Source organism: Chlorocebus sabaeus, chromosome 11, assembly GCF_047675955.1.
Source record: "Chlorocebus sabaeus isolate Y175 chromosome 11, mChlSab1.0.hap1, whole genome shotgun sequence".
Lineage (NCBI taxonomy): Eukaryota > Metazoa > Chordata > Mammalia > Primates > Cercopithecidae > Chlorocebus > Chlorocebus sabaeus.
The window spans coordinates 36,900,828-37,030,717 of NC_132914.1; the positions used below are offsets into that span (position 1 = coordinate 36,900,828).

General features: G+C 36.8%; 1 protein-coding gene across 4 annotated transcripts; it reads right to left on the minus strand.

Annotated features, from left to right (window-relative positions):
* Nucleotides 1-38,896: 38,896 nt before the first annotated feature.
* ABCD2 (ATP binding cassette subfamily D member 2) lies at nucleotides 38,897-104,871 on the minus strand. 4 transcript variants are annotated; one of them, XR_012094481.1, is made up of 11 exons: nucleotides 103,524-104,870; nucleotides 101,823-102,003; nucleotides 92,640-92,755; nucleotides 89,803-89,971; nucleotides 88,951-89,045; nucleotides 85,313-85,458; nucleotides 68,108-68,253; nucleotides 61,595-61,679; nucleotides 55,801-55,926; nucleotides 49,293-49,455; nucleotides 42,350-42,451 (listed from the first exon to the last, which is right to left on the minus strand). XR_012094481.1 is itself a non-coding variant. In XM_008002877.3 (10 exons), the coding sequence occupies exons 1-10, from the start codon at nucleotides 104,460-104,462 to the stop codon at nucleotides 42,232-42,234; spliced, it is 2,223 nt and encodes a 740-aa protein (XP_008001068.2). In that variant the 5' UTR covers nucleotides 104,463-104,866; the 3' UTR covers nucleotides 38,897-42,231. The 4 variants fall into 4 exon arrangements, 3 of the variants coding, with proteins under 3 accessions (XP_008001068.2, XP_072876722.1, XP_008001069.1); XM_008002877.3 differs by lacking the exon at nucleotides 49,293-49,455 and having other exon boundaries at nucleotides 38,897-42,451; nucleotides 103,524-104,866; XM_073020621.1 differs by lacking the exon at nucleotides 49,293-49,455 and having other exon boundaries at nucleotides 38,897-42,451; nucleotides 103,969-104,047.
* Nucleotides 104,872-129,890: the final 25,019 nt, after the last annotated feature.

Here is a 129,890-nt window from a genome sequence, read left to right on the forward strand (position 1 = left end):
AAGGTGCTAGCAATAAGGTTATACACTCAGAATTATAACCACTTAACTACATTTTTTTTCATTAGGAAACAACCAAAAGTCCAGTCCTTAAATGCATGATCTACAGAACATCTTGATTTACAAAGGACAAAATGATGCAAATTATATGTTGTCCAACCTATTGATGGACCAGATCCAGAGCTGATCATGAACTGGTAAACAGAGAAAGTGTTTACATTTTAAAAACTTGCTGTGTGGGATAAAAAATTCCTGGTTGCTATCAATAAGAAAGTAAGTAAAAAATATTACAGATGAATCAAAATGAGGCAGGAAAATAGGGTCTGGAGGCAGGGAACCTAAGGACTTCCTATAACTAAATCAAATGGAAACACTTCAGCTATGATAGGAAATATCCTCTCCATTTACACAGGGTGTATACTAAGTAGCCAGTGGAAACCTCTAGAGGGTATTTAAATCCCCCAAAATTCTGTAACAGGGCTCTTGAGCCCCTATGCTTGGGCCACTCCCACACTGTGGAGTATACTTTCATATTCTTTCTTTTTTTTTTTTTTTTGAGATGGAGTCTCGCTGTGTCACCCGAGCTGGAGTTCAGTGGAGCCATCTTGTCTCACTGCAACCTCCACCTGGGAGTTCAAGCAGTTCTCCTGTCTCAACCTCCCAAGTAGCTAGGACTACAGGCACCTGCCACCATGCCTGGCTATTTATTTTTTATTTTTTATTTTTAGTAGAGATGGGGTTTTGCCATGTTGGCCAGTCTGGTCTCAAACTCCTGGCCCCGAGTGATCTGTCTGCCTTGGCCTCTCAAGTGCTGGGATTACAGGCATATGTACTTTCATTTTCAATGAATCTCTGCTTTTGTTGCTTCATTCTTTCCTTGCTTGGTTTGTGCATTTTATTCAATTTGTTGTTCAAGACACCAAGAACCTGGACACCTTCCACTTAAAACAACCCACACTGATACTTGATTTTGCCAAGGTCTTCCACTAAAACATGAAGGTAGAGATAAGTATAGGGGATAAGTGAAAGATTCTCCCTGGGGCCTGAAAGCTTGAAGGGAAGAGTAACTCCTCCCTTCGCAGTCCCAGTCCCAAGGCACAAGGCCACTTGCCTCAGCAGGGTGTATCAGCAAGACAGCAGAAGAGGAAAGAGAGCTGGCAGGAAGTCACCCACCCTAGCTGGAAGTCACGTACCCCTGAAGATGGAGAAAGAGGCCATCCGGGTACTATGTAGCAGTCACGTCAGACTGGGACACTTCCTGTTTACAGAGGACTATAAAATCCTGTCCCATCCTCACTTGGGGCTGACGCAATTTTAGGCCTCAGCCCACCTGCACCCAGGTGCTCATTAAAACAGCTTGTTGCTCCACACCACCTCGTGCCAACCTGGCACACTCTCAGGTTTCAAACTGGTACAAGAACCCTTCAATAAGATACTTAGATATTTCAAAAATCAGTTACCTCATAATAAGAAATTAGACATATTGCATTCTTCCATTTGGTACAAAAACAGATTGACAGAGCAGACTAAAAGAAATGCTTAACTCTAAAGAGGGTGGTGACAGCAACACTTTTGACTACAGAATAACTTCTCATTTTCATAGTTAATATTTCTGTTCTTCCATCATGCATATTCCTACTGAAAAACTTGTCAGGAGCTTTTGCCAAGGCCAAGAGATGGAAAACAGAACACGTCCTAATTAGCTAATTGTAAGCTCAGTTAATATCTTTGGGATGGGCCCGTAAAGTCTGGTTATTGTTTTGTTAAACATATGCAAACTACAGGATTCCTCAGCCCTTTGGCTATAGTTTCTGCTCAATATCTTAAAGTTGGGGCAGTCCCACTGAGACTCTTTTCTTCAGGACTCAGGTGGGTGCTAGTCATCAAAATCTGGAATGTTATTGTAGGAGTTAAAATCTCAGTGGGAACACGAAAATGCCAAGGAGCAGGACTGGAACGACACTTGCCCCACCCTTTCTGATGTAGTGGACCAGCAGGGGGGAGCCTATGATAATGAGAAGGAATTAATCAAAAACAGCACAATGCCAAGAGCAGTGCCTTATAAGAGATCATAGGAGGGCTTTTCTTAAGCTCAAGGTCAATGTAGCCATTGTCTGTGCTGGGGAGCCTTGACGATTTAACTTTACTACTGGGAGTTCCAGCAGCCAGGTTGGTACTGGACAGCGTTATAACACACTGACAGCTACAGTCAAGAACCAGATCCCAGTTTATTTTGCCACCAAGGTTTCCTGCCTTCTAATTTTTCCAAAGTCACACAGAGATTAAGTGGAACAGTGATGACTGAAATCCAGGTTCACCTGATACCGTATTGCCTGTACCCTGCTTCTGTGGAGCATTGCTCCAGGCTTCCTGTGCACTGAGAGCTCACAGACAGTTGGTCTGTCAGGCTGCGTCATCTGGCCCACCTAACAGCTGGCCATCCAGCAAGGACTGTTGTTGTTGTTTTTAATAATCCCCTTAGAAAACATTTTAGTGACTCTACACCAATTCTCTGATATTTAACCTTAATTCTTACTTATAGCCCTCGCACATAGTGAAGAGTGGTGATTTGATTAATTCATCCATTCTGAGGACTAAGCTCTGATTTTTCTTATCTTGCCCAAATTCCTATCTAAGGGGTCTGGGGAGTCATACCCTACAAACTACATATTCCTCATCAGATGGCTTTTATTTAACCCTATATATCCTGACTTACTTCCTGATCTTACTCTAGCAAAGAAGAAAATCAAATTATTCTACCTCAAAACATGTTTCTTTGTGATATTTTGAAATGGCCCTACAAAGCTGTGCTTTGTGGGAAAAAAATTGCATCTGTAAAGAATCTCTATTGACAGCACTAGATATTTTTCTTCCAGGCCCTCCCAGTTCTAAAGAGATTAGCTGATAGTCTAGCATTTTTTAAAGTTCAAAATAGGAAACATTTGTCATCTATTGTCTCTAAGGGCAGCCACTGTGAGACTTCAAAAGAACCTTGGTCTCCACAATCTTTTATCTTACCCTGAACATTTCCTTTCTGTGATTCCAGGTATTTAGACAAACTCAACTGATTGTCAACCAGAAAATGTTTAAATTACCTAAACACCTTCCCTTCCCCCACCACCTTAAATTGTCCCGCCTTTCTGGACCAAACCAATGTATTTCTTAAATCTACTTGATTGATGGCTCATGCCTCCCTAAAATGTATAAAACCAAGCTACACCCCAACCAGCTTGGGCACATTTTCTCAGGACCTCCTGAAGACTCTGTCATGGGCCATGGTCACTCATATTTGGCTCAGAATAAATCTCTTCAAATATTTTACAGAGTTTGACTCTTTTCATAAACAATTGAACAAATATTTCTTGAGTTCCTACTATGGACCAAGCAAAAGGCTAGGAAAAAATCTAAAGCCAAACAAACATATCCCATAGTACTTGTCTGCATGAAACTGATGATCTAGTGTAAATAGAAATGGGAGACTGGATATATTAAAGAGTAATAACAAAGCTGTAATTACTTTTGCACCAACCTAATAGATGTTAGTCAAAGAAAAGTAAAATTACATCTGTGATATAAATGATGTAAAGAAGACAGTGCTGTTATGAGAATTAAACTGGAAAAGAGAGTTTGAGAAAACTTCCCTGTAGACTTGAAGAAAGAACTGCAATCTGAAGAAAAAAATGAGTAAAGTTGGTGAGGGGCAGCTTTCCAGGCAAGTGTAATGACCTATGAAAGACTCTGCAATGGGAGGAGCATCTCCCATTTCAGGATAGGAAAGAAAGTGTGGGTCAAGAAGAGGCTTGGGAAGAAGGACATTAAGATTCTGTAGGGGCTATGGACAAAGTTAAAGATTTTAGTCTTTCCCAAGAGTTATGAAAAGTAATTGAGAGAACAACCACAGGATTAGATTTGCATTGGGAAAAGGTCACTGGCTACTGCGACTGGAATGGATAGGCTCAAGAGAAATGGGTGCACATGTGCAGCACGTGACATGGATAAAATGTTCACAGCAGTATGCTGCTCTTAGTAACCCTGAACTATAACAAGATCAAAGGATTATCAAGAGTAGAGTGAATAAATACATTGTGCTGTGAAAGTATTACCATGTAATATGAGAATGAACAAACAGCTATACACTACAACATGAATGAACTTCATGCACGTAACATTAAGTAAAAGAATACAGACAGAAAGATATAAATAATGTGTCCTATCTGTATAAAGTTAAAAGCAGGCAAAACTAACGTGGTGTTAGAAGACAGCATAGTGATGACACTAGGAGTGGGAAGGGCTAGTAATTGAAAGGAAAGCAGCATGGGGGGGCCTCTGCAGTGCTGGCAAATGCTCTTTCTTAACCTGGGTGGCGGTTAAACAGGATTTGTGATAATGCATTGAGCTGGATGTTTCTGTTTTATGAAGTTTTCAGTATATGTGTAATTAACATTTAAAAATATTTAAGAAAATTTAAAGAATAAATTGCCAGGCACGGTGGCTGGCGCCTTTAATCCCAGCACTTTGGGAGGCCGAGGTGGGCAGATCACGAGGTCTGGAGATCAAGACCATCCTGGCTAACATGGTGAAACCCGTCTCTATTAAAAATACAAAAAATTAGATAGGTGTGGTGGCATACACCTGTAGTCCCAGCTGCTTGGGAGGCTGAGGCAAGAGAATTGCTTGAGCCCAGGAAGCAGAGGTTGCAGCAAACTGAGATTGTGCCACTGCACTCCAGCCTGGGTGACAGAGCAAGACTCTGGCTCAAAAAAAATAAAAATAAAAAATAAGTTGGTAGAGTTATTGAATGGATGTGGAGAGATTAGTTAAAAAGCAATGGCAATAGTCCAAGTCAGAGAAAACAGTTATTCTTGAACCTTGATAATAATGGTGATGGAGAGAAGAGGACTTATTCAAGGGCTGTTATTTAGAGGTCACAATGAACAGGATTTGGTGGTGAATTGGTTGTAGAGTATGAAGGATGAGGAGGTGTCATGGATGATTTCTAGGGATGACTGAGTTAGGTAGGAAAAGAGGCAGTGCTGTGTTTATGAAAAGGGACAAAGTATAGAATGTATGACGATAAAGGTAAGTACAGAATGAATGAGGATAAGGGTAAGTTTTTATGTTTGGTGGCAGAAATGTAAAGGGTCAACCAATGATCACCTGTGAGAAAAGAAGGGAGGGAGGACTGGGCTTTTTCAGAGAGCAGGAAAAGTTTGAGGCCAGTGTACAGAGTGGAATGGTGAGAGAACTAAAGAGATACAGGAGGATTGCTGAATGGTGCTGACAACTCTTTTGAAGTTGATCATCATGAATTTATGGTGAACATTTCACCTCGAAGAGTGACTTGCTCCAGCAGCACTCAACTGCTCTTTTCCAGATATGAAGAGAACCAGTGATTAGGATCACACGTGATTGGAATTTTTTCAGATGGGTATGATCAGTATAGTTTTTAACTTATCATATTAAGTCAAAATATCAGTGAAAAATTGTGATAAAACCCAATTTTCCATTCCATTATAAGGACAAAGAATTTTGAATATTCATCTGATCAGAGTTCCCCAAGAACATGGAAATTCACCTAAGAAGATGAGACAGAGATGAGGGGAGTCAGTGTGACATTTGGACCCTTCGTCATAGGCCATAGGTCTCCAGAATTACTCCTCTCCTCTCTAAGCATAATTTCTATTGCCACTGCAGTTACATATTGCCATCCCTCTTTCCTTTCCTTATCTTTCTATTTATTATTCTTTTTTTTCAAGTCTCTTTCTCTCTTATGTCCTTTTCCTTTGTGGGGATTGTACAAAAGATATAAGCATGAAGTGGACACATTAAAATTGTGTAGGAACACCAGCAAATTTGGGTCTAGAGAAACTGAATTGAGAATAACTTCATGTTTCAGCTTTTTGGACACATTATTTTACATATAATCCAGGCTTTAGTAACCAGTAGGATCCATTGCAAAGACAGAAAGTTCATACAATTTCAGCAACATGCCATCGGACATTTGGAACCTTGACCCAATTGCAAAGAAAGCAATTTTATTATTGGCATGTGCCTGTCTCCTTTTCCCTTTCTTTTGTTAATACTTTATTTATGGATTCATTCTGTCATTCTGTTACTTATTCCACAAAGATATCTTAAGTAACTACTATGCATCAGATAATGAGCACTAGCTCAGTATCCTCTATCAACTCACACTTGGGGGCTTTTAACCCAAAAGGACTACCTCTCCTACAAAATTATCCTTCTCTCTTCAGTGATATAGCCACCCAAGGTGTTCACCTTTCCCACTGCCTAGACAGAGCCAATTCATCAAGACAGGGGAATTGCGATAGAGAAAGAGTAATTCATGCAGAGCCAGCTGTGCGGAAGACTGGAGGTTATTTATTTATTTATTTATTTATTTTTGAGATGGAGTCTTACACTGTTGCCCAGGCTGGAGTGCAGTGGTGCAATCTCAGCTCACTGCAAGGTCCACCTGCTGGGTTCATGCCATTTTCCTGCCTCAGCCTCCCACGGAGTTTTATTATTACTCAAATCAGTCTCCCCAAGCACTCAGGGAGCAGAGTTTTTAAGGATAATTTTATGGGCAGGGGGAAGCCAGTGAGCCAAGAGTGCTGATTGGTCAGGGATGAAATCAGAGAGAGTTCCTTCACCCAGGAATAAACAAGGACAGCTTGGAGGTTAGGAGCAAGGAGTCAGTTAAGTTAAATCTCTTTCACCATCTCAGTCATAATTTTGCAAAGGCAGTTTCAATTGCTCCCTTTGGGTTTTATAACACCTTAATCTTAAGCTGTAGGTTATGAAGACAGGAAAAGGCTGTCAATCACTCTTGCTTTTTCCTGCTATAGGGGATGTAGTCGGAATGGGAGTAAACCCCAAGGTGAGAAAAGCGGAACCACTTTGCAATTGTCTGAGTGTATTCATGCTGGCCTGGTTGAGCTTCCAAGGCTTGCATGGCCAAAACATTAGTACTCTCATCTATAGTTTTACTACAGTGTTTAAGTGAACAGCCTACTGTAAGGTAAATAATGAGTCCTGGGATGAGGGTTACAATTCCCAATTTTAAAAGTAAAGATTTGAAAGCATCAGTCTTGGGACTTCTAACCCACAAAGAATTTAGAATTTAGCCTAAATTGCAGAACAAACCTCAAGAACAACTAACAACAGTGTGCTATAGTTTTTCTTCTGAAGCATGATTTTTCTCCAGTCCCCATTTTTATTAAAAACAAATGATGATAGAATTGATTTGTTTACAAAATAAATTTTAGTCTTACTGTACTTGGGCTGATTATTTGCATAAAGTACAGCAAGAATAATTATTTGTCACTTTGGCTTTTTAAATTGGCTTTACTAAAACTCTTTTCCATGAAGAATCTCAGATAAGACTTTTTAAAAGTTGAGACCAGGCATGGGTTTGTACCCTCAAATTCCTTTGAGTTAGATAAATTCCTCTCCTCTTGAGGTCCCAAGATAACTTGGGGTTCCTGGGCCTGTTAGAAAGTGACATTCTTTACTTACCACAGGTCAGGAACCTTGTACAGAGACTCTGTTTGGATAAGGTATGTGGTCAGATGCCACAACAGGCTTTAATTGGCTCTGTAAGTCAACTTTGATTCTTTGAAGGAAGTATACTATTCCATTCAAAGCCTTGGTAAAATAACCAATTTCTCCAATTGTGCTCTGTTACAAAAGAAAACAGATTCTTATTGTACTTATGCAATTAACGATACTGCCATAAATTGAGAATGCTCACAAATAGTTTCCAAATTCTGGAGAAATCAGGTAGAGAGGAACAAATATGATCTAAATTTTTTTCACAGGAGTATATTTTACTCACTTGTTACAAGTTTCAAATAGCTCTAAATAAATACGCTCTCTTGACTCTGAAAACAAAATGTTTAGCAATATTTAACACATTAGTGCTTCATGAGAGTCCTAGAAGTTTGTTTTTTCCCTCCATTCCAATAGCACAACTTTTAAAATTATCTGAGACCTGCACTCAGAGTCCTATATCAAATTTTAAACTGCCTTGTGAAAAGGATCAATGCAAGACAAAATGTCTGTGGATGACAAAAGCCTCTAGACACTATAAAAGGTACAGTTGACTAGGAATTTTGGTTACTTCTGTGGCATACAACCATTTTATATAACAATTATAATTATCGGTAATATACATTAAATTATATCAACATTATAGAAGTTTTTCATAATTTTGGAATACATACCAATAACATATTTATACAAATACTGTCCAAAGAAAACCAAACACATTCACTTTTCTATTCAAAAAGTTTTTTTCTATTTTAATGTCACAATCTCCCACAGTTATTAATCAGAAACCCGCATTTAAGAGCATCTGTTAAATTTTATAGCTGATTATAAGATCATTTTTAAAAGAGGACTGAAGTGAGACAACAATTGTCTGTGGATAAAAAATATTTTGGGGGAGCCACAGTTAAAGGCACAATTGACAAGGCAGTTTACCTCTGTGGCACACAGTCATTTAACATAATAATTATGATTATTACTGGTAACATATACTAAGTCATATTAGAATTATAGTAGCTTTACTTAATTTTGAAATGTATACCAACAAAACATTTACACAAATGTAGACCAAAGAAAGCCAAACATTATTTCATATTTGATAATGCTTCCTGTATGGTTTTTGTACCAAATAAGCCAAATGTCATTTTTGGACTTTAGAGGATGTAATATCTCAAATATTAGGTTAGAAAGAGACATATTTTACAATTTAATTTTGGAAAGTTTGTCAAATAACAAAGGTTTAAAATGCTGGATATCAAAAAATAGAATTCCATTTCACAATAAGTCATTAATTTGGCCAAAATGATGACTCCAAAAAATTTTTTGAAAAGAAAACTTTTACTCTGATAGGAGACTTAGCTTTCCAAACAAGAACCAATAAAGATAGCACGAGGCTAATTACATTTGTCTCTTCTCTCTTCTCCGTTTTTTTCTCTGCCATTTACCCAAAGGAGAAAACAAAAGCCTTTCATTATCCTTTAACATTACATAAAAATCGTCTTCAAACAGAAAACCAAATTTAATGTTTGCATTAGTGTATTTTTAAAGTAAGGCTAGTTTCTTAAATAAAATTTTGTCTCTCTATCCAGTTTTTATGTTTTACCATAAGGTAAGGTTTTCATAAACTTTTTACAACCCTTTACAATTTTCCATCAAACAGCAGATCAATTTTGTAAGAAAACCCTGTTATTTGGACATGCGTGCCCAGATTCTGGCCCCATAACAGTATCATTTTAATGTTTAACCTACAGAAAAAAAACTAAATAATTTATTTAAAATCTTAGCCAACTCGTTTATACCCACAGAATTTTTTTAATAAGATTAACCCTTTACAAACCCTTTTCACTTTGCTGAAACCTTTAGTTTTGTTCTGTTATTCTTGTAGGTTAAGACAATCATAAAAACCCTCTGAACTGGACAAAATTACATTCCCTTTATCAAAAGCCATATTCCCTTGCCTTCTTAAAATCTTTTACCAAAAACACATTTTCTATATACCTTGTATGTAAAACTGTTTCCTGGGGGCGTGCCCAAGATGACTGAATAGGAACAGCTCCAGCCTCCAACTCCCAGCATGAGTGACACAGAAGACGGTTGATTTTTGCATTTTTAACTGAGGTACTGGGTTCATCTCACTGGGGCGTGTCGGACACTTGGTGCTGGTCCACGGGTGCAGCCCGACCAGCAAGACCTGAAGCAGGATGAGGCATTGCCTCACTGGGGAAGTGCAAGGGGGAAGGTAATTCGTTTTCTTAGCCAAAGGAAATTCAGACACACAACACCTGGAAAATCTGGTAACTCCCACACTAATACTGCACTTTACCAAGGGTCTTAGCAAATGGTATACCAGGAGATTATATCCCACACCTGGCCCAGAGGGTCTCACACCCATGGAGCCTCCCTCATTGCTAGCACAGCAGTCTGAGATCTAACTGCAAGGCAGTAGCGAGCCTGGGGGAGTGGTGCCCACCATTGCTGAGGCTTAAGTAGGTAAACAAAGCTGCTGGGAAGCTTGAATTGGGTAGACCCCACCACAGCTCAAGGACGCCTGCCTTCCTCTGTAGACTTCACCTCTGGGGACAGGGCATAGCTAAACAAAAAGCAGCAGAAACCTCAGCAGAGGTAAATGTCCCTGTCTGACAGCTTTGAAGAGAGCAGTGGATCTCCCAGCACAGTGATTGAGATCTGAGAATGGACAGTCTGCCTGCTCAAGTGGGTCCCTGACCCCTGAGTAGCCTAACTGGGAGATATCCCCCACTAGGTGCAGACCAACACCTAACACCTCATACGGCAGGCTACACCCCTGAGACGAAGCTTCCAGAGTAAGAATCAGACAGCAACACTCACTGTTCAGCAATATTCTATCTTCTGCAGCCTCTGCTGCTGATACTCAGGCAAACACGGTCTGGATGGTCCTCAAGCAAACTCCAAGAGACCTGCAGCTGAGGGTCCTGACTGTTAGAAGGAAAACTAACAAACAGAAAGGACACCTACACCAAAACCCCATCAGTACGTCACCATCATCAAAGACCAAAGTCAGAGAAAACCACAAATACGGAGAAAAAGCAGTGAAGAAAAGCTGGAAATTCAAACAATCAGAGCGCATCTCCCCCTCCAAAGGAACGCAGCACATCACCAGCAATGGAACAAAGTGGGATGGAGAATGACTTTGACGAGTTGAGAGAAGAAGGCTTCAGTCGATCACACTTCTCAGAGCTAAAGGAGGAACTACATAACCAGCACAAAGAAACTAAAAACCTTGAAAAAAGATTTGACAAATGGCTAACTAGAATAACCAATGTAGAGAAGTCCTTAAAAGAACTGATAGGGATGAAAACCATAACACAAGAAGCAAGGGCAAACACATTCAAAAGCTAGCAGAAGGCAAGAAATAACTAAGATCAGAGCAGAACTGAAGGAGATAGAGACACAAAAAACCCTCCAAAAAATTAACGAATCCAGGAGCTGGTTTTTTGAAAAGATCAACAAAATTGATAGACTGCTAGCAACCCTAATAAAGAAGAAAAGAGAGAAGAATCAAATAGACAAAATAAAAAGTGATAAAGGGGATATCACCACTGACCCCACAGAAATACAAACTACCATCAGAGAATACTATACACACCTCTACACAAAAAAACCAGAAAACCTAGAAGAAATGGATAATTTCCTGAACACTTACATTCTCCCAAGACTAAACCAGGAAGAAGTTGAATCCCTGAATAGACCAATAGCAGGCTCTGAAATTGGGGCAATAATTAATAGCCTACCAACCAAAATGATTATCTCAATAGATGCACAAAAGGCCTTTGACAAAATTCAACAGCCCTTCATGCTAAAAACTCTCAATAAATTCGGTATTGGTGGAACGTATCTCAAAATCATAAGAGCTATTTATGACAAACCCACAGCCAATATCATACTGAATGGGCAAAAACTGGAAAAATTCCCTTTGAAAACTGGCACAAGACAGGGATGCCCTCTATCACCACTCCTATTCAACATAGTGTTGGAAGTTCTGGCCAGGGCAATCAGTCAAGAGAAAGAAAAGAAGAAGTCAAATTGTCCCTGTTTGCAGATGACATGATTGTATATTTAGAAAACCCCATTGTCTCAGCCCAAAATCTCCTTAAGCTGATAAGCAACTTCAACAAAGTCTCAGGATACAAAATCAATGTGCAAAAATCACAAGCATTCTTATACACCAGTAACAGACAAACAGAGAGCCAAATCATGAATGAACTCCCGTTCACAACAGCTTCAAAGAGAATAAAATACCTAGGAATCCAACCTACAAGGGATGTAAAGGACCTCTTCAAGGAGAACTACAAACCACTGCTCAGTGAAATAAAAGAAGACACAAACAAATGGAGGAACATACCATGCTCATGGATAGGAAGAATCAATATAGTGAAAATGATCATACTGCCCAAGGTAATTTATAGATTCAATGCCATTCCCATCAAGCCACCAATGACTTTCTTCACAGAATTGGAAAAAAATGGAACCAAAAAAGACCCCGCATTGCCAAGACAATCCTAAGCCAAAAGAACAAAGCTGCATCATGCTACCTGACTTCAAACTATACTACAAGGCTACAGTAACCAAAAGAGCATGGTACCGGTACCAAAACAGAGATATAGACCAATGGAACAGAACAGAGTCCTCAGAAATAATACCACACATCTACAGCCATCTGATCTTTGACAAACCTGAGAGAAACAAGAAATGGGGAAAGGATTCCCTATTTAATAAATGGTGCTGGGAAAATTGGCTAGCCATAAGTAGAAAGCTGAAACTGGATCCTTTCCTTACTCTTTATACCAAAATTAATTCAAGATGGATTAGAGACTTAAATGTTAGACCTAATACCATAAAAATCCTAGAAGAAAACCTAGGTAATACCATTCAGGACATAGGCGTGGGCAAGGACTTCATGTCTAAAACACCAAAAGCAATGGCAACAAAAGCCAAAATTGACAAATGGGATCTAATTCAACTAAAGAGCTTCTGCACAGCAAAAGAAACTACCATCAGAGTGAACAGGCAACCTACAGAATGGGAGAAAAATTTTGCAATCTACTCATCTGACAAAGGGCTAATATCCAGAACCTACAAACAACTCAAACAAATTTACAAGAAAAAAACCACCCCATCAAAAAGTGGGCAAAGGGTATGAACAGACACTTCTCAAAAGAAGACATTCATACAGCCAACAGACACATGAAAAAATGCTCATCATCACTGGCCATCAAAGAAATGCAAATCAAAACCACAATGAGATACCATCTCACACCAGTTAGAATGGCAATCATTAAAAAATCAGGAAACAACAAGTGCTGGAGAGGATGTGGAGAAATAGGAACACTTTTACACTGTTGGGGGACTGTACACTAGTTCAACCATTGTGGAAGACAGTGTGGCGATTCCTCAAGGATCTAGAACTAGAAATACCATTTGATCCAGCCATCCCATTACTGGGGATATACCCAAAGGATTATAAGTTATGCTGCAAAAAGACACATGCACACGTATGTTTATTGTGGTACTATTCACAATAGCAAAGACTTGGAATCAACCCAAATGTCCATCAGTGACAGACTGGATTAAGAAAATGTGGCACATATACACCATGGAATACTATGCAGCCATAAAAAAGGATGAGTTTGTGTCCTTTGTGGGGACATGGATGCAGCTGGAAACCATCATTCTCAGCAAACTATCACAAGAACAGAAAACCAAACACCACACGTTCTCACTCATAGGTGGGAAATGAACAATGAGATCACTTGGATACAGGAAGGGGAACATCACACACCGGGTCCTATTGTGGGGAGCGGGTAGTGGGGAGGGATAGCATTAGGAGATATACCTAATGTAAATGACGAGTTAATGGGTGCAGCACACCAACATGGTACATGTATGCATATGTAGCAAACCTGCATGTTGTGCATATGTACCCTAGAACTAAAGTATAATAATAAAAAAAAAATCTGTTTCCCCAGTAGTCTCAATTACATGTTAGAATGCTAACTGTTAGCAACTTTTATTTTTAGTGAAAAACCTGATAAGTAAATAATTTTAATTATATACAAGGGGTGGAGTCTAGGACATCAGACAGAAAATGAAGACAAGGTCTGACTCTTTTTAGTACAGGTAGCAGGCATGGCTCTCCATTTGTCCACAGACCTTATCTATAATCTAATGCTCCAAAGTAGGCAAATAGAACAGTTTTCAAAAGTCAAAGAAACAGTTTGAGCTTAAAGCATTTATTAAATCTAATATCTGACTTTAATTTAGACCAAATGTCTACATTTTCAAGACATTTTATTTTACCAATAATCTGTAAAACTGCCTTTATTTCCAAAAAAGTACTGAAGTCACGTGAACAAAGGCATTAAAGTTTCTATTTCTTCTGACAAAATATTTGATTTAAGCACTTATTTTTCTTTTCTTTTCTTTTCTTTTTTTTTTTTTTTTTTTGCGCGATGGAGTTTCGCTCTTGTTGCCCAGGCTGGAGTGCAATGGTGTGATCTTGGGCTCACCACAATCTCCGCCTCCCAGGTTCAAGTAATTCTCCTGCCTCAGCCTTCTGAGTAGCTAGGATTACAGGTACGTGCCACCACACCGGCTAATTTTGTGTTTTTAGTAGAGACAGGGTTTCTTAATGTTGGTCAGGTTGGTCTCGAACTCATGACCTCAGGTGATCCACCCACCTTGGCCTCTCAAAATGCTGGTATTATAGGGGTGAGATAAAATAAGTGGCTAAGCACTTATTTTTCTAAGCCAATTAATCAGAGTTCTTTTATATATAAGCATCTCAAACACACAGCACACATATAAATACAGACAGAGAAGATTCGACACTTGTGAGATTTTTCATCTGCCAGTTTCTTAATTGGATTACTTGCTTCAGGGTGGAGCCCTTGGAGGAACAAGGCCAGGAAAGCATGCATTTCTAAGGCCAAATAAGTGGCAAATATGCAGCTGAAGACAAAGATGTATCCCGAAAATTAAGGGTGCCATTTTATACCAGATCCTGGACCCCCCAAAGAAGGGAAATACTACAGGAGAAGACAGTGTAGTGCTTTTACTGACTGCATTTTATTGCAAGTCAACCCAAAGCCAATCAGCCCATTTTGTGATCAGCCCATCCCTCATGGGAGTCTCATCCTGCAGTGTGGGGTGAGGATGTTTCCTTATCTTCCAGGTCGCCAAGAGCATGCTTCTCTGATCCGGTGTGCAAAGAGTCAAGTATCCCTCCATAACTACTATTAGCCATTTCTTAAAGTTTATTTCCTACCTAGTCATTACACACCAAAGTTTTCTCATAATACAAAGTAATTTCTGATAACCCCAAAACTCAAAACCTTCAGATTACACAGTGCAAAACCGAACAGAGCCTTTGATTTTGAGAGTGATCTATTCACTTTTAATTCCTGGGGTTTCCAGAGGAAAACAGAGGTTTTTTCCCCAAAACAGGGCCTGTGGTGCCTCCTCTGTTTTTCCCAATGAGTCCCAGGATACCAGAAGTTATCTTAGGGCCGCTCATCTGTGCATTAAGAGTGGAAAGACAAAAAACAAAATGGAGAAAAATAATTCAGTAGACTGAGAAGAAAAAACTTTTTTCCAGAAAAACAAGTTTCAAGAAGAGAAAAACATAAAGGCCTTTTAAATATACCTATAGCTTGTTTATCCACTTTTAATTAATCTGACTTTTAACCATAGTGCTCTTAAAAAATTCTTTAAAATTATTTTATTACCCATCTTTAGCCACACCAAGTAGCCAATAATTTTGGTTTTTGAATTCTACCACAGGTAATTTCGCACATGAAATTAATAAGTTTTAACTAAGGTTATAACTTAACCACGGACACATAAGTGTCTCAAAGAGATGGTAAGAAGTTTCTTCTTCTTCTTCTTCGTCTTTTTTTTTTTCTTTTCATAACATTTAGAATCTCACTCAGGGTTGTTTAGAGAAAGGAAAACTCAACATAGGAAATCAGAAGCTATCCATCAGGGAGAAAAACCTCAGTAAATGGCAAAGTTACATAAATAAAAAACCAGAAAGGAATCATTCCAAAAGCCAAGAATTGAATCCAGGCTGCCATTGTCAAAAAGCAAAACCTTAACTACTGAGTTAGAGCAATGAGCGGTTTCTATTGTTCTTCGCAGAAGAAGCCTAGAGAAGCCAATTTAAGCTTGCAAAGGCTTTCAATCACTCAAGATAATTTTTAGGGCTAACTATGACATGATCCTCAAAACTCCTGTCTTCTGGATAGTGGAAACCAACAGAAAGTATCCCTACATGGTCAAAAGGTTAAGCTTTTTTTTTTTTTTTTTTGGCAAAGTTTTGCTCTTGTTGCCCAAGCTAGAGTGCAATGGCATCATCTCAGCTCACCACAACCTCTGCTTCCTGGGTTCGAGCAGTTCTCCTGCCTCAGCCTCCCAAGTAGCTGGAATTACAGGCATGTGCCACAACGACCGGCTAATTTTTTGTATTTTTAGTAGAGATAGCATTTCTCCATGTTGGTCAGGCTGGTCTCAAACTCCTGACCTCAGGTGATTCACCCCCGCCTCGGCCTCCCAAAGAGCTGTGATTAAAGACTTCAGCCACCATACCCAGCCAAGGTTAAGCTCTTAAGGACACAAGACAAGATGGACCTGTAGCAAAGTTTTTAACTGACCAGTCTGTCAGGCTGACTTGAAAAGGGAGCTTATAGGGGTTCTAAATACACAATTTATCCTGTGATATTCCTTTCTCCATTACAGAACACAGAAAGACAAACTCTTTCTGTGTTTTGCTACCAGATTTGCTACCGCCTAAGACTAGCCTCACAAATCCTCCTTCCTTCCTTCCTTCCTTCCTTCCTTCCTTCCTTCCTTTCTTCCTTCCTTCCTTCCTTCCTTCCTTCCTTCCTTTCTTTCTTTCTTTCTTTCTTTCTTTCTTTCTTTCTTTCTTTCTTTTCTTTCTTTCTTTCTTTCTTTCTTTCTTTCTTTCTTTCTTTCTTTCCTTCTTTCTCAGAGTTTTGCTCTGTCACCAGGCTGGAGTTCAGTGACATGATCTTGGTTCACTGCAAATTCTGCCTCCCAGGTTCAAGCAGTTCTCTTGCCTCAGCCTCCCAAGTAGCTGGGACTACAGGTGCACACTACCATGCCCGGCTAATTTTTGTGGAGATGGGGTTTCACTATGTTGGCCAGGATAGTCTCAATCTCTTGACCTGTGATCGACCTGCCTTGGCCTTCCAAAGTGCTGGGATTACAGGCGTGAGCCACCGCACCCTGCCAAATCCTTTTTCTAGTAATCAAACCCTTGCAGAGAGACAAATAGTGATGTTTACCATTTACCCAGACAGGAAAGAGAGAGACCAGAACTTGGCTGGTAAGAATTTCTTAACCTTTTTTGCTGGCATACCAGGTTTCTGGGCTCCCTTTCTCCGCAGCTTCCAGAAGAATGGAGCAGCTTCTGATCACCCAGCTCGCTTGTGCTATAGCTGTGGGGTTCAAGCCACTTTACAAGAGAAAATCACGCTTTTTCCTGTTTCATGGAATCATAGGCAAGATTCATAATTTGCAAGATGCTGCTCAACAGGCTGCATGGGGAACCAAATTAACATTTTCCATCCCAGCAAAACACACATAACAAAACAAGTATTAGTCACCTTGTTCAGCACCCAGTATCAGCCTGGCAAAGGTCAAACTTTTCCCTGTTGGTCCCTGTTGTCTTTGATTCATTCCAGGTGGGATGGGACAACCTCCAAATGGTAATTCACAATGGGGTCTCTGGCAAGGCGAAGAGCAGATAGTCACCTCAAGAGACAAGCCTGTTGAGCTTTCTTTAGGGCTCATCGAATTTGAGCAGACAAATAAGGAGGTTTCTCTGAGTTAGGCCTGCTGGACTTCCATCAGCAACCCACTTTGAGATCCCTCCCACACATACACACATGGACAGAAAGCCTTCCAAATCAGATCCCTAACCAAGAACTCCAAGAGTATCTCTGCCAAACTATCTTCCTAATCTCCATCTGAGAATCCTCCTAGAAATCTTCCTGATTGAAGAGAAGTCTCTGAAATGAGGACCTTTCCTACTAGTTAGAAAGAGCTAACTGAGACCCCACAGGAGCTGAGCATATACCCTGCAATGGGGCTACAGACACAGACACACCATGGTAGAACTACAAACAAGCACCCCCCAATGGAGCTGCAGACACACCACCATAGGGCTACAGAACCAGTCGGGAAAAGGAAGGAGGCATTGGCAGTGCCTAGGATACTCATCAATCCAGACACCCTACCTTGGGGCTATAGACAGACACCCTACCATGGGGCTACAGACAGACACCCTGTGATAGGGCTACAATTAAGGGATGTTTCCCCATGACTATTTCTCCATTGCAATTAAATTCATGCATATTGGGTGGCAGCAACCCACAAGTAGAGAGAGTACCAGGGTCAGCCCCCAGTCCAAGAGAATAAAGCAGCCACTTTGGCTGCTTCTGGATCCATCACTGAAGGGGAGCCACTGAACCATGGGCAGGTAGCCACAAGGACAATCCCAGGCAAGCCCCCAAATTTTTAACTGCTCAAGTGGTTCACCTTGCCCACTGCCTAGACAGAGCAAATTCATCAAGACAGGGGAATTACAACAGAGAAAGAGTAATTAACAAACAGCCAGCTGTGCAGGAGACCATAGTTTTATTATTACTCAAATCAGTTTCCCCAAGCATTCAGGGAGCAGAGTTTTTAAGGATAACTTAGTGGGTTGGGGGAAGCCAGTGAGCCAAGAATGCTGATTGGTCAGAGTTGAAATCATAGAGAGTCAAAGCTGTCTTCTTGTGCTGAGTCAGTTCCTGGGTGGGGAACACAAGATTAGATGAGCCAGTTTATTGATCTGGGTGATTCCAGCTGATCCATCAAGTTCAGGGTCTGCAAAATGTCTCAAGCATTGATCTTAGGAATACTTTAGGAAGGGTCAGAATCTTGCAACCTCCAGCTGCATGAATCCTAAACCATAATTTCTAATCTTGTAATGTTCATCCTACAAAGGCAATCTAGTCCCCAGGCAAGAAAGAGGTCTGCTTTGGGAAAGGGTTGTTACTGTCTTTATTTAAAGTATAAACTATAAACTAAGCTTCTCCCAAATTAATTCAGCCTACACCCAGGAATGAACAAGGACAGGTTGGAGGTTAGAAGGAAGATGGAGTCAGTTAGATCTTCACTGTGTCAGTCATAATTGGCAAAGGCAGTTTTAATCCCTCCCTTTGGGTTTTATAATGCCTTAATCTTAAGATGTAGGTTATGAAGACAGGTAAAGGCCATGGATTGCTCTGGATTCTTCCTGCTGACAGGAAATATAATAGGAATGGGAGTAATCCCCAAGGTAAGAAGAGTGGAACCACTTTGCAACTGTCTGAGTGTACTCCTGTAGGCCTAGTTGAGCTTCCAAGGCTTCCATGGCAAAAACATTAGTAAACTCATCTACAGTTTTACTACAGTATTTAAGTGAACAGCCTACTGTAAGGTAAATAACAAGTCCTAGGATGAGGAGTACAATTCCTGATTTTAAAAGCAAAGATTTGAAAGCATTAGTCTGGGGATTTCTAACCCACAAAGAATTTAGAATTTAGCCTAAACTGCAGAACAAACCTCAAGAACCGTTAACAACAGTATATCATAGTTTTTCTTTTGAAGCATATTTTTTCTCTCTGCAATCCCTGTTTTTATTAAAAACAAATCATGATAGAACTGATTTGTTTACAAAATAAACTTTAGTCTTACTGTACTTGGCCTGATTATTTGCATGAAGTGCAGCAAGAATAATTATTTTTCGCTGTGGCTTTTAAAATTGGCTTTGATAGAACTCTGTTCCATGAAGAATCTCAGGTAAGACTTTTCAAAAGCCGAGCCAAGCCATGGATTTGTACCCTCAAATACCTATGAGTTGGGCAAATTCCTCTCATCTTGAGGTCCCAAGATAACTTGGGACCCAAATAACTATAACCATATGCCAACTTCTCTCTCCTGTATAAGTATTTATACATTTAGTCCCCACAACATGCTATGAAGTGCCATTATTATCTCCATTTTAAAAATGGGAAACCTGAGGCATGGAGAGGTTATATAACATCCTCAGCAGGGAGATGACAGAGGCAGGACCCCACCAAGCAGTCTTTCTTCAGAGCTAATGTTCCTAATCATCACTCAAGCTGATACCTAAGGCTGGAGGTGAGAAGAAGTGCTGATTTCTAACAGGCTCTATTATTAGTGAAAATTTGCTTTCTGTTGTGAATTGGCCATTTCATTCTTACGATCAGGTCTTGAGGCCATTAGGGTAGGGTTGTTCTGTTGGCATTGAGTTTTTTATATAAACACAAAAAGAAAGTAAAAGACTGTAATTTGAAGAAAGATCTCTATGGTCTTTGACTTGATAATAGTAAGAGTATAGCATCTATGAATTTCTGGACCTAGTTCACCTGACTTGAGGGATGTTGAGAGGTACCCAAAGAAGCAGAAAGAGGAAGGATATACAGTTTGGGAACTCAAAGAGAGAGGAAAACATGGAGCTAGGTAGTCTACTTAGATAGTTACTGTAACATCTAATTTCTATTAAATCAAGGAATTAGAAGAAATGTTTGTAAAACTTTTTTTATCACCATCCTGTTGGGAAGATTTAAGCCAGTGGATTAATTCTTAATTTATTCTGGCAAGGAGGAAAGAAAGTAGATGAAATAAATAATATGAAATTCCCAAGATGCTTCATTTTTCTGTTCAGCAGAAAAGAAAAAAAAACTGCACATTATAATTGTACCTTATAGTGTGGGTTTAATACACAATGATATGAAGGAGTGAGTGCACTTTTTAATATTCCTCTCCTGCAGTAATTTTATTAATTCTCACAAATTAACCTTTATTTTTTCATTCACGTTTTTACTTTTTGCTCCATTTGTATTCATTTGTTCACTCATGCATTTAAGCACCTATTGAATAAATACATTTCAAGTGTCCCCCTATCTGCGATGTATTGTTCAAGGTGCCATGAATACTAAGTAAATAAGACAAGCAAGATTCCTACCCCACAGAGCTTATAGTCTAAGAAGGGTGGAGGTTATATGAAGTTAGATTCAATTGTCATATAAATAAATAAGGGAAATGGAGATAATAAGTTACATGAAAAATAACTGGGTGATGTGTTGAAGAGGGACTGGTTGGGGGACTATTTTAGATTGAATAGTCTGAGAAGATTATGTGATGAGTAAATAATGATTCAATGAATGAATGAGTGATCAGGGAAGATACATGGGTGCACACAAACGTAACATATGATAAATGTAATGGTAAGATTTCAAATAAAGTCCTCTATAGTCTCAATAAAGGAAAATATATAACTGAAAAGAATTTTAAATGTCCTTGAAGCTAGATAGGGTTTTGATGGATGAAGATGGTAGGGTAAGGGCATTGTTGGTTGAGAAAATAAAATGAGTAAGAGGAAAAGCAAAAGGGAATACCCACTGTGTCTAGTTAAAGGAATGAATAACAGAGGAATGTGTCAGGCCTCTGAGCCCAAGCCAAGCCATTGCATCCCCTGTAACTTGCACGTATATGCCCAGATGGCCTGAATTAACTGAAGAATCACAAAAGAAGTGCAAATGCCCTGCCCCGCCTTAACTGATGACATTCCACCACAAAAGAAGTGAAAATGGCCAGTCTTTGCCTTAAGCAATGATATTATCTTGTGAAATTCTTTTTCCTGGCTCATCCTGGCTCAAAAAGCTCCCCCACTGAGCACCTTGTGACCCCCCACTCCTGCCCACCAGAGAACAACTCCCTTTGACTGTAATTTTCCTTTACCTACCCAAATCCTATAAAACGGTCCCACCCTTGTCTCCCTTTGCTGGCTCTCTTTCCAGACTCAGTCCACCTGTACCCCAGGTGATTAAAAAGCTTTATTGCTCACACAAAGCCTGTTTGGTGGTCTCTTCACATGGATGCGCATGACATTTTGGTGTCATGACTCACATTGGGGGACCTCCCTTGGGAGATCAATCCCCTGTCCTCCTGCTCTTTGCTCCGTGAGAGAGATCCACCTAACACCTCTGGTCCTCAGACCAACCAGCCCAAGGAACATCTCACCAATTTTAAATTGGGTAAAAGGTCTCTTTTTACTCTCTTCTCCAACCTCTCTTACTATCCCTCGACCTCTTTCTCCTTTCAATCTTGGCGCCACCTTTCAAACTCTCCCTTCTCTTAAATTCAATTCCTTTCATTTTCTGGTAGAGACAAAGGAGACATGTTTTACCCGTGGACCCAAAACACCCGCACCGTTCACGGACTGGGGAAGGCAGACTTCCCTTGGTGTTTAATCATTGCAGGGATGCCTCTCTGATTACTCACCCACGTTTCAGAGGTGTCTGACCACGCTGTAGGGACGCCTGCCTTGATCCTTCACCTTTAGCGGCAAGACCCACATTTCTGGGGGAGCGGCAAGCACCCCGGCTCCTTCTTTTCCTGTCTCTACCCCTTCTCTGCTTTTCTGGGGGAGGGGCAAGCACCCCGGCCCCTTCTCTCCCTGTTTCTACCCCTTCTCTGCTTTTCTGGGGGAGGGGCAAGAACCCCGACCTCTTATTTTTGTGCCCCAACCTCTTATTTTTGTGCCTCAACCTTATTTTTGCACTCCCACCTCTTATTTTTGTGCTCCAATCCCTTACTTCCACACTCCAACCCCTTTCCCACTTTTCCAGAGGGCAAGAACCCCGAACTCCTTCTCTCTGTATCTCTACTGTCTCCATTCCTTCTTCTTCTCTCTTAGCTTGTGTTCTCAAGAACTTAAAACCTCTTCAACTCACACCTGACCTAAAACCTAAATGCCTTATTTTCTTCTACAATGCTGCTTAACTCCAATACAAACTTGACAGTAGTTCCAAATAGCCAGAAAACAGCACTTTCAATTTCTCCATCCTACAAGACCTAAATAATTCTTGTTGTAAAATGGGCAAATGGTCTGAGGTGCCTGATGTCCAGGCATTCTTTTACACATCGATCCTCCCTGGTCTCTGTTCCCAATGCAACTTGTCCCAAATCTTCCTTCTTTCCCTCCCGCCTGTCCCCTCAGTCCCAACCCCAACTGTCGCTGAGTCTTTCTAATCTTCCTTTTCTACAGACTCATCTGACTTCTCCCCTCCTTGCCAGGCCAAGCCAAGTCCCAATTTTTCCTCAGCCTTTGCTCCCCCACCCTATAATCCTTTTATCACCTCCCGTCCTCTCACCCGGTCTGGCTTATAGTTTCTTTTGGAGACTAGCCCTCCCCCACCTGCCCAGCAATTTCCTCTTAAAAAAGTGGCTAGAGCTAAAGGCATAGTCAAGGTTAATGCTCCTTTTTCTTTATCCGACCTCTCACAAATCAGTTAGCGTTTAGGTTCCTTTTCATCAAATATGAAAAACCCAGTCCAGTTTATGGCCCGTTTAGCAGCAACCCTGAGACACTTTTCAGCCCTAGACCCTGAAAGGTCAGAAGGCCATCTTATTCTCAATATGCATTTTATTTTATTACCCAGTCTGCTCCTGACATTAAATAAGGCTCCAAAAATTAAATTCCAGCCCTCAAACCCCACAACAGGACTTAATGAACTTTGCCTTCAAGGTGTACAATAATAGAGTAGAGGCAGCAAGTAGCAACTTATTTCTGAGTTGCAATTCCTTGCTTCCACTGTGAGACAAACCCCAGCCACGTCTCCAGCACAAAACTCTAAGTGCATGTCTGAACCACAGCTGCCAGGAGTTCCTCCAGAACCTCCTCCCCCAGAAGCTTGCTACAAGTGCCAGAAATCTGGTCACTGGGCCAAGGAATGCCCGCAGCCTGGGATTACTCCTAAGCTGTGTCCCATCTGTGCAGGACCCCACTGGAAATCGGACTGTCTAACTCAACCAGCAGCCACTCCCAGAGCCCCTGGAGCTCTGGCCCAAGGCTCTCTGACTGACTCCTTCCCAGATCTTCTCGGCTTAGCGGCTGAAGACTGATGCTGCCCCATTGCCTCGGAAGCCTCCTGGACCATCACAGATGCTTTGGGTAACTCTTACAGTGGAGGGTAAGTCTGTCCCCTTCTTAATCAATACGGAGGCTACCCACTCCACATTACCTTCTTTTCAAGGGCCTCTTTCCCTTGCCTCCAAAACTATTGTGGGTATTGATGGCCAGGCTTCAAAACCTCTTAAAATTCCCCAACTCCGATGCTAACTTGGACAACATTGTTTTATACACTCCTTTTTAGTTATCCCCACCTGCCCAGTTCCCTTATTAGGTTGAGACATTTTAACTTATCTGCTAAATTATCTGCTTCCCTGACTATTCCTAGGATACAGCCACACCTCATTGCCACCTTTGCCCCCAGTTCAAAGCCTCCTTCACATCCTCCCCTCGTATCCCCTGACCCTAACCCGCAAGTATGGGACACCTCCACTCCCTCCCTGGCAACTGATCACCTGCCCATTACTAACCCATTAAAACTCAATCACAGGGTAACTGCTCAATGCCAATATCCCATCCCACAGCATGCTTTAAAAGGATTAAAGCCTGTTATCACTCACCTGCTACAGCATGGGCTTTTAAAATCTATAAACACTCCTTACAATTTCCCCATTTTACCTGTCCAAAAACTGGACAAGTCTTACAGATTAGTTCAAGATCTGCACCTTATCAACCAAATTGTCTTGCCTATCCACCCCATAGTGCCAAACCCATATACTCTCCTATCCTCAATACCTCCCTCCACAACCCATTATTCTGTTCTGGATCTCAAACATACTTTCTTTACTATTCCTTTACACCCTTCATCCCAGCCTCTCTTCGCTTTCACTTGAACTGACTCTGACACCCATCAGACTCAGCAAATTACCTGGGCTGTACTGCCGCAAGGCTTCACAGACAGCCCCCATTACTTCAGTCAAGCCCAAATTTCTTCTTCATCTGTTATCTATCTTGGCATAATTCTCATAAATACACACTTACTCTCCCTGCTGATCATGTCGGGCTAATCTCCCAAACCCAAATCCCTTCTACAAAACGACAACTCCTATCCTTCCTAGGCATGGTTAGTGCAGACAGAATTCTTACACAAGAGCCAGGACTGCATCCTGTAGCCTTTCTGTCCAAACAACTTGACCTTACTGTTTTAGCCTAGCCCTCATGTCTGTGTGCAGCAGCTGCCACTGCTTTAATACTGTTAGAGGCCTTAAAAATCACAAACTATGCGCAACTCTCTACAGTTCTCATAACTTCCAAAATCCATTTTCTTCCCTCAACCATCGCTCAGGACAATGCTTAAGCTGATAAGTTAGCTAAAAAAGCAGTTAGCGTTCCAACTTCTATCCCTCACGGCAGTTTTCCTCCTTCACATTGGCCACTCCTACCTACTCCCCTGCTGAAACTTCCACCTATCAATCTCTTCCCACATAAGGCAAATGGTTCTTTGACCAAGGAAAATATCTCCTTCCAGTCTCACAGGCCCATTCTATTCTGTCATCATTTCATAACCTCTTCCAACTAGGTTACAAACCGCTAGCCTATCTCTTAGAACCTCTCATTTCCTTTCCATCCTAGAAATCTATCCTCAAGGCGATCACTTCTCAGTGTTCCATCTGCTATTCTACTACCCCTCAGGGATTCTTCAGGCCCCCTCCCGTTCCTACACATCAAGCTCGGGGATTTTCCCCTGCCCAGGACTGGCAAATTGATTTTACTCACATGCCCTGAGTCAGAAAACTAAAATACCTCTTGGTCTAGGTAGACACTTTCACTGGATAAGTAGAGGCCTTTCCCACAGGGTCTGAGAAGGCCACCGCAGTCATTTCAGACATAATTCCTCAATTTGGCCTTCCTACTTCTATACAGTCTGATAACAGACCAGCCTTTAATAGTCAAATCACCCAGGCAGTTTCTCAGGCTCTTAGTATTCAGTGAAACCTTTATATCCTTTACCATCCTCAATCTTCAGGAAAGGTAGAACAGACTAATAGCCTTTTAAAAACACACCTCACCAAGCTCAGTCACCAACTTAAGAAGGACTAGACAATACTTTTACCACTTTCCTTTCTCAGAATTCAGGCCTGTCCTTGGAATGCTACAGGTTACAGCCCATTTGAGCTCCTGTGTGGACACTCCTTTTTATTAAACCCCAGTCTCATTCTAGACACCAGCCCAACTTGGACTGCACCCAAAAAACTTGTCATCCGTACTATCTTCTGTCTAGTCATACTCCTATTCACCGTTCTCAACTACTCATAAATGCCCTGCTCGTGTTTACACTGCTGGTTTACACGGTTTCTCCAAGCCATCACAGCTGATATCTCCTAGTGCTATTCCAAACCGCCACTCTAAATTCCCTCTTAAAGTAAATAAATAATCTCTGCTGGCAAGGCTATGCTGAACCTCCTTTGGCACTCTCTAATTAGATGTCCTAGGTCCTCCCAATTCTTAGTCCTTCAATACCTGTTTTTTCTCCTTCTTTTACCTTGTGTCTTCCGTTTAGTTTTTCAATTCATACAAAACCGCATCCAGGCCATCACCAATCATTCAATACGACAAATATTTCTTCTAACAACCCCACAATATCACCCCTTACCACAAAATCTTCCTTCAGCTTAATCTCTCCCACTCTAGGTTCCCATGCCGCCCCTAATCCCACTTGAAGCAGCCCTGAGAAACATCGCCTATTCTCTCTCCATACCACCCCCCCATAAATTTTTCACTGCCCCAACACTTCAACACTATTTTGTTTTATTTTTCTTATTAATATAAGAAGGCAGGAATGTCAGGCCTCTGAGCCCAAGTCAAGCCATCACATCCCCTGTAACTTGCACAAATACGCCCATATGGCCTGAAGTAACTGAAGAATCACAAAAGAAGTGCAAATGCCCTGCCCCACCTTAACTGATGACATTCCACCACAAAAGAAGTGAAAATGGCCAGTCTTTGCCTTAAGCGATGACATTATCTTGTGAAATTCTTTTTCCTGGCTCATCCTGGCTCAAAAAGCTCCCCCACTGAGCACCTTGTTACCCCCACTCCTGCCCGCCAGAGAACAACCACCCTTTGACTGTAATTTTCCTTTACCTACCCAAATCCTATAAAACGGCCCCACCCTTATCTCCCTTTGCTGACTCTCTTTTAGGACTCAGGCCACCTGCACCCAGGTGATTAAAAAGCTTTATTGCTCACACAAAGCCTGTTTGGTGGTCTCTTCACATGGATGCGCATGACAGAATGGAGGAGGGATGGGGGAAACAGCTATCCGGAAGCAGAGAAAACAAACTGAGGCCAGATCATGGTGGGCTTTAAATACCATGAAACAAGTTTTAATTAAAAAAAATTTTTTCAGGCTAAGACTTGAAAAGACTTTTCTCTAAAGATGTTATACAAATGGCCAACAGTATATGAAAGGATACTCACTATCACTAATCATGAGAGAAATGCAAATCAAAACTACAATGAGGTATCACATCATACTCATTAGGTTGGCTCCTATCCAAAAAGTAGAAAATAACAAGTGTTGGTGAGGATGTGGAGAATTTGGAGCTCTTGTGCACTGTTGGTAGGACTGTAAAACAGTGCAGCCCCTAGGAAAAACAGTACGGAGATTCCACACACACACACACACACACAAAACTCAGCAATTCACCTCTAGGTGTATATCTGAAAGAACTGAAAACATGGTCTCAAAGAGATAATTGTACAACCACATTCACACAGCACTATTCACAATAGCCAAGAGGCTGAAGAACCCAAGTAAATGATTAGGCAAAATATGGTATATACATGGTATATACATGTACTGGACTGTTATTCAGCTTTAAAAAGGAAAGAAATTCTATCACATGCTACAACATGGAGGAGTCTTGTGGACATTATGCTAAACGAAATAAGTCGGTCACAAAAAAGCAAATACTGTACGATTCCACTTATGTAATATATGCAAAGTTGTCAAATTCATAGAAACAGAAAGTAGACTGGTGGTTACTTGGAACTACGGGTTGGAGAAAAAGGAGAGTTTAATGGACATAGAATTTCAGATCTGCAAGATAAAGTTCTGAACATCTACTTCACAACAATATGAATGTAGTTAATGAAAGGACAGAAAGATAGATGTGTACCTGCCCCCCCCACCGCTACACCCTTTTGTTCTGCTCTCTAATCTTTGCACATACCAGAGATTTCGTAAGTTCTGTGAGTACCTGTTTTTCTGCACGTACCAGAGATTTTGTTTTGCACATACCAGAGATTTTGTTTTGCACATACCAGAGATTTCGTGAGTACCTGTTTTTCTGCACATACCAGAAATTTTGTAAGTTCTGAGGCAAGGTCACAAGATGTGTTTTAAGTAAGATAAACTATTGCTGCCATAAACCTGCTCTCCCGCCTCAAAGGTTGAACCAAAATATCAGAAATGGCGGGAACCAATCATAGTTAGCCAAATCACCTTGTTCAAACACTAGCCAATCATATATCTGATTTGTATAATAATTCTATGCCCACTTTTTTTAGACTATATAACACTGCTTGGAGCTCAGTGGGGGAGCTCTCCTGCCCGTCTCGTTTCGCGAGCGAGGGAGAGTTCCAGGTTCGAACCTGTAATAAAGATCCTTGCTGCTTAGCTTTGACTCTGGACTCTGGTGGTCTTCTTTGGGGAATAAACGGTCTGGGCATTACAATTGGGGGCTCGTCCGGGATTTCCCCCAAGCCCACCAGACCCCCAAGTCAATGGATCTTAATCTGTAGGTAAGCCGGCTTTGTCACTGTCTCTGTCTTTGTCTCTGTCTGTCTCCCTGAAATTTCGCGAAATCCGTAATCTGTAATCTGTATTGGTCTGTTCTGTAAGTGGCACGGTCTTGGCGGACGCGCTAAAAGACAGCCACTCGGGACTGGTGGGAGACGTCCCCCAGTGCCCATCTGGGGGCCTCCATCCTTGGTTGCCCCGTCTGACTCAGGTTGGAAGTCCGACGCACGCTCGCGAATGCTCATCGTTTATCACTGTCTGTCTGTTATTGTTAAGTGTTAAGTGTAAGTCCAAAACGAAACATAAAACCTTTTCTTCCCCTTCCAGGACTGGACCTGTCGGATACTCCCCTCTGCTTCACACTCATTTTCGTCCCTCCTTCTCTTTGTAGGAGCAGTCCAAAGATGGGCAACAACCAGAGCACGCCGCTCTCACTTCTTGTTACTAATTTCAAAAATGTGAAGGCTCGGGGGCGTAACTTAAGCGTAGAACTAAAGAAGGGAAAGCTAGTTACTTTCTGCCATTCAGAGTGGCCCTCTTTTGGCGTAGGGTGGCCCTCCGAAGGAACTTTCTTTCTCTCTATTATTACTAAGGTAAAAACTAAGATTTTCTTGCCAGGGCAGTCGGGACATCCTGATCAAATTCCTTATATTCTAGTGTGGCAGGATCTTGTGGAAAACCCACCACCCTGGGTAACTCCATTCATCCCTGAGCCCTACAAGGTCCTAGTAACACGACCTACAAGACAAAGGACTCCCTCTGCTCCCTCGGCCCCTGTGCTGCCAGACAGCCAAGACCCCCTAACGTTAGAACCCACACTTCCCCCACCATATCCGCACCTTATCCCGCAGGACCCAGTCCCCCAGGGTGGTGCTTCCGTAGAGGGAAACAGAGAAGCAGAAGCAGCCGAGAGCGAAAGTAACCCGGGGGGGCCGGCTGGCCGAACGCGAGGCCGCGTACAGCGGGACCAAGCTTCCCAACTCCCTGACTCCACTGTAGCCCTGCCTCTCAGAGAAATAGGATCGCTCGATGATACCGGGCTCTCCCGTCTCATGTATTGGCCTTTTTCCACTAGTGATTTATACAATTGGAAGTCCCAAAATGCTCGGTTCTCAGATAATCCCAAAGATCTAACCTCGTTGTTAGAGAGTGTCATGTTTACTCACCAGCCGACGTGGGATGACTGTCAACAGCTCCTCCGAATCCTGTTCACAACGGAGGAGCAGGAAAGAATCCAAGTTGAGGCCAGAAAGTTGGTTCCAGGAGATGACGGCCAGCCAACTGCAAATCCTGACCTCATTAACGCGGCTTTTCCTTTGACCTGGCCCAGATGGGACTACAACATGGCAGAAGGTAGGGGACGACTGCTCATTTATCGCCAGACTCTAATGGCGGGTCTCCGGGCTGCAGCTCACAAGCCCACCAATTTGGCTAAAGTATATTCTGTGTTACAAGGTAAGACAGAAAGCCCCACTGTGTATTTAGAGAGGCTAATGGAAGCCTTCAGACAGTTTACCCCTATGGACCCGGAAGCACCGGAAAATCAGGCAGTGGTAGCAATGTCCTTTGTAAACCAGGCAGCGCCAGATATTAAAAGAAAACTCCAGAAATTAGAAGGTTTAGAGGGAAAGCAGATTCAGGACCTCCTTCAGATGGCCCAGCGAGTTTATAATAATAGGGATACTCCAGAAGAAAAACAGTTCAAGGCAACCAAAGAAATTACCAAAGTCTTAGTAGCAGCTTTCCCCCAGGCAGGGAATGGCCAAAGCAGAAAGCAAGGCTCTAGGCAAGGATTAGAAAAGGATCAGTGTGCTTATAGCAAGGAACGTGGTCACTGGATTAAAGACTGCCCAAAGAAACGGAGACCAGCTAACCCTACCTCCGTACTCGTTACCCAGGACTCTGACTAGGGGGAACGGGGTTCGGACCCCCTCCCCGAACCCAGGGTAACTTTGCAAGTGGAGGGGTCCCCAGTTCGCTTCTTGGTCGATACTGGGGCGGAACGCTCAGTCCTAACCAAACCAATTGGAAAAATGTCTAAGAAAACATCCTGGGTGCACGGGGCCACAGGCATCAAAAAAATACCCCTGGACAACCCAGAGGACTGTAGACTTAGGAACGGGAAAAGTATCCCATTCCTTCCTAGTCATCCCAGAGAGCCCCTGCCCTCTACTAGGGAGGGACTTGCTGACAAAAATGGGGGCCCAAATCCACTTTGAGCCAGAAGGGCCCAAGATAACTGATTCCCAAAACAGGCCAATATCTATCCTGACTGTCACCTTAGAAGATGAGTACAGACTCCATCAAGAGCAAAAGCCCCCCGATCAGGAAATTGACTCTTGGCTCCAGCGTTTCCCTGAAGTGTGGGCAGAAACTGGGGTCTTAGGGCTAGCTAAACATCGACCTGCCATATTTGTGGAAGTTAAGCCAGGGACGGACCCAGTTCGGGTTCGGCAATATCCTATGCCCCTGGAGGCAAGAGAAGGAATTACGCCCCATATCCGCCGACTCCTAGACCAGGGAGTCCTACAGGCTTGCCACTCATCCTGGAATACTCCACTGTTACCTGTTCGTAAACCCAACAGTACGGACTACAGGCCAGTACAGGATTTAAGAGAAGTTAATAAAAGGGTCATGGACATACATCCCACTGTGCCCAACCCATACACCCTTCTGAGTGCTTTACATCCCGAAAAACAGTGGTATACTGTTCTTGATCTAAAAGATGCTTTCTTCAGCCTTCCTCTGGCTCCCAAAAGTCAAGAACTCTTTGCATTTCAATGGACGGATCCTGAGAGGGGCATCAACGGTCAGCTAACATGGACCAGGCTGCCACAAGGGTTCAAGAACTCGCCAACCCTGTTCGATGAAGCCCTTCATGAAGATCTGGGTGAGTACCGGCAGCAACACCCTGAAATAACTCTTTTGCAATATGTTGATGATCTCTTAATAGCGGCCAGATCCCCGGAAACTTGTGTTCAAGGGACTGAGGACCTCTTGAAGACTCTGGGGGAGCTAGGCTACCGAGCCTCAGCAACAAAGGCTCAGATCTGCAAGTCGGAGGTAACTTATCTGGGGTACCTATTAAAAGGGGGGCAACGCTGGCTAACCAAAGCCCGAAAAGAAACAGTCCTACGCATCCCTAGACCCCAGTCGACACGGCAAGTGAGAGAATTCCTGGGGTCGGCAGGGTTCTGTAGGTTATGGATACCCGGATTTGCTGAGTTAGCCAAGCCCCTATACCAGGCAACAAAGGAACGGCAGCCCTTCAATTGGACGGAAGAGGCTGAGCTGGCCTTTCAACAAATCAAAACTGCCTTGTTATCAGCTCCCGCGCTGGGGCTCCCTGATGTCTGCAAGCCCTTCCACTTATACGTGGATGAAAGTAAGGGTGTTGCAAAAGCCGTGTTAACACAGTACCTAGGCCCCTGGCAGAGGCCAGTTGCCTATTTGTCAAAAAAATTAGATTCAGTGGCTGCTGGCTGGCCACCCTGCCTGCGGATAATCGCGGCGACCGCCCCCTAATGGTCTGAGACGCTGATAAACTTATCATGGGGCAAGAGTTGTGCGTTATAACCCCGCATGCCATTGAAGGCGTCCTCCCGCAGCCGCCGGACCGATGGATGAGTAACGCCCGGCTCACCCACTATCAAGGACTGCTGTTAAACCCCCTCAGAATAACTTTTCTGCCCCCAACCTCTTTAAACCCTGCTTCACTGCTGCCAAATCCAGACTTGGACACCCCGTCCCATGAGTGCACTGAGATACTGGCTCAGGTGCATGGGGTGCAAGAGGACCTGCAAGATCATCCGCTCCCCGACCCAGAACTCATCTGGTTCACTGATGGCAGCAGCTACGTCCACCAAGGCCAGCGGTATGCAGGAGCGGCTGTAACATCAGAGACTGAGGTAATCTGGGTGGAACCCTTGCCTCCAGGGACATCGGCCCAAAGAGCCGAACTGATAGCACTCACACAGGCCCTCACCCTAGGGGCAGAGAAAAAACTAACAGTATACACGGATAGCTGCTATGCTTTTGCTACTGCGCACATACATGGGGCCATCTACAGAGAGAGGGGACTATTAACAGCCGAAGGCAAAGAAATAAAAAACAAGCAAGAGATCCTAGCTCTATTAACTGCTTTGTGGAAACCAAAGAAATTGGCTATCGTACATTGCCCTGGGCATCAGAAACCAACTACGCCAATTGCTCGAGGCAACTTCTTAGCCGACCAAACCACAAGGAGCATAGCAAAAGCTCCCAGTCAGCTCCTTGCGCTCCAGCTCCCCGATCCTGGCCCGCGAAATTTGCCATGTTTTCCCGACTATACCGAACAGGATCGCGAATGGATGGACACGCTTCCCCTAAAACAGGTTAAAAATGGGTGGTGGACTGATATAAATGACCAAACCATTCTGCCAGAGAAATTAGGACGGCAGGTGTTGGAACACATCCACCGCACAACTCACCTGGGTGCCCGGCGAATGATAGACTTAATCAGGCACGCCAAGTTCAGAATCAGGCGCATAGCTGAACTGGCCAGCGATGTCACAACAAATTGCAAAGCCTGCCAACTGAACAACGCTTGCCCCCAAACCCAGACCGCCGCAGGAATTAGGTGTAGAGGAACTAGGCCTGGTATCTATTGGGAAATAGACTTTACTGAGATAAAGCCTGGAAAATATGGGTATCAGTACTTACTTGTCTTTGTAGACACTTTTTCAGGGTGGACAGAAGCGTTCCCAACTAAGAGAGAAACTGCTCAGGTTGTAGCAAAGAAAATTTTGGAAGAAATCCTCCCCAGGTATGGCTTTCCCGTCCAAATAGGGTCAGACAATGGACCAGCCTTCATTGCTAAGGTAAGTCAGGATTTGGCTTCCATTCTTGGGGCAAATTGGAAATTACATTGCGCTTATAGGCCCCAAAGCTCAGGACAGGTAGAAAGGATGAATCGGACTCTGAAGGAGACCTTAACTAAATTGACCATGGAGACTGGCGCTAATTGGGTAGTACTTCTCCCCTACGCTCTGTTCCAGGCCCGAAATACCCCTTACAGACTGGGCCTCACACCATATGAGATCATGTATGGCAGACCCCCACCCTTGGTCCCCAGTCTAAAAGATGACTTACTCAAACCTGAAACTGAAAATGTCCCTGAGCTCTTGTTCTCCTTACAAGCCTTACAGAAAATTCACCAGGAAATTTGGCCCAGACTACGAGAACTGTACGAAGCGGGACCCCTGCCGACGCCCTATCCGTTCCAGCCAGGAGACTGGGTCCTAGTCAAGCGCCACTGGCAAGAAACTCTTCAACCCAGGTGGAAAGGACCACTGCAAGTACTCCTGACTACTCCTACCACTCTCAAGGTAGAAGGCATCGCTTCGTGGATCCACTACACACACGTCAAACCAGTGGACCCAACATCCGACCTTCTCGTGCCATCTGGAGCACCGGTTACATGGACTGTAGACAAAGCTAAGAACAATCCCTTACAGCTAACCCTGCGCAGTCATCCCCATAGCCGTAACCATGTCTAACTTACCTATGCTTTTATGCCTTATGCATCTGGCTTTCCTCTCTGCTGCGCCGTCTAATCCCTATGTCTGGCGGTTCTGGCTCTATGAGAACAAAACTCACCCTGGGGAAACCCCCCAGGCGGGTAAACTGCTAGCCAGTGCAGACTGCCCCCCCTCCGGGTGCAATACTCCAATTTACCTCAATTTCACTAAGTTCCAGATTGCCCAACCAGGGATACCCATGATCTGTTTTGAATATGATCAGACTGAATATAATTGTAAAAATTATTGGTGGCACCAGAATGCAGGTTGCCCATACCACTATTGTAAAATGCATTCAACCAGGGTATGGGACGAATACCCGAGAAAGTCTAACCTCCTCAGGACTCGCTACCCGACAGGGACTCCTAACATATACACTTGGATAATAACAGATCCAGGGCACTCCCGGTGGACATCGCCCCAACATGGGGCAGTCTACTACTATTCCAGTAGTAGCTGGCCTAGTAGCCATCTGTACCTGTGGCGGAGTCTAGTCCAGATTCAACCCTTAATCCATACACAAATCCACAGACAGGAAACCAAGCTATCACAAGACTTGCAGCCCTTCTCCTGGCTAACCCTATTACAAGAAGGGCTAGCATTCGCCAACCTCACCAGTTTAGGCGATCTGTCCTCTTGCTTTATGTGTGCAACCTTAGGAAGACCACCATTAACCGCTGTTCCCCTATCCTCCCCTCCCACAAACTATACGACGGGTTTTAATTCATCAACAGTCACAATACCCGATGTGGCCCTGTACCGTGACCCATACCAAGAGAAATATCCGTACTGTTATTCGGCATTTAGCAACAGCCTCTGCAACCAATTGATTACATACCCTAATAGCCCCATATATGCTCCCCCTGGTATATTCTTCTGGTGTAATATGACTCTGTTAAAAACTCTGTCCAAAAGCATCTCTGACGGACAGTTGTGCATCCCTGTTACACTAGTCCCCCGACTGACCCTGCTAACTCCCGCAGAGTTCATAGGCTGGGCAGGGACTGCCCCAACTGAAACTGCGCGACATAGACGAGCGGTTTTTCTACCACTAATTGCCAGAATATCCTTAACCACCTCTGTCGTCGCAGCGGGGTTAGCAGGAGGGGCCCTACAACACTCCATGATAGAAAACGACAAGCTGTTACAACAATTCTCTGTTGCTATGGAAGACTCCGCCTATTCCCTAGCCTCCCTTCAGCGGCAGCTCACCTCCCTAGCACAAGTCACCCTTCAAAACCGCAGAGCCTTAGACTTACTCACGGCTGAGAAAGGAGGTACCTGTATGTTCCTCAGAGAAGAATGCTGTTTCTATATAAATGAGTCAGGGTTAGTTGAGGAAAGAGTCCAACGCCTACACAAACTAAGCTTAGAAATGAAAAAGCAACAATTTACTACAGCCGCTAACAATTGGTGGAGCTCTTCAATGTTTTCCCTTCTGGCACCCCTTTTAGGCCCCCTAATGTCTTTACTACTTCTATTCACTATAGGCCCCTGTGTGGTAAATAAAATTTTACAATTTGTCAGAGAAAGATTTGTTACCATCCAACTAATGGTCCTCCGTAGCCATCACCAGCCTCTCCTGCACCTAGAAAGTGAGACTACATTATAAAACTCTGGAAATCCAAGATTGGACATCCAGTTACTTATGTGAGGGGGAAATGAAAGGACACAAAGATAGATGTGTACCCACCCCCCCCCCCCCCGCTACACCCTTTTGTTCTGCTCTCTAATCTTTGCACATACCAGAGATTTCGTAAGTTCTGTGAGTACCTGTTTTTCTGCAGGTACCAGAGATTTTGTTTTGCACATACCAGAGATTTTGTTTTGCACATACCAGAGATTTCATGAGTACCTGTTTTTCTGCACGTACCAGAAATTTTGTAAGTTCTGAGGCAAGGTCACAAGATGTGTTTTAAGTAAGATAAACTATTGCTGCCATAAACCTGCTCTCCCGCCTCAAAAGTTGAACCGAAATATCAGAAATGGCGGGAACCAGTCATAGTTAGCCAAATCGCCTTGTTCAAACACTAGCCAATCATATATCTTATTTGTAAATAATTCTATGCCCACTTTTTTTAGACTATATAACACTGCTTGGAGCTCAGTGGGGGAGCTCTCCTGCCCGTCTCGTTTCGCGAGCGAGGGAGAGTTCCAGGTTCGAACCTGTAATAAAGATCCTTGCTGCTTAGCTTTGACTCTGGACTCTGGTGGTCTTCTTCGGGGAATAAACGGTCTGGGCATTACATTAACATTACTGAACTGTACACATAAAAATGTTAAAGGTGGTAAATTTTATGTTACTTTTTTTTACCAAAATAAAAAAGAATTCATTAACTTAAGTCCTCAAAATATTTATGCTGCTTTGTAATAAACTTCTAAGGGGTTGTGTGTGTGTGTGTGTGCATGTGCATGTGTGTATGTGTGTTAGGTTGTAGTAAAATATATGTATAGAAGGTCCCTGCCTTAGGAGAGTCTGACCTCTGATTTTTCAACTTTACCATTGTATGGAAGTGATATGCATCCAGTGGAAACCGTACTTCCAGTTTCCAATTTTGAAATTTGATCTTTTCCTGGGCTAGAGATATGCAGTATGATACTCTCTTGCACTGCTAGGCAGGGTCAGTGAGCCTCAGTTCCCAGTCAGCCACTCATCGGAAGGATAAACAACTAATACTCTACAGTGCACTATGATGCTAGATGATTTTGCCCAACTGTAGGCTAATGTAATATAACGGAGCACATTTAAGCTACGATGTTTTGTAGGTTAGGTACATTAAATGTACTTTTGATTTACAATATTTTCAGCCTACTATGTGTTTATCAAAATGTAACCCCATCTTAAGTCAAGGAGCATCTGCATCTGCTTGGATCTACATTAGCCTCATTTATCTATACCCTACCTATGTAAGTCTTGGAAACTCGTCTCATATAAACAATGAGCTATCCTAAACAAAGATACTTTGACAATTACTTCATCAGTCTTTATCACTCTGGAAATATCAGTATCTGCATGTTCAAAAAGGTCTCATTATATTAGCTCTCCAATAAGATGTCCCTGATTATAAGACCTATTTTTTACCTTCCCAGGTGAGTCCTCAGACAATTCTTTAATTTTATACATTGGTAGGTTCAGTGCATTTTAATTAAAGTTAATATATTTAATATATAAAAATTAAATATATTTCATATATAGGGTTACCTCTTATTTATATGGATTAAACTAACTAAAATTAAATGCTATAGCCAAGTTAATGTTATTTCATGTTTATCAATATTTCATTGCTTCATTGTGACATAATCTATTTTTAGGTGTAATATTAAATCACATAAAAACTCATAGGTGAATACTTAATCTCCTTGTTTCTATATTGTGTCACAAGTACTGAGACAAATTATGTAACTTTAAATATGATTAACTTTGGAATTATTGTTTATTGTACAACTATAATTGTTTATTTTTCTTTTGCTTTTTAGAACTTTCCTGCTATGTTTATCTGCATTTTGTGGTAACATAAGAGACATACCTTTGAATGTATAAAACTGATTCATTTTACATGATCTGAACTTGAGAAGCTGTTTCTTATGTTTCAAGACAACATGCTAAATATATGGGATCATCTACTGGTGAAGGATGTATAGTCCTATGGACTGGTTTCATTGGAACTTGTAATAGCCCAAGTTGAAGATCATGAGGATTGTGAAACCCAAAAGTGTATTATTGAGGGAATCCTGCTGCCAGAATATGCTTATCACTTAAATTGCAACAGAGTGGTCTTAGAAAATACAAGAGCTGAGAAGGTACTACAAAACAAGTAAGTCATTTATATGGAGTCACAACATCTAACAGGCATACATTTGTTTAATATTGATATACTAAAATATTTCATGAGGGCTCTGACAAGGACTGTCTTGCTAATCTCTGAATCCCTAGCATAGTGACTGGTACCTGGAAGTGTCAATAAGTATTTACTGAACCAATGAATGAATAATGACAACCAGGGTCTCAAAACCTTTGAAAATTTGCCTCATGTTCTCCCTCACCCATAGGATTACACCCATAATTTAAAATAAAATAATAAAAATATAATGTGTAACATAAATTTCTTTTTTAGATGAAAAGTGCATCTATCTGTTTGGTTAACCAGAAACCTTGAGTCAGTATAATTTGAGACAAAACCAAAATTATGTTAAAAATAGTAATAATGAAAAACGTTCTAAACTAACTAAAAGGTTATGTGGAGTTGCATAGGCTTTATAAACAAATATTGCTCATGTCAAATTTCAGCTTTATAGTTTGGGTATTATATGAGGTTGGATGAATTACTTAACCTTTCTCTCCTCATTTTCCTCTTTCATTAAATTAGCATTTTGTGAAGATTTGGTGAGTCTGTAAATGCAACGCTTTTTGCCTACTTGGTAAATATTAATAATAAATACAGCTGTTGACTTTTTATCTGACTGATGGCATTCATTTTCCTGATTTTCAATGGTCACAGCATCTTTGGACAGGGAACACATTTTATTTAGTAATAGAACTTAGCACAGTACCTGGCATAGGTAGTTACTTAATAAATGTGTTGTATTAATAAAGAAAATTAATATTCAAATAACTGGTGACTATTGTCTATAGTTCTACACACGGTTATATGCAATGCAATATATAAGTAAGGTATATATAGACATATACCCAACATGGCCATTTAAAGTAAAGAAATAGGGTATTTTGTACCAATGGAATAATTTGTAATTCCTTTGATTAATCTAGTCTTTTTCTTAATGGTTAAGGAATTCCTAAGGAATGATGAACTCAGGTAAATACACATCAGATGGAAATTATATTATAATGTACTCACACACAGTCATAATCTCATTTAGCTACATAATGATTTTTACCTTGAAGGACATTTTTCTCATTCATTTTCATTAATACAACTCTGGCTTATAAATAGACCATTGGTTTTGAAAATTTCACAACATGAAATGTAAACCAACCCTGAACTTGGTAATCAGGAAAAGCATCAACAATGAAGAAGAAATTGGTTTTTAATAAAAATATTTTATACATCCACCTGAAAGCGCTCATGTGGCAAACATTAGAAGTACAATCCCCAAACATATTCAACATATCTAAATGTGTATAATCAGAACTGTAAATAGCCTAGGCTATGTGAAAGTACTTTTCACTTCTAAATGAGGACAATTTTGCCCATAAAGTAATTATATCAAAGTCATCTTTTTAAATCAATGATTTAATAACCTTTACCATCATTTTATGCATATATCAGAAGTATGTAACATTCTCTGGATTTGGGTTTCAATGTGTAACAGATTTTTCCAGACTTATTGAATCAAAAAGCTATTCCAAACAGATTATAATAGGATGAATCTAATGCCAAATATGAAATTATACTTGGAACCATGTTTCAAATAAAAATTAACATATTCATTTATGTCTTTACTGACAGACCAAAATTTGAGACAAAAACCAAATTTCTATCAATAGAAAACCATTCCCACTGTAAACAAATGTAAACTTGAGTTGAGTTTTAAGGTATACCATTCTTCTTGAGATTATTTGAGAGGGATTATTACACATTATCCTGCTTACAAGAACACAAACTGTTTCAGACTCATGCTTGCCATAACATTACATGCTGCAGAAATATAACGTAACATTTTCGTAGAATGCAACTTATTTTTCAAGTTTAAGAGTTAACCTGAAGAACGCACATATTAAAATCAAGCTCCATAAACTTATAGCTTTTTGTTTGACCAAAAACACGTCAAACGTTTGGGCAAATAGATATAACATGGTAAAATCAGTTTGAAACTTGAAATATTATTTCTCTTTTCCTTTCCTCATCTATCCCTTGCTATATTCAAAAATGGCTAGTTTCTCAGTCTTTTTCATGTTTTTCATAAAATATAAGAGTAGTAAAATATGGTATACCCACTGGACCATTTGGAAACAATTGAAGGGTACATAAATACAAGTTCAAATCAGAGATTTTTTCCCCTCCAAGTTAAAGATATTGGTCCTGAAAAATAAATTCAGAAAACAAAAAGGCACAAAAAGCTCATGGAAAACATGTTCACATTAGAACTTTAACTTTTAAATTGCAGTGTATATAGTTTTTAATACAGAATTTTAGGCATCTTTGAATCCTGTACATTACAAATAATGAGTCTTTTTTGCTTTAGTTCATGGGTAAAATATATTTAATAATGACTAATTACAAATCTAATATTTGTTTTGGCATTCTTTTCAATGTTTTATTTTTATATTATATATATATTTTATATTATGAAAATTAAGGCATGAAAATTATACACATCTTTCACATGAGGATTTTTCATTTTCTTCTTGTACCTGTAAAAATTAACTTAAAACTCTTGCCTCAGACTTTTCCCCTTGTAGCAGTATAAACTGGATAATCACTTACATAGAAAAGATTAATGAATAATTTTTAGCAAGTTTAAGTTTTGGTTCCATGCTTCTTAAAAAAATCTTTAATTCCTGCCTCACTTTTCTAACAGGAAGTTGTAACTGATGAATAAGTAGGTGATGATACTAACAGAAAACGTTGGACAAATGTACTGATTACAATTTTACATTGCATTCCTTCATTTAAGTTGGTTACATTTATTGACAATTAAAAATGCACTAATTATCATGTCAGAATTGAAAATGTAGAAATGTTTTGATGTTCTATAATGATCATTATGAATGACTTTCAGGTACTCTATCACCTGAAAAGGTCTAAGAATCACAGACTTAACATCTATTATGGCTGTGCCTCAATAGGCAAATAAAAATACTAGGCCACTAACAACTGATCATTCCAATATTCTTCTGGTATATCAACGTGGTATCATAGGCAGCAAGAGATAAAGTTTCAGTCTTGGCTTTTGTACTTCCAACTCCAGTGCACACAAATAGAATAAAATCTATTTCATACGGCTAGTCCATATAGATTATTTCTTATTGTGTTCAATAAATATTAAATTTACCAAAACCATAATTATTTGCCCTTCTCATTGCTAATGCCTTAGTGGTACATTAATATTGAGTAAGACTGCATAGTCGCTGAATGATTTACTAACTTTCTTCATTCATTTTAAATGACAGAATAATGATCTTTGCACTTTGTACTTAACTTTCATTTCTTGTAAACAATAATCAAATAACAATAACACTAACATTACTAAATTTATTTTATTTTCTACACCTCATCTAACTTTTATTGCTATTATAACCCAGTTTGATTTAAAGGATAATAACAAAAGAGCACTAAACCAGGGAGTCAGGAGAACTTCATTTGATTTCTCGATCTTTCCTTAAGTAAAGTGCATGATTAGGGCGAGTCTGAGTGTCAATTTTCTCAAAAGCAAACTAGGAAAAATAGTATTTGTCTCAAAACATTGTCATAAACATTAAGGTGAAATGATGTAAATGGGGATTGTAAATTATAAGGTACTATTGCAATGTATGTTATTACTATGATTCTCAGAATCCTTAAGTTCTTTTATGCCACGGCAGCTCTTAATATGTAGACTCATCCTTGGGCAAAAAAAATAAGCTGTGTATTTCTGAACAGAAGCTGCAATAGATAATTCTGCTAAGCAAATTATCAGGTTGAGACATTGTTTGGATACCCCTTTTCCGTATTGGCAACTCTCTTTTTAAAATGAAAGGGTTTATTTAAAAATATTTAAGATTCTTACTAAAATTAATTTGTCATATGCCCTCATTAAGATGCTTAAAGTCCAACATTTAAAAACATGGCATTTTATACATTTTAGCCATGCTTTTTTCTTTCAACTAATGCCATTAAAACAATTTTTATATTGAAATTATTTATAAAACTATCAGCTATTTTGTACAGGTTTAGTTGGCCACTAGCAATGATCAATTTGAATTCTAGCTGTTAAACCTAATATCAACCATAAATGGACTAAATGTCAAAGTTCGAATTTTATGCACTTGGTATCAACCCAAATGCTGCTCTTAACTTGTTTCATTTCCGGAATGCCTCCCATGTTTATTAAGAACTTCAGACACACCACATATTCATAGTAAATCTGGTACTCATCATGAATTCACCTAGAAAATCCTGTTTTACAAGTGCATTAGGCCTTCACTAGGAATTAGTGTAAGTCATAATGACTGATCTTACATAATGCATTTGTTTATTTTCTTCTGAAAAGTCAGATCATATACTTCCTTAATGCTAAAATCTTATAAAACATGTCTTGCTGCCTTTTCTTCTCTGTGCTTAGCTTAACATAATTCATGCAGTATAACAGAGTGTCTTTGAGCCTTTATCTAATAATTAACTTTTAAAATATGTCAAAACAAATTAAGAAGTCTCATCTTCATTTTTAATTGTTTTCAGCACTGAGTCTTCTCCCAAAATTTTACATAGTTCATTGAGTCTCTGCTGCATTTTGGGAATTCCAGCTAGCTGAGATTCTAGCTTTTGCTTTTCTTCACTCAATGTCAAACGGATAGCAGTATCCAATTGTTCAAAGCGCCAACCTCCTTCACCATCAAACTGTAATAAATGTGTGTGGTATTTCCTGCATAATTAAAATGAAATAATATTATTAGCCATAATTCTGAAAAATCATTTTATATGTATGTTTTTCATTCAAATTGATACCCAAAGGCAAATTTTAAGTAGGTGCTATTTTCCATTTGAGTTTTAAGGACATACCAAGAAGTTAAATACTGTGATTTTTTAAACCCCAAAAGCCACTAATCTGATGTTTAGGAAGATATTATTATTATTTTTTCATATTCTGAATGTATATTAACTGTAAAGGCAGACATGCTGTTGCATGTATTTAATTTATCTTCATAATTCAATATGGCTCCTGAATAAATAGTAAGGCATACTTAGAATGGGAGTAAGGAAAGGAAGCTGAGGAAAGAAAATCAACATTAAAATGTCATAGAGAGAAAAGCTAAGGAAAATAAAGGAAATACAATACCAATTCATTAATATACCATCCTTTGGGAATGAGTTATTCTACATAAGTAAAAGTTTCTCTATGATAAACATAGTTTAAAAACATTTTTAAAAACAACTCTTTCATAGAGGAAATATTTTTAAGATACTTCCAAATTTTTATATAATTTAATCTCTTTCTCATGGCTCAGTTTCATAATTAGGAACTTCACAGAGGTACATAGATTATTTTACTGATGAGATAGGAGATGATCCACTTTGCCCTAAAGGAGGCTGAGGTCACCATTCTGTGGGCTTTGTCGGGGATATTTGGTGAGAGAAAAGTTGGCAGAGCTGATCCTGCATAGCTGAGCCACCTGCATTTTGTCACTGCTGAACTGGCCTATATTCTTACATGTCCTCAATTTTTCTGCCTTCCCCTATAGTTTTTCTCACTTCTTGTTTCCTTTCAAGATCTCATCTGTCATTATTAACTATGATTGGTGGGCTTTTTTCAAGCAGTTTCCTCTTGCTTTTTAAAAAATTGAGATATAATTCACATACCACAAGTTCATCCTTTGAAGCGTAAAATTCAGTGATTCTTAGCATAATCACAAGCTCATGCAACCATCACCAGTAATTTCAGAACATTCTCTTCAACCCCGAAAGAAACCCATTACCCATTAGCAGTCCTTCTCCATTTCCCTTTCCCCTAGCTCCTGACAACCACTAATCTATTCTCTGTCTCTATAGATTTCTCTATTACAGATATTTCATATACATGGAATTATAGAATATGTGGCCTTTTGTGACGGACTTCTTTTGCTTATAAAAATGATTTCAAGGGACAGAGGGTGAAGGAAGATGGTGGAATAGGACTCTCCAGTGATCATCTCCTTGCAGGAAAACATCAAATTGAGCAACCATCTACATATAAAAATACCCCTACAGGAGTTAAGGAAACCAGGCAAGAGTTCACAGTATCTGGTTATAGAATAATAATAAGAAAATAGGCCAGGCACCATGGCTCACGCCTGTAATCCCAGCGCTTTGGGAGGCTGAGGCGGGTGGATCATGAGGTCAGGAGATCAAGACCATCCTGGCTAACACGGTGAAACCCCGTCTCTACTAAAAATACAAAAAAAAAATTAGCTGGGTACAGTGGTGGCTGCCTGTAGTCCCAGCTACTCGGGAGGCTGAGGCAGGGGAATGGCATGAACCCAGGAGATGGAGCATGCAGTGGGCCAAGATCATGCCACTGCACTCCAGCCTGGGTGATAGAACGAGACTCTGTCTCAAAAAAAAAAAAAAAAAAAAAAAGGAATAATAATAAGAAAATAGTCATTGAAGTGGGTAGGAAGTGCAGTTTTACATTCTCCAAGTCACCCATGTCCCAACCACAAAGTGCAGAGCTCAGAGAGAAATACCATCTACTTGGGGAAAAGAGAGGGATGTAAGCATAAGACTTTGCATTGGAACACACTACCAGGCCTGCCACAGTAAAACCCAGCACTAGACAGACTCCTACAGCCCCTCGCTTCTGCTGGTACCTGCAGACTGAGCCTCTGAACCTGCCTCAGTGCCAGACAGAAACCTGTTGTCCCTGTCAGACAAACTCAATTTCTGGTCTGCATCACCACTAACCAACTAACTATAGAAGCCATGGGCTCCAAACAGCCCACAGTGGCAGGCAGGACTCAATGGCTGGGGGCTCAGATTTCAGCTCAGCACTGTGCCAGCCTTGGTGGCCAAGGGATTCCACCCTGGCACTGCACCATCCACCATGGTCCTGGGATTAGAGTGCTCTTGGTGTTACAATAGTTGCAGCAATCACTATCTTAGAAACCACAGCAGGTGACCTGCCTAGAATTTCTGGATAGCCTTACTGTCAAAGAACTTTTCCAGACAAAACTAGACTATGCAAACTGGAATAAATTTCTAGTTCTTTAATGTGTAGACATCAACTCATGACCACAAGGATCAAGAACAATCAGGGAAATGGGACTCACCAAATGGATAGAATAAAGTGCCAGTGACTGACTCTAAAAAGATGGAGACATATGACCTGCCTGGCAAAAAAATTAAAATAGTTGTTTTTTAAGTTCAGTGAATAATATGGTTTGTCTGTATCCTCACCCAAAATCTCATTTTGAATTGTAATCCCCACAAGCCCCATGTGTCAAGGAAGAGACAAGGTGTAGGCAGTTGGATCATGGGGGTGGTTTTCCCCATGCTGTTCTCATAATAATGAGTGAGTTCTCATGAGATCTTGTGGCTTTATAAGTGTTTGGTAGTTCCTCCTGTGTTCATTCTCTTTCCTGCTGCCTTGTGAAGAAGGTGCCTTGCTTCCCTTTCACCTTCCACTATGATTGTAAGTTTCCTGAGGCCTCCCCAACCATGTTGAACTGTGAGTCAATTAAATCATTTTTCCTTTATAAATTATCCAGTCTAGGGCAGTTCTTTATAGCAATATGAAAACAGACTAATACAGTAAATTGGTACTGGTAGAGTGGGGTACTGCTATAAAGATACCCAGGCCTAGCATGGTGGCTCATGCCTGTAATCCCAGCACTTTGGGAGTCTGAGGCAGGTGAATCACGAGGTCAGGAGTTCAAGACCAGCCTGGTCAAGATGGTGAAACCCCATCTCTACAAAAATACAAAAATTAGCTGGGCATGATGGTGGGTGCCTATAATCCCAGCTATTCGGGAGGCTGAGGCAGGGAATTGCTTGAACCCAGGAGGCAGATGTTGCAGTGAGCTGAGATTGCACCACTGCACTCCAATCTGGGTGACAGAGTGAGACTCTGTCTCAAAAAAAAAAAAAAAAGATACCCAAAAGTGTGGAAGTGACTTTGGAACTGGATAACAGGCACAGACTGAAACAGTTTTGAGGGCTCAGAAGAAGATGGGAAGATGTGGGAAAGTTTGGAACTTCCTAGGGACTTATTGAATTGCATTGACCAAAATGCTGACAGTAATATGGGCAATGAAGTTCAGGCTGAATTAGTCTCAGATGAAGACGAGAAACTTCTTGGGAACTAGAGCAAAGGTGACTCTTGCTATGTTTTAGCAGAGGCTGGTGACATTTTGGCCCTGCCCTAGAGATCTGTGGAACTTTGGATTTGAGAGAGACGATTTAGGCAGAAGAAATTTCTAAGCAGCAAAGCATTTAGGATGTAACCTGGGTGCTCTTAAAAGTTTTCAGTTTTATGCTTCACAGAGAGATGATTTGGAATTGGAACTTATGTTTAAAAGGAAAGCAGAGCATAAAAGTTTAGAAAATTTACAGCCTGATGATGCAATGGAAAAGAAAAAACCATTTTCTTGGGAGAAATTCAAACCAGCTGCAGAAATTTGCATAAGTAATGAGGAACCAAATGTTAATCACCAAGACAAGGGGGAAAAGGTGTCCAAGGCATGTAAGTGGTCTTCATGGCAGTCCTGGAGGCATAGGAGGTAAAAATGGTTTCCTGGGCCAGGTCCAGGAACTTTCTGCTTTGTACAGTCTCCGGACTTGGTGCCCTGTGTCCCAGCTGTGGTTAAAATGGGCCCATGTACAGCTCAGGCCATTGCTTCAGAGGGTACAAGCCCCAATCCTTGGTGGTTTACATGTGGTGTTGGACCTGTGGTGCACAGAAGTCAAGAATCAAGGTTTGGGAAGCTCTGCCTAGATTTCAGAGGATGTATGGAAACACCTGGATATCCAGGCAGAAGTTTGCTGCAGGGTCAGAGCCCTCATGGAGAACCATTGCTAGGGCAGTGCAGAAGGAAAATGTGATGTCAGAGCCCCAACACAGAGTCCCCACTGGGGCATTGTCTGGTAGAGCTGTGAGAAGAGGGCCACCATCCTCCAGACCCCAGAATGGTAGATCCATAAACAGCTTGCACCATGCCCTGGAAAAGCAGCAGACACTCAATGCCAGCCCGTGAAAGTAGCCATACCCTGCAAAGCTACAGGGGTGAGCAGACCAAGGCTATGGGAGCCCACCTCTTGCATCAGCATCACATGGATGTGAGACACGGAGTCAAAGATTATTTCAGAGCTTTAATATTTGACTGATCCACTGGATTTAGGATTTGCACAGGGCCTGTAACCCCTTCACTTTGGCCAATTTCTCCTATTTGGAAAGGGTGTATTTTCCCATTGCATGTACCCCTGTTGTATCTAGGAAGTAACTAACTTTGGACTTGGACTCTTGGGTTAATGCTGGAATGAGTTAAGACTTTGAGGGGCTTTTGGAAGGGCATGATTGTGTTTTGAAAGTGAGGAATTAAGATTTGGGAGGGGCAGGGCAAAATGATACAGTTTGGCTGTGTCCCTACCCAAAATCTCATCTTGAGTTGTATTACCCATAATCTCCATGTGTCAAGGGAAAGACCAGGTTGAGGCAATTGGATCATGATGGAGTTCCCCGATGTTGTTCTCATGATAGTGATTGAATTCTCATGAGATTTGATGGTATTATAAGTGTTTGGTAGATCCTCCTCAGTTCATTCTCCTTCCTGCCACCTTGTGAATAAGGTGCCTTGCTTCCCCCTCACCTTCTGCCATAATCATACGTTTTCTGAGGCCTCCCCAGCCATGTTGAACTGTGAGTCAATTAAGCCTCTTTTCTTTATAAATTACACAGTCTCAGGCAGTTCTTTATAGCAGTATGAAAATGGACTGATACAGCGAACTTCAATAAAATACAGAGAAACAATTCAGAAATTAGAGAAAAGCAATAGATATGAAATAATGGGAAAAAAGCCAGAAATACTGGAGCTGAAAAATACGATGAAAAAAATAAAAATGCAATAGAGACATCAACAGCAGAATTTATCAAACAGAAGAAAAAAATATGTGAACTTGAAAACAGGTTACTTGCAAACTTATGGTATGATATGAAAAAAGAATGAAAAGGAATAAAGAAAGCTTATGGGACTTATGAAATAGCATCAGAAGAACAAATATCGCCTGGACGTGGTGGCTCATGCCTGTAATCCTATTGCTTTGGGAGGCTGAGGTGGGTGGATAATATGAGGTCAGGAGTTCAAGACTAGCCTGACCAACCTGGTGAAACCCCGTCTCTACTGAAAATACAAATTTAGCCCAGCCTGGTGGTGTGTGCCTGTACTCTCAGCTACTTGGGATGCTGAGGCAGGAGAATTGCTTGAACCCAGGAAGCGGAGGTTGCAGTGAGCTAAGATCATGCCATCGCACTCCAGCCTGGGTGACAAGAATGAGATGCCAGTTCCAAAAAAAAAATAGAGCAAATACATCAGTTGTTGGTATTCAATAAAGAGTTAAGAAACATAAAGATTTATAAAGCTTATTTCAATAAATCATAGCAGAAACATTTCAAAATCTGGAGACAGATATAAATATCTAGGTACAGAGGTACAGGAAGGTCAAAAGTCTTCAATCATATTCAATCCAAATAAGACTACCTTATGATATATTACAATCAAACTGCCAAAAACCAAAGACAAAGAGAGAAACCTGAAAGCAAGAAGAAAATAACATATAAGGGAGTTCTAATATGTCTGTTATCAACTTTTTCAGTAGAAACTTCACCAGCTAGGAGAGAATGGGATTACATATTCAAAGTGCTGAAGGAAAAAAAACCTTTCAACCAAGAATTCTGTTCTTAGCAAATTGTCCTTTGGAAATGAAAGAGATAGACTTTCCCACACAAACCAAAGCTGAGGGGCTTTATCACCACCAGACATGTCTTACAATGAGTACTAAAGGGAATTCTTCACATTGAAAGAATGATGCTAATGGGTAATAAGAAAACATTGGAAAGTATAAAACTCACTGGTAAAAGCAAGTACGCAGTCAAATTCAGAATACTCAAATAATGTAATGGGGGTATGTAAATCACTTATTTATTTAGTGTGAAGGTAAAAAGACAAAACTACTAAAAATAATAAGCACAAAAATAATTTGTTAAAGTATATACAATATAAAAATATGTAAATTGTAATACTAAAAATTCAAAATGGGGAAATAAAGGGTAAAGGTTGTGTTTTTTTGCAATTTGTATATACTTTAACAACTAAAATAATTTATTAATGTATATACAATATAAAAAGATGTAAATTGTGATATTAAAAATTCAAAATGGGAGATAAAGGGTAAAATTTGTGCCTTTTTTGCAATTAAATTAAAGTTGTTATGAACTTAAAATAACATGTTATAAGATGTTTTTGTAAGCCTCATGTTAACCATGAAGCAAAAACATAGGCACAAAAATAACATGTTTAACTATAAGATGTTTTTTGTAAGCCTCATGGTAACCACAGAGCAAAAACCTGTTGTAGACACACTAAAAATAAAAAGCAAGGAATCAAACATATTAGTAAAGAAAATCACTTACCCACAATGAAAGACTGTGAGAGGAAAAAAGGAAGAAAATATATACAAAACAACTAGGAAGCAATTAACAAAATGACAGGAGTAATTCCTTACCTATTAATAATTACCTTGAATGTTAATGGATTAAGTTCTCCAATTAAAACACAGAGTGTTTGGGCCAGGTGCAGTGGCTCACGTCTGTAATCTCAGCACTTTTGGAGGCCAAGGCGGGCAGATCACTTGAGGTCAGGAGTTTGAGACCAGCCTGGCCAACATGGTGAAACCCCATCTCTACGTAAAAAAAAAAATACAAAAATTAGCTGGGTGTTGTGGTGGGCCCCTGTAATTCTACCTACTCAGGAGGCTGAGGCAGGAGAATCACTTGAACCTGGGAAGCAGAGGTTGCAGTGAGCTGAGATCACACCACTGCACTCCAGCCTGGGCTTCAAAGCAAGACTCTGTCTCAAAAAAAAAAAAAAAGAGTGTCTGGATTAAAAGCAAGACCCAACTGTGTGCTGCCTACAAGAGACTCACTTCATCTGCAAGGATAATACAGACTAAAAGTGAAGGAATGCAAAAGATATTCTATCCAAATGAAAGCTAAAAGGCATCAGGAGTAGCTATACTCATGTCAGGTAAAATAGACTTTAAGTGAAAGCTATAAAAGAGGCCAAGAATGTTATTATATAAAAGGGTCAATTCAGCAAGAAGATATGATAATTCTGAATATATTTGAACCCAACATCAGAGCACATACATATACAAGTCAAATACTCCTAGATCTGAAAGAAGTGAACTGCAATACAATAAGAGTAGGAGACCTCAACATCCTACTTTCAGTAATTAGATCACCCAGACAGAAAATCAAGAAACACCAGATTTAAGCTATATTCTAAACCAAATTTCTAAACCAATATTCTAAAAATTTATAGAAAATTTCATCAGAAAGCTTCAGAATATATATTCTCAACTACACATGAAACATTCTCCAGGATAGATCATATGCAATGCCATAAAACAAGTCTTCAAAAATTTAAGAAGATTGAAATTATATCAAGTGTCTTTTCTCTCCTCAATGATATAAACCTAGAAATCAATAAAAAAGAAGAACTTTGGAAACTTACAAATACATGGAAATTAAACAACATGATATTGATTAACCAATGGGTCAATAAAGAAATTAAAAGAAAAATTTTAAAAATTTTCTTCTGAGGAAAAAAATGGAAACATAACATACCAAAATCTGTAGAATATAGCAAAAACAATTTAAAGAGGAAAATTTATAGCAATAAATACCTGCATCAAAATAGATTAAAAATGTCAAATAAACAACCTAATGTTGTAGGTCAAGGAACTGGAAAACAAGAACAAATCCAAACCAAAACTAGTAAAAGAAAGGAAATAATATACATCAGAGTGGAAACAAATAAAATAGAGCCTGGAAAAAAACATAAAATATCAGCAAAAATGAATAATTGATTTTTTCATAGATAACCAAATTTGACAAATGTTTATCTAGAATAAGAAAAAAGAAAGAAGATTCAAATAAATAAATTCAGAGATGAAAACAGAGAAATTACAACTCATACTATAGAAACACAAAGAATGATGAGACTGTTGTAAATAATTATAAACCAACAAATTGATTAACCTAGAAGAAATGAATACATTTTGAACACATACAACCTACAAAGATTGAACTATGAAGAAACAGAAAATGTCAACAGACAAATAACAAGTAAGGAAATGGAATCACATCAAAGAAAGGCCCACAATCTGGTGGCTTAACTACCAAATTCTACCAAATATTTAAAGAACTAATATTAGTCTCAAACTATTCCAAAAATTAAAGAGGAAGGAATACTTCAAAACTTATTCTATAAGGCCAGCATTACCCTGATACTGAAACCAAACAAAAAGACAACAACAAGAAAAAGAAGACTACAGGCCAATATCCTTGATGAACATAGATGCAAAAATCATCCAAAAGATACCAGTAAACTGAATTCAACAGCACTTTAAAAAGATCATTCACCATGATCACATGGAATTCATCCTGGAGATGCAAGTACAGTTGAACATATGCAAAGCCATAAATGTGGTACATAACATTAACAAAATGAAGGACAAAAAAATGTTTATCTTTATTGACACAGAACAAGCATTTGATAAAATTGAACATCCTTTTATGATAAAAACATTCAACAAACTAAGCATAGGAGGAACATATCTCAACATGATAAAGACCATACATGACAAGCCCACAGCTAGCATCTATACTGAAAAGGGAAAAATTTAAAACTTTCCCTCTACAACCAGGCATGGTGGCTCATGCCTGTATATCCTAGTACTTTGGGAGGCCAAGGTGGGAAGATCACTTGACCCTAGGAGTTTTTTGGTTGCAGTGAGATATCACACCACTGTAGTCCAGCCTGGGCGACAGAGTGAGACCTTGACTCTAAGCAAACAAACAAACAAAAATAAAATGTTTTCTGTAAGATATGGAACAAAATAAGAATACGAACGCTCACTTTTGCCACTTACAATCAGTGTACTACTGAAAGTCCTACCCAGAGCAATTAGGCAAGAAAAAGAAATAAAAGGCATCTGAATTTGAAAGGAAAAAGATAAATAAAAGAAAAAGTTAAACAAAGGAAAAATATAAATTTTCCCTGGCTGCAGATAACATGTTCTTATCCTTCATTTTGTTAATGTTACGTATCACATTTATATATAGAAAGCCCTAAAGACTCCATCAAAAAACATTAGATTTATAAATGAATTCAATAAAGTTGAAAGACACAAAATCAGTATGTAAAAATTAGTAGCATTTGTCTACACTGACAGCAAATTATGTGAAAAAAAATCAAGAAAACAATCCCATTTACAATAGCTAGGAAAAGTTAAGCACTTAGGCATGAATACAAGCAAGGAGGTGTAAGGTCTCTACAATGAAACTATAAAACATTAATGTAAGCAATCAAAGAGGACACACATACACAAATAAAATGATATTGCATGTTTATGAATTGGAAGAATTAATATTGCTAAAATGTCCATACTACCTGAAGTGATCTACATATTCAATTTAATCCCTATGAAAATGCCAATGATAGTCTTCGGAGAAATTGAAAAAAAATTCTAAAATTTGTGTGCAACTGCAAAACACCCAGAATAGTGAAAAAATTCTTGAGCAAAAAGTACAAAGCTGGAGCCATCACACTACCTGGTGTCAAAATATACTATAAAACTATAGCAACCCAAATAGCATGGTACTGACACAAAAACAGACACACAGACTTAAGGAATAGAATAGAGAACCCAGAAATAAATCCTTGTACTTATAGTCAACTGATTTTCAACAAAGCTGCCAAGAACACACTATTGGGAAAGGGCAGTACCCTCAATAAATTGTGGGAAACTGGATATCCACAAGGAGAAGAATGAAATTTGGCCGTTATTGTTCACCATATACAAAAATCAACTCCAAATGGATTAAAGACTTCAATGCAAGACCTGAAATTATTAGAAGAATACATAGGGCAAAAATTTCATGACAAAGAAATGTGGATATAAATTTGAAATGACAATGGAATATGGGCAATGAGTTTTGGATATGACCTCAAGAGCATAGGCAACAAAAGAAAAATTAGACAAATGGGATTACATCAAACTCAAAAGCTTCTGTGCAACAAAGAAAACAATCAACAGAATGAAGAGATGCCTATCAAATTGGAGAAAATATTTGGAAACTATACATCTGATAAGGGACTAATAGCCAATATATATAAGGAATTCAAACAACTAAATAGCAAGAAAATGAATAACCTAATTACAAAATGGACAGAAGATCTGAATGAGCATTTCTCAAAAGAAGATATACACGAATGACCAACAGATATATCAAAAATGTTCAACAACACTAATCATTACGTAAATTCAAATCACCTCACTCTTGTTAGAATGGCTATTAAGAAAATGACAGAAAGTGTTGGTGAGGATGTGGAAAAAACCTTATATTCCCACCTTTGGTGGGAATATAAATTAGTACAGCCATCATGGAAAACAGTAAAGAGGTTCCTCAAAATACTAAAAATAGAACTACAAAATGATCCAGCAATCCCCCACTGGAAATACATGCAAAGGAAATGATCTCAGTATGTCAAAGAGATAACTGCACTCCCATGTTCGTTGCAGCACTATTTATATAGCCAACATATGGAATCAACCCCAGTGCTCATCAGTGAATGAAAAGATAAAGAATGTTACATATATACATGATGGAATACTACTCCACAATAAAAAAGAATAAAATCCTGCCACTTACGAAAATATGGAAGAACTTGGAGGACATTATAGTAAGTGAAATAAGCTAGGGACAGAAAGACAAGTACCACATGATCTCACTCATACATGGTCATTCATATATTGGGCAAACCCCACCTTCGATGTATAATGATGGTTTGGCTCATCACTCTGGTCTTACAACATTATTTGATTTCTACATGGGAGGAACCAACTGTGTAGGTGTTTCATATCCTGAGATGCAAAGGCGTGTTCTATATTACAAGCTGAGATAATATTTCAGGGTTTATCTTAGAGGAATTGAAAAGAAATTTCTATTTTAACTGAAACTCATTTGAGATAATCTTTAAACTTCCTTCACAAGTAGGATAAAGCTTAGGAAAGTGATGGTTATACAGCTATAATTCTATCCAGGAATCAAAAATTTTAATAAGCTTCTATAAATTTTTACTTCTTCAGACACTAGTATTGATTTTAATCTTTATAATCAACAATTACTCATTTGTTGTTATGGGAAAAAATATGATACATCTTTCCCCACTTCTGAAATCTATTCAGGGAAAATACAAATTTCATTTTCCCTAAGAGAAAGAATAATCAGAAATGACAACCTAAAATGGCAAAACTAAATAAAAAATCAGAACTAACATGGTGTTTTGTTTTGTGGAGAAATGTACTTGGGTAGCTGCAATTAAATGTGCTTCTTGTCAAAAGGCATAGCCTTACAGATTTTGTTATTTACTTAAAAGACTATTTGTTCCCTCGATTGAGGAAACAATGGCTATATATGCTTTCAATGCCTCCTAAGGCTGCTTGAGTAAGGAACTGAATGGCAGGATAGCATAACAAATCCATCAACATAGGTCAGAAAAACTTTTAATATCCCAACATGTGATTAATTTGGGAGAAAGTTTGGAAATTAAGGTTCATACCAAAAAGTGCTCAAGAGTTCTGGCCTAGCTCTGTGTTGTCCTTGATTCACAGGATTTACAGGCAAATGTCATTATTGTCTTAAAAATCTAGGTCCTGTTGGTCTTCCTCAGGATAAAAGTCGGAGGAAGTATATTCACTGGCATGGATCCTAACTCATGCTGGACTAGATCCAGAAAGTATATTTTTTAAAAATTCTGAAAAATCTGAATGTTTAAATTGAGTGGGAAAATAGATTATCTTTTCAATATAAATGAAACTCAGAGTCAAAGAATTTTGAACAATAAAAGCCTAATTAGATGAATACTGTTTGCTAACAACTTTAATGTAAACATTTTTTATAAAGTCAAAGGTCTAGAAGGGCTTCAAGGATTAATTCCAATAATGCTTGCTATTAGACTAGATTTGAAGCCATGTACATGATGACACCTTTGGCATGAAATCTGATCAGCCACCTGCCACAGAATGCTGCAGCCAGAAAGAGAGAGAGGAGGAATCCTGTGTAGTCCTTTAGAAAACGGGAGGCCAAAGCATATAGAAGCAGTTATAGTTACTAAGAAGTCAAAAGAAAAAATTTTCATTGATTAAATAGAAATACAAAAGTAGAGAATGTAGTATTTATGGCTAATGCATGAGATATACTTTGAGTTCCTTATAATGAGAGCAGTTTGCTGTAGTACAGAGTGTGTGATCATGGAAGTATCACTTTTCTAATTCTCAGTTTCTTCATCTGTAAAATAGGAAGATTAGATGTCCTAAACTCCATAGGGTTGTTGTGAAACTTAAATAAGATGTGCCTGGAACAGAATAAGTGCTCAACTATTTTGATGATGATGAATCAATGGAAAAGTAGGGGAATTGTAAAGTTAACATCTTTATTTGAAGGGAAAATTCTATATGGTTTTATGAGATATTATTTCTAAAAAAAATTTAGCTCATTTTTCTTTAAACCAACTAAAGATAAGCCCTTCCCCGGCCCCCCCGCCACCCGTGTTTTCTCCACTTAATCCTTTGAGGGAATATCAAATTGTGTGTACATACATTTTTTCCCCGGATTTTACTTTGCTGGGTTTTAAAGAAAAGACTAAAAGAATGATGTACAAATATATAAATATATTTTTCCCAGTATGTCTTACTGGGTATGATAACTATTTTCCACTAAAATAAATCACTGGATTTTTCTATGTCTTTTAAGAATTACTGGAAAGTGATGATAATTAAAATAATACGTTAATGGTATTAGGTAGGGAATATCTAAGCTACTAATGTGCAACTTAAGAGAAATATGGGTAGAAAGTAAGTGAAATACCCTACCCACTACTGTAAAAAATTTAGCAAAGTTATTTTTTGAGAAATTTAAGGAAAAACCATCTACCACAAATTAGCACTGGAAATACTTACCAAAGAGAAGGCCTGTGTGTTATAGACAGTAAGGAAATTCCAGCCCCTTTTGCAGCCTGAAATATCTTTCCTTCGACATCAATGCTGACAGCACTGGTACATTCATCCAGCAAGGCATATTTTGGTCTTTTAAAAAGTGCACACAAAAATTAATTATTTTGCTATATGAATTATAAGTTTTTCTTTGGACAATATGAGTTGCATTGCTAACAATTTTAAAGCAACTAAAAAGAATATGACATTATTATTATTATTATTATTTTGAGACAGAGTCTTGCTCTGTCACCCAGACTGGAGTGCAGTGGCGCGATCTCGGCTCACTGCAAGCTCCGCCTCCCGGGTTCACGCCATTCTCCTGCCTCAGCCTCCTGAGTAGCTGGGACTACAGGCGTCCGCCACCGCGCCCGGCTAATTTTTTGTATTTTTAGTAGAGACAGGGTTTCACCGTGGTCTCGATCTCCTGACCTTGTGATCCGCCCACCTCGGCCTCCCAAAGTGCTGGAATTACAGGCGTGAGCCACCGCGCCCGGCCAAGAATATGACATTATTAAAGGCAATAAATGATAAAGCAAAAAAGTAGTTATGCCCCTCTTTTGGACATAATATCACATTTTTAATAAATTTAAATAGATTTTCTGATGCTTTCTAATAATACAATAAGCTTTATTGTTTTGTAGATGAATGAATCATAAATACGAGGCACAGGAAAGATGAGGCAGGTCACTGAGTACATTTTCCTGCAGCAAGCAGGTTCATTCTTGGTGAGAAGGGTCTGACTAACTACATGAAAAATACATTGCAGTGGCTAATGATCAAACAGGCCACAGCCCTGTTAGCAAAGATACAATGAGAAGATTATTTTATCAGCATTGTGACTACCTAAGCATTACTAATGGAATTTCATCACTATAAGACTGTGAGAGTGAATATGGCTCATCTTAAAAATTTATAGCAGACATTTAACCTCATAATATTGGAACCATACTCCAGAATCAAATTCTTAGGAGAAAAAGTAAGTTACTTTTCTAAGTATATTGGACAATTTTCTAAGATTAATTTTTACTTTGATAATGCCTGTCTGTTATCAGAGGCATCCTATTACTTGCCATTATTTCCCTCTGCTTATCCTTTCTCCCTCTCATCTCACCCCCTGCTCTTACTTTTCTTTGTCCTTTCCCTTTTTTCTTTCAAGTCCCTCTGGACTGTTGGTACTTAGCATGACTTAGCTTAGTTAATGGGAACAAAGTCAACTCTTACACTGTCATTTCTATTCAATTTGGAGTTGAAAATCAGTATCAAGTATTTGCCAGGACAATTTCCTTTACAAAAAAATATTTTGATTTTAAAAAATAAAATGACAAAAAGTTTAAGAAAATAAAAACCAGTAATTTCTTACCAGACTAAATAATTATTTGCCCTGTAAGTTACTGTTCTAAAATGGATTTGCTTATTAATAGAATCCAGTTACCTACTACATGTAGGTCAGGTAGGCAGGGCTAATAGACACAGGAGTCAAAGACTCTAAAACTGGTCTCTATGCAAAGAATAAAAGATCAGTGCATGTTCTTCATGACAACATCAATGGAATTAGTGTCACTAGTTGACCTTTGGTTACTGTTCTGATTTAAATATTAAGCATTACTTCTTTGTCTCAGAGTTATTTTCTGTTTTGTGGATGATATTTTTAAGTGAACAAGAGGAAGAAGTAAAGGAAGTATAAAAGTGAAAGGTTGAATAAAATTTTCCTTTTGTATAGTTCTTTCCAGTGATCAACATGTTTATTCCATTTTGGCTTATTTTTCAGAGTGCCTTGATCGAAATAGAGAAAATATGCCATTTTAGAATTATAAAAATGTATGCATCTCACATTCTGTTGTCATAGCAACCTCTAGTCTAGCAGATGTAAGATCACACGCTTTAGTTTCCTTGGCAGGATTGGGGTGTGTGTGTATGTGTGTGTGTGTGTGTGTGTGTGTGTGTTTATGTGTGTACTTGAATATATCAAGCAATAGCTAGAATCTGACACTGATATAAGTAAACAAAGCATTAGGTAACATTGTTTCTCAGATTTCCTTTCCTTTGTGTTTTGTATATCATCAGTAGAATGGGCTTTGTGAAAGATTTAATCTACCCCCGCTTAAGACAGGAGTTTTTCAATCATTCTTGAGATATTAAAACATTTAAAATCCTCTCAAAAAGAGAACACTATTGTGATGCTTAGTACTTCCTGCTGAAGTTCTTCATTTTTGCCAGCTCAAGTCTTTCACATCACAACTCCAACTTTAAATCCTTTGAGAATGAGGGAAGGCATTTTCCTATTGTTAAACTTTCTCTTCACTAGATTGAATACCTAAAATTCCTTGTATCTTTTGTCAACAGATTGTGCTTTTCAACTATTTGCTCTTCTTCATTGATCTTTGTATGGCTCACTAAATTTTCTTTCCATTGATATACTTGTGACTTAATTCACTCATTATCACATTATATCCAAAATATTTTAGATACACAAACACCACGTATTTATTTCAGGTTACAGATATGTGAAATCTCTTTGGGTTAACAACATTTATTAATGCCACTTGTTATTTATTACAAAGTTTATTTTATTAACACACTGATACAGTGAGAAATTTACAGCTAAATTTTATATTCTTCCATATTATATTTCTAAGCTGATGATCATATTACTGGATACTTATGGCCTAGACCCAAACAGAGTCAGGGTGATAGTGGGTAACAGCTGGTCATAAATGCCAAGCTGTAAAGTTGTTGTTGTTGTTGTTGTTTTTGAGACAGAGTCTCACTCTGTTGCCAGGCTGGAGTGCAGTGACGCCATCTTGGCTCACTGCAAGCTCTGCCTCCCGGGTTCAAATGATTCTCCTGCCTCAGCCTACTGAGTAGCTGGGGCTATAGGCGCCTGCCACCACGCCTGGCTAATTTTTTTTTATTTTTGTAGAGAAGGAGTTGCTGCCCGCCTTGCCCTCCCAAAGTGCTGGGATTATAGGAGTGATCCACCGCACCCGGCCCCAAGCTGTAAAGTTTACTCTTGAATTTCACCACATCCTCTGAGAAACGGGTATCCAAAAATACACGTCACTAAAAATCCCAAATTAGCAAAATTTAGTTTATATTTTTAGTTAGCCATATTCTTAAATGTACATTGTTATAAATAATATATTGTGAACACAACTAATAATTTTTCTCACTAAAAATCCCAGCTAAACACAAAAATAATATTTAGAGTGTGATTTAATTTACCTGAAGTTATACAACAAGCAAAACTAATTTATGGTGATAGAAATCAGAACAGAAATGTCTAGAGGGGACTGGATTAGAAAGGAGGATGAATAAACATCCTAGGATAACAGAAATGTTGTTTTTATCTTAATTGGGGTATTGGTTACATGATGTAGAAACATTCATAAAAGTCATCCAATTGTATACCTAAAATCTGTGGTTTTGGTATATAAATTTTAGTACAATAACAATAAGCCTTGGTTAACTATTATATATTAATACAGAAAAGCACATAATTACATATGAAATAAAAAGGATATAAATTATAATATGCTTTATGAAAATAGCTACATTAAAATAATACAAATAACAACCAACTTTTGCATATTACCAAGACTGGGAAAAAAATCCCAAAGTTTTAACAGTGTTTAAATGTTACAGTAATTTAAAATTTAAATAATTTAAAATGTCCAAAATTTTAACAGTGCTAATAAGATAACAGCTAGTGAGATAATTGCTAATGAGATAACAAATTTTTTTCTTCTTTTTACTTATATACATTTTCTACTTTTATAAAATGAACATAATTATATTTTAATAAAATTCTATAAATCATTTTTTATGCTATGTTCTTATTAAAAAGGCTGAACCTAAATCTCATCAAGCTCTTTGCTCTAATCTCCAGTTTACAGAAAAAAAAATGGGAGATTGGGAAACAAGATAAAAGACCCCTACCTAGATTTACCTGATAAGGTAGCAATGAGATAAATCTAGAACAGGCAACATTCTACAGGACAATTAACCCAGTTCCTTCAACAAGTCAAAGGTATAAAAGGTAGGTGAGCCCTGGAAGGAGGAGAGACTCTTTAGATTAAAAAGGAATTAAGAAGTGTAACAATAAAAATGCAATGTGTGAAACTTGTTTAGATCCAGGTTTGAAGAAATCAAGTGTAAAAAGATATTTTTGAGACAATCAGGGAAACTTTGGATATGAACCATATATATATTAAATAACTTTAAATAATTATTACCAATTTAATTAGGTATTATTGTAACATGTTATTATCTAAGACTATATCCTAATATTTCAGAGACCGTTCTCAAAGTATTCAGGGGAAAAGATCGTAATACCTGTGATTTGCTTTAAAATACTTTAGAAACTTAAAAAAATGAGTAGATAAATCAAGTGTAACAAAACATTAGACTTGTTAAATCAGTGTAATGAGAATATGGGGTTCTTAGAACAATTTCTCTTTTATGATGACGTTTGACTTTTTTCCCATAATTAAAGGCTTTAAAAAAATGAATAGCCAAGTGAGTGCTTAGTGTGGGCCAACTAATTGCTAGATGTTCAATAATACATACTTGATTTAATTTTTAAAGTTCTCTACAAAAATGTTACCGCTTTCACTGCAACTCACTCAAGAGTGCTGCATCTGCCATCATTTATGGCCATTCACGAATTCATGTACGTAACTATTTGGTCCTTTTTTCCTAAGACTTAATTATAAAAAGTGAGTAACATAGTTTCTGGCAACCTCCTGGGCTGCACAACTCAGGTTCTCATTGCCAGAGATCTAAGGGGGTTGGGAGGGAGAATGGAAAGAATCAGGAGAATCAGAAGGGCTTTAATATTTCCTTCCCACGTCTTGTGCTTGATATCCTTAGACTCAAAAGGCTATGAAGCTGGTTACAATTAAAAATGTTTTATCAGAAGCGATTATTTCCTGCCTCTCAATTTTTCTCAGTTCATTGAAACCTATGCAGAATGGTCCCTTTTTCCATTGGCTATAGCTTTGAATTTCAAGGGGGAGAGCATTACTGGTTTAATAGGCTGCTGAACGGTTAAAAAGTTGGTTTACTTTGAATTTAATAATTTAAGTCAGAAAGTTTTACTGAATGTCTACCTATTGGATTTACACAAGTATCATAGTGATTGTATAGTCTTCATATTTTAAAATTAATAATCATTATTTCAAACTTAGGATACATAAAAATCTAATTTAGTCCTTTGTACATATTATTTCATCTAACATTACTTAACATGAAAGAAATAGAAAAACAAATATTTGGAGATTCTACTATAAGAAAAAATAATTTGGCCAGGCACAGTGGCTCATGCCTGCACTTTGGGAGGCCAAGGTGGGCGGATCACCTGAAGTCAGGAGTTCAAGACCAGCCTGGTCAAACACGGTGAAACCCCATCTCTACTAAAAACACAAAAATTAGCTGGGCGTGGGGGCACCCTGTAATTTCAGCTACTCAGGAGGCTGAGGCAGGAGAATTGCTTGAGCCTGGGAGACGGAGGTTGCGGTGAGCCAAGATCATGCCACAGAACTGCAGCCTGGCTGACAGAATGAGACTCTGTCTCAAAAACAAAAACAAAAAAAAACAAAAAACAAACAATAAAACCAACTGTGAACTCTATGCACTAATTTTATAGTAAGATATTTTTAAACTAAACATGAGGACAATAAATCCTGTCGAAACACTTGTTATTGTTGTTTGGTTTGGTTACAGCAATGGACTAGTAGTTACCTGAATTTAGTATACTTACTTATGATAAAACATACGAGCCATGCCCATTCTTTGCTTTTCCCCTCCTGACAGGACATCTTTCCAGTCCATAACAGCATCCCATCCTTAAGAAAATAAAGAAATATACATTCGTATAAATCATTTGTTTAATTGTTACTGTTTCTACCCTAGACAAGGGATTCCAAATTCAAATTGTCAACATGAAGAACTTGGTATTTTATAGAATATATGCTTGGATAAACTACAGAGCCTCATGTATAAGCATTTTGTTTTAGATTTGATATTCTTTTGATGGTAATAACTTCTTATACTGACAAATGATCTTACAAGAATTTTAAACACTGACACTTTAAAAACTGTGTTTGTTTCTCAGTGTCTCCAGTGGATTGATAGGCTTACACTTATCTTGGAGGGAGATGGGAGAAAAGACCCAGTAAATTTTCATACGTCAAGTACAAAGTCTACAAAGGCTAAGAAAGGAACTAATTTAGGTGGCTCCCCTGTGCCTAGCACTTTATGTGAGTTTTCTCATCATATATTTCACAGTTTTGTAAGATAGATTTTATTTCTTGCATTTTATAAGCGAGCAACCTACAGTTCCTGGAGTAATTGACTTGTCTAGGTTTACAATATTAGATGTCAGAACTGGGATTTATGTTTAGGTCTATCTGATGCTTTTGTAGTTTTTCCATGCATGCTATCTCTTAAAACATCTTAACTATTGATTTTCTGTTTGATATTTATTCAAAACGCAAGGATTCTATTTTTCTTACAAAGAGAGTAGGTCTTGCATATTAATATGAATATGTGCCCAGAATATCTGTATATTAAAAATCAAGTTTCAGAATTGTATATATCATCATCTTTCTGTAAATAAACACATACACATATATTTCCAAGAACAGAATTAGATTCATTTCCTAAGTTATCCATTTTTTAAAATTTGAAAATTTTATAATAAGCCTACCTTAATTTTATAATTAGATTTTTTAAAGATTACTTAAAAATAAAACCATAGTTCCACTACTGGAGAGTCTGATTTTCAAGGAAGAAAATGACTGCCAAAACCTGACAGATACTTAGAGCAAAATTTCTAAAGCCTAAGTGTTCAGGGGTTAACTCTCTTCTTTGGAAAAAATCCACGTTCTCTGTCATCTTTTTACTTGATCAGCTGAATTTTTCAATTAAAATTTTGAAATTTTTACCACTAAATTTTTGAAATAATCTTGGTCAATAGGAAAGAAAGTAGAAAGTGCAGTCTTCATTGCTTTATGTGAACTGTGTATCTGAAAAGTCAAATTATCAAAAATGATTATTCGATTCTTTTGCTGGTCAGAAGAAAAATTTGGACTTGTTTTTGAAATCCAAAAGTTCAGAGACTTTGATGAAATAATATATATTAATTGTTAAGCATAAAATGAATCTTTATGTTTCTTACCATCTTCTTCCTTTAAAATTACCACTACAGAGTACATGGCATTAAAAAAATGTATAAAAGCATAAAAAAGAAACTAAAAACAATGGTTGCCTGATGGGGATAGGTGATAACTGGATGGAAGGAAACAGGAATCAGAAGAATCTTTTACAGTACATTTAAAAATGCCTTTTCATTTATGAATTATGTGAAAGTGTTACTCCAAAAATTAAATAAGCAAAGACATACAATAAAGGTAATACAATAGATGAAAAATTGCCAATAAAAATTACCTGGAGTGAAAAGGAGACTTTTCCTATTTCCCAGTGACACCTGAAATCTCACTCCCTAGAGGGAATCACTGTTAATTTTATTGGGTAAGCTTCCAGAAATTGTCATTTTTTAAATAAGAAAATACACATAGGAAATAGACAAATCCTTAAAATTTTATGTTAGGAAAAATAATCTTAAAATACCATCTGATTTAGAGTTCTTGCTTCTAGGGAAAACTGTTGAAATAAAACTTTCCCTGTGATTGAATTTCATAGTACTTATGAAATATAAGTGATGATTTGAGAAATAGACTTGGATTACTATGCAGTGGAGAAATATTCTGAGCTTAACTTTTTTTTTCCCTGCTCCCTGAAAGCATGGCACAAGAGAAAAGTATTTGGGTCAAAGGACTCTTTAACTTTTATATATTTTAATAAATCATGTTCTTTGTTCTACTAAACCCAAAGGTTTTTGTAGGCAGGCAATATTGCATGATCACGGAACACATAAATCAAAACTCTGAGTCATAATGTTGCCTCTGACCCTGATTTAGTGAGACAAAGTTAGCAAAGAAGAGAATGATTTTCCTGCTTCCTGGAGATGCATATGCTTCTTTAGTTCATGTCCCTTTGTTAACCCTTTTATGCTTTCCTGTTTTGTAACCTAGTTGATGGAATGGAATGTAGTTTTTAATTCCATTTTTATTATACCAAAACCAAATGATTAGCTAGTCTAAACAGGACTTCAGTAGGCATCTTTCAAATTAACTAATGTACTTGCAAATGTAAGTGTTTTCTTGCCTTGCTTAAATATCTCAGGTTTAAGAATTAAGCAAGTAAAACAGATTTCCTTGAAGTTTTTTTTTTTTTTTTATGTTCAAGGATATAATGGTTTTTATTATTGTTTAAAAAGCTAGGAGTTACCATAATACAGTCGCATACTCTAGCATAGAACACTGACTTTCAAGTCAGATCTGTGCTTGAATCCCTGTCCCACAACTTGCCATGGGACTCTAAGTTACTAAATTTCTGAAATTAATCTTTAAGATGAAGATAGTAAAACCTACATCACTGGATGATTATGGGTATTAAATAAGATGATATATGTAAATTCCACATAGTAAGCACTCAATAACCCATAACAATTATGATTACATTTTCAAGTTTGGAAAATTATTGGAAAGAGTTCTAGACCTTCTTGATGACTTCTAAAAGAATAGACTATTTCATCTTTATTCTAAATTTCTATTTGGATCATTAGATTTCAAACTTCCTCAAAATAACTTGCCCAAGATAAACATGTAGCATTTATTCTACCACAGCCTTCTGAAACTCCAAGGAGTTGACCACATGAAACAAAAAACCAATCTGCTTTCCATATATAGTAGGAATGACAAATACCAAAAATTAAAAGTATTTTTCTTGCCTGCCTTATTTGTTTATTGTAAGGATCAAATAAAATAATGTATGTGATACTGTTATATAAAACTTCAAGCATTATCACACAAAGACAAAATATAGTATCAATATTACAACTACTAATATTACCATTAGCTACTAATTCTTTTTTTTTTTTTTTTTTAGACAGGGTCTCACTCTTGTTGCCTGAGCTGGAGTGCAGTGACGCAATCACAGCTCACTGCAACCTTGACTTTGCGGGCTCAGATGATTCTCCCACCTCAGCCTCCCAAATAGCTGAGACAACAGGGGTGTGCCACCGTTCCCAGCTAATTTTTGTATTTTTTATAGAGAAGTGGTTTCACCATGTTGTCCAGGCTGGTTTCAAACTCCTAGGTTCAAGCTATTAAGCTATTTACCCTTCTTGGTCTCCCAAAGTTCTGGGATGACAGATGTGAGCTGCCAGACTGGGCCAGCTACTAATTCTTGTGTACTCACATGCCATTTTGCTAATGTTTTACATACAGTCTTATTTGATCTTCACAAAAAACTTGTAAGGTAGATATTTAACCTCATTTTACAGTTGAAGATACAGAGAACAGGGCTAATCAAGATTTAATTCCAGAACTCTGAGTTAAAAGTCCATATTCTCAATCACTGTACTACTACTCTACTTCTAATAATGTGAGCGGGCTGTGAAACAGAACATAAAATCCATTTAAAATTAATCTTGGTGTCTCATTTGTTATTTCAGTCATTTTTCTAGACTATCAAATTATATGAATTATTAAATTATTTGAAAGTGTGAATATTATTTTTTGTTTTATTTTTTTTTTAACTTTTAGGCTTGGGGGCACATGTGAAGGTTTCTTACATAGGTAAACACATTTCACAGGGGTTTGTTGTACATATTATTTCATCATCCAGGTATTAAACCCAGTACCCAATGCTTTTCTTTTCTGCTCCTCTCCCTCCTCCCACCCTCCAACCTTCAAGTAGACCTGAGTCTCCGTTGTTTCCTTCTTTGTGCTTGTAAGATCTTATCACTTAGCTCCTACTTGTAAGTGAGAACATGCAGTATATGGTTTTCTGTTCCTGCATTAGTTTGCTAAAGATGATTGCCTCTAGCTCCATTCATGTTTCCACAAAATATGTGAGCTCATTCTTTTTTTATAGCTGCATAATATTCCATGGTGTACCTGTACCACACTTTCTTTATTTAATCTATCGTTGATGGGCATTTACGTTGATTCCATGTTTTTGCTATTGTGAATGGTGCTGTGATGAACATTTGTGTGCATGTGTCTTTGTGGTAGATGATTTATATTCCTCTGAGTATAAACCCAGTAATGAGATTATTGGGTGAAATGGTAGTTGTGTTTTTAGCTCTTTGAGGAATTGCCGCACTGTGGTTGAACTGATTTACACTTCCACCAACAGTGTATAAGTGTTCCCTTTTTCCTACAACCTTGTCGACATCTGCTATTTTTTGATGTTTTAATAATAGTCATTTTGACTGGTGTGAGATGGTATTTCATTATGGTTTTGATGTGCATTCTCTAATGATCAGTGATATTGAGCTTTCTTCATATGCTTGTTGGCTGCATATATGTCTTCTTTTGAAAAGTGTCTGTTCATGTCCTTTTCCCACTTTGTAATGGTGTTGTTTTTCTCTTGTAAATTTGTTTAAGCTCCTTATAGATGCTGGATATTAGACCTTTTTCAGATGCATAGTTTGCAAATATTTTCTCCCATTGTGTAGGCTGTGTACTCTGTTGATAGTTTCTTTTGCTGTGCAGAAGCTCTTAAGTTTAATTAGATCTCACTTGTCAATTTTTGCTTTCATTGTGATTGCTTTTGGTATCTTTGTCATGAAGTCTTTGTCTGTTTCCATGTCCAGGATAGTATTGCCTAGGTTGTCTTCCAGGGTTTTTATGGTTTGGGGTTTTACATTTAAGTCTCTAATCCATCTTGTGTTGATTTTTGTATATGGTATAAAGAAGGGGTCCAGCTTCAGTCTTCTGCATATGGCTAGCCAGTTATCCCAGCACCATTTATTGAATAGAGAGTCTTTTCCCCTATTGCTTGTTTTTTCAGCTTTGTTGAAGATTAGATGGTTGTAGATGTACGGCCTTACTTCTGCAGTCTCCATTCTGTTTCATTGGTCTCTGTGTCTGTTTTTGTATCAGTACTATATTGTTTTGGTTACTGCAGACCTGTAGTATAGTTTGAAGTGGGGCAGTATGATGCCTCCAGCTTTATTCCTTTTGCTTAGGATTACCTTGGCTATTCAGGTTCTTTCTTGGTTCCATATAAATTTTGAAATAGCTTTTTCTAGTTCTGTGAAGAATGTCATTGGTAGTTTGATAGGACTAGCATTAAATATGTAAATTGCTTTGGGCAGCATAGCCATTTTAATGATATTGATTCTTCCTATCCATGAACATGGGATGATTTTCCATTTGTGTCTTCTCTGATTTCTTTGAGCAGTGTCTTGTAATTCTCATTGTAGAGATCTTTCACCTTCCTGGTTAGCTGTATTCCTAGGTATTTCATTCTTTTTGTGGCAATTGTGAAGGAGATTGTCTTCCTGATTTGGCTCTTGGCTTGGCTGTTGTTGGTGTATAGAAATTTAGTGATCTTTGTATGTTGATTTTGTATATTGCAACTTTGCTGAAGTTGTTTATCAGCTGAAGGAGATTTTGAGCTGAGACTATGGGGCTTTTTAGATATAGAATCATGTGCCTGCAAGCAGGGATAGTTTGACTTCCTCTCTTCCTATATGAATGCCTTTTATTTCTTTCTCTTGCCTGACTGCTCTAGCTAAAGTGAGATTATTATTATTAAATTATTTGAAAGTATCACTAAACACAGAGAGTATTATTAGACAATAATTCTATTTTGAGCTTATATGTACAAATATTATTTATACTCTTTCAAAAATGTTTTATGCTGAAAAAACACAATACAGAAGTTTCTGACTTTATCTGTGTGCTGCTTGAGAGCAAAAAAAAGATACTGGTAAGATTGTGGGTCTGAAACCAAAAAAAATAAGTTCTGTGGTATCTACTTCTCAAATTATTTAATTTAATGTAAGCTGAGAGCTTGTAAGGCTAATATTTCTGTCACAGACTTTACATACATCTAGACTGACAATGGCCTCAGGGACTTTGTACATTCAAATATAGAAGAAAAAAGCTTTTTTTAAATGTTAGCTGCACTGACATGGAGACTTGATAAAAACTTAATGTGTTGCATTAAACATAACACAAGCAGAAAAAGAAATACAAATAATGGAACAGCAATAAAACTCCATCTTTACACTTATGTGCTTATTTCCGATTATAGCATACATTCAAATTAAACCACACACTAAATATATACCCAAAAAAATATATACTTTTTAAAAGTGAAGTTAAATGCATTAAAAAAGAATGATGGACTTTACCTCCTTCTCTTTGAACTATGTGATAGAGATGGACATTGTGTAGGATACGTTCCAGATCTTGGTCTGTACAACCTTTATCATGCATATCATCCACTGAATCAGGGTAAATGACTTGATCTCGAAGACTTCCAAGAGACATATATGGCCTGTAAAACACCATGCACACAAGAATCCTAGTGGAAAGTCATGATAACTTACTCAGTGTGACATCTTGGTAGTCTGAAAACATCAGTGAAGACTTTAAACACTACATTTCCAGGATGATATCTGTTACCTGGTGATGAGTACTTCTCCCTCAGGCACTGCTAAACGATACCATTATGTTTACATAAAAACTTACTGGCACATGGACACAAGAAAAGCTTCTGTAAGAAATCATCTGACATTTCGTTTTTCTAAAACATTTTATTTTATTTTATATTTTGTAGAGACAGGGTCTTGATATGTTTCCCCAAGCTAGTCTCAAACACCTGCCTCAAGTGGTTCCTCCTAACTTGGCCTCGCAAAGCACTGGGATTACAGTTGTAAGCCACAGAACCCAGCCACATTTAACATTTTCAGCAGAAAAATACTGTATATACTTTGTTTCACTGTATTTGATAAATATTGCTTCTGTAATTCATCTATAATTATTTGGGTTACATATTATGCAATTTGGGTTTTGACCTAGCAATGTGAACAAACAAAACAAAAAAATGTAATTCATAGTAAGAAAAACACTAATTAAAACTACATTGAGTTTCTTGCTTTTCAGATTGGCAAAAATTCGACAACTTGATAACTCACTCCACTGGCAGGCCTATGGGTAAAGGAGTGTTCTCATACTACAGTGAAAATGCAAAATCATACAACTCTTACAGAGGGGATTTGGCAAACTGACAGAGCATTTGCCCTTTGACCCACTTCTTGGAATTTACTCTGAAAATATACTTCTAAAAATACAAAAAAAGATGCATGCAGTTATTCATTACAACTTATTTGTAATGGCAAAATATTGAAATGCAACATAAATACCCATACAAAGAAGACTGACGGAATAAACTATAGTACATCCACTATGCAGCTACAAAAAAAAGGATGAGGAAAACCTCTATAAACTGATATAAAGTGATTTCTACGATATATTGTTAAGTTGAAAAGCAAAATGCAAAAGTAGACTTATAGCAGGGTTTCTCAACAACGGCACTTTGGCTTATTGTTTGTTGTCGAGGGCTACCCTGGGTATAGTAGGATGTTTAGCATTATACCTGATGTCTACCCACTAGATGTCAGTAGCACCCCTTCCTGTAGTGAACAAAAATAATTGTCTCCAGATATTGCCAAATATCTCTGGGGGACAAAATCTTCCCAGTTGAGAACAACTTCTATGTAAAAAGAAAGCAAAATGAAGTATAGACATACCCATTTATATTTAAAAAAGGAAACACAGGAAGAGTAAACCTGAAACTAGTGAAGTTGGTTAGCTACAGGAGGTGGGAGGAACAAGGTGGAATAGACAGGCAGGAAAAGGCCTAAGTATCCCTTCTATCAATAAAGTTTTTACTTTTGGATTCCCTCAAAGTGTTACTATTTAATAAATAAACAAAATTAAACCAACAAGAATGAAGGAAGAAACCTTAAAATTGAATACAAACAGAAACAATTTAACTGAACAGTATATCCAAAGGATAAAGTAACCACACAGCGAGGGGGATGGAGGTGGGGATGAATTAATCCATGTGACTTTTGAACTTGGCTACATAATTTCAGTCAAAGACAGAAAGAATCACGTGGAAATCTTGAAGCTTACTTGCAAATTTATTTTTGGTAATGATATAGGGGTAGCAATTCTGAAACCATTTTATGTGTATTGTAGGATTGGTTAAGTAAATAAATGGTTTGGTAATGTTAGGAGCAAGGGTTCTCACTGTGGAAGAAGAAAGACACAAACATGCTATGTGGGAAGGCAAGAGAAAAACTCTACTATTTAATTTGAATTTGAGTATCAGTATGAATTTATGATTTTTAATAAAAAAAATTCTAGTCCTATCTACATCTGGAACATTCTAATATTATCCTTTGTGAAGCACACATCATTTCAGCAATGCAATAAATTCAATTGTGGACCCAAAAAGATCCATCTTAATCCAGACACCCCCCCATATCTGTAAATGAAACCTTATTTAGAAACAGAGTCTTTGCAGATTTAATTAAAGTTCTTGAGACAAGATAATCCTGGATTAACCAGATGAGCCCTAAATCCAATAAATGCCCTTATCAAATGAGAAGAAACCCAGGAAAGAAAAGAAAGCCACATGGAGACAGAGATGGAAGTTATGGTGCCACAAACCAAGGAATGCTTGGCACCACCAGAAGCTGGAAAAGAGGCAGGAAATAATTCTTTCCAAGAGCCTTCAGAGGGTGTGGATTGCCAATACTTTGACTTCTGGTATTTGGGAATGTGAGAAAATAAATTTCTGTTGTTGAAACCGGCAAGTGTTCGGTAATTTGTAGCCCTTAGAAACTAATACAAGTAGTATTTCTGTAAAAAGTTCATAACCTGAATCACATCATGCAGAAACTATCAGACAAACCTAAATTGAGGTATTCTCTTAAAAAAAAAAAAAAAAAGCAGTAGTCTTGCACTCTTTAAAAATATCAATGTCATAAAAAATAAAGAAATGCTGAGAAACTCTTCTGAATAAAACAAACTGTAATAAATAGACATGGCAACTACATGCAGTGCAAGACAATGCATTGGGAAAAACAAGTTGCTCTAAAGTACAGTGTTATGACAATTGCCAAAATTTGAATATGGACTGTACTTTAGATATTAATATTATATCAATGTCAAATTTCCTTAATTTGATAAGTATACTGTAGTTACCTAAGAGAATATCCCATTCTTTGAAAACATACCCTAAATTAGTTAGGGGTAAAGATTTATGATTACTGCAAATTGATTAAAAAATATAAGGTGTATATTGTGTGTGTGTGCCTAGACAGAGAAAGAGAAGGAGAGATTTTCAAATACAAAATGTGTTTTATGGACGAATTATCTACCTATTTTCCCACGGTACACAATATCTACCTATTTTCCTATGGTACACAAGCCATTAGATTGAAAGATAGACAGCATAAGCTTATTTTATAATATATTTAATTATTATTTGAATTCAAAATGTTTGTATTTTACTCGTACATGTGTATGTTCATATAAGAAGATTTTGCAATGAAATCATTACAAATACAAGGAATCTCTGGTCTTTTTTTTTTTTTTTTTTTTTTTTTTTGGAGACAGAGTTTCACTCTGTCACCCAGGCTGGAGTGCAGTGGCCCGATCTTGGCTCACTGCAAGCTCTGCCTCCGGGGTTCACGCTATTCTTCTCCTGCCTCAGCCTCCCGAGTAGCTGGGACTACAGGCGTCTGCCACCATGCCCAGCTAATTTTTTGTATTTTTAGTAGAGACAGGGTTTCACCATGTTAGCCAGGATGGTCTTGATCTCCTGACCTCGTGATCCGCCCGCCCCAGCCTTCCAAAGTGCTGAGATTACAGGCGTGAGCTATCGCGCCTGGCCTGGTCTTGTTTTTAAATTGAGATATAGTTCACATATCATACAATTCACCCTTTGAAAGCATACAATTCAGTGGTTTTTAGTGTATTCGCAAGGTTATGTAAACATCACCACTGATTCCAGATCATTTTCTTCACTCCAGAAAAAAACCCCATACCCAATAGCAGACATTACCTATTCCTCCTTCCTCTCAACCCCTGGCAACCATTAATCTATTTTCTGTCTCCATGGATTTTCCTGTTGTGGACATCTCAAATATATGGAACCATACAATATGCAGTCCCGTGTGACTGCCTTTTTTCCATTAGTATAATGTTTTCAGGTTCATCCATGCTGTAGCGTGTAACGGTTCCTTTTTTTTAGCTGAATAATATTTCGCTGTAGGCCATATTCGAATAATCCACTCTTTGGGTGAGGGATATTTCAGTTGTTTTCACTTTTTTGTGTTATGAATGATGGATATATGCCAATGAATGAAAATACTGAAGCATATAATTTTTAGAGAAATTGCCAGACTGTTTTTCCAAAGTGGCTATACCATTTCTGGTCGCGTTTCTTGCATCATATCTCTCTCCAAGGCTTTCCCTCCTGCCCTGTTCTTTATTTTTTCCTCTCCAGTCTAACTTTATTTAAAAAATAGGATACATAGTTATTTGTTTGGGTAGATTGTCTTAAGCACTCATATAATATGACATTATCTTAAATTAATATCATATAATAATAGCATAAAATAGAAATTAGTCATTAGAGCCACTGAACAGTTTTAATTAGGTACTCTGAGACTACTCAGAGGAAGAAATACATAGAATCTCAGGGGAGAGTTCTTTTGCTGCCTTCCAAGGTGACATCAGCTCCAACTTAATATGAATCAGAAGCACAGATATTCTCCTCCTGTAGCATAAAACCCCTATGTTATTAGGTCCCAAGAGTAGCCATGACACAATACACAACTGAGACCACAGTGATAAAAATACATCAGTGCATTCATTTCACATGTGTTTCTATAGGATTCTACCAGAACATTTGATTAATTGGCATATTTGACGATGAAATTCGGTTTTATATCTATATTTCAGAAAAAGCAAGCACTATAGAATCATGATTGTGATAACTGGTTTTGGAGAAATGATTCTGGGGATTCATTGTAATATTACCCAAATTCCAAACTAGAGGTACCTCATTTGTAAAACAACTTATTTTAATAATTTCATTTGTTATGAGGACTAAATGAAGGAGTGGGTTTTTATGAAGCTAAGTGAAGCAATGTACTCAGATCACTTATTATAGTACAGGCACATAGTAGGCACTCAATAAATGGCATTATGAAGACAAATAAGTTCATTTCTACTTATGCTTATGTTCTCTACTTAGGCGAAAATGTAACATCTTAAAAAAGAATGAATAAAAAAGATTTCTATTAAGCCAGACAAGATACTGGTGGTTTTTATTCCATAGTAAATTTTTATTGTTCTTGACATGATTAAGAATTAAGTACCTAGATATGTAGATTTTAGATTATATTCTGTTAAGTACTCATGAGAATACCTCGTTCACCTAGAAGCATTTTTAAAAAACTACTTGGAACACCATGTATTAATAGTTTACTGGAGCAATTTATGGGGCCTCAAAAGTATCAAAATGTTCCAGGATGCCAAGTGTTTTCTTTGTAACAGGAATTTGGAGAAGCAAAACTGTGTAATTTCTTCAAAAGTTTAGTTTAATACTATTTTTAATTTCCTAGGGCCTTTTGAAATCAGACAGTTTTCTTTAATGAACAGATATGGACATTTTTCTCATAAGGGATTTTAATTATAAGGTAAAGCAAAATAATTAAATTATGGTTTTGCAATGCTTAATTTCTTCTTGAATTTATAAAAGCCTAATAATATCTTAAATATATACTCCTGTAATTAAAAAAATCAAACCAAAACAAAAAAAAAAAAAGAAAAAAATTTAGCTACCTTTTAAAAAAATGTAATCAGGACAAGATTTCAATAAAATGCCAAGTCATAATATGATGCTAAAAGAACTGCAAATGTGCCCACATTATTTGTTATCTGAGGTTTTTTTTTTTTTTTTTTTTTTTTTTTTTTTTTTTTTTTTTTTTTTTTTTTTTTTCTTGAGACAGAGTCTCGCTCTGTCGCCCAGGCTGGGTGCAGTGGCACAATCTCGGCTCACGACAAGCTCCGCCTCCCGGGTTCACTCCATTCTCCTGCCTCAGCCTCCTGAGTAACTGGGACTACAGGCACCCTTCACCACGTCCGGCTAATTTTCTGTATTTTTAGTAGAGACAGGGTTTCACCATGTTAGCCAGGATGGTCTTGATCTCCTGACCTCGTATTCTGCCCACTTTGGCCTCCCAAAGTGCTGGGATTATAGGCGTAAGCCACTGCACCCGGCCCTATCTGAGCTATTGTTATTTAAATAATGTAGCAAATTATAAAAATTGCTCACTTTGAAAACTGATGTGAATGAGAATGTTGATGAATATATATAAAAATATTCATAAGCTTATATATTTATGGAGGACTCATCAAATATTGTTTTATTAAATTTCAATTTTCTGTCAATTACTGTTTTATGATCATGTGAAATGGTGAAAATAATACATTCTATATATGTTTGATGTACATAGCAAGTAACGACACTTAGGGTATTATTAATATAATGATTTTAAAATATTATTATAATGTTTAAGCCACTACTGAATTCTCTGGGGAGACTGTGTCAAAAAAATTCGGGATGACATTTACTCAATTTGAAAACAGAAGGAAATGGAGGACCCTATATCCAATGTTTATATAATTAATTTGCATGTGATTCTCTTTCCAGCTCAAAGGTCTGGAATTTAACATTTTGAGTCAGTTCGTTTCTGTAGTCCTACCAAAGTTATACATAATAGATAAGCACTCAAAGTGCCCTTTACTAAACTTTCCTTTCTAGATATATAGACCTATTCAGGTAATCTTCTAAATATTTCAGGTAGATCAATTACCACATCACAATGTTACTGGCTCACTGGCTCTGGCTCATTAAAGAGGAGATCATGCAACGTATCTAACATAAGCAACAGAAGAAATGGTCAGATTGCTCCTAATTAGTAGCTTTCAAAAAAGAAACATTGACTATTTTTAATTTACTTTCTATAAGTAAAACCCAGAATCATCTCTACATGTTATGGAAAAGAAAGCAGAATAAATCCATAGGTGTCAAAGATCATTTAACAAATAATCCTTATTTAAACAATTATAATAATTGTTTTTTCTTGGGAATCTAAAATTATTTCAAATGTATACAGAGTTAAAATTCAATTACAATAGTAAAATTATTTGAGATAAAATTCATTCCCCATGATTATGGTTTTTTTAAAGTTGTGTTACTAATGTCTCAAGGTACTTTTATACTTTGCATTATATTCCCACTTTTCTGCATTAACATTTAAGTAATCTGACAGTGATGACTTTTTTGGTAAAATGTGTTGATGTTTGTTAGAGTTACTTTTTTATTATTCTCTAAGACAAAGCTACAAAGAAGGGGAAAGCATTGAGAAGTGTTAGTTATATCTTTGTGCTTGGAGCCTCTGAATGACACAAAATTCTAAATATTTCTTAAGTTGAGAGCAAAAGACCAACTCAAATCCAGAGGAGGAAAGTGTAACATGAAAGGTCTATACCTATATACAGAGGAAACAAAATTCTTAAAATAATAATATAAAATTTAATTGGAACAATAGTGATAAAAATTTTTCAACAATGTTAACTGTATTTAAGGCATGAGATGTGTTAAGTTTAAGAATAATGTACCACTAAGTACTGCTGTGTTGTCATAGCAATAAGAAGTTAGCAATCTGAAAGGCATAAAATTTAGCTATCAATAATTCGTATAACTATATATGCTGGAACCAATCATGGCATCAGGTTTTTTCATGCATAGAAAGAACTAGATTTGGGTCATTTATAATATTCTTTAAAAAAGTGTGATAATAAGAAATATTCAAGTGAAAATAGACATTTACTATTACTTAAATTATATCTTTTGGATAAGATATTTCTAGGTTCCAAAACAGAGATGAGAATAGCCTCTTAAGAGCAGGGAAAAGGTTTATTTCCAAGTAAAAAAAATAATATTAGGCCAGGTGCAGTGTCTCATGCCTGTAATCCCAGTACTTTGGGAGGCCAAGGTGGGTGAATCACCTGAGGTCAGGAATTTGAAACCAGCCTGCTCAACATGGTGAAACCCGTCTCTACTAAAAATACAAAAATTAGCCAGGTGTGGTGGGTGGCACACACCTGTAATTCCAGCTACTTGGGAGGCTGAGGCACAAAAATCTCTTGAACCCTGAGGACAGAGGTTGCAGTGAGCCAAGATTGTGCCACTGCACTCCAACCTGGGTGATAGATAGATACACTGTCTCAATAAATAAATAAATAAATAAATAAATAAATAAATAAAATTAGTGGAAGGATTATTAAAGTATTGCTAAGCTGTTAAAAATGCAAATTCTCTAAAAGTCAACTTTAAGAGTGTTTATCATTATATCAGATTATCATTTAAATTGCTGATATTCGACCTATAAAAATTGTAGTTCCATATGGTTTAATGTAATAATACTCATAAAATGAGAAAAGCTTTTGAGTGAGAAGGGAGTTGTTTTCATTATTAGTTTTATAAATGAGCCCTCAGAAAGTTAAAGATTTTAAGATGTATCTTTAGCATTTTTCCCAGCAATAGAAAGCTATGGAAATTTGTGTTTACATTTATAGATCTATTTTAAAAAGATTTTAAAAAACTGAACTGTACCAACTACTACACAGGAGGAACTAAAATGTACAAGCTATATTTCTGTCAACCGACTGCCCAAAGAGATTTATACAAAGGTTACCTGGCTGTAAGTCTAACAGTCAGAAAGCGAGGAATAGAAGTCAATTTGCTACAGCAATGTTACTAAGCCTTCCTTGTGGTGAAAATAATTTTCTAAAAAAGGACATGCTAAATGACAGATATTTATCCTCATCATAAAGAGGATTTTGCAACATACCTACTGCCAGCAGCAAAATAAATAGATTGCTCATAATTAGTGTAAGGTACCAGACTGACTTGGCAGTAGAAACCAAATCTATGGAGATGTTAATTCATTCATTCAATACTTATCAGATATTTATTGCACAATTACGATATATTTAGTAGGATCCTGCCAGTGCTATACAGAGATATGTGGATGCCTTTTCTAGCATTTAATCTATAAAAGTTTGTTCAACAGTGACTCAACATGGGCAAAGTCTGTTCCAGTACAACCCCTATTCCCCAAACCAGATTTCTTTGCTTTGAGGGCAGCAGGACAATGGATATGTAACCTACATATACATTGGCACAGAACATAGGTATAGAGTTCTGTGAGAAGCTCTGGATTAAGCCACGTCACATTCCTCCTTTATTCCAGTGGCTTTTATAGACCCATATTCCACTCAGCCAGTGGTCTGCTAACCTGCCTCTTTCTTAAATAAACACACTCCTTGTCCTCAAGAGGTGCACCCTGTTTGCCTTTTTTTTTTTTTTTTTTTTTTTTTGAGAGGGAGTCTTGCTCTGTCGCCCAGGCTGGAGTGCAGTGGCCGGATCTCAGCTCACTGCAAGCTCCGCCTCCCGGGTTCACGCCATTCTCCTGCCTCAGCCTCCTGAGCAGCTGGGACTACAGGCGCCCGCCACCTCGCCCGGCTAGTTTTTTTGTATTTTTTAGTAGAGACGGGGTTTCACCGGGTTAGCAAGGATGGTTTCGATCTCCTGACCTCGTGATCCGCCCGTCTCGGCCTCCCAAAGTGCTGGGATTACAGGCTTGAGCCACCGCGCCCGGCCCCTGTTTGCCTTTTGGCAGCTAGATATTCATTAAGAATCTACAGGTCCAAAAGCTAGAGACCTATAGGAAAAATGAGATTAAGATATTTAAAACGGCATTCCCCAGATTCTTGCTTGGATCCTTTTCCAGACCACATCCTCATTTTTAAAATCTGAGATCTTGGATAAAAAGAAAAAAAGCAAGGATCTTACTGAGAATACTTTACCAGCACCCTTTCTTTCCTCCATAGAGAAAAGAGGCAAATCAGTTCTTCTGACCTGATCTCATGTGCTTTCTAGTTAATAGTCATCATCTGGTTTTATATGTGTAGGTTAAACAATGTTGATATATAACATAGAGTTCCCTGATCCCTACAAAGAAGAAATCTTGGATTTGGAAGTCATTTATATAGAAATAATAGAAAATGGAACGTCATAGTTTTTATTTTTTTTGGCTTATTTTTATGTTTATTCTTTTGAGATAGCATCTCACTCTATTGCCCAGGCCAGAGTGCAGTGGTACAGTCATGGCTCACTGCAGCCTCAACTTCCCAGACTCAATCCTCCCACCTCAGCCTCTTAAGTCGCTGAGACTATAGGCAAGTACCACCATGCCCGGCTAGTTTTTTATTTTTTGTATTGACAGGGTCCCCCTATGTTGCCAGGGCTAATCTGAACCCCTGGCCTCAAGTGATTATCCAACCTCAGCCTCCCAAAGGGCTGGGATTACAGGCATGAGCCACCAGGCCCAACCCAGAACTTCATATTTTAAAATATCCAAAAGGCTTATTTGGTGCAAGTACTTCTTAGTGCACAGGACAGTTGTGTCAATGTATCAAGCCCTTTCTGCAGAACTTCCTGAAACAAAACACAGTCTTCACTCTGTTGCAAGAAACAATCTCTTTTTTTGATGACGTAAAGGATAAGTCACAATTTTTTTATGCCATAATGCATCCTGAAAATTAAGGTTTGCTTGTTTTATATCTCAACAAGAATCCTAATTTAAAATTAAGGGACTATTTTTGAAAAATTCTTTAAATGTTTATAGAGAAATGAATTTTAGAAGAATAGGAAAGAGTAGAGAATATAATTCAATTTGAAAATGAATTGAACACCATTACATTTTTTAAAATTTCACTTTCATATGAGAATATAGCTTCTTTCACCTTAACATATCTGAATGATGGCCAAGTACCTATGCTAAAATGTATGTTAAAATTGACTTAATTGCCCTGTACATCCAGGATTGTGAAGACCTCTGCCTCCAAACCACAGTTTGATATTAGTACAGATCAGCACACCAAGAAAACAACGTTAGCTGGCAATACTTGCAAGGTCAGGATAAGGAGTAGTAATTTTTCATACACAAGCCCCTGTTGATACCAATAAGGCAAAATGACTTTAGGGTAAGGCACACCTGAGTTCATATTCTAGCTCCAGCATTTATCCACTGGAGGACTTAAACCTATTTTTCTCACAAAATAGGGAACTAATACCAACTTTATAGGTTGTCATACAGAAAAATAAGAAACTTACATAATATATGTAGAACTGTGACTAGCACACACTAATTGTTTGACACATTGTTAATTATAAAAAATAACAATACCCTAGAGACGCTCAATCCTGGTTCAAGATGCCGAGGACCCATCAGTTATCTCAAGAGGTCATAACATTCTCAGGATAAAATCAATTTTAATTCACGTAATTTTTAAACCACACACACTATATCATTAAAGGGAAGAAGCGGCAATGCCATCAAAGAAAATATGGATATCAAATAAAGATATCAAAGAAAACATAAATATACTAGTACTTGTAAAGGCTGAGATTTCATGTCATAGCTCTTCTTCCTTAGAAAAACAGTTGAAGAATACAATGGCCAGGTACAGTGGCTCATGCGTTTAATCCCAGCACTTTGGGAGGCCAACGCGGGTGGATCACCTGAGTCCAGGAGTTCAAGACCAGCCTGGCCAACACGGTGAAACCCCAACTCTACTAAAAACACAAAAATTATCTGGGTTTGGTGGTGGGTGCCTGTAATCCCAGCTACTTGGGAAGCTGAGGTGGGATGATCACTTGAGGCCAGGAGTTCAAGATTAGGCCTGGCAATATAGGAATACCCTGTCAGTACAAATAATAAAAAATTAGCCATGCATGGTGGTACCATGGTGAACCCAGGAGGTGGAGGCTACAGTGAGCTGAGATTGCGCCACTGCACTCCAGCCTGGGTGACAGAGTGATGCTCTGTATCAAAAAAAGAAAAAGAAAAAAGAAAACGGTTAAGAATACAGACATTTTTGAAAAGTGAAGACAAATTATAAAGATATTTTGTTATTCCTCAGAAAATCAGGAAAGTAATAGAGATTTTATTATGATTATCTGAGAAAATATTTAAGATGAAAAACAGTAGGGTTTTTTTCATCATAAGAAGATGCTTAAATAAGATAATCTTATTAATCTGAAAATGATAGGCAGTGAGTACAGAAGATTTGTATTCAAAGACTTCGTATAGTCTAACTCTGGCTCTGAAATTCCATATAATGCTAAGTAAAGACTATAATCCCTTTGAAATTCAATTTAATTACTTAAAAATACTCTATTTAGCATAACTTATGCAGAGAATAATTAATATGTATTATTCATGCATAACAAGATAGAAATAAAGTTATTATCTATATTTAATTTCCTATATACTCTAATTAGTGATATTACCATTCCTGCTTACAATCAAATTTAAGACTTTTATGTTGCATAAAATGTTTTTATGTTGCATAAAACTTTAAAATGTGATTCATAACTTTATTTATTAAGTAGTATTTATATTTAATCAAGGAGATAAAGTAACATGGTACTTTAGCATACAATCCTGGGAATGAAGTAGTAGTTAATAGCTAGAAGTAAACACACATTGAGCTGATAAGTAAAATGTTACTCATAATTTCAGAACATCTTCTGTAAAAAGGAAACAAAAAATAATGAGTGTTGAGGACGCAAAAGCTACCATCATCTTTTATTATGCTTTTTCAGAAGCAATTTAACATATAAAATTGTGTCACTTACTTCTAGAGAGCAGATTGAGCTCCTTAGCGAGAGACTGGGAAAATGGCAAACATCCAAAGTACTAAAAAAACCTTAAAAAATTAAATCAAAGAACTTCAGCTAAAAGAAACAGCGCAGCAATGAGTAAGGACCGAGAGGATGAGCACTATTATTTCCAGTATGTACTGATGACTTCTTATTAGTGGGGATGAGTCTAATAAATGCTTTCTTTTCTCAGCATCATGTGTTAGAGGAGAGTGGGAAAGAACAGTATGCTATCCAAAAGTGTCCAAAAAAACAAAAACTTCTGCTTACTTGAATCTGTGGTATTTCTTACCTATTTAGAAATTTGAGAAACTGATGCAATCCATGGCAACTGTTCAAATCCTGAGTTACTTTCAAAACTCAGGTCAAATTGACACACTGTTCTATTTTTTCCTCATTTTGAATATCCATAGCATTTCTTGCCTTTCTTGAGGCACTTATTTCTGGTTTTTATTTCAGTTAGTTGAATGTTTTTATGTATAACTAAATGATACATAAACATCATAATGAGACTATATCCTAATTATTGTCTATCCTAAAAAGACTAAATGAAAAAAATTGTATTTCTCTTACATGAAGCAAAATACTCCAGCTATTTCTCCCCCTTTTTTCTTTTTCTTTCTTTTAAAAAAAATTTGATCAGATTTAATTCTACACTTATAATCCTTCTTTCACTTTCCTAACCTTTTGCTTCTCAGACTCCAAAGTCATGGATGGACAGAAGTTTATACAAGTTACCTTTTTGTACACCATTATGGGAAGCCTGAATCTATTTCAGATCTTGTGGGCCTTAGTATTTGGGCCTGTATAGTAAGTCTGAATAGTAAGAATTATGATTAAAATTTCTTTTTCAAGATATTTCTGCCAAGGAAGGGTAGGTAGTAAGAGCATAAGTGTTAGAATTACATGATGGGTTGGTGCCCATGGTGGAATTGTTTCCAGGACCCCAGAAAACACCAAAATCCACAGATGCCTTTATATAAAATGGCCATAGTATTTGCACATAACCTACACACATCCCCTTATATACTTTAAATCATGTTTAGATTACTTGTAATACCTACCACAATACAAATACTATGCATTGGTTTTCTGTTTGTATGATTTTTTATTGTTATGTTGTTGTTTTTAGTGTTTATTTTTAAAATATTTTTTATTCATGGTAGGTTGAATCCAAGGATGTGGAAGCTGCAGATGCAGAGGCCCGACTGTAATGTGATGTATGCAAATTATCTTCTGGAGTATTATTTTTAAAAACTAGTACAAAAGAAAGCAAGATTTTGCTCTGAGCAAAATATATTTTGTCAGCAAATATCTATTATCATCTAACTTTCTTCCTTCCCTCCCTTCCTCTGTTGCTTCTCTCCCACTCTCTCTCTACTCCCAACTCCCACTAAATATTCCAATTTATTATTTTGGTGATTGTTAGCATACTATAAAATTTTGTTAGCAGGTGAACAAAATAAACAAATAAAAGGGTGGGTTTAGGGCTGTCATGGATGAAGACAGAAACTTACCAGGGGATTAGGAAGTAACAAATAGACCATAAATTAGTGGATTTGTGAAAGTGAGAGCAGGGGATCGCAAATCTCTCCTTAGGGAATGGAAAGACAGATAAACTGCAACAAGAATTGACAGAAGAAATTCAGAATCTATATCCAAATGAAAGACTTTTCCTGAGGTCAGGTATGGCTAATATAGAAGAGAGCAGTGGGTTTCAGTCATCACCTTAAGGAGTACATTCCCATGGCTCAGAAACTCAAACAGCCTAAAATTTCCAGAATACTCATTTAAAGTATTAGCTGAGAAATACTAAGCATTTTAACATACACCATTCCATAGATTTAGAATGGTTAATCTACATTTTGATGAAACATTTCTTTCCAAAAATGTATCTGATGCTCCACTAATGATGATATGTCATCATTAATAAAGATAGGATAAAGGGAGGCTGTTTTGAAACTAATTTATCTGCCAACGTTTTTGTGTGTGTGTATTTTTCAACGAAAGCCAAGATTTTCTTTTATCTGGTTCTCATTATTAACACTCCTAAAATACTACATAACACTAGCTGGGAAAACATTGAGGTGGTTTCATAATTTCTTAGGAATTCAGGTTTCCAAGCTTATGAACTGAACTATAGCAGCATTCTTTGTGAAGATTTGGTTAAAAAAATAAATTGCCTAATATAGTTAATTAGAACTTTTCCTTAGTGGTTCACTTCTTTCTTCTGTGCACTACATGACATAATTATAAATCTACTTTTACAAAATATACTCTATTTTTCTTCCATGGAAGTAACAATTAACATACATTCTGATCAATCCATAAAGAGATTCATCCTCTACCCAGAAGTCTTTCAATCACAAAAAGTGAATACAGGCGGATTATTGTAAAGGTCTGTTTTATGACTTGTGAAGTTCATACATAAGTCTCAATTCTATATTGAAATTTTATTTTTTTGCTGCTAAACTAGTAGTTAACTTATATTCAATTATTATGAATTAATACAATAAGTTAGATTATATATAAATATATAATATATATTTTAATATATAAATATTTGTATACAAATATATTTATATTTATATATATATATTTGTGTGTGTGTGTGTGTGTGTGTGTGTGTGGGGTGGAGTTTTGCTCTTATTGCCCAGGCTGGAGTGCAATGGCGTGATCTCAGCTCACTGCAACCTCCACCTCCTGGGTTCAAGTGATTCTTCTGCCTCAGCCTCCCAAGTAGCTGGGATTACAGACATGTGCCACCATGCCCAGATAATTTTGTGTTCTTAGTAGAGACGGGGTTTCTCCATGTCGGTCAGGCTGGTCTCGAACTCCTGACCTCAGGTGATCCGCCCACCTCGGCCTCCCAAAGTGCTAGGATTACAGGCGTGAGCCACTGCACCCAGTCAGATTATAATATTTACTAATGAGAATATCAGAAGGCAGTTACCTACCAACAAATATTTTGAAATACATTGCATAGCAGCTTTCTTTTACACCATAAACATATGTAAGATTATTTTTAAAATTTACTTGAAAAAATCAGCAGCTTTTAGAATGCAAGAAACAAAGACTACATTTAGATTCTCAGTTTACATATGCATTTAAATAAATTGTATGGTTTTTGCAAGGATAATGGTCCCATAAAACTTTCAACATATACCCAAATGTTCATGTTTCTAAAAGTCATAGAATCAAGGTAAATGACCTTTAACAGTAATCATTAAAATACATTTTAGCCTTAAAAGTAGAGTTCTCATTGTTATTTTTCTCCTTAACTAGATTGTGGTTGATTTATTTGCTTAGGCAACAGTAAATTTCCTAATTAAGAAAAAGTTTCCTAGTAATTTATGTTTGTTACAAAGTAACATGGTCGAGTATCTCTGCAAGCAAAGGGTAGAATTTCTTCACTTTTGTATTCTCTGAAAATGTCTTATACTGTTCAGGTCAAAGTTATATACAACAACTATAGCTAAAAATAGAAAATTTTCTTCATAATTCTATGCCTTCTAACCTAAATAAAAAAGTAAAGTCAGCCAAGCATATTAATGTCTAAAACAGAAACTTTTGGCAGTATAATTTAGCTTTCAGAATCAGAATGTTTCCCAAAGGAATTGAAGGCATAGACAGAAAGGGAAAATATTTCTGGTGTCACAAGATGTTATTTTGTGTTAAATACAAATATCTATGTCATTGCTTATGTCCAGCATTTTCAGCCAATGCAGTTCTTCATTTTCCTATATTCCAGGCAGCTTCCTACTACCACCATAGGTCTTATTTTAAAGAAAAAAGCCCACAAAACCTCATCTGCCTAACTACTATGTCTGGTCTAAAAATTAGGCCAGTACACAGGATTGTACAGTACATTCAGGCAAAGGCACAGGGACAAAAGAGACATATGAGAGCACCATACTTGATGTGACTTTTATGTTTGTGTTTGTACTATACTTCCAGCCTAGGTGCTTGTTAGATTCCACAAAACAGTCCTCTGACATAGTAGGAGTGCTCTATGGAATGTCTATGTAACCAGGATGATGACAGATGGAAAAATTACTGGGTCCAATTAACATGAGGAAGTTCTTCAAACTTCATCTTCTCTTATCCACAATGAATATTCCAAATTCTCAGTGTATAACTTTTAATTTTAGACCTTTCTAATTGTTCTCAGGGAAGACGACAGCTAAAGAGCTCTGAAGAAATAATGTTCTTTTTCTGTGTTTACATGATTCTCATTCTTACAGTAAAAAAATTTTACTTAAGAAAGTTATAAATCATTAAATAATCATATAGCATAATTGTAAAGCCTATTTTATGGAGGCTCAAATAGAAATGAACAATTTTAGAATATATGAATGTATGCAGCTTGATGGAGAGAGCTGTATACTTATCCAGGTGTTATTTTTTTTCTGTGAGAAGAGATAATCTGACATCTCAGGCAATCTAATCGTTCTCTGGAACAGCCTGCTTGTTATTCCTTGAGACTAACATCTGCAGTCTCTGTGTATTTATTCCATCTAGACAGACGTGAAAATGAAAAGAAGTGCTATTGTCCTAGAGAGTATTACAACCAAAGCAGTAATAAAATATGTTGGGCTAAGTGAATTTTTATTTCTTTAATAGCTTCTCTTAATAAAAACATTCTTAAAGATATATAAACTGAGGAGCTTGAGGAATCAAGACAATTCAAGAGCAAAAGGACATTGTTTCTTGTAATGTAAAAAGATATACCTACCTTTGTGGAATATAAAACATATGTTGAGGGGGTGGTTTATAGAGGACTCCTTCATACACAGGCCAGAGCCCACTTAGAATTCTGAAGAGAGAACTTTTCCCACAACCATTGGGACCAGTTATCAAAAGATGCATTCCTTCTTCTACCTAAAGTAAGAAATAAAATTACAAACTGCAATAGTTTAAAATGATTTCTTTTGGCAGCACCTAAAAGTGAATTATTTTTTTAAAATGTTCAAACACATGATAACCCAGAATGGGCAAGAGATCAAGGAAAAATATTTCAGGGTTGAGAAAAAGTTTGGCTTTTGACTATTCTCTGAAGCTAAAAGCATCATTACATAATTCAATTCCAAAGGAAATGAATCTTCTCGAAATGGGCACTGGCTTTCCAAAATTATAATTTGTTATCAGATACCACATACACATAGAGAAAAACAACTGCTTGGGAAATAAGACAAATCATAAAAATTTAAATAAAAATGTGGGATGTAGTGGCTCACACCTGTAATCCCAGCACTTTGGGAGGCCGAGGCGGGCGGATCACGAGGTCAAGAGATCGAGACCATCCTGGCTAACAGGGTGAAACCTGTTTCTACTAAAAATACAAAAAATTAGCCGGGCATGGTGGCAGGAGCTTGTAGTCCCAGCTACTCTGGAGGCTGTGGCAGGAGAATGGTGTGAACCCGGGAGGCAGAGCTTGCAGTGAGCCAAAATCAGGCCACTGCACTCCAGCCCGGGCGACAGAGCAAGGTTCTATCTCTAAAAAAAAAAAAAAAAAAAAAAAAAAAAAAAAATTGAAATAAAAATGTATTACATTATATTTTGATATTAATATTGGATTAAATTTACATTGAATTCAAATACAACTGAAAATTAACTGCAGTTAATAGCTACAAATCACAGTTATCCAAGGAGTCAGCTGGGTTGTTTAGTTTTATACTTCAGCAGTCTGAAATGCTACAAAAATCACAAAAGCCCATAATCAGAGAGAGAAGATGATTCAAATTCTGCTTTATTCACAGATGGAGGAAATACCTTTAACAAACCAAGGATAGAAGAAAGAAAGAGGTTTGTATTTTAGTCTCATGTCTAGGGATGAATTAAAATACACACATATAGAACATTACGTATATATGAATAATATATATATAATATTCATAAATAAAACAGAGGTTATTTATTATTTATTGGATGATTCCGTTTATTTTCTCTTATTATTGACATTTAAACTGTTAAATTTCAAGAGTTCCCATTCCACATAATAGGATGAAGAAGTTGTCTTATTACGGTATTTAAAGGGTATAGTGAAGAACAAGCAATAGAAACACCATTTAAAATTTATATTTACTTCTACCAAGAGCAAACGAAATTTTATAATCAGTGATACCCAAAAAATAAATATCAGAAATTTACAGGATGGCTGTAGATCTAGCTTTGTTTAGAATGGACACCAATATTCAAGTATCAATAATGTAGAATATATCATACTGAAACTCAAAGATGAAAGAGTATTATATTGCTAGCATACAAGAAAATCTCACGAAGAAGCTAGAAAAAATTAATTTGTTATCTGCCTGTGCTCTTCTACTAGAGAAAAAGCTTCCACTAGAGAAAAGTTAAATTTTGTAGAAGCGTAAATATTTTCCAAATGATTTTTAAAAAAATATATACCATGGTGAAAAGCACATTGGCAAAATATTTTAATAAGGCCATTCTCTATTAGGAATTCTCAGAAATTTAATACATTTTGAGGGGTAATTGGAGACTTTCTACATTAATATTAATATTTTCTCAGCATAAAGTTCTCTGATGCTTAGAATTCTTTTGTCTCACACTCACTAACTTTTCTTCTGTAAATAATTTTTAAACTTTTAAAAATTCATATATATATTTATTTATTTTTTGAGACTGAGTCTTATTCTGCCTCAGGCTGGAGTGCAGTGGCATGATCTTGGCTCACTACAACCTCTGCTTTCTGGGTTCAAGCGATTCTTGTGCCTCAGACTCCTGAGTAGCTGGGATTACAGGTGCCTGGCACAATGCCCGGCTAATTTTTGTGTTTTTAGCAGAGACAGGGTTTCACCATGTTGGCCAGGCTGGTCTCGAACTCCTGACCTCAGGTGATCTGCCCACCTCAGCCTCTCAAAGTGCTGAGATTATAGGCATGAGCCACCATGCCTGGCCTGCAAATCATTTTTTAATTCTGAAGGCTAACAAAGGTATGAGATCCTTTCCTCTAGAAACTTATTTTTCAATCTATGCAGAGGACACAGAACTTCCTATTATATTTTAGGGACCTGAGAATTTAAATATAATTCTCTGAGTTAGAAATAAGTAATTATGAAGAAAGTGTACTTTACTAACGCGTGTCTTTGTACAACTTCAAATCTTCTAAGATACTTTCACTAGATTGAGTATTTTTAGTTTAGTTCATTTTATATAAAAGAAACTTCTCCATATTTTTCTGCAGAAAGAGTGTGATATACCCACACTAATGCAGTTAGTAAGCAAAGCTCAAGACACATACACTATTTATTTAATAAATAGAGCAACAAGAGTTGATATTATAAAACCTATCCTGACCAAAAAAAAAAACCCTCTCTATAAAATCATAAACTATAAACTGTGAAACCATTAATAAATAGTTAAATATGCTATGTATGCCATTAGTACCTAATTGGTACTTGTGTTCAGATCCTAGTAATTAGACCACCCTATAGGTCTATACATGGAAAAATAAAGTCTGACCAAATTGCAGCTAAAATACAATTTCTTTAAATTTACTGACACAGGATTTTACCCTGTTCGATGCTACTCATCCTCTCCTTTCAACTCTCAGTAACCCAAAGCATTTGCATATACATCTTTAATAATTAAACCTTGACTAAAATCCACACTAAAATCATTAATTAGCATATGTTTGTCATGTTTGCAATTATTTTATCAAGTCAAATCATTTCTTTGTTTGAACCTAGCTCAACTTGCTATATTATAGTCATTAATGCTTGTCAGCAAATTATTTTGTGTTTCAATCCCAAAATGTGTGTTTGAATTTTATAATGCCTTGAGTCAGAGACTCAGGTTTATTGGATACTTTTACTTTTCAGTTTTTGTAATCAGTACACAAGAATAAGAAATTATTGTCAACAGAATTAAAAACTAAATTCCAATCCATAGATCTTCTGATTATAATAGTACATTAGTACATGTAATTTATTTTAAAAATTTAAGTCACAGAATGTATATTGACAAAATTAAACTTGCTAATGACATCTATTCATATTTTAGTAAATATATTACAGCATAGGCTTTTTAAAAAGTAATTTCTATAGGGCAAAAAATGAAAATGTATTTCCCGATACAAATTTCTGATGAAATTTCCTATTGTTCCCCAAAATTACCTTGTGCACTATAATTTTGATTTTCGACCTGGCAATAAAGCAGTAGAAATCAAATTTCTCTTTTCTCTCTGCTTTCTGAGGGGTAACTGCTTCTGTAATTGAGCCACTGTGCATACCTTTCTTGATTTCCCCTTTCCAAATGCTCCTCCAAGTATTTAACATAAGGTACATGAATTCTGAGTTGTTTCTATTAGTGTGATGGCAACAATCAGAAGATTCTTGAATATCATCTTACTTTGAAGTTTAGCCTGGAAGCCACCACTTCTCCTGCTGGTGTAATTATGGGAACATTTTCACAAATAATTCCATGATCCACATCGATAACTTTTCCTGTAATTAAGAAGAAGTGTAAGATACAAACATTATCATGGGTTTCTGATTAAATAACTTAAATTATAATGCAGTCTAACAGGTAATTTCAATTATAAAGATAATTCACAGTAGTAAATTACAGAAACAAATGTAAATATAGATATCCAGACCTGAGACAAGGTTTAATGTAATGCAAATTTGTACATATTGACACATCTACTTGGAATATCTTTCTGAGAAACATTATTTTATAATAATCGAATGTCAACATCATTACAATAGCAAAGCTATACAATCTGAAATAACCCAGCCCTAATTTTGACAAATACTCTATTTCCCTAAATTAACATTTCTATAGAAGAAAAACCACAGTGCTGCAAAAAAGGGAATTACGACAGAGAATAATGCAATTTAAAAAAATATGTAACCAAACTTAAGTTTAGAAACAGTATTATGAAGAACAACATGACATTAGATCGAATTCTATTTGTTAGTTGAATTTTAAAAGCAAATGATTCATTATGCCATATGTTCAGTTTCCAAAAATAATTTGGAAATTTGTGTCCTAAATAAAAGTAGCATAACACTGTGTTTTTGTGGTAATATCAGTCACCACCCCTCAAATTGCAACACTAATATTAGGGATTGCTGTTTAAATAATGTTGGTTATTTAAATGTTGGTTCCTTGTAACTACTAAAAGCTATCTTCTTAAACTTTGGTTCTGTTGATAAACACTTACATGTAGGAAAATACAAAAGCACTTGAGTTTAATACCTTTAATTGCCAATATGTCACTGAGCGGTAATTCTACATTAGCTCCATTCTTGCTATGGCTTTCAGACTCTTGAATGACAGCAGTTCTCTTATAAATGCCTCTTTTTACTTCATCAAAGACCCAAAACATATTATACACTCGAGCAGTGTAGCCTGCTAATTCAGTTACCTGAAAGCAATGCAGAGAGATAAAATAGAATTACTAGACCCAAGACAATAAATAAATAAATATGTAATCATATAAGTTTCTTGACTTAATGTTGAAGATCCTATCGTATTATACATGAGTTATATAATACATCTGAAAACTAAAACAAATGACAGTACAAAAGAGCACTATAATACCATAACATGTTTGATTGAAATTATAAAACATAATACACAGATTTTAGAATATTAATGAGAGTTAAGGATCATTCAGTCAAATTTCTGATTTGGCCTCTGTTTACATGATGAAATTCATTTCCAATAAATTAGAAATTTTGTGGAAAGCTTAAGGTCATTCAATGAAATTATAATCTTTTATTTTTTGTATCTTTTTTCTATTTAAAATAGAAGATTTTAAGTAGGAGAAAAGTACCTTTTGTCCTATTATGAAATGAATGTTTCCGAGCCAAATTGATTGTCAAAATTACTATATTTGGCAGGATACCAACATTGAGAGCAAGCTCAATGAAAAGCTTCAAATCCTTTTCAGTATAATTCCCAGAATCCAGCTTCTTTTGAAGCCAAACATGATCTATATGCCCAAAGAAAAACATTAAATATATTCTTTTTTTTCTAGGTAAGATTATAAGATGAGCTAAATCTCTACTTTAGTCCACAAAGCTCAATGGAATGGTGCCTTGTTCCTATTCTTTCAGCTGTTTACTTTGGTTAACCTACTGCTGTTTTTCTATTAAAAGAACACCTTGTTATCAGGGTACTGTGAAAGGTGACTCATTTCTTATCAAGAACATGTGTCTCAATGAAAAAGAATGCACAAGAACTAAGGATAGTTCTTGCACAAGAATGCACAAGAATAATCAAGACATCTCAGAAATAAATATTTCTTAATAAATTGCAGAATAATACAACAATGCTGACATTTGTGTAAAATTTCTGTGTATGCAAAACGTAAGCAGTAAATGTGTAGGTATTATTATTAAAAGCCTTCTACCACACATCTCTACTGAGAGATCTGTAATTACACTATTATTTCATTTCTGTATGTTAATGTTATAGCTATTTAAATGATTTCTAATGTTATCTAGAAGAACCTCTTAGTTGCCAAGTAGAGGAAAACAAATTTAAAGATTAACAAAATATGGATTCAAGTGAAACCTGGGCAAATATAAATATTTGCATAGAAAAGAATTCCAAAACCACAAGTAGAGGTCAATTCAAGAAAGGCAGGAGGCAATGAGTCAGTGGACCAGGATGGAGTGTGAAAACAGCAGAAGTGTCTGAAAAAAACTAAGAATGTGCCGGTAGACAAATTACTTTGGGGTACAAGACAGGGAATTTGTCTTAGAACCCTAACTCTACAAAGGAAACCTGGTCCCTCTGGCGCTAGCAGAGAAGACATGGTGGGTGCTTTCATGTGCCGTCACAGCAGTACAAGAATTTTTAGAAGTGAACGTTTTATGATTAAAAGTCAATTCAAGCAAAATAAGGCAAAATGCAATAATTTGTTGAGTTGGAGACAGTTTAGAAAAACTAATTGATATCATTTCTCTAACTTAGCACAGTGTTTTAATGTGTGATAAATAAAATCTTGATTTGTCATTTAATTTTAATATTAAGTAATTTATTACATCAACAAATCTATCCCAAAGACTGTCTCCAGATTATCAACATTACTATTTGAACTTTTTTAAAAAATTGAGTTGCTTGCTAGCCCTTTGTAACTCTTTTATATAGTTTATTCAAGGCTGACTTAATATGCAGCTAAATTTATAATGATGTTCTAGAATTTATATTAATATGATAGCCATAAGAGTAATTGGTAGTGAGAATAACTTTTATGGGAAGATTATATAATATCTGAATTAAATTAAGTAATTTTAACATTGGTCCTGTGGTATCTGCAGGTCTTATTATTATTTTGTCAACAAATATTTATTAACCATATACAGTATTGCAAGTATGAAAATGGATATTAGGAATGTAGAGATGAGTAAGACAGTTCCTGCTTTAAGGAGCTGAGTGGTGTGATGCAGGTAATATAGACAGTTATAATGTGGTGAAACATCAGATATACACTGAGATGGACACAAAAGAGGAAGACCCAAACTCCGCAGGAGGAACGCGGAATGGTAAGAAGGTATTACCCATTTAACAAAGGAAAGGTAAAAGCTTGCAAGATATATAAGAAATGTTATTAGCTAACATTTATTGAGTGTTTAATATGTGCTGTTTTAAATATTCTACATGTATCAGCTCACAACAACCCCACAAGTCAGTGTTATCATTATCCCCATTCTATAGATGAAGAAACAGAGACACAGACACATTAGGGAACTTGACCTAAGGTCACATAATTTGTAAATACTGGAGCAAAAACGAAAATTTAGGCACTCTGCCTCTGGAGTTCATACCTAAGGGTTTCTTTACAATGTAAAACAAAGATATCATACTATAGAGAGACAAAGAGAAGTAACAATTGATAGTATAAAAAACAAAGGATATTAGCAGCATTACACTGGGGAGTTGCTGCCCTTAATCTTGATTATACTCAGCAATTTTGGCAGAGAAAAGATATGCTTCCAAAATACTAAGTATATTTGGTAATTGACATTTTGCTTGATTTTCATAAATTTTATTTTAATCGAATTGACAATAAGAAATGCAAGTACCTCTTTGTATGAAGACATAATCCTTTCAATAGCATCAGCTCCAGAGGCCAGTAAATTTCGAGCAGTGGTAAAGGCTTCTGTCCGTTCACTAACCATAACTTGCTTTTGGCCATCCTCTAGATATAAAAGCAAATTACAAAACTATTGAGTTTTTTTTTTTTTTTTTAGTAACTTATTGTTTTATATTATACAAACTAAATTGTGGCTAAAACAACCACATATTAATTTTTCATTAGTAGTAGCAATTTTCTAGAAATATAATGAATCATTGAAAATTCAGTGTTTGGGCCAGGTGCAGTGGCTCACGCCTGTAATCCCAGCACTTTGAGAGGCCTAGGTGGGCGGATCACTTGAGGTCAGGAATTCCAGACTAGCCTGGCCAATATGGTGAAACCCTATCTCTACTAAAAATACAAAAATAAGCCAGACGTGGTGGCGTGTGCTTGTAGTCCCAGCAGCTTGGGAGGCTGAGGCAGGAGGATCACTTGAACCTGGGAGGTGGAGGTTGCAGCGAGCCAAGATCATGCCACTGGACTCCAGCCTGGGCCACAGAGTGAGACCCCGTCTCAAAGGAGGGAAGGGAAGAGAAGGGAAGGGACGGGGAAGGCAAGGGGAAGGGAGGAGGAAGGGAGGGGAAAGGGAAGGGAAAGGGAGGGGAAAGGGAGGGGAAGGGAAGGGAAGGGAAGGGAAGGAAAGGGGAAAGGAAAGGAAGAGAGAGGAGCAGAGAGGAGAGGAGAGAAGAGAAATAACAGTGTTTGTATCAGATTTTGTTTAAACTTCCTCTTGTTTTATTACTTTTCCAAAATGAGACTTGGTACAAATAAATCAAAAGGAACTAAGACTATTTTCATTTAGCATTCTTTCAACCCTTTCCATATTGGACTCCCTGCCCTGAGGAGGGTGCAGTAAAGTACTACTGGGCAGCCTGGCGTGGTGGCTCATGCCTGTAGTCCTCGCACTCTGGGAGTCCGAGGCAGGCAGATCACTTGAGGCCAGGAGTTTGAGACCAGCCTGGTCAACACGGTGAAACCCTATCTCTACTGAAAAACCGAAAATTAGCCGGGCATGATGGCAGATCCCTGTAATCTCAGCTCCTTGGGAGGCTGAGGCACAAGAATTGCTTGAACCTGGGAGGCAAAGGTTGCAGTGAGCAGAGATCACGCCACTACACTCCAACCAGGGTGACAGAGAGAGACGCTGCCTCAAAATTAAAATAAAATAAAATAAAATAAAATAAAATAAAATAAAATACCTACTGGGCAATACAATAGTATTGATCTGGTAATTAAATATTAATACTACTAACTAATAAGCACGTATTTGTGGTGTGGTTTCTTTAATAGAAATGTAAATTAGCTGATTCTCATAATATAGTCTCTGTCTACCTTTCTCAACCATCCTTCACCCTATGCTCCAGCAGCACCCCATACATGACATACTCTGTTAATCCTCTGGCAATTGTATATGTGATTTCTTTGGACTTTAATATATTTTCCTTCCTCTCTTGCTTAACTTTTTCTCCTTCTTTAAGAGTTAACACTTTACTAAAGGTTTTCCTAGGAATCCTTGTCTCTTTCAGTGAACTTTATTTCTTCGAAAGTCAAGACTGTGTGTTTTATTCTTTATTACTAGTATTCAGCATAGTGTCTAACACATAGTACTCCTTAATGTGTATTGAATGGATGGATGAGTAGATGGATGGATGGATGGATGGATGAACATCCAAAATTACTGTCAATGGAGAATTATGGTTAACAGCTAGGAATCAGACTAGGTCTGAATCTAGGCTTTATTCCTCATGAGCAAGTAGTAAGGTAAGTAGGCAAGACACTTCTCCACACCTATTTTCTCACCTGTAAATGAGGTACATAACTATCTCAAACAGCTCTATCTCTTAGGGTTCTAAGGGTTATTGGTGAAAACCAAATAAAGTGCTAGTCTAATACGTGGCCCACAGTAAGTGCTCTAATTATCAGCAGTTATTATTGTTTCTAGTTGTCGTTGCTATTATTGTATATCCACTCAATTTTTGTTTTAGCATTCAAAATTACATTCTCCAGGTTGTTACTTTAATCTTTTTATCACTTTGATTCTCTAGCTGGTCCTTCTATAGATTATCTTCAAATTTCCAAACTAGATATTATAAATTAAGGAAGAAAGTAGCAGTGATATAGATAGCCCCATGCCCATTTTGATATTTAGTTCACTCTAATTTATCTCAAAGGATTTCAGTGCAAATATATATTTTATGCCTTGTTGTAATTATCAGATATTTTTACTTTTTTTGCACATAGACAGTTCAACTTATTTTGAAAGGGATACCTGCACAACATAAGGTAAAATTCACCCAGCAAGTTTTTACTGGACACCTAGATGTGCAAGAAATTAGGCAAGATACTGCAGGACACAACAGGAAGAAATTTGATTTTCAGATTTTATTTTCCTGAGGGGGCTTATAGCTTGGTAGAAGAGAGATGTCAAATTCCTAAACAATTATGTAGTGAAGTCTGGATGAGTTAATGCAAGGTGTTTGGAGAGGGCAAAAATTACTACTTGCTGCAAGAGACAGAAAATGCTTCATGGAGGAGTAGATTTTGAGAGACATCTTGAAGATGGCATACAATTTTAATAGATTAAAAGTACCACGTAGGCAATAGCACAGAGAAGGGACATGTCAAGTAATGCTAATTGAATGACAAATTGGTTAAGTTTACAGTATGAGTTGATGTCAAGCACTGATTTCATGGACTATCAGAAGCACCATGAGTTAATGGAGATGTTTTACCATAGTCCAATGTGTCCTCTCCTAGCCCTACTGATAATCACTGCTCTAGAGAACTACTGTTAGTCCCCTTGAAGTTAATTAGTTAGTTTGCCTAAAGAAGGAAAACAAAAAGGCTCATGAGCATTGGTATAAGGGAGAAGCGAAAGATGTGATTACATAAATAGACTGGGAACAGACTATAGATATTCTTAAAGACATGTAAATGTGTGATAAAATTTAGATAGCCACAAAAAGAGTACCGAAATAGTAAATTGCTAAATCAGTTAAAATGCTAAGAATAGTTTTGGCTCATAGAAAATCCAGCTGACAATCTAAAATAATTATGGAATTTTATGAATTTGGGTTAAAAGGGATTTGAATAGTAGTTTTCATCGACAGCCTCTGTTAAGAGGAAAAGACATTTGCACAGATGGACTGGCGTTTCATATGGCATGATAATTTCTGTCTTGCTTTGGCAGATTAATGCCTATTGGGTCTTCTTCGTGTTTTTAGCAATAAAATAACAAAAACTTCCTCCAGATTTTATGTGGCTTTTTATTCTACTAGTTCTTCTTTGGCAGGTACTGTGAGAGCATTGCCAGTAGTATTTTGTCATGCACCCAACAGCCAATTGCCTGACCTCTAAGACAGGGCCAGATTCCTTAGTGTCAGAGATATAAATCCATGACCTAGAATACTAAGTAGTTTTTATTCTAGGTCAATACATTCTTTTTGTCTTCACTAAATATTTTTTAGCTATTTTGTCAGAAGTTCCTCATTTAAGGATTTCATATTTAACACAATACCTGGTTCATTTTACTGCTACTTTTGAGCTTTGATGGTAACAAGTGCATATTGAAAATTGGTCACATGTCTTGTTATTTCACAGAAAAGACGGGAAAGAATTTTAAACTTAAGGTATGCCTTATATATTTATCATAAACCTTGGAACTATACATCACAAAGAGTGAAGCCTAATGTAAATTATGAACTTTGGTTAATAAGAAATAAATATTGGTTCATCAGTTGTAATGAAAGTTCCACACTAATACAAGATATAAGGCATAGGGGAAACTATGGGGATCTCGAGAGGGTATTTAGGACCACTGTACCTTCTGATCAATTTTTGTAAACTTAAAACCTATCTAAAGAAATAAGGTATATTATTTTTTAAAAATAAAATGTAAGTTTATTCTACTTTTTTCAAACTTATCATCTGAGTTTATTTCTCTTCATAATCTTTCTCTTTGTCATCTTGACAAATCTTGACAAAATTTACAACCTGTGCCTATCCTCCACCATATATAAACATCCATTCTAAATGATTGAAGATTTGAATATGAAATGAAAAACCAAGGAAATTTCTAGAAGATACAATAAGGAATGTCTTTATTATGTTGGGTTAGGCAAATATTTCTTAAATAGGACATAAAATCACTAACCATAAAGAAAATTATTGATGAATTAAGCTATATTAAAAGTATGAATTTCTGTTAGACACCACTAAGAGAGCAAAAAGGCAAGATGTAGAATGGGAAAATATATTTGAGATTAAGTGTGTGTGTGCGTGTGTGTGTGTGTGTGGTGTGCATGTATATTATATATCCAACAAACGACCCACTACATAATACATAAAAACTTTTACAAATCAATAAGAAAAAACTGATAAACCAATGTAAAAATGAGCAAAAGACTTACAGGCACGTCATAACAAAGGCTATCCAAATGTCCAATGAATAAATAAAAGTACTCAACCTCATTAGTCATTAGAGAAATGCAAACTAAGACCACAGTGAAGTACCACTATACACTCATGAGAATGTCTGAAACGAAAAAGCCAGACAAAGATGATGTGGAGGAACTAGAACCCTTACACATTGCTGTTGGGAATGTAAATTGAAAGAACTTTTTTTGGAAAACTGTTTTACAAAATCTGCTAAAGCTGAACCTATGCATAGGCTGTAATCTAGCAGTTCTACTTCTAGTTAAGTACCCACAGATATGTATATATATACCAAAAGATATGGACAAAAATGCTCTTAGCAGCACTATTACTAATATGCACCAAACTGGATACAATCTAATGTCTACTAACAACAGAATGGTTAAATAAAATGGTATACTCATACAATAGGATGCTATATAGCAATGAGAATAAATATACTATGATTATACTCGGTAACACTGATGAAGCTCATAAGCATAATACTGGGTGAAAGAAGCTAGTCATAAAAGAGTATGTATTACATAATACTATTTATGTAATTTTCAAACTGGCAAATACTACTTGGTAGTGAGAAGGTCAGTATACTTTGTGACAACTCGTTAACTGGTACACTAATGATTATGCCCATATTGGCATATATGCTGTACTTTAAACAATTATAGTCACTTATATGCATACCTAATTAGAGTTTTAAGTATGCCTTTGATATGTATTGATAATACTGCTATGTTCATTGGTCAAAAAGAGTACAATTATATCCAAATTGGCCCACAATATAAAATAATATTTCAATGATTTGGCATTGGAATATGAGACAATAATGCAGCAGAAGCTGAAGCTATGGATATAATCTTATTGGTAGTACATTTTAGGAATAAAAGTATTCACCAATGCTACTGGAGTGCATGCAGTGTCTTTCAGTTACTCCTGATATTCTACTTCACACTCACAAATCACAAACATGTGGACATTACTGGCAGTGCTAGTAGCTTAGACATTCTTTTTTCCTGCTCGTTAGGTGTCTGTGATAAGATATTGACAGAGGAACCTCATAGCTTTCACTGGCCTCCTTGCCCAGAACAGCTTTTGATATCAAGAGAAGAAAGGCAGCCTACTAATGTTAAAGAATTAAGGTTGTAGACCTTAGGTAACTATTTTCTTCACATAATTTCAGTCATTCTCTTAATACTAAGTAAATAAAGGGGTGGTAGTCTTTAAAAATAATATAATAGAAATTCTACATAACTAACTACTTCAATGCCTCTTTGCCAACCATTTGGTTCCATGATTAATCTGCCTCAAGCTTACCCACGTTCCTTACAGAGTAAGTTCCAATGTAGCTAATATGGTGGCAGTATGATGCAGTAGAAAAAAGCAGTGCATCTGGAGTTACAGAACGCCCTCCATCCTTAGGGCTTCCACTAACTACCTGTGTGACTTTAGGCAAAGCTGGGGCTCTAGACCAGATGGCCTTTAAACTCCTCTTTTGATGTGAAAATGTCATGTTCTATATGTAATTTTATTATGAGAATTCGAATACAAATATAATCCTGTCCTTACCATAAGATTTCACTTAAAGTTTTAGGTGGATAGTACAGCAAATCTGCTATAGAATTATTTTTCCTTTCCCTTCCAACAAAAATTGTGCAGGTTCTTCCTATCTCCATTTTCACTTCTGAATTCCTAATCACTTTCAAACTTGCTCCTTTAAACTACAGCAATGATCATATTAGCAAACATCTATTGAATATATGTGAGCCAGGCCTTGTTCTAAGTTTTACATAACTGATCTTATTTAATGCTTGTAACAACCCTGCTATCATTTCTCTTATTTCGGAAATGTGGAAATTGAAGGACAAAAGATTACATGATTTGTCCAGGGTCACAGTCTAGAAAGCAAAAAAGCCAGGGTAAGATCTAGGAAATCTGACTCAGGAGCCACAGGGTAAGAATATGATAAATATTAACAGTTGGTTCTGCCTAGGTTCTTATTTAGCCAAGGACTGTTTCAAAGCACATTAAGTATGTTACATGTAATTTCATAAAAATTTTGAAAGATGTGTATAATTATCTCTATACTTAAGATAGAAAACTGATGTACATAAAGTGTATGTAACTTTCCCAGAAAGGATAACTATTAAATAGCAGAGCCAACATTTGAAGAGCAACCTTCTTTATTCTTTATTCTATTCCCTTTTCCCCCCTCTACTTCACATTTTCCCCTTGCCATTTCTTCCTGACTCACCTATTTTTCCACCTTTTTTTTTTTTTTTTTTTTGCCTTAAAATATGTAGCATCATGCACTTTAACGTGAGGGACAACTAAATGACTGAAGATTAGATTAGAATACATGGCATGTAATTTCAAGAACTGAAACCTTAAAGATATACTATTATCTTCAAAAAATTATTTTGGCTGAGTAAAGTCACTTGGTATTTTCATGTGTTAAGTCTTTGTATGATGAATATATTTAGTAAATACATACATATATCTGCAAACATTACAAGCACAGATAGTAATCCTTAATATTACAGATTTTGAAGAACATTCTCAGTATTATGTCGTATGAATTCATTTTTCTGTCTATGAAATTCTTACATTACTTTTCTCTATATAAAAATTTTCTTTTGAAAGAAGCTTTAAAAAATACTTTGTTTCACTTGCCTCAATGAGGTTATTATATTTCAATCTAAAATTTTAATGTTTCTTTAATTTAACATGGTATTTTCAGGATTTGTAGGATTTATTTTTAAATATATTATTACATCTTGTTAAATAAGCTTGTTAGATTCTTTGTATACATTGTTTACTTTTTACTGGTCTCTGTGGGATTAATTTGTCACCACTTAATAGCTGCATTTTTGTTGTTCTATGCTGAATACTCCTGGGTTTTCTAATAACACCAGTGTGTCCAAGCACTGACTAACAAAACTACATCATAATCTTGTCTATAGAGTTTTCTCTAATATACATTATATATTAAATTTTTTAAATGAGTATTGTTATTTTAAGAAATGACTTTTTAAGTGAATATCTGATAGTTTTGGCTTTTTTTGGTAAAACTAATATTAAAACCATAGATTTTAAAGTGTCTTTCTCTCTAATACTCTTTTGAAAAAGTAATTTTATTTCATTATGAAAGGATTATGTCTAAAATACTATTACTAACAATACCTTTTTCAATATAAACTTTTTAAAATTAAATTATTTTTAGTAAATTTTGAAACATAAAACCATATAAAATTCAATTTTCTCAGTGATCTACATATACTGTCTATTACATAGTTCAGTTGTGAAGTATAATTGTTATAAGTATAGCACTTGCCACAGAGAAAGGCTGACAAATACTAACTTACTAAAATGAACATATTTATGTTAAGGATAACTCAACTTTGACAAGTGTTTTTGTAAGCATTGGTTAAAACATTGAAGCACTGTTTCAAAACATTTAGGCACATTGTAATTATTGTTTTTATTAGATCACTTCACAGAAATAGCTATTAATCCTTAATTCTACACAAAATAACTATAAAACAGTATAGATTCTGTAACAATATTCTTAGTTTTCTAGGTAATAATTGTCACCTTTTATTTTCTAGGTAATAATTGTCACCACATATCAAGTATAACATGTTCTGTACTTCATAAACATTATTCAGTTAAATCCTCACAACAATTCCCTGAAGTAGACTTTCTGGTTCTCATTTTACAAATGGGGAACTAAGGTATAAAGAGTTTAATCAACTCTAATTAAACAGACTAAGAGGATACAAGTAGGAAGAGGGGGAACCAAAAGTTGAACAAAACTCTGTTTCACTACAAAGCCTATGCTTTTGTCTAGCTCCTTAAACACCATGGCCAATTTTAGTCCCGTGATTTTTAAGGAGGGATGTCTTATTTTAGGAAAAGAGTAGAAAATACTTCTTCAGTTAATTCTTCTCTGTTCCAACAGATTAAGATCCAAACTCCCATCCAAGGATGATACAACATTTTAACATTGGTTTTTCTTCCTTGCCTTTATCTTTCTTTGTTATTCCAAAGAATGAAAACTGTTATTAAAAACTGTTGAGACAGTAATAGGATAGAATTAGCCAGCTGCAGCTTGACAACCACCATTCCTACAAAACCACCAAATCATGCTGCATAAGAGGTTATCCATGTTATTCACAAGTAGAGGAGCCCTTTTTCCATGGCATTTAAGCATTCCCTGAAGCAATATTCCTGCTTGCCCACTGTAGTCAATTGACTTTTCAAATCACAAAACAGGGCAAATTCAGTTATAGAATATTTATAGACTAAATGTATGCGATGTGTAGAACTAACGTTTATAACACACAAGGAAAGCTTGTGTTATACTCTTTCTGAGGGTAATGACTTGTTCTGAGGTTAAGTGTGAACTAGAGAATCATCCTATGTTAGGCAATATAATTAAAATTGCTCAAGGTCAACTCCCAGAAACACTGCATCAGAGATCTCTGAAATAGCTCAGAACTGGAAACGTCTTTGAGCCACTGTCTTATTTTTCATACTGCTGGTCTTATTACTGGATGCTGTAAAGTCTGCCATTGTTTTGGACTATTATTAACTAGAATAATGACTATGTACACAGTTTAGCTCACATAAAACTAGCAATGGCACCTTCAAAAGAAATAATGTTAAACATATATTTGAGATTAAGCATAAATGTCATTACCACCATCTGCAAAGCCAGTCGCAGTGATAATAGGTATAGCCACCATAATTAGTCCACTGCTGCTCCAAACATACTTCATCAGGAATTGTTCTATCATGATGTACCACAAACGTTTGGATAAAATAAGGTTCATCTGATCCGCTAAAGCTTTGTAACTTTTCTGAAGTTGTTTCATTTCTACCTATAGAGAGGAAAAAGAGTTGAGGACTTTCCTTAAAGACATATACATATTCTTCTTCTTTTTTTTTTTTTTTTTAGTATGGCATTATCTATGTGTCTTAACAACCAATAAATGCAGATTAATACCAGTATTAGTTATTATTTAGTTTTGGTCACATGTGTATTATTTTTAAAAGTTTATGCTACTCAGTGGACATAATGTTGGGTATAAAATACATATAAGTAATTTATAGTTATGATATTTAAATTTTATGTATGAGATGTTAAAATTAAATGATATTATGTAAGATATGAATAAACAATTGTTAGAGCTTTGTCCTTGTTGATCACACCAAAAATACCTAAAAATGGACACATGACATATATATGTATAGACTCTACTTTTGAACTGACTCACTTTGTTGGATTTTGTCTTTTATGCAAGAAGTCTAAACACCCTATAATTTATATCATTGAATTCAATAGTTCAAGAAGAATCACAAATCAATATGATATAATACAATATATGAGGTAATTTTCAAGTGGGAGCAAAAGTCCTAAATTTACTTTAAATATTCTTTTTCAGGTTGCTACTGCTATTAAAAAGGACACTGATAATTACTGATGCTTTAAAAATTAAATAATTCTGCTTGGTGATTGACATGCCATCTTCAACAGTAGAATACTTTATTTTATTCACCAAGTCATTTAAATTAAGATTGCATTGCCTTTAAAATCTCTGTCTTATTTCATATTCTGAAGTTACCTTCATACACTATGAGTATGAATAATTGGGCTAATTGTTTTAGGGATCTGCTTAATGTTGAAAATCTTCAAAAATTGAAAACATTCTGAAACTCCTTTTGTACTCCTTATTTCTTCTCTAATCTCAGCTTTTTTTTTTCAAAGCTGGACAAAATTTCATTTCACTTCCTCTTTTCATTTTGTCAAAATATAGTGCTGAACATGAACTAAGAGTAGTAGAAATGCCATTTTGTGAGACACTCTCCTATGCTTCTTGGGAATGGGGATGCTCCATATTGATCAGACATGCAAAATTGTTAAAAATGTCTTCTATAAGAAATCCTGGTCCCCCCCCCCCATTCGACAACAAAGGAACAACAAAGAATATCATTCTAAATTTTCCATTTCAATGGAAACATGTTTAGTCTTAGTTTCCAAATACATATTTTCTTCTGGTAGGTGCTTTAGGGCCACCTACCAAGTTGGGATTTAAGTTTTAAGAAAACACGTTAGAAATAATTCTGACCATATTTGAGTAACTGAGGCTAAGTAGGCTTTTTCAGAGTGTTGCAAATTTTATTCTCATGAAAATTTAGAAAAGTTTGCACCCTATAATTCTTTAACTGGTTACGGTTAAAAGGGGTAATGAAGCATATATTTTAATATAGGTTTAGATGTCAGAGGAATCTAAGACACTAAAGAAGTGGGTCCATCGACAGGACAACAGATGGTATCTGGCACTGCAGTGGCAGCTTGAACAGTCTCGCATTTCACCCATCACCTTAATTTCTATCTTACCTTATGTCCTCTGTAAAAGGCAATTTCTTCTACATTGGCTATAATTCTGGAGTGCACATACCGCAAATAGCCTTTTCTATGAGCTTCCTCTGCCACCAGTTTGCCAAATTTGGGAGAACAGGCTTTCAACACTTTAGCAGTGGCATATACCACAAGTCCTGCTAATAGGGTGGGCCCAGTTGGGCTTGCTCCTCTGGATGTAGCAGTTTGAATGAGTGTATAGGAGGTCAGGATTACATCTAAAATAGGTTTGGTCAGATTAGAATACAAGTGAGCCACAGATTGGGAGAACATCATAATATCCTCTGTAAGAGATTGGTCAGGGTTTGCCAGCCTCCCATCCATATTGATCACTTTATAATAAGTCTGATTTGTAAAATAGGTTTCATAGGCATGGTCTACTAGGCGAGTTCTGAAGGCCAAAGCCAATTTGCATTCCAGGTACCTTATTGCACTGTTGACGAAGGTAGCAGGGATGGCAATCATAAGCCACTTGATTAATTTGATGATGAAAGTCCGAGGCTTCTTTTCCACAATGCTTTTCACGATTTTTCCATCCAGACCAGCCACATAGATAGACAGAAAGGTTCTTGAGATTAGAGCCACTGAGTGCAGGCAGAGCCACCCTGTTTCAGTGGTCACAAGTTTTGGAAACAAAATTTTCCGAAGTTCTAGTAGCTGTTTGAAGAAATCTGCATTCACTCCAGGCGAAGGTATTTTACAAACGGTCTCGGTGCAATGCAGTATTTCTGTGTTCTCTGCAGCAGGGTAAGCTGCTTCTTTTTTCTTCCCGTGGCCAGATTGCTTTAAACGCTTGCCAATGATGGGATAGAGGGTTTTCAGAGCATATGCCGCAGCCACCAGGCAGGCAGCCCTCTTAGCAGCACTCGATCTGGTCCATTTCACTCGATCAGCTGCTGCATTTAGCATATGTGTCATTTTCCCAGTTACCCAAACCGGCTTCCAAAAGAACTCGTTTTAAAAGATCATGCTTCACAGAAATCCCCAGCAAATGTTTCAGAAAGTCCTACAGCGTCCCATAGTCTGCAGCGTTTCTCTTCCACTGTTTTGTTTTTAATTTTGTTCTGCTGTAACAGATGCAGCAGAGCTCAGACTCCGCTGCATCTACCGGGAATGATTCTCTCAGAAGCTCCAGCTGCACCAAGCTCCTCCCTCCCAGGCCCCTCATTGGCTGTGAGGGCGGTGGGACCTTGGAATCTTAGCAGCTTCCCTTTGAACCTTGAAAATGAGGAGAGAGCAAAACGAATTACATCCTTCCTTAAACAGGAGTTCAGAGAGTTAAATGTCTATTTTTGGAGAGGTCGAATCAGGCCATCTGCTGGCGAACAAAACCGCTCTAGCTACTGAGCATGCTCAGTGTCACTTAGAAACCCGCAGAAGTTTCAGAATATACATCACTTCGGTAAGATTTCAGTAGCTACGGCAAACAGAAGAGCAAGCAGAAAGGGAGATTTCCAAGCGAACAAAACCGGCTCTAGCTACTGAGCATGTTCAGTGTCACTTAGAAACCCGCAGAAGTTTCAGAATATACATCGCTTCGGTAAGATTTCAGTAGCTACCGCAAACAAGAGCAAGCAGAAAGGGAGATTTCCAAGAGTTTTAATGAGACGAGGAGGGAGAAGGAACCCCGGAAATGAGGGAGGAGGGACAAGAGGATCAACATAAAATGAATATGAAAAAAGCATGGAAAGAATCTGAAAGGGATCAGAAAAGAAAGTGATAAGTGGGAGGGACACTGGAGAATGCCAAATGTCAAATACAAACACTTGGATCTGTTTTTCTGTCCCCCCACCCCCGGCTTTTTTGGGGGTCTGATTTCACATAAGGTCTCAGAACCTAATAGACAAATTGTAATTGAGGTATCCCTTGTAAATAAATAGGATAAAAGTCTCCCGTGTTACAGAAAATAATTATTTGCTATGCCTCTAGCCATTCTCCCTTTTTCCCCTGCATCCTACTTGTCCTTATGATAAAAATCTTCCAGCCCCATAACTGGAGATCTGATGTACTTATATTTATTTACAAGGAGGCGACTATTAAGTAAATGAGATCAATGTTTCATTTTTACTACTCCCATGTGTTAAGTAGTTTTTACTTCGAAGGGGGTAGCACTTATAGTCAAAATTTAACCATTTGGGAATTCAGCTGGTGTTGGATGATGGAAATAACTTCTCTAGGACCTTACTTCATTTTTCAGGAATTCCTTGTCTTTTGCAAGTGTCTTTTTTGTTTGTTTTGTTTAGCTGTAGAGATAATCTACTGGCTACTTCCTATTTCCATTTGGTTATTTGATAAAAACTAAGAGTCTTAAATTTCTTCACATCCATAATGGAGGATTTAAACTGTTCAACAGTCAAGGACAATTCTGCATATTTTTAAAAATGTAAAAAGCTTTTTTTTTGTTTTTGTTTTTGAGACAGTCTCTCTTTGTCACCCAGGCTGGAGTGCAGTGGCACGATCTTGGCTCACTGCAGCCTCCACCTCCCAGGTTGGTGCCTCAGCAGCCCGAGTAGCTGGGATTACAAGTGTGTGCCACCATACCTGGCTAATTTCTGTAGTTTTAGTAGAGATGGGTCTTGCCATGTTTGCCAGGCTGGTCTCAACCTCCTGGCCTCAAGTGATCCACCTGCCTTAACCTCCCAAAGTGCTTGGATTATAGACGTGGGCCACCACGCCCAGCCAAGAGCATTTTTTAAGTCAAGGCTGAGTATATTTTTGGATATGCAAAAACCACTTTTTTGCTCTCCACTCTCCCCGCCCCCATCTCATTAAAACTCTCAGAAAACTCCCTCTCTGCTTGCTCCTTTGCTTTTGGTATCTACTGAAATCTTACAGAAGTGATGTATATTCTGAAACTTCTGGGGATTTCTAAGTGACACTGAGCATACTCAGTAGCTATAACCAGTTTTGTTTGCCAGCAGCTGGCCCCCAACATACATACATATTTCCAGTCAATTAGAACCTTAGGAAAATATGCATTAAGCTAGAACAGAAGTTGGCAAATTACAACTGGTGGGCCAAATCTAGCCTGCCACTTAATTTTATATGACCCTTAAGCTAGGAATGATTTTTACATTTTTAAAGTGGTTGAAAATACATCAAAAGAGGAATATTTTGTCCTGTGAAATTTATATAAAATTCTCATTTTTGTGTTTATAAAGAAAGTTTTATTGGAAAACAGTCACACCCATTCATTTATTCTCTGTCTATGGCTTTTTTCAAGCCACAGTGGTGGATGCAACAAAGACTAAAATAGATACTATTTGGCCCTTTAGAGAAGTTTGCAAACCTCTGTGCTGGAATATAAAATCCATCTCAGCATTAAATGATCTTCATTACTGAGTTTATCACAAATAAAGAACTGTCCTCACTTTTATAAGTAATCATATTTTTAAGTTTTTAAAACTTCTTTCTTATGTAGTTATATTAATTCTGACAGTCATCACATATCTCTTCATTTGTTTGCATTCAATTCAGCAGATTGACACATGAGTGTCAAACTCATGCAAGTTTTTTTTGATAACTGGTCATATTAGTAGCACACTCCATCATCCCATTAAGACTTTTTAAGCCTGTCTGTACAGATCATAGTGGTCATGGAAGTTATTGTCAAACTCTTTTCTTCCTAAGCTCTTGCTTTTGTTGTATGCAAGGTAAGGTTGCCTTTCATTTTTGTCACATTTCCTAACAGCTAAACACAAAAGGGTTAGCAGTGACAGGACAGGTTAAAGGCCAGGGTAAACCTAACTGGGGGTGATGGCAGGATGTTGTTAGGCAGAACATGGTACGCAGAAGGACGCATGGGTCAGACAGTAGCTGAAAGTCGAGGCAAGTGGTTGGCAATTCATACAACCAGAGGCAGCTATATTGGGGAGGAGCACGACAGTGAGAAATTTAGAAGCAAAGGACACTAGAGATTCAAACAGGACTTAGGTGGAGGTAGGTCAGTTTACCAACTGATAATGAGGTTGTAGTGCAGAAACAAGCTTTTAGCATCTGGAGTGAGAGACTTGTGAGAATGAAGAATTGTTTATCAGGAAAATGATCAAGACAGAAATTTTGTTATCGGAATCATGGTACAAGGAAGGTTGAAAGTGAGTTACTTGAACTCTGGAAAACATCAATGTGAGATTTGATTTGATGTCGAGCCACTTAGGTGAAGACCTAACTCTAACCACCTAAATTTCACTCCCACCATTCACCTCACCCTGCTCTCAAGGGTAAGAGTTGGTCCTAGTGTCTGAGACTAGGCACAAGCCTTCAGATAAGGAAGAGGAAGGATTCAAGAAGACAGGAAGCCATATAGACAATTGAGTCAATAATATATGGCATGTAAGTAAAAAACTAAGAATGTCAAGATATTTCTTTCAGTTTTTTCTTTTTTCTTTTCTTTCTTTCTTTCTTTTTTTTGGGGGGATGGAGCCTCACTCTGTTGCCAGGCTGGAGTGCAATGGCACAATCTAGGCTCATTGCAACCTCTGCTTCCCAGGTTCAAGTGATTCTCCTGCCTCAGTCTCTCGAGTAGCTGGGATCACAGGTGCCCACCACCATGCCCAGCTAATTTTTGTATTTTTAGTAGAGATGAGGTTTTGTCATATTGACCAGGCTGGTCTCGAACTCCTGACTTCAGGTGATCCACCTGCCTCGGCCTCCCAAAGTGCTGGGATCACAGGCGTGAGCCACAGCGCCCAGCCTTCTTTCAGTTTTTTTCTATTGGCAGTGTGCAATTAAAGATAAGAGAATGTTAATTTAGTTTGAATTCCAAACTGGGAAAGAAAGAGGAGAAAAAAATCATTTGTTACTGTAGTAAAAAACATATATAGGCCTACTTTCCACACAGACATCTCAACTTTATGTATGTTTATATGGGAAAATACTGAAATTTTCTTAAGAGGGGAGAAATCGTCTTAGAAAAGATCTTGAGAAACAATGAGAATAATTTTAAAAATCAATAATTCTCAAATCACTGTGCTCTCAAGTGTGATATTCTCACGTACACTACCGATATCCATGAAAGAGATGGATTAAATGGAGTTTATATATATAGAAAATACAAATTAGAGACTATATATGTTTTATGAACTGTAAAACATCAGAAATTATTTTTGTAATAAAATAATTATATATACATGTATATACATAAATGTATACATAACATATATATGTGTTGCATGTTCAGATTATGAATATCCAGAAAGTAAATAATTTTTAGAAATAGGTAAAGATAAATTGTTAAAGGTTTGAGAATTTCGAATGGATTTCCTTCTCAATAAATGCTTAATAGTATTTCATCTGTGCCATATTGCTTTCTTGAACTGTTTCCTGACCCAAGAGATTACCTAATTGCTCTACTGGCCCTAAAATAACACAGCGTTGGACTCTCTTATTAGTTATCAGTCATGCTAGCCTTACTCATGGAGGCATAAACAGCATGGAAAATGAGATTTTAGGTCAACATTTCAGCTATTACACATAACTATCTAATACCTGGTTCACAAGGAAATGTCTTTTTCTGTGAAGGAAAACCCAGTAAATATCTTGTCTGAACATGCATCTCATAGGTTACTCTTTCCTTAGCCTGATTCACTGCCTCCTTGTGACTGGAAGGAAAGAAGTGACTCTAGTAAGGGAGAAGAAATGGCCCATCCAGCTCTCAGTTCTAATAAGAACTAGGTATTAGATAGTTATGTGTAATAGCTGAAATGTTGACCTAAAATCTCATTTTCCATGCTGTTTATGCCTCCATGAGTAAGGCTAGTATGACTGATAGCTAATAAGAGAGTCCAACGCTGTGCTATTTTAGGGCCAGTAGAGCAATTTTTATGTATTTTTCTTTTTAATTTTAATGGGTACATAGTAGGTGTATATGTTTATGGGGTACATGAAATATTTTGATACAGGCATATAATACATAATAATCTTTCAGGGAAAATGAAGTATCCATAACTTCAGGCATTTATTATTTCTTTGTGTTATAAACATTCCAATTATTCTCTTTTAGTTAGTTTAAAATGTATAATAAATGTTAACTGTAATCATTCTGTTGTGCTATCAAAACTACATGTTATTCATTCTATCTAAATATATTTTTCAACCCATTAACCATTTCCACTCCCCCAGTCCTCCACTAACCTTCTCAGCCTCGGGCAACCATCACTCTACTCTCTATCTCCATTAGTTCAATTGTTTTAATTTTTGGCACCCACAAATGGAGTGCCAGCTCTCAGTTCTTTACTCAACAACTTGGTCAACCTCTCCTTATGTCCCTTTACTCACAATAAAGAAAAAAAGAGTCAGTTAATCCCTTAGCAAATTATTTCCCCTTTCAGTTAATTTAGTCAATACGTTTTAAAATGTTGAAAGTAGGAAAGGCTAATACACAGGGCCATTGCTCCTCCTTGCCTTTATGGTTTTGTTACTGAAAAAACAACTCCGTGTCAAAGTCTAATATTCTCAGAAATGCTGAATTCACTTGGTCTAATTCAATTTTAGATATACCTTGATGAATTTTGTCATAAAAATCAGGATTTATGTGATCAAACAAGATGTCTACCTGGGGACATAATCCTATTCTAAATACTATTTTCCAATGACTTAACAAAAAATTGATTACTATATATCAAATTGTGAAATCTTCCCCAGGTTATGTTCTGGAAAAACACATGGCAATTTAAGAAAAATATACTTTGTGCATTTATTTGGAAGAAGAGATGCCTAGTTTCTAACCAAAATATTATAGGACAGCTTGTAAGGTAATTGTTTTGTAAGGATATACAAACATAATACAGAAACAAATAGCATAATTCAATTTTTGTTTTGAGATTTTTTTTCTTCAGTAAGGATTTTAACATGTTTGGACCTTTCCATCTAATTAAGTTTTGATCAAGCTTTTTTTTTTTTTTTTCCTTTTCTTTTTTCTTCTTTTTTTTTTTTTTTTTTTTAGCGGAGTCTGCTCTGTTGCCCAGGCTGGAGTATCTCAACTCACTGCAACCTCTGCCTCCTAGGTTGAAGCGATTTTCCTGCCTCAGACTCCTGAGTAGCTGGGACTACAGGCGTGTCCCACCACGTCCGGGTAATTTTTTGTATCTTTAGTAGAAACGGGGTTTCACCGCGTTAGCTAGGATGGTCTTGATTTCCTGACCTCATGATCTGCCCACCTCGGCCTCCCAAAGCGCTGGGATTACAGGTGTGAACCACCGCGTCCGGCCTGATCAAGCTCTCTTAGCAACTCAATGCACAGAATGGTAACTTACTACAGTGCTATGTTTCTTATAAACACCTGTTTACGGAGAATTAAAACTGCACGTGAAGAATATTTAAGGAATTTGGGTATGGGGTAATGAATGGGAATGGAAACATCATTTTTAGCGTTACTGATCCTTAACTGTGTCCTTGCCTTCTTTTTCTTTCTCAAGTCTGGTCTCTGATTCGAAAAAGACGTCAGAGACCTGTCAGAACTAGGTAAAATTATGAAGGAGATATTTTGAAACACGAATCCTGTGGCCCCTGTCAGATAGTTAGGCTTCCATTTATTTAGGCTTGCCTTGCCTCCGCGATGAAAACGTTGTCAGCCAGGCCGGCTGCTTTGCCACAGCGTCCCCTTGCGGCCCTATCAGGACCGGAAGCAACACGCAGAAGCCGCAGAGGCTGTTGGGAGGTTGGGCCTCAGGCCTTGGACCAGAAGGAGCTTCTTCAGGCTCTGAGACTGTCAGGAGGCCCTGGGGGATCCCGTTGAAGCTGCGATTTGGCGCAGAGCTGAGATGTCTGAGCTCTAGAGGCAGAGACCTCGGTGTCAAAAGATTTGCGAAGATGAATTGGGTCGGGGGGTCCCGGTAAGTTGTGCAGCTGGAGTTTGAGACTGGGACATTCATTCCTACGACACCTCTTTCTACTTTCCGGCGGAGAGGTCACAGCCTTAGCTGGAAAGAACTTGGTAGGAAAGGGTCTTTTTATTGTTATCCAAATCGCGATGGAGACTCTATAACCATGTCTCTGTTCCCAAAACAAAACGAACTCAGCTTCTTCCCACTGCCTTTACGAAGGCTTCACCTGTGGGGGCCCCATGAGCAACCTTCCCTGCTGCCCCTCCTCCCCTTCTCCATGTTCTATGCGCTGTTACTCTAATGAGGCCTTTTAGCACCTGAGCCCTCCCCTACTGCCTTTTTTCCGTGTCTGCACCTCTTTTAGGTTCTTCTGAGTTGATACATAGTCTTTACATTTGGAATTTGGAAATTATTGTGACTAGTCCCAGCTGCACTTAAATCAATGGCGGGGCAGCAGTATCACCATAAATCCAAATTGTAGTTTGTATTTTAAAGGGAAGTAAAGTGAACCGTTTTTACTTGAGTAACTTGAGAGAATGTGCCATTTATTTTGTATTTAGAATTGATCACATAAAGCGTGATAGACTGACAATTTAGTTTTATATAACCTATTCATTGTTATTGACCTTAAAGTACAGCTGAGGGGAAATCATGTGGGCCTGTAATTTCATTTGATCAAAATTCTTGATGAGAAGAATTGTTTTGATTGAAACAAGAAGCCATTACATGTAATTTTTTTGTCACAAGTAGACCCAGGACAGTAATTATGTGGTTAGATTATAATGCGTTTAAGTTCTAAAGAATTTATTAGAGGAAAGACAGCTTTTGTATTCACTAAGTATCGTAACTATGCCTGATAATTTTAGCATGCACTTTTATCCTGTTGAATATGCTAGCATTGTATTTTGGCAATTTACCTGAATTACTTCTGGCTAGTGTTTTGGCAGCAGACTTGTACTTTGGAGAAAAGTAAAAATTTATTTACAGGCTTCAACAGGATTGAGTTGATACATGATTATAATGTGATGTTTTTGAATTTAATATTCTTTAAAATATTAAATAGGATTATATGAAAATTTTACAAATGCTTAGCACTATTAAAATGTAGATGTTGCTATTATTCTGTCATATATCACAAACTTTTATGGCTATTTTGGGACTAATATTTTAGTTGCTATTGGGAGGATGCAAAAACAATATACTGCAGGAAACATGTACTCTAGGATTATGTTTCTGAAAATGAGGTGTACTGCAGCAACTGGAGGTGCAGCATCCAGAGATACTAGGTACTGGGCGTTTAAGAAACATGGTTACATCTCTCCGAAGCATCAGTTTTAATCAGAGATTAGGGAAAAAAATTATGTGTTTAAATTTATACAAACGTCAAAGTCAAAATAAAATAGAGACAAATATCTAAATTTAATGTTTTATTTGGATTGCAATTCAGGGCATACACAAAGTGTGTCTTTGGTATGTCTGAAGAACAAAGAAAAGGGTGGGGATTTTACAAAAAAAGAGAAATGTTACATATGGTTTTGAAAGAAAGTTCATTGACAGTAGTAAAATTGTGAGGAGCTGGCAAGCTCTGATTGGTGGGTGATGGTGGTAGTTAAAAATTAGTCATAGACTCCTGGAAGTTCATTTTAGTAGTTATTTGGTATAAGTGGTCTTAGGCAGTTTCAGCAGCTTGGCTTGCAGAGAATCACGTTTTTGGAGCAATGCTCTGTGCCCTGAGTGCTTTTGCCTCCTGGCTTCTCAACTCTGATGTGGTTGGACAATACAAGAATGACTCAATTTGTGTGATCAACCTTCACACAAACATGGATGCATTGTAGAGTGAAATGAAAAACTCTTGTGAAATGTTCAAATAAACTGCAATTTAAAATAAATTTTACGTGGAGGGATGGGCTTCTTAAGGTAAAGCCCCAGATTGGTAATTAAAAAAAAAAATGAGTATCTCCATTTTCGACTGTCAGGCAAGGGTAGACAAGATTAGTTGATCTTGGCATTTATAGTGTCCTAAAGGGCCTCAATCTGAAATAGTGCTTTTAGCAACCAGTGGCAGGTGATTGGAGCTAATAGAATAGAAATTTTAATCTTTATTCCAAACCATCCTGGAGTACTTTTTACCCCCCTCCATTGTTAGGGATGTTTTGGTTAAACATTTTAAGAATTATTAGGAACTTAAAATACAGACAAGTGAAGTGATTGGAGAACAATTCTAAAGTTCCTTCAGAACAATTCTGGAGTATTCAACAGTAAGTAATTCAGCAAATATATTTTTTACATGACTACCTTTTTAGGGAATTGGTAAGATGTACAGGGGGATTCAGAAAAGAAAAATACATCTGGTCCACAAAAAGAACCTATGAGAGAAAGAAGAGATTAAAATTAGGTAAATTACTGTAATAATAGATATTTAAATAGGACTTAATATTGTCGCAAGCACTGTTCTAAGTGCTTCTTATTCATTTGCTCTTAAGAATGCTATGATTTATATACAAATATTATTCCCATTCTACTGATGGGGAAGCTGAAGCATAGTTAATGTTAAGTGACTGGAGTAGAGTCACCCAGCTAGTGAATGACAGAATTAGGATTTGAGCCCAATGTGCTTACTCTCCATGCTATGCTGTATAGAAAGATGAGTGCCACAAATAAAGTAAATAAAAGTATCACGAAAAAGGGCTGTGAAAATTCAGAGAAAGAAGAAACAGGAAGTTACCCTAAGCCTTGAAGGACAGAAATAGTGCACAGAGCAAGCACCAAAGGGAAACAATGAAACACTGGTTCTTAAAATTAAAATGGAGGTGAAATAAATACTTGATCAAATGGGAGACCTAGGTTTCAGTGAGGCTTCTTAGGAAAGGGAAAGATGAGTTGCAATGGAAGGTATTAAAGAACTTGAAAAATGTTAGTTTGTGACACTAGGTAAGTCTACATTAAGACACTTAAACAGTTAATAAAGGGCTCTCTGTATACTTTTTCTCAAGTAAATGAATGAAGCAAATCGATGTTTTAGTAATAGCAACCAGATTACTTACACTAATTTGAAGTAGATTGTTCTTGTATATAGAAACCTGATAATTATTGAGTTTAGTTGCAGAATCATTTGATAGGAATATCTTTACAGTTTTACAGTTGCAAAGATCTTTATAGCTTTTCTTGTAAAAACCAAACTGGGCATTTGACCTTTTGCTGCTCTTCAGTTTAGGGACTTTACCAGTCATACATAAAATATCGTTTTGTAATGGAAAGAGCCGGTGATTGGGGAAGAAATAAGCTTCCCTTATTTTCCTTTTTTAGTTGCTTACTTAGTTTGGCTTTAGTGTTTTGGTTTTTGGCCATCTTTGCAAGATATCATAACAGTACATTTCAAACCAAGGCCTCATTGAGGGCAAATAAATTGATCTAAGAAATTAATTTACATGTGTATGATAGTAGTTCCCAAGCTACTGTCTCTTTGAGACTTGATAATCAATGATAATAGCAAGTTTTTCAATTTAATAGACTCTTTTTTCTTTTGTTCTGAAGTTATATCCTTGTTAAGTTTTTTGATACTAAAATGCCCGCTTTTATTTTTAATCCTTTTTTGACAAAATTAAAATATCAATCTATTGTCAGTCCCACCAGTTAAATTTTTTTTTTTTGACTTATCTGGGAATCAGTGACCTACACCTCTCACATTTATTTCATATTTGCTAGAAGTCATCCCTGAGACCGTGTATTTTTCTAATCAGGTCGAAGTGCAGATTTGAGAGACAACATATGTAAGCACTGATTTGTTTTTAATTTTGAAAAGATTGTTTTATTTTCGTGTTTATTAATGACTAGTTTCACAAAATTCATACTTACTTCAGGTATGAAGGTGGTAGTAAGAAAGGAGGAAGATAACATATAACCAGACTTTGGTCCGCAAAATGCTATTCAGAATCACATCGGTTATAGATCTATAAATATACCACTATACATGCAGCATAAGATTTTTTTAAATTAGGGAGTTCATTTTTATAATTCAGATTGGAGAATGCAATCAATGTCATAAGAAAGACCTAGCCAAAGTTCTTTAGGTGAGGGAGAGGTTACCGTTTGTAAACGTAGGCCTAGACTTAATTCATCTAAGCAAAATATTATTGAGTGCTGTGTACCAAGCACTGTGCCAGGTGTAAGTACAAAGTAACTGAAATTTAGTCTTTTTCTATAAGGTTTTAGTGTATTGGGGAAGAAAAGTATGGTTTGCCATTAAGTTAGAAAATATTTAATGTCAGAGGCCAAAATAGGATATAAAAAATAGATAATGTGAACCATAGTAGAACATAGGATAGGTTTAGCTGAGAGTTTGGCTACTCAGAGGCAAGGACAAAAGAAGGTTTGATGGAGAAAAACAAAAAATAAAAGCATTACCTAAATAGTTGGAGATAATGTCTACATATGTCTGCTTGATGGTGAGTTTGTAAGCTAGACAAAGACGTTGAACATTTATGTTATTGAGGAGTCATTCAAATTCAGAAGTCACATAGTGAAAATTGTATCTTATGACTATTAGTTTGTGGTGTTAGTGGTATTTAGGTTGGAATATAGTGGGGAAAGACTCCAAAATAGTGATACCAGTTAGGATTCTGGTAGGAAAAAAATGTAATACTATTTTTCCATTTTCAGATATAACTTTGTTCTTGAAACTCAATCCACACAAGTCCTAATTTCGTTTTGTACGGATCACAGGCTGTGTAAATTTTGGTTAATTATTAAATTTTTCCATACAGGAGCAGATCCAGGTTGTGCAGAGCCCTGATTGTGGAAAAAGAATACAAAATTGTGACTACAAAATTAGATACAGGGCCTTGGAAGGGGCACATTCAGGTGAAGGACCATGAAGCTTAAGCTTAATTAGTGTTACAGTAAACTAGCCTCTGTCTCTATGCTTCTCTATGTTTCTTTCTTCATGTGTTAAATGTGGGTAGTGCTTAAATGTACCGCGAACATCATCCTAGTTTGCCTGAAATGGTCAAGGTTTATGCCTGTGGTCCTAGTAGCATGCCCAGTTTAGCATTTGTCTCAGAGTGTTTGTTTTTTTAACTAAATATAAACTACTATTAATAGTTCTGTTAAAATGAGCCCAGATAGAATCAATGAACATTCTTTTTTTTTTTTTTTTTTTTTAAATCCTCTGCCTGGTTCTATTAGTGTGTGAGCCATATGTGCAGTGAAGAGAGTTCTCACTTTAACATGAGGTTAAATCTGGAAGACATCCAGTGGTAATCCAGCTCTCTTTTCCTGATATTTTCCAAATGGAAATTAACAAACAGCTCCTTTTAAAGATTGCATGATGGGCCCTTGCTCATAAAATGGAAGTGTGCTGGGACATGAGCAGCTAGAGACAACTAACTTGCTAGGTAGGGTGGGAGAAGTATTTATTGCTGCTGTCTCTACTGGCTACTTAGTGTACCAGCTAGTTATATGAATGCAAGCTAATAGCTCCTATGCTTGGGTTGGGGTCAATAGGAGATGTGGGGAATTTTAGATTAGGAGTAAATGAAATGTTTGTAGAGAATACAGGCTTATCAGGCCTGTCAAGATACAAAGAATAGTGTGAAGGCTGTTGCTATAGTGGGTTTGTCAACAACTGTTTTTCTCATTGTTTGGTAATACTTTTGCAATAAATCTTTTTGGGAGCAGAGAGCTCAAATAAAGGAAAAGTTAATGTATGATGAAAATGTGACTACTGATACTTTGTTTTTCAAGGATGTTGATGACGAACCTGTAAATCGTGCACAAAATGTTTGCCAATATTTAGCATTCCCATGGTTATGTTACTGACCACATGAAACTCTGAAGACACAAATCTACTGAAAAAGCATCAGAATTTACTTTCAAATTCAGTAGTTATTTTTGAGGAGATTATACCTGCAGATAACAATATAACATATATAACTGTAGAAGGCCCAATTAATCTGTGAAGTATGAGTTTTCATTTACATGAAATGGCTTTTAAATTAATTCCACTTATTTTAATTTAATTTTTTCTTGTGTATTTTCAAAAATAAGAGTGATAGCTGTAAATGTATCTTTTATTAGCAGAAATTCATAAACAGTTGAATGATGCCAATTTTATCAGTGTAATCAATGCCACAAACAGAAAATAAGCTAATTCCAATAAGTTTTTCATCTAATTCATGGAATCAAAAAAATTTCTTAAAAGTTCTTTCTGTCAAAGGTGAAACATCCAATATTATCATTAATGCAATTGTGAATTTAGTTAAGTTCATCATTGAAGATAAAATTATTTCTGCAATATGGATACAAATTTTGTGGACCATAGTATAATGGTTAAAATGGAGTTCTTACTAAATTAAGTAACCTGTGAAGCTGAGATATACTCATAATTGGTTGTGGTTGCATCAAAAGAAGTTTGATATTTTACCATATAGAAACTACAGTTGTCAAAAACTTATGAATTATTCTATAGGTATTCAGTAATGTAACTGAACTATAGTATTTTGAGTAAAACTGATGTTGTGTATAAAGGAATGCTTTAGTATGTTGTTATAAACTTCTTCTTTTCATTAATTGAATTTCATGAACACTTGAATCTTTGAATAATTATGTTATAAATTAATCTATGGGTCTTACAGTGTTAATGAACTGGTTTTTTTTAGTTTTGTTTTGTTTTTGTTTTTGTTTTTTTGAGGCGGAGTTTCGCTCTCGTTGCCCAGGCTGGAGTGCAGTGGCGCGATCTCACCTCACTGCAACTTCCACCTCCCAGGTTCAAGCGATTAGCTTACCTCAGCCTCCTGAGTAGCTGCAATTACAGGCACCTGCCACCATGCCCAGCTAATTTTTTGTGTTTTTAGTAGAGACGGGGTTTTGCCATATTGGCCAGGCTGGTCTTAAACTCCTGATCTCAGGTGATCCACCCACCTCGGCTTCCCAGAGTGCTGGGATTACAGACGTGAGCCACTGTACCCGACCTATTGAACATTTTTATAAGCAGGTACTCTATTCTTTGATGGCAAATTGTTCAAAAACAGTTGGAAATTTTTATTTTAAACATTCCATGAATGGCCTGATCAAAAATTCAACTTTTGAAGCTCTTAGTAAATTGTAATTATTGAAGATAAGGCTTTTAAAATTGAATTCTGCACAAGATTTAACTCTGAAAATATATTTTTGGTATTCAGATATATTGGAATATTGTGACTGGTACAAAGGTTTTGATGGAGTGCCTACTTTTAATTGGTTAATTTTTTTTTTTTTTAGAAGAACAGAATGCAATTGAAGGAGTCTACAGTTTTATAGCATCTACATTTAGATAAATATTTAAAAGAATCAGATATTGCTGCTTATTTGTCAAGTTTTATCTTGTAAAAAATAAGGTATAAATGGAATGACAAAGAGTACTTGTGAAAATATTTGGACTAAATGCTTATATACAAAAAAAAATTGGATAGTATCTTCCATTTGGCAAAATTTGTTCTGAGCTTACCAGGTACTTCATTATCTGTAGAGAAAGTATTTTCTCAGTTAATGTGAATTATGCAGTGTTGATTGAAAGTTCAACAGTTTTAAATTTGTTAACCAAATGCAATTTTAAACATTGCAGGCAGTTTTATGAAGAGAATTTAAATATAAGGAATTAATACTGAAAAACTGCTTTCTTCTGAAAACTATAACACATTGTTAGAGACATATGCAGTTTAAGTAATTGATGATAGCACATGTATACAATAAATATTTCTGCTTATACTTTTTGTTTAACCTTCTGGTAACTGATGTAAAGAACTGTTTTTGCTTTAATGTTCCCAGATTTACATATATATGTGTAAATATATATATATAGTTTTAACTTACGAAATAAGTTTATTTATATTTTTTATTTTTTGAGATGAAATATCTCTATGTTTCCCAGGCTGGAGTGCACTGGTGCCATCTCTACTCACTGCAACCTCTGACTCCCGGGTTCAAGTGATTCTCTTGCCTCAGCCTTCCGAGTAGCTGGGATTACAGGCACCCGACAACCATGCCCGGCTATTTTTTTGTATTTTTAGTAGAAACAGGATTTCACCATATTGGCAAGACTGGTCTTGAATTCCTGACCTCAGGTGATCCTCCCACCTCGGCCTCCGAAAGTGCTGGGATTATAGGCATGAGCCACCGCACCCAGCCAAATAAGTTTATTTTTGAAAATCGTTTTTGTATAAAATATTTTAGAGATTGACAACATAATGAAACCAATACTTTTGTCCACAAATAACATTTTAAATGTGTATATATTTATATACGTATATCTTTTTATGTGTATGATACATGCATGTATCATACACATACACATTTGTACATACATATACAGTTACATGTTGCTTAGTGACAGGGTTACATTCTGAGAAATGTACCATTAGACAATTTTGTTGTTGTGTAAACATCATAGACTGTGCTTACAGAAACCTAGGGGGTCTAGCCTACTACACACCTATGCTATATGGTATAGTCTTTTGCTCCTAAGCTACAAACCTATACAGCATGTTACTGTACTGAATATTGTCAGTAATTATAACACAACAGTAAGTGTTTATGTTTCTAAACAAATCTTAATATAGAAAGGATGCAGTAAAAATACCATATAAAAGATAAAAAATGGTACATCTATATAGGGTACTTACCGTGACTGCAGCTTGCAGTACTGAAGTTGACCTGGGTGAGTCAGTGAGTGAATGGTGAGTGAATGTGAAGCATTAGGACATTACTGTATACTACTGTAGACTTTATAAACACTATACCCTTAGGCTACACTAAATGTATTTTTAAAGATGTTTTTCTTTCTTTAGTAATAAATTAACCTTAAGCTAACAGAACATATTTTACTTTATAAACTTTTAAATTCTTTTTGAGTCTTTCGTAATAACACTTTGCTTAAAGCACAAACACATTGAACAGCTGTGTGAGACTATATCCTTAGTGTGTAAGATTTTTTTCTATTTTTAATTTCTTAAAACTTTTCAAAGTTTTTTATTAAAAATGAAAACGCAAATATACACATTAATCTAGGCTCACATGGTTAGGGATCATCAATCTCATTGTCTTCACCTCTACATCTTGTTCCACAGGAAGGTCTTCAGGGCAATAACATGAATGAAGCTGTCATCTCCTATGATAACAATGCCTTCTTCTGAAACACATTCTGAAGGGCCTGCCTGAGGCTATTCTACAATTAACTATTTTTTTTTAATAAGCTGAAGGACTATATGCTAAAATAACAATAAGTATAGTAATAATAAATACATAAAACAGTAACACAGTCTTTTATCATCATTATCAAGTATTATGGGCTCTACATAATTGTATGTGCTATACTTTTATACCACTTACAGTACAGTAGGTTTATTTATACCAGGATCACCACAACATGTTAGTAATGTTTGCTACCATGTTCTGACAACTAGGCAATCACTAGATGATAGGAAGGTTTCAGCATCATTATACTCTTATGGGACCACTGTAGTATAATATAAGTTGTCTGTCCTTGACCGAACCATCGTTATGCAGTGTGTGATTTTATTTACTCCTTGAAACTTAACTGTAAGCGTTATAATAGTCTCAGTTCATTATCTACCCTTTTTCTTCTTGTCAATAGTTACATTTTAAAAGATTTATATTAAAAAGTTTTTTATGGTTCCATATGAACTTTAAAGTAGTTTTTTCCAATTCTGTGAAGAAAATCGGTGGTAGCTTGAGGGGGATAGCATTGAATCTATAAATTACTTTGGGCAGTATTGCCATTTTCATGATATTGATTCTTCCTATGCAGGAGCTTGGAATGTTCTTCCATTTGTTTGTGTCCTCTTTTATTTCGTTGAGCAGTGGTTTGTAGTTCTTGAAGAGGTCCTTCACATCCCTTGTAAGTTGGATTCCTAGGTATTTTATTCTCTTTTTAGTAATTGTGAATGGGAGTTCACTCATGATTTGGCTGTTTGTCTATTATTGGTGTATAGGAATACTTGTGATTTTTGCACATTAATTTTGTATCCTGAGACTTTGCTGAAGTTGCTTATCAGCTTAAGGAGATTTTAGGCTGAGATGATTGGGTTTTCAGCTGGAGGCATCATGGTGCCTGACCTCAAACTATACTACAAGGTTACAGTAACCAAAACAGCATAGTACTGGTACCAAAACAGACATATAGACCAATGGAACAGAACAGAGACCTCAGAAATAACACCACACACATCTACAGCCATCTGATCTTTGACAAACCTGACAAAAACAAGCAATGGGGAAAGGATTCCCTATTTAATAGATGGTGCTGGGAAAACTGTCTAGCCATATGTAGAAAGCTGAAACTGGATCCCTTCCTTACACTGTATACAAAAATTAACTCAAGGTGGATTAAAGACTTAAATGTAAGACCGAACAACATAAAAACCCTAGAAGAAAACCTAGGCAATACCATTCAGAACATAGTCATAGACAAAGACTTCATGACTAAAACACCAAAAGCAATGGCAACAAAAGCCAAAATAGACAAATGGGATCTAATTAAACTACAGAGCTTCTGCACAGCAAAAGAAACTATCAGCAGTGTAAAACAGGCAACCTACAGAATGGGAGAAAATTTTTGCAATCTACCCATCAGACAAAGGGCTGATATCCAGAATCTAAGCAAATGTACAAGAAAAAAAAACAAAAAACACAAAACAACCCCATCAAAAAGTGGGCAAAGGGTATGAACAGACACTTCTCAAAAGAAGACATTTATGCAGCCAACAGACATGTGCAAAAATCCTCATCATTACTGTTCATCAGAGAAATGAAAATCAAAACCACAATGAGACACCATCTCACACCAGTTAGAATGGCAATCATTAAAAAGTCAGGAAACAACAGATTCTGGGGAGGATGTGGAGAGATAGGAAACCTTTTACACTGTTGGTAGGAATGTAAATTAGTTCAACTATTGTGGAAGACAGTGTGGCGATTCCTCTAGGATCTAGAACTAGAAATACATTTGACCCAGCCATCCCATTACTGGACATATACCCAAAGGATTATAAATCATTCTATGATAAAGACGCATGCACATGTATGTTTATTGTGGTGCTATTCACAATAGAAAAGACTTGGAACCAACCCAAATGTCCATCAATGGTAGACTGAATTAAGAAAATGTGGTACATATACACCACGGAATGCTATGCAGCCATAGAAAAGGATGAGTTTATGTCCTTTGCAGGGACCTGGTTGAAACTGGAAACCATTGTTCTAAGCAAACTATCTCAAAAACAGAAAACCAAACACCACATGTTCTCACTCATAGGTGGGAGTCGAACAATGAGAACACATGGACACAGGACAGGGAACATCACACACTGGGGCCTGTCGGTGGGTGGGGGGCTGGGGCAGGGATAGCATTGGGAGAAATACCTAATGTAAATGGCGAGTTGATGGGCGCAGCAAACCAATATGGCACGTGTATAGCTGTGCAACCTGCACGTTGTGCATATGTACCCTAGAACTTAAAGTATTAAAAAAGTTTGTTTTAGGGATGTAGAGGTTTTATGGTATTTATAATATTGCTTATTAAAATTCAAATCCACGTCTAGCTACCTGTAAGACTATCAGGAATGTTTTTGTGGAAATCTTACAAAGTTTGTAGCTATAAAATTAGTTGCTAAATTGCATCTAAGAAACAGTTTAGTTATTTTGATGAAAATATGTTAAATGTTTCAAGACAATTTCTAAATTTTAGAGATAGTACTAATGGAACTATGAGTATATTCATTTTTTTCTTCTTGAACTAATGATAATGCAAATAGCTTGAAATATACTTCTGTGTTGGAGTGTCAATTGCATTCTGAAATATCTTCCACTGGGTGACTCAGGAAATGGCTGTTCATGTTTATGATTACAGCTTATAGCTGTGGAACAGTGTTTTCTGTGTGAAAATACTGCCAGAATGTGGTCTCCGAGAACTTATTTTAATTAGGCTCTGTATTCTAAATATTAGATGAAGTTTTGCTTTATTGGTTTAACGTTCTTTTTCCCTTAATACCTTTCTTTGGTAATTCATACTTATGTGAAAACTTTTTCTTTTGCATTGTAAGAGAAGTTACTTAAAAGCCATAACATTCTAACATATATCATTACTATTCCTAACACATCAGGTCAACCTGCTTTAGTTTTGTGGAAAGCCAATGTAAGTACTTTTTCTAGGCTAGTTACTGTCTTGAATGTTAATAAGTCTACCAGCTAAACAATGTTAGATTTTGATGTTTTAGGTTAATATTAATTTCAGTGTGACACAAACCATAAAATACTGTTTTTCATTTGCTAATTATTGGTCTATTAATTTTCTTTAAATTTTCCGCTTTTCATCAAATTTAAGATATTATTATAAGAGCTTAACAGTCTGGAGCAGTCTCTTTTGCATGGCACGATGCCCCTAAGAAAACAAACTGATCAAGAAACTAAAAAGCAAAACAAAACAAAGGAAGCAAAAAAGAACAAGTTAATACTGACAGTATTAACTGTCAGTTTATATGACACTCATAGTTTTTAATTCCTAATACAGTTTTAATAGTTCCTGCATACTCCATGTAAAATGTACGTGTTAGTGTTTTTTTAAACATTTCTTTGGCAACTTTATTGCATTTGTGTCTTTTTATTTTTTTTTAAAGAAGGAAGTATTTCTTTAGCATTTTCCTTTAAACCTTTCCTTACTAGAAGGAATTGCAAGGAGCAGAAATGCCCTGATGCGTTTTTGTAATAAGCATGGTTGTTTTTCCCTCTCCCTCTACTCCTTTTTTCTCATTTCTCTTTCTCTTCCCTTCTCCCTCCCTTCTCTCCTTTAACCCCTTTATACTTTTTTGTTTTTAATTTTTTTTCTTTCTTAGCAAAGAATAATGTAACAAATATTTATGTTACTACCATCTAGAATAGATAACTTGTGGAGGATTCTATGAAGAGGTTATGACCTACCAATTTTCTTTTAAGTACAAAATGATTTTGAATCAATACCTATTATAATGACAACTAATATTGTTCATTCAAACTTTCATTGAAAGAGATGGTTGTACATATTTCTTTAAAATTCATTTTCCAGAATAACGTAGTAATTACTGTTTAAAAAAGATGAACCTCATTCCCACTTTGTAGCTTACTCCCAATTCACTAGTAATTTAAATTTCAAGACAAAAATTAGAGAAACACATATTTTAGTTTGGTTGAGTGTTGTAGTACATAAGTCGAAGAATGTAAAACAACACTGAAAGCTAAGTAGGGGCATGCTATGGAAGTCATCTCCCTAAATGATGATCAGAGGTGTGTTTTAAAGCAGTTACTTATATAGTAAAATATATTGGAGAACATTTGCATAAAATCAAAGAGACCCTTTACAATGTAATTATGACAGTTGACTACATACATAATACTGCAGTAGTCAATGTGGAATGCTTTTAGCAATGACTACTAGGGATTCATTGGCAAGTCCTTTTAATTATAATTTATTTTTGTCATATATAAAGTTCCAGCTAGTTTCCCCTACTACTTAGGGAATATAGTCTCTTATCACTGTTGTCTTATTTTTATATTGGCCTAAGCAAACCACAAGAAGCAACTATTAAGGAGTACATATATCCTGACATAGCCAAATAAAAATGACTTTTGGATCATTACCTATTTTCATTTTATTATAGCAGTGTAGTAGACATTTGTGTTCTTTGGCATACCAGTATCTGAGGCCCCTGTTTTTGTGTGGTGTATCTGTCTACCACCTTAGGAGTTTTGGTGATAGGTACAGGCCACCTTCCTCTATAGTAAAGCTGAAAACAACAACAACAACAACAACAAATAAACAAGCCTAGATACTTGTTTCCCAGTCTGTTTTGCAGCTAGTGAATGGGTACATGATCTAAGCTCAATTTTGGTGCTCTTGTCTTGTACTTTGAATCAAGAGTTAGTGAACCAAGAAAATAGGGACTGCAGTTCGTCTGTTTTTGTAGTAGGCAGTTGTAGGAGCTGCAGCAGGATTGAATTTTCAGGGACAAGGATGCCAGGGGAAGTGCTGTCCAGGAGTGGAAATGGTATAGTCAGCAGTATCCAGTATTCACCAGTGCCAGCAGTGGTATCCTTATGAGACTAATTGTTGCATGATTTTGGCCATATTCCCAAAACTGCCTAGACTTCCTTGTTCTTACCATTTGACAAGCATGCCTTCTCAGCAGGTCTGTTTGGCTATCCATTTTTCTTTTAATAAATTTATTTTCTGTTTGAATCAGCCAAATGTACTTTCTGTTGCTTATAAGAATTCTGACTGACGCACTCTTCTTCTTTAGTGCAAATAATTGAGAGTGACTGCATTCGGGAAAATATTTAGTTTATGTGGATATACCATTCTCTTAATAACAGTGATAGCCTTAATACTCTAAAATGTTCTGTTTAAGAAATGACCTTTGACATATATGTCAGAATCCTTTTTCATTTTCACTGCAGTCTAGTGATTGCTAGGCTGATGTAGATATTGGTCTTAACTTCCTAATTAATTTTTTTCTTAGGCACATAGGGATGGGCATTAAGTAGTATGTAGCATTTGGTGATAGCCATGAATGTCCTGGATAAGAGAAAATCAGCCTGGAATAAAATCACACAATGCATACATATATGAAGACCATGTTTATTTTGATGTCTTAGTTTTACTGAGCTCTATAACATGGAAACTGCTTATACAATAAACATTTATTTTTGTTAACTCTTTTTAGTCTGGATTGTGTAATACTGCCAACTCTGTTATACTTTTTATATTTCTGAACTTTGAAAAGTCACTTTACTTTCTGTGCATAAGCTTTGCGAGTTTTAAAATGATGGAGAATAAACTAATTTCTCAGGTCCTCCTTAGTCTTAGCAAATAAGTCAGTAAAATGAATTTTTTAAAAATTTTTCTTTGTAAAGTTTGAATGGCAGCAGTACACTTATGATGCTGCATGCAGCAGAATATATAGGGTTCTTTGCTCAATGAGTTCAAATGGTCAATTGAGACATAGCTAATGAGTCAGCTGGATTCTAATGAGTCCACCCTGAACGTGCCTGATCTCAGAAACTAAGTAGAGTTGGGCCTGGTTAGTTCTTGCATGGGGGAACAAAGTTAATGGGAAGTATGTTAAAGAACACATTCAATAAGTTGCAAAGTCTGGGGTATTTAGTAATTGTCATTGGTAAAGTTTATGAAAATCACTGGGAAAAATGAACAACTTTGTATATTCTCAGTTGATATACTTGAAAGGCAGTTTTGGCTAAGAACTCCAATATCAGACACCCTGGATTTGAATTCTGCCTCTACCACTTATAAGCGGTGTGATCTTGGGGAAGTTACTTAACCTGTCTTTGCCTTAGTTTCCTCATCAGTAAAGTGGGTACAGAAATAGAACCTACCTTACAGAGTTGCCATGGAATTAAATGAGCTTACACATGTAAAGTGTCTGAAGTATCTAGAATGGTGAAAGATATATGGTATTTAGTATTAGCGATGATTATTTTGATATTAGATATTATATAGTTAAGACACAGTGTCATTTTACTTATTTTTACATAAATCTTGAATTTGAGGCCATAGTGTTATGCATGTCTAAAAGTTATGTAAATCTGGTAATATTGTCGTGAATATTTTATAGTGTTCCACTATTATTAATAGAACAAATATAACCATTAAATACTGCACTATCATTGGTATTCAGTGCTGTATTTGGCTCAAGGATTATCGATACAAAATACATCTAGAACTACTAGGTTTTTTTTTTGTTTTTTTTTTTTAAAAAAGAAGATGCTATTGTCTGCATTTTTGTGTTTCCCCCAAGTTCATATGTTAAAATCCTGACTCCCAAGGTGATGGTATTAGGAGGGGGTGGTTCTGGAAGGTGATTGGGTCACAAGGGCAGTGTCTTCATGATTCAGATTCATACCCTTGTGAAAGAGGTTGCATAGAGCTAGCTCACCCCTTTTACTAAATAAGGATACTGCAAAAAAATGTCATCTGTAAACCAGAAAGTGGGCCCTCACCAGACATCGAATCTGTTGGTGCCTTGATCTTGGACTCCCTAGCCTCTAGAACTGTGAGGAATAAATTTCTCTTCTTGGTATGCTCCCTGGCTTTATGGTAGTTTGTTATAGCAGCCTGAACAGATTAAGACATAGATATGAGATTTCAAGTAAATACAGCTGATATATTAATGTAACTGATGTTGCTCTAGCAATACACTTCATATTTCCTTATATCCCAAGTAGATTTCAACTTCCTCTCTATTCTCTGTTGATTTCAGTAGAATGTTGAAATACAAAGAAAAAGAAGAATGTTGACCAAGAATATTGCTATCAGATAAGAATGTTTCAGGGATATATTCTTTCCAATGCCTTTTTTTTTTTTTTTTTTTTTTTGCTTAGCATTAGAATTTGGATTTATTTTATACTTAATTATTCATCATCAGTATGCAGTTTTTTTTTATTAGATCTTGGATTTCCTATCTAAGAAAATTTTGTGAAACATCATACTGTAAATACTTTAAGAATATTTTTATAGTTTCTTTTCAGAAAAAAATGCAATGATACTACACTTTTAGATTTTAACTCTAAATCTTCTATTAAGCTAAACTGGCAGTTGTCTTAAAGGTCATTTCTTTAATCACTATATATTTTATTCTGCTTCCTTTTTCAGGTCCAGGGTTCTGATCAAGCAGGAAAGGAGAAAGCAAAAGGTAAAGAAAAAAATGTTTTTATTTTTGTCAGCCTGATGAGAACAATGACCTTGAAGTGTTTTTCTACCACCAATACATTCACCTAAGTGAAACTGGAGGCCACCTTCCTTTGTTCTTCTGCATCCTTGTTGATGCTTAATTAGCCACTCATTTTGCTCAGTCAGAGACTTAAAGATCATTGTTGATTACTGCTGTCCTTCTAGTTCCAAAATGTATCCCAAATCTGACCACTTCTCACTACCTGAGTATTGGTATTCTAATTTAAATAATCATTTATTACCTAATAAATGATGTACAGTAATGGTGTCATAACCTGTGTACTACTTCCATTTAGTTTGTCTTTATTTTTTATTACACTGATTGCATTCCATAGTAAGGTTGAGCATGTATATACTTTACAACTGAGCAAAGAAACTCTTGTACATGTGCCCTTTTGGATATGTACAAGATTTGCTTGTGTCATTGTTATGCTGAAATAGCAAACAGAGAGAGAGAGAAGGAGAAAGAAGACAGGCAAAGGGAAGGAAGGAGAGGGAAAGAGAACTGCCCCAACATCCATTAGCAGTAGAATAGTAGAATGGTTAAACAAACTATGGCATATCCAGTAATAGCATAGCAGTGAAAATGTATAAGCTGCATATAATTAATGCAGATGAATCTCAAATACACAATGTTGAGCAAAAGAAGAAACTCACAGAATATAAACAGTAAGATTCCTTTATATAAAGTTCTAAAACAGAAAAAAACCCAATAATGTTAATATGATCAAAGGTAGTAAAGTTTAAAGAAAACGGAGTGATATTATAGAAGCAGGATAGTGACCATCTATGTTTTCTTTTCCTTCCCAAGCTATCCCCTTTTATATTGTATCTCATTCATTTCTCAGTCATCTTGCTAACATCAACAATGAACTTTATGTTGTTCAATTGAAAGGGTATTCGTCAGTCCAATTCATTTTATTATGTTGCCATCTCCTACACAGTTTGGCATTCCTTCCATCTTGAAACAAATTCTTTCTGTTCTTTCTTCGGTACATTCTCCAGATTTTATTTCTGTCTCTCTGGTTGTTCCTTTTTAGTGACTGTTTTCAAGTTAAAATTTGATTACTTGGTTTCTGAAAGTTTTCTGATTCTTTTCAAATTGTTTTCTAGTTGTTTTTACCAAGTGAGACTTGACAAAAAAATTGAGCTTAGTCTTGTCAAGTGAATCAATTAGTTACGTACTTCTGTTCTTTCTTGGAACAGGTATTAGATGCTATCATGATGGCTAGAGAATATGGGACAGACTTCTTCAACATATTTCCTGGAATAAAGGCTTAGTCCCTTTGACAGTCTTTGTGTTGTTCTTCCTTATTCCTGGAACCTTATATTCCTACCCTCTTTGGATAGCTCTGACTCATCTATCTATCTTAGAACCCATTTCCTAAGAAATCTTCCTTGTCCTCCTCCCTTCCCTGTACCCACCCTACCCCCAAACAATAATTTACATACCTTTCCTAGGATTTGATACCATCCCCAATCACAGTCAGTTGTATTTATTTGTGTCATCATCTCCCTCACTATGGTCTTATCCACCACAAAATATAGTGCCTTTGTACTTTGTACAGATGAACTAACAAGTTCTTAATTCCAGGACACAATCAATTATAAGATCTAGCAATGACTGAGTTATTGTTTCAAGGGGGAAAAATATTTACATCCTGAAGATCCTGTTATTTCATTGCTTAACCATAGTGTAGTCTTTAAAAATACATTTTAGTCTAATTTGGGGTTCCAGATCACTCAAATGAA

Bases quoted from the DNA above. Each gene is read 5' to 3' on its own strand.
- ABCD2 (XM_008002877.3), bottom strand. From the start codon at position 104,462: ATGACACATATGCTAAATGCAGCAGCTGATCGAGTGAAATGGACCAGA. The intron at 89,972-92,639 runs GTACTTGCATTT...CATTGCTTTCAG, and splicing joins TTATGTCTTCATACAAAGAG to GTAACTGAATTAGCAGGCTA. The intron at 85,459-88,950 runs GTAAGATGATAT...TTCTTACTTTAG, and splicing joins CTTCCAGGCTAAACTTCAAA to GTAGAAGAAGGAATGCATCT.